At 35.7% G+C, this 144,179-nt stretch overlaps 2 protein-coding genes across 5 annotated transcripts; one reads left to right on the forward strand and one right to left on the reverse strand.

Annotated features, from left to right (window-relative positions):
* Positions 1 to 21,611: 21,611 nt before the first annotated feature.
* ZNF292 (zinc finger protein 292) lies at positions 21,612 to 106,780 on the forward strand. 4 transcript variants are annotated; one of them, XM_081296567.1, is made up of 10 exons: positions 21,612 to 22,162; positions 23,030 to 25,810; positions 26,010 to 26,206; positions 68,216 to 68,370; positions 68,577 to 68,655; positions 70,891 to 71,026; positions 83,559 to 83,761; positions 90,154 to 90,290; positions 92,420 to 92,561; positions 96,701 to 106,780. In XM_081296567.1, the coding sequence occupies exons 3-10, from the start codon at positions 26,039 to 26,041 to the stop codon at positions 103,847 to 103,849; spliced, it is 8,169 nt and encodes a 2,722-aa protein (XP_081152693.1). In that variant the 5' UTR covers positions 21,612 to 22,162; positions 23,030 to 25,810; positions 26,010 to 26,038; the 3' UTR covers positions 103,850 to 106,780. The 4 variants fall into 4 exon arrangements, with proteins under 4 accessions (XP_081152693.1, XP_081152692.1, XP_081152694.1 ...); XM_081296566.1 differs by having other exon boundaries at positions 21,612 to 25,810; XM_081296568.1 differs by lacking the exons at positions 21,612 to 22,162; positions 23,030 to 25,810 and having other exon boundaries at positions 26,067 to 26,206; positions 68,216 to 68,275.
* Positions 106,781 to 120,762: 13,982 nt separating this feature from the next.
* Positions 120,763 to 121,386, reverse strand: GJB7 (gap junction protein beta 7; the record flags this gene model as incomplete). The annotated part of the gene is made up of 1 exon (XM_081296196.1): positions 120,763 to 121,386. One exon carries the CDS (start codon positions 121,384 to 121,386, stop codon positions 120,763 to 120,765), a length of 624 nt encoding a protein of 207 aa, XP_081152322.1.
* Between the last annotated feature and the right edge of the window lie 22,793 nt (positions 121,387 to 144,179).

Raw genomic sequence — 144,179 nt, forward strand, 5'->3', positions numbered from 1 at the left:
GTTTTATGTTAATAATTTATTAAATCATAATATATGCATGTTGTTTTGGCAAATAGGTACTTTAAATAATTGTAATGCTTCCTCACCCCAGAAAAACATGTTTAACATTCAGCTCTACAAACATAGAAAATAAAAGTGTTTTAAGTTCAATTTTTATACACATTTTTGTGGCTGAGAACTATGGCAAGACTATTTATCAAAGATTTTCAAGCATCAAAATGTATTACTTCAGACTGAAGTTACACTGTAAAGAAATGCAATAGAATAACTGTACTGATGGGGTAGATATATTATGAAAATATTAAGAGTCCTTCCCTGGAGCTCTGTCTCTGATTTTCCACTCAACTATACAACCACTTTGTTACAAAGCTTTCTCATCCAATTAACCTCTTTATCATCAACGTTACCTACAAGAGGAGGAACCCCTGAACAATGCCTCTACACATGACCTTGCATCTTTAATTTATATTTCCAAGTATCTCTGGAACAATTCTAGTTACTATTCTCCTAACCACCTCAGACATAAACTTATTCAAACCAAGATTATTTCTCTTCCAATCTCCTACTCTGTGTTTGTTAGTACTTTTTTCCCTCTAATGCTGGGGATCGAGGTTTGGTTGCAACTTTTGAAGCAATAAAGTGCCTTTACGCATATGCTAGGCAAGCTCTCTGCCACTGATCTACCCCATGCCCATATTTTGTTTTTTGAAATAACAAAGAGCCTAATATGAATAAGGTTTTTTCAAAGGGAACTTATTGGCTCATATAAATGGAACTTGAAGTAAGAGAGAAAGTTGGGTCATAACTGGATTTGGGGCTGTCTTTCTTTGGAGCTCAGCCTCTTCTACCACAGTAGTACCACCCACAGACTGACTCCACGTGACAGCAGATGGCTGCAGCAGCACAATATTTAACAACCTCAGAGCTCTAAACTCAGCAGGCAAGAACATCTGCATCCCTCCCAGAAACTTCAGGAAAAGACTTCTAGAGTCCACCTATCAGGGGCTGATAGAGTCAGATGCACTAGTGCTACACAACTGAGATTCCAAGAGGAAGAGGCCCCCAGAAAGACTCATGGGCTGTATCTACTACCAGGCAATTCCAATGCCAGGTCACAACTCAGTTGTCCACTTCCATTTCAAGCTGGTTTACACTTTGCTAATAGTATCCCTGCTGTTCTTCTGATAACTTTTGACTCTTCCTCTTGTTTGAGGGTCATATTCATTTGGTCATTGGAATATGATGGTGAGAAAGAGTAGAGACAGCCTCAGCTTAAATTCTACCCTCTACTCCTTACAAGGTCTGTAAATTTGGGCAGGTTTACTTAACTGCTCTTTGCCTCTGTCTCTTGATCTATTAAATGTGGGTAGTGATAGTATCCACCTCCTAGGACGGTGCCTGGCACATTCAAACTATTCCATACATGCTATTACTATTATTATTATTTCCTCTACACATGGCACAAAGCTCATAAAGACAATATATGGGAGGATTTTAGCCTGTGCATGGTTCCACACTACTTTTCTAGCTTTACTTTCTGTAATCAGCCAACATCTATTTACTCTGGGGGTGGGGGGCTGTCATCTACTTTTCCCCATATTCTCAGTGTTTGCCATTTTCTGCTTCTCTATTTTGTTTAGTTGGTTCATTGTTCCTGAAAGCCCCCTGCTTGGTGTATCTGAGCTCATGGGGGTTTTGGTGTTGATATTTATGGTTCTTTTGCTTTGGTGTTAGGGCGTGCTAAAACAATTGCAGGCTTGGTTGCAACTTTTGAAGCAATAAAGTGCCATATAACAGCATGCTTATTCCTAACCTGACCTTTACTAATAACCAATGCAGCCTCTTTTCTAGCAACAAATTTGAAGTATTGCTGAGAAAATAGAGAAAGCAAGAGAGAATGCTGCTGATAGACAAAAAAAAAAAAAAAAAAAAAAAAAGAATGTATACACTTCAACATAAAATTTGAGCAAACATGTTTTTTACTGTTTGGAGGGCCAACTAGAGTTTGATAAAGTGGGTTAGCACTCTGGAAAATAGGCTATAGAGTCTTTTGACCATCAAAATGTGTTCTAATAGGATTACTTATCTCTGTGCCTTCACCAAAGATAGGAATATTTGGGTAAAAAAAATGGGGAAAATTTGAACATGTCCTTCTAACTAGCATTACAAGTCAAGATTGCCCCAATGGTTCTGGGCCTGTGGTCCCTGGGGTATGCCTTCACAATTAACCCCATAAGGGATGCCATTTCAACTCCTGTGCTTTCTATATGTTGTACAAATAAGATTTTGCAACCTTAGAGATAGTGGAAATCGTGTAACTTGATGCACTCTATAGTTCTTAGCCAGAACTGAGTTTTGGCTTTAAAAAAAAATAAAAATTCATAATCCCACAATCCTACATCTGAAATCTGAAAATCTCTTAACACTAAAACTTTATTCATAATTCACTTGGCAGTAAATCCTGACCCAATCTGGATCCATTTAGCGATAAATCATCTTCCAATACGAGGAGATGTTTTATGATCTTTATTCCATCTTGTGCAAATCTTCACATTTTGTTGAGAAATATTGGCATGACTGATGATGTGTTCCTTTTCTGAATTCAATGGGGGATATAAAACCTAAGGGTTTTAGATATGAGATTATGAGCCTAAGCAGATAGAAAAACATCTACATTTTTTTTTTTTTTTGCTGTCATTTTTTGGAGGAAGTGGTTGAGGTCAGGTCTAAAAAACACTTCAAATAAGTAATAATGGACAACATGCAATTAATTTATCTCCATTTCCTGCTTACTAGAAACTTTTTAGGATCTTCTACCCATGCATTTCAAGGAAATGTTGGCAAACTTGTTTGATTTTCTGTAGATACTGCATGTCCTAAAGGTTATCACGTTTGTGTATGTATCTGCTTCTTCATCCAAAATTTAAAGCTTTTCTGCTTTTGTTACCTAACTCTCTACTATCATCCCCAGAAAGTCAACATATGCCTGAACAAGGTGGTCATTCACCTGCTCCTCTAGAGGCATCCAGTTCTTTTGTTCTAAATATATAACAGGATGGTTCAAAGGTTTGGAGTTTTTTGGTTTTGGTTTTTGGTTTTGTTGTGTTGTGTTTTATTCCATCTTGCTTTCTCTAGGTAAAGTTTTCTAAAATTTGTTCTCCTAATCTGCCATCAATACCTTTATTATTTTCTTCTTTTTAACTCTTTTTAAATCTTCTCATAATCATTGACTTATTTTAGAAATAAATCTTTCATGTTTATTGAGATGCATGCAGATATGAAGTCAAGTATATTAGAATTTCATATAAAGGGAACAAGCAACTGGGGAAAGATGACTGTCCTTACAAGTCTTCAAGCATGATTTCCAGCTATTGTAATCATGCAGGCATCACCTCATTCTGAAGATAAAAACATGGTCCCCTTGGGCTGGGTTGTAGCTCAGTGGTAAAGCACCTGCCTCGTTTGTGTGAGGCGTTGGGCTCCATCCTCAGCACCACATAAAAACAAATAAAGATACTGAGTGTTTATCTACAATTTAAAAAATTTTTTTAAAAACACGGTCATCTTTATTTGTGGGTTAATGTGACTTTTTTGCCCCAAAGGTAGGGCTTACAATATATGGATCTGGTTTAGGAATAGCTTAAATCACTCAAGCAGTTTCTCTGTCCTGTACATGCCCTCCTACACAGTTCAAGTCATTGACCAACCTGGAATTAATTGAATCATTCAGTCTGAAGACACTGAAGATTCTCAACAACACACTTCCCAAGAGGCATTGCTATAGTCTGCCATTGCTGTGTAGATTGTTCAAATTGTAAGCCTTGTACAAGCAGAAACCTAAAAAGCAAAATCTCTTGAGCTCTAAGTGTAGGTTACTAATTAGAGATGCAGAATTATTCTTATGCAAGACTCAGATAAAATTTGTGATGTGACAAATTGTAAAAGCATGATCCTAGCAGAGGAAGATGTGAGACCTCCTAATTCCTGAATTAACATTCAGAGCTTCTTTGTTATTTGTGCCTAGTTCTGTTCTCTAAGTGATACTTTCATAAGTAGTAACAATAGCATCTTGTGACCAGAACAGCTCCAGCACAGACATGATTATATTGAAATAGTAAGAACCAGTAGTTTATGCCCATCATAACACCTTCCAATAGACTAAAAACCAATAACACTTGACACATTCAGAAAACATCCTCACAGAGGCAAATGCAATGTTTCTTAGTCAACTCAGACTGCCAGAACAAAATTCCACAGACTGGGTGGCTTAAACAACAGAAATTTATTTTCTCACAGTTCTGAAGGCTGGAAGTCCAAGGTCAAGTTACCAGTGCAATCATATTTTTAGCAGAAAGAATGAATGAAAGTAAAATAGAGAAGCCAGGTACAGTGGAGTATACCTATAATCCCAGTGACTCTGGAGGCTTACACAGGAGGATCTCAAGTTTGAGGCCAGCCTGGACAACTTACCAAAACCCAGTCTCAAAATAAAAAAATAAAATAAAATAAAAAGGGTGGGAATGTAGCTCAGTGGAGGAGCACACCTAAGTTCGATTCCCAGTACAGAGAGAGAGAGAGAGAGAGAGAGAGAGAGAGAGAAATGCTTCCTGGCAAACGCTCTGGTGTCTTTTCTTACAAGGCGCTAATGCATCATGTAGGTCCCACTCTTATAACATCATTTAAATCTAATTACTTCCCAAAGGCCCCATTTCCATATAGCATCACATAGGGTTTAAAGCTTCAGCATATGAATTTTGGTGGAGATGGGGCAGGCACATTTCAGTACATAGCAACTTTGTCATACCATTTCTGGTTAAGAAATGAAATAGTTATGCAGAGTCTTGTTTTGTGGGAAAGGCACCTAGAAGGCATGATAAAGCAACAGAGGCTCAGCCAAGAGGTACAGGTGAAGAGGCTTTATGGGCACCTACACATAAACACACACACACACACACACACACACACACACACACACACAAGTTCATGGTATGACATCTGAGAAATTCCCCCCAAATGATCTTTAACAAAAGAAGCAATACAGACACACAAGTGCCTGGGTTTGATCCCCAGCACCACAAAAAATATAAACAACAACATCAAAAACCTTATCTGTCTATTCTTTTAGATAAATTTACATTTCAGAGTAATCCTGGTGTATTTTAAACAATGCCACATAAAGATTAACCAGAGAAACAATAAAGAACAGCAGTAATTCTCCCCTGGCTCTTTGAGCTGCTGAAGCAAAAGTATACACACAACTACAATGGACACTTCACAAGGAACACTCACTCCTCTGCCATTACTGGATTCAATCAGCTAAGGGGAAAAGGAGTGGTTATTTATCATAGTTTTCAATTCTTTCACATTCTACACTTCCATGCCTCAGAATTGGGTTTGGACTTGAGGGGATTCCAAAAGTAATAGACTGATTTTGAAGACCTGTTCCTTTCTTGACTGATTTTTGAGGATTGTTTGTTTTATTTTTCTTAATAACCAAATTGGTCTCCTCCTGCCCAAGATCTATGTCCTCCATAAATCTTAGCTTCATTCTGCTCTGATATTTTTCTTTCTATGAAATATATATATATATATATATATATATATATATATATATATATATATTTTATTTTTTTTTTTTAAATTGAAGTACTGGGAATTGAATCCAGAGCCTCATGCATTCTAGGTAATTGCTTTCCCACTGAGCTACCTCTCTAGCCCTTCTTATCTTATTCTGAGACAGGGTCCTGCTAAATTGCCCAGATATGTATCAAACTTGTAATCCTCCTGCTTTAGCCTCCTGAATAGCTGGAATAACAGGCATGTGCTCCTGTGCCTGGCCTTTTTAGGACTCTTAAAACATTGATTATGTATGTATTATGCAATAATTCCCTCTATCGTTCTCTTAGATGGCCATGTACAGCATTAAAAAATATTTGATACATGGGTATCTTTATAAATAGCTCTAATTCATTACTTATGTATCTCTTTACGGTTTTTTAAGAGATGGATTGAAAGCGAGTACAAATTGTGTACAGTTGAACTTCTTAGAAGTCTCTTTATTGTTTACACTAATCCAAGAACCTTATCTTAAGTTGGAATATAGCTCAGTGGTGGAGCGTGTGCTTAGCATGTCCTTAGAGTGTGCTCAGCCTACACAAGGCCCTGGGTTAAATCCCTAGCAACACCATACACACACAGAAAAAAAAAAAAAAAAGGAAAGAAAGAAAATGAAAAAAGAAGCAGGACACTTGGCACATCCACTCTTGGATGCCCAAATTTATCTGGAGAGTCAGTCTATCAAGATTATCCCTCTTCCAAGACAAGGCTTTGGTTTAGAGAAGTCATACCTGTCTAGGGACCACTTACTAGCATTTCACTCTTAGGGTGTTTTTTTTTTCTTCAATGATCTTTTCTTATTTTAGAACAAAAAGAGGTTTTTGTCTTTTAATTTGCTCTCAGGAGTTGACAAAAGATGTTTTGTTTGACCAAACCCTATTCCAGCTCCTGAACTTCTTAAAGACCTATCTGTGCACTTCCTACTAAAATTCAGTTTTAGCAAAGAATCTGTTAAGTCAGGGATGCCCTCCTTGATATTTGATCACCTTATATATATGATCAGATTCCTCATCTTCCCCAACAGGTAAGTTTGGCTCACTCTAGCCTATCTTTAGCAAGACTCCTGTTAGGCCTATTTAACCAGAATCTTCCCTTACTCTGATGTTTTTTCTCAGTAATCTTCCATCCACTGACACCCTTCCCTGCTCTTTGGCTACAAATTCCCATTTCCTCATCTGTATTTTGAGCTGAGTTCAGTCATTTTTTCTCTGCTGCAAAATCCTATTGAAGTAGTCCTAATGCCTTTCATGATGATCCTGAATAAGTCTTCCTTACCATGCATTAACAGATGTTATTAAATATTTTTTTTCCTATGATGCTGGTAATGAAAGTCAGAGCCTCATTCATACTAGGCAAGGGTTCTACTAGTGAGTTACACTCCCCTGAATACTTTTTCTTTTTTTTTTTTTTTTAATTTTCAATATTTATTTTTTAGTTCTCAGGGGACACAACATCTTTGTTGGTATGTGGTGCTGAGGATCGAACCCGGGTCGCATGCATGCCAGGCGAGCGCGCTACCGCTTGAGCCACATCCCCAGCCCTGAATACTTTTTCTTTAACAAAATAAAAGAGTGGTGGCAGAATGGAACTCAATAATCAAGTGGCTTTCAAATCTTTCTGCCTTGTCATTGGGCCTGAAATTTTGAACTTACAAAGCAAGCAAGCAAATAAAATCAGGAAATTATTGCCTGGTGCCTGGTCCTATTGTGATGACTTCAGGCAATGGTAGGCAATGGTGGCCTACCATCCAGTTAGGGGGTGGGTTAGGGAACAAAATAAAATTGGTTCAATGTCAAAGGTAGCCTAATAATTATTGAAGTTCTTATTAAAATAAAGCTTGTGAGAAACAGAATTTACAAATACATTTAAATTGTTATTGTTAAATGAATCATAAAATTAAGTTGGTCACATTCCTTCAGGTTTCCTCAGTTCTTAACTCATCTTTTTTTTCCTGTGGAAATCCATTAACAATCTTTTATCTGTATATGAAATTTTTATCATTTGATTGCTGTGAAAAGCAGTGGTTTGCTTTCAGCAAAGATGACATTTTGCCCCTAATCAAGTAAGAGAATAGTGCTCTAAGGAGCTGCTACTTGGTGTTAAAAAAATGGAGACTCTGCGTCTCTGAAAAAGAATATGTTTGCAACCATTGATCTTAGGGAAGATTTAGAATAGGAAGTTAAATTTGCTTGCTAAATTCATCACCACATAATTCTAGAAATTAATTGTAGATAATGCAAATGTTTGTGTGAATGAAAATTATCTATATATACAAAAAGCTGGAGGAAAATGAATTTAGTTGCTGAAGATACATGTTATAAGGCTATTCATTAAAAAATGATTGATATTATGTTCTTCTTCCAATATTTTCTACATTCTTATTATTGCTAGTCAACTATATTACAAGAGAAATTTATTACATTCATTGTATTCCCATTAATATTTTTAAAGTTAGTATTATATTGCTTTTCCACTTTATCATTGCACAGCTATTGTTTTTCCACTAAGCAATGATTCTCACCATAAGGCTGAAATCAATACACATTTAACAAGTAATATACATGGGTTTATCATCAATCAAAAACCTCAAGGACCTAACACTGAACATAGTAAAATTGAGTATTCATTTATCCTTGTTTTTGTATTTTGTAAAACTTTTTTTAAAAGAGTTTGGTTTATTTTATTAGAAAACAATGCAATTCTCAATATTAATTGACTAAAATGTTTAAAGAAATATAAGTCAGAAAAAAATATTTACTGCACATAACTAGAACAAGAACATTTATAAGCCTTTTCTCCCACATTCCTTCCCTCTGGTATTATAATACAGCAGGATATTTTGAGACTACTATTTTGCTTTTGTGTGATTTTTACATAGGAAAACCTTCACTTAAAAATGGTTTAGAGGCAGGAACTTTGCTTTCCAGGAAAGCAATATCAAACTGATATTTTCAGGAAAAGCTGCATGAAACACAAAGTTGCCTTTCTTTTTTAAACTTGCTTTTGATAACCTGATTATAATAGTTATACTTAAGTCAAAAGACTAAAGTGAGATAAGCTATAAACTTGGAAGTCAAGATATTAAAGCAATTATAACACCTGAATTAGAATATGTTACTAGTCAATATTTCAATATTAGATATAGAAAGGGAAAGCTAAAATTCAGGAAAGTAGAAAACATGCCCATAGATGGTGTATGGAGTAAATATTAGTTAAATAAGTATTAGGTATTGTATGGAGTGAATATTAGTTTGATGTTAGAACTTTAAGTAAACATATTTTGCTGCTGTAAACAGGCTGATGTGACAAGTGTGTTAGATATAGATAAGGTAGTGACAAGTGCGAAGTGTGTTAGGTATGGATAAGGATGATGTAAGGGGAAAACCCCGGTGGGTGTAAACGAGTAAAAGAATGAGGTAATGCTGTAAATTGGATATAAATATTGGGCCCGGAGGACAGGCAGTACCATTCAGGCCATGCCCGCCTGATGGTCCGTCCAGTCTCTGCTCCGCTGCCTGCTGTGTGAGGATCCTGAATAAACGAGGCATTGAAAGACATCTCCGAGAGTCGGTGTGTTCATGTCGCCGGGATTCTGGTTCAGGTAGGACACGGCCGGGGACCCGCCTGCGGTTGACCTCCGAAACCAAGGCCCCTCCAGCCTCGGGAGCTGCTCGCAACAGATGGGCCTTCATATCAAAAGAATATTACTACCAATTAGAGGTTCATATAACAAAACCCAGACAATTCCAGGCATGAGATATATAGAGATGATAGAATTGAGTTCCTACCATGAGAGCATACCAAAATTTTCATACATCTCTTGGGTTGTTTGCAAAGTGCCTGAGAATTCTTGCTCCCTGTAGTATCATCCTCCGTAATATAGGTACTCATTCCTTTATACATTAGCCCATTAGTCCAACCTGCCCTACTGTTACCGCTGTTGACCAGTGAGGAGTCCTTGCTTCCCCAATGTTGAAGAGTAACACCAGAGAAGCACGCCGAGGCAATGTCAGAGTAGAAATTAGAAGTTTAGAAGTTTATTAAAGGACAGCAGAAAAGACTTCTCCCGGAGGAAGAAGGGGACTCAAGAGGTGGAATCCGTGGAAGTGCGGTTGTCTCTCCATTTTATAGTTTTTGGTGATGGAATGTAGGTGGGAGGGCCCGAGGGGTGGGACATAGGTAGGCCAAAGAAGTAATCTGGGCTGGAAGGACTTCATTAACACTTCTTTGGGATGGGCTATCTTCAAATCTGCTGGGGGCTGTTTCCTGGACTTCATTAACATTTCAAGAGTTGCTCAACTTTACCAGGAATTCATCCTCATGGCCTCCATTTTAGATTTCACTCAATATTAGACCCGATTTACCTAACTACACTGACTACCTAACTTTAAATCTGGCTTCATTACTTCTTGGAGTTCTGGAAAATACCTGCAGGTTTCTCTAACTTGCTAGGAGGAATTTCATGGTTGAGTTTTTCCAAAGAAATAATGCTCACATGTATTAGGACGACACTGCATTAACAGAAATAGAATGACCCTCCCTTGATTAATACAAGGAAAAGAAAAAAAAAAAGAGAAAAGGAAAATTTGAAGCAATTCTTTTTATACCTTACTTATAGTGAATTCACTCATTGTTGTTGGAATGTCAATGTTGGATGTACCTAACACTGAACATAGTAGGTAAATATGTTTTCGAACAGAAAATTTCCCAAGGAATGTTTTGATAAAAGGGTAAAGAAAAAGAAAGAAATGGATTAAACACTTAAGAATAAAATTTAACATTTCAGAAATAAATCTCTGCATAAATTGGGAATTATGTAGGATTAACTGTAAACTCCCTGAGTTCACAAAATTCCATAGTCATTTTTTGACTCCTCCATAGAACTTCCTCAAAGAGCTATCCTCCCTGCTTCTGCCCTTTGGTATATAAGAGTACAAAGACCAACAAATGGAAAAGGCATAAGGACCATTTAAAATTCACAGTTTATGTAAAGTCAGGGCCTCTGGTCAAAGCCTCAGACTTCTTGGCTGCCCTATGGCTGATACTTTTCGTAAAATATGACACAAATTAAATGTATGGTAACCCATCAAAAGTTATAGAAGCTGCATTAGGGTAATGCTATGGTTTAGATACTAGATGTCCCCCCAAAACTCATGTGTAAGACAATGCAAGAAAGCTTAGAGGCAAAATGATGGGTTATGAGAGTTTTAACCTAATCAGTCCATTAGGACTGATAGGGATTAACTGGGTGGGAACTGTAGGCAGTTGCTGAGTGACTGGAGGAGGTGGGTCACTGGGGGCATGCCTTTGGGGTTTGTATTTTGTCCTTGGTGAGTGGAGCTTTCTTACTGCTTCCTGATTTCCTTGTCCTAACACATTCCTCCTCCACAACCTCATTTTGGTTATTTTGGTCTGCCTACCTCTTGGGCCCAGAGCGATGGAGTCAGCCATCTATGGACTGAGATCTCTGAATCTGACTTCCAAAATAAACTTTTCCTCCTCTAATTGCTTTTGTCAGGTCTTTTGGTCACAGCAACATTAAAACTGACTAAAACAGGTAACGATTATCACTCCAAGCCTTAGTTAGTATTCCTTTAGAATAGGTTGATTTTTTCAGAATCTTACATGCTTGCAACTGAAAACAGCTTTTATGAATAAGAATAAGGTAGATTCTTACCAGATCAATACCTTGTTTTCAAGGAGTCAGTTTCTCATTCTATGTGACTATGGAAATCAAATTACACAAGAAGGCAATCTTCCCCAGGGGAAGCTGCTTACACAGGTGAACTTTCCTGTTACTGCTAGTGAAATTGAAATTGTAAATCTAACTCTGTTGATTGAATTCAGCATCCTCTAATGGGCATACACATAATTTTAGTAAGTTTTAGTTTAATAAAGGGAAACAAAGTACAAATAACATGATTGAAAGGCTTAGTTGGCCTTCAAGTTTAAGTCATTAAATCAATGGGGAAATATTCTCTGTATCAAGAATCTCTCTTCTATTTAATGTAGTATTCTTCACCTCCAGCAGCACATTAACAGTTGATTTTGATACAATATTTTATTACATGTCAAATTACTCTTATTTTTTCTCTTATCTGCCTGAAGTATGTCTATTTTAAATTCTAATTATTGCTCCTAATTACTCTTAAATTAGCCAGTTTAAAGAAAATTTTTCTTCCTTTCTTCCTTTTTCTGACATTAGCATTAGTTTCCTACAACTACTTTTAAAAGTTTCTCCAAATTTAGTGGCTTAAAACAATACAAATTTATTATCTTTCAGTTTTGGAGGTCAGATATCCCAGATGGGTCTCACAGTGCTAAAATAAAGGTATCCATAGGGCTACATTCCTTCCAGAAGCCCTAGAAGAGGAGCCATGTTTGTGGCTTTTCCAGTCTTTAAGACAGCTGTAATTCTTGGTTTGTTACCTGCTTTGATCATCAAAGCCAGCAATGCTGGCCAAGTCTTTTTCACATAGAATCACTGACATCCTCTACTGCCTCTCTTCCACATTTAAAGGACATTTGTGATTACACTGTGTCTACCTTGATATTCCAGACTAATCCCCTTAGATTAGAAACCTTAATTTCATCTGTAACCTTAATGTTTCTTGTCATGTAACCTAACACATTAACATGTTCTAGGACTAAGATTCCCTAGACATTTATGGGGAGAGGGTGTCATTATTTTATTGTGACTAATATAGCACTATAGTACTTATGGTAGTGTAGCATATCCTCCCAGACTCCTTTTGGGATGAAAATATATTTCAAATTTAAAAGGTGTCCTTTTAGGTCATAATTTGTTCTGGATTGCATTGTATCCTCCACAAAGATACATTGTAATCCTAATCACCAATACCTATGAATGTTACATTATTTGTAAATAAGGTCTTTGTAGATATAATCAAGTAAAGATGATGTCATTTGGATGGGTCTTTAATCTAATAGGCTTATAAAAGAAAAGAAAAATGCAAGTGACACATAGACACATAGACAAAATATGCCTAATCACACAGGGAGAATGCCATGTAGTAACAGAGGCAGAAACTAAAACAATGTAGGTAGAAACCAAGGAATGCCTAGGATCATTAGCCACTTCCAGAAACTAGGAAGAGATAAGGAAGGATTCTTCCTACTGGTTTCAGAGGGAGCATGGCCCTACTTTTGAACTTCTAGACTCCAGGACTATGAGACAATACACTTCTGTTGTTTTCATACATACTGATGGTTTTACGCTACTTTGTTACAGCAGCCCTGGGAAACTCATATGCACACTCTCTAATCTTTTTATCACCTTTATTTACCTTGTATGGATACTTTGTAGTCCATTAGTCTCTTTTTCATAATAATCTCCCAAGTTCACAAAGCTTTACACAAACTGAGTTTTATCAAAGATAAGTTAAAATGAATTTCTGCATTTCCTCAATGTTCCCTTGTTTAGATGTGTTCAAGTAATTCCTTCAGTTTTGGACAATTTTTTCCATTGCATTGTAAGTTTTTATACCTTCTAATCAAGTCTATACCATTCTCAGCAAGCTAAATAAATTATACATTTAATTTCATTTTTGATACTCTTATTGCTTTTAGCAACCTGACAAGAGAAACATTCATTTCTTTCTGTAAATGTCTATGTAAGACACAGTTGCAAGAACAATGCAAAAATAGAAAGATGATAAAACACTACTCATGCTTTAATGACCTTATTTTCTGATACATTAAACATCTTTGGAGCATCTCACCCTGAATTGACTTCCTCTGAGGACTGACTAGCACACAAATACAGGCCTTTGGCAGCTGTGCTTGCATGATACGACCTGTCTCGCTACTATAACTGAGTGGATTAGACTTGATACCCATCTCATTCTCTTTCTCAGGAATTTGGAGTTGGGGTGCAAGGTTATTGGATCTGTGTGTGGAACTAATTCAAAGAAAATAAAGAAGTACAAATTTGAGAGGTACATCACTTCTGGGAATAGGAGAAGCAGACAATACACAAGGCCAGAAAATGAAGCTAATGTACAGAAAGAAGAGTCCAGAATGAGAGTAACTGGGGCAGTGTCTTCTGTGTTTCCTGACAGGCTTCCAGTCTCTGGAGAGCCCTCAGATGTGAATTAATAATTTTCCTCCTTTTTATTTAACTTACCATGGCAAGAGTAATAAATCAGTTGCAACCAACAGAATGCTAAGACACAGGAAATTAAATAGCCATAAGACAAACTAAAAAAAGAAAGAAAGAAACATCTTAGGTAAGTGAAATGTAGATAGAGAACACTTAAGCATGCATAACTGGAAAAAGTTTATGAATGTAAGTGGGATTCAGAGCCAGAAATATATGTTAAAGCTACATCATTTGGTGGCTATGTTAGCACCAGTGACAATTTTTTGTTGTTGTTTTTTCTTTTTTGTGGTACTAGGAATTGAATCCAGGGGCACTCTACCATTGACCTACACCCCAGCTCTTTTTTCAATTTTTTAATTTCAAGACAGGATCTAACTGAATTGCCCAGGCTGACTTCAAACTTGCAATCCTCCTGCCTCAGCTGCAGAAGTCACTGGGATTACAAGTGTACACTGCTGCACCTGATACAGGTGACAGTTTTGAGTAACAGTGACATAATAACCATTTATATTTATTGAGTACTAATTGCCAGGGATGAGCATTTTATGTGCAGATTTTTATTCATTCACAACTATAGGTTGTAGGAATTATTATCTACAATACAAATAAGCAATTAGGAAATGAGAGATAAATAGCTTACCTAATCCCCTACACTTAGCTGTAGATAGGAGGTTCAACTCTTCTAGACTGTGCTGCCTCAAAAGTAAGTAATCCTTGGGCTGGGTTGTGGCTCAGCGGTAGAGCACTCACCTAGCATATGTGAGGCCCTGGGTTTGATCCTCAGCACCACATAAAAATAAATTAATAAAATAAAGGTATTGCGTCCAATTACAACTAAAAAAATTTAAAAAAATAAATAATCCTTTAGAATGAAAGCACTTACTGGAAATGCTTAGTGCAAAATAGGAAGGGCCAGAAGGTTAAGAGGCAATTAAGAAAATTTCCTAGGAGAAACTTAAGATAGCCATTGGGAGATGACATTGGGAGTGAGGGAAAATGATATGAACGTTTCATTGGCCAGTGTGAACACACATGGCACATAAAGAGTCAATGCTGAAATGAAGGTTTAGGACCTATGCTTTTGAAAGACAGTAATGCCTGAATAGAAATAGGACAATGGGGTGAAAACTAAGTCTGGTTGAGAGCTAGTTAGGGTTGACGACAAAAAAAATCTAAGTGGAGCTGTCCAACAAGCAAGAAGAGACTGGAGATACTGATTTGGGAGTGAGATACATAAAAAGAAAAATCCAAACCATGAACATAAATTAAATTACCAACACAAAAAAACTTAAAAAAAAATTAGCAATCAGAAAGAGTCTGTGGTGAGATCCAAGATTCAAAATAGGGAGGGGAGGGGGGATAGTAAAGGATAGGAAAGGCAGCAGAATACAACAGACATGAGTATGTCAATATGTAAATCAATGGAAGCGTAACTGATGTGATTCTGCAATCTGTATACGGGGTAAAAATGGGAGTTCATAACCCACTTGAATCAAAGTGTGAAATATGATATATCAAGAACTATGTAATGTTTTGAACAACCAACAATAAAAATAATAATAAAAAAAGATTCAAAATAACCAAAACACATTATATCACTATATACAAAAGCAAGGGAAAAATGTCAATCATTTAGTATCTTGAGCAACTAAAATACAAGTTCAGATCCTATGGATCTTAGAATATATGAACCCCCAAATAGAAACTTAGAAGTTCAACAAACAGTAGTAAGTTTGTTCCAGGGAAGTGTGCAATGCTAGAAAATGGCTTTATGAGGCCCAAAGTAGAAGTAACAAGCATGGGCTTTAATTCAGGAAGGTCTTGCTGTAGATTTTCTGTGTATTCTACACTGCACATCGCAAAGCGTATGTGTGAACCTGCAGTCATCTTTACCAGAGTAAGATGCTTTGCATTTACTATGCTTTGAAAGGAGAGCATTTGGAGTAACTGTGAATGTTCTTAATACAAAAACCTATACAGGGAAGTAATGGTGGTCAGTTACTCTTTTAAAAAATAATCTTTTGCTTCCTATATAAATAGCTCAAGTATATGAAAGATGCAAAATACTCGAAAAGACAGTTTGCCATAAAACTGGTTTTGTTAGTCATAGCTTTATAACTTCAAATAAATATGTACAGAGCAACTTCTAGTAATTCTGTGAGGAGCAAGACGTACTGATCCTTTGGAAGTTAAAAAATAATGTTTTGACTCTAATCTTGAAAGTGCATTAGAAGCACATTTGGTTCATTTTGAAGTCCTGGTTTTATGTATTTGACAGGAAAAGAAAACATAAATTTCTCATGTTTTCTTCTTTCAGCTTTACGCCCCTGCTGTGTTGTGCCAGTCAGCGCTTGGCAAGAAATGATTCTTACTTTCTAAATGATGCACCAGTGCCACAGATAGCTGAGTGCTTATGAGAGTTCTGTTACTTTCTGTGCTTGAAAAAGGGCACAGCAACAAGGAAGGAAATTCTATAGTGTAGTAGAAATAACAGAAGGATATAGGTATCCTGAAGCAGTAGTAAAGGAAGTTGCCTCATTTCTTTCTATATTGGTCTTTCTTTCTTTCTTTCTTTCTTTCTTTCTTTCTTTCTTTTTCTTTCTTTTTCTTTCTTTCTTTCTTTCTTTTTTGTATAAAATAAGTAACTCTGATTAGGAATCAAGCCATTTTTCCCTTATGTCACTAATTCAAGAGGGAAATAATATACTAGAAAGCTGTTCTATTGGCAGAAATATTTAAGAAGAAAGAAATACAAACCCTGTATTTATTTTCTTCTGTTGACTTAGAATAGGTTGTCATCTCCAAGATTTGTTTTATTTTATTCTATTTTTTTTCTGTTTTAGCTCCTAGGGTTTTTTGCTTGCTTGTTTTAGATTTTTTTTCTTTTTAGTTGTACATGACAGTAGAGTCTATTTTGACCTATTTATACAAACATGGAGTGTATCATATTCTAATTAGGATCCTAGTCTTGTGGATGTATACAATGCTGAGATGCACTGTGGTATGTTCATATATGTACATAGGAAATTTATGTCAGATTCATTCTACTGTCTTTCCTATTCCTATTCCCCCTCCCTTCCCTTCATTCCCCTTTGTCTTATCCAGTGAATTTCTATTCTTCTCCTCCCCAACTTGTGTGTTAGCATCCACGTATCAAAAAGAATATTTGACCTTTGTTTTGGGGGATTGGCTTTTTTCACTTAGCATGATAGCCTCTAGATCCACCCATTTATTGGCAAATGCCATAAAGTCATCCTTTTATGGCAGAGTAATATTCCATTGTGTAATATGTACCACATTTTCTTTATCCATTCTTCTGCTAATGGGTACCTAGATTGGTTCCATAGCTTAGCTACTGTGAATTGAGCTGCTATAAACATGATGTGTCTGTGTCACTGTAATAAGCTGATTTTAACTCCTTTGGATGTATATATTGAGGAGTGGCATAAATGGGTCAAAAGGTGGTTCCATTCCTAGTTTTTTGAGGAATCTCTGTACTTCTTTCCAGATGATTGCACCAATTTTCAGTCCCACCAGGAACGTATGAGTGTACCTTTTCCCTACACCTTCACCATCATTTTTTTATTACTTGTATTCTTGATAATTGCCATTCTGACTGGAATAAGGTAAATTCTCAATGTAGTTTTAATTTGCATTTCTCTAATTGCTGGAGTTGTTGAACATTTTTTTCATATATTTGAGAAGTGTCTGTTTGCCCATTTACTAATTGGTGTGTGTGTGTGTGTGTGTGTGTGTGTGTGTGTGTGTGTGTTAAGCTTTTTGAGTTCTTTCTATATTCTGGAAACTAACGCTTTACCTGAGGTGCAGGTGGCAAAGATTTTCTCCTATTCTGTAGGCTTTTTCTTTACATTCTTGATTGTTACCTTTGTGGTGAAGAAGCTTTTTAGTTTGATATCATTCCATTTACTGATTTTTTATTTTATTCTTGCACTTGAGTCTTGTTGAGAAAGTCGGTTCCTAAGCCAATATGTTGAAATATTGGGCCTACAGTTTCTTCTAATAGGCACAGGGTTTCATACCTAAAGCCAAGGTCCTTGATCCACTTTGATTGAGTTTTGTGCAGGGTGAGAGATGGGGTTAAATTTCATTCTACCACATATGGAATTTTATTTTTGAGATGGGGTTTTCCTTATGTTGTCCAGGCTGGGCTCCAACTTAGGATGCTCCAGCCTCAGCATCTCAAGTAGCTACAATTACAGGTATAGTTCACTGTGCCAGGTTCCTAAAGTACATTTTAATATCTAAATTAACAAACAATTAATTTCTGACATAGTATAATTGCAAAATTTCATATTAGTGTTATATACAGCCAATAATTGCTTAAAATAGTATCCAATATTATTTTATTATACTGTTAAAAATGAGATTATTTTAAAACTATGGTGTGTGTGGGGGGGGGGGGAGGAGAACTGGGGATGGGACCCAGGGCCTTGTGCATGCTAGGTAAGTACTCTACCATTGAGCTATATTCACAGCCTCAATTATGACATTAGTTTAAATTTTTGATAAATCACAGTTTTACTAAGAATTTCTGGAGCTGGGTATGTAGCTCAGTGGTAGAGTACACGTTTAGCATGTGTAGTTCATAGGTTTCATCCTGGCACTGCAAAACCAAACCAAAAAGAAAAAAAAGCGACGTTGATGGGAATATAAGTTGATTGAACACTTTGGAAGGGCTATTTGGCCATCTGGCAATTAAAATCACATATTGGTCTTGATCCAGTAATTCCTTGTTGGAAAACTTTCCTATGGGTATCTACTTGCTCAGATAATCAGATATATGCACAATTGGAAAGTCACTGCAGAGTTTGTGTTTTTTTTGTTTGTTTATTTGTTCGTTTTGTTTTAACTAATGACATCCTCCTGCCTCTGCTGGGGGAGCAGTTGGGATTGCAGACATGTACCACACTTTTTAACAGTAAAATAGAAAATGCAAGATTGGGAGTGTAGCTCAGTGGTAGAGCTCTTGCCTAGCATGTTGGAGACCTTGGTTTTGATCCCTGTACTGCAAAAAACAAAACAAACACACACACATACACACACACACACACAAAAAAAAACCACATTAAAAAAAAGGAAAAGTCAAACAACCTAACTGATCATCAAGGAAATGATTAATTAAGTTACCTTTTTTACCCCATGGCATATCATATAACCAATAAAAATAATACTCATGAATTTCTATTATTATTAAGGAGAAAAAAAGAGAAGAATATTGGTCTGCTATGTGACTCAGTAGTGGAGGGCTTGCAGCCAGCATAAGGGCCTGGGGGTGGGGAGGCAAGGTGGAGAACAACCCAAAAGAGTGGTATAAGCTGATTTGTTTAAGAAAGTGGGGTGATGTTATGCATATAAATGCTTATATATGCAGAAGAAATTTTAAAAGGACAAGCAAAAAAACCTGTTGATAGTTTTTCAGTTTAGTGATGGGGTAGGACTAAACGTCAGAAATGTGGGAGAAAGATTTTTGTTTTTCCTATTATGTCTTTTTTTACTTTTGAAAATGTTACCACAAATATGAATTATAACTGGGTACAGTGTCACATGCCTGTAATCCCAGTGACTCAGGAGGCTCAGGCAGGAGATTGTGAGTTCAAAGCCAGCCTCAACAAAAGCAAGGCACTAAGCAATTCAGTGAGACACTGTTTCTAAAAGAAATAGGGCTAGGAATGTGGCTCAGTGGTCGAGTGCCCCTGAGTTCAATCCAGTAACCCCCTCCCCCAATTTTTTTATTTATACCTTTAAAAATTAATGGCACCTAGTTCTCAATTACAAGAGCTATTGGAACTATGGACATTTGGAATTCACAAATCACTTTTTTAGCTATCTTTTTTTCCATTGACTCATGCATGTATAAAAAGAAAAATACATTTTATTACAGTGAATAAGTACAAAGAATGTTTTTGAACTTTCTTCCTCCTATTCCTGCACATCCCTCTGATAAGGCTAAGAGGTAATAAAAATCTTGTTCTTAAGTAACCTTCTTAGAGAACGTTGGAAGAAGAGATTGAAAATATATATTCAAAGAGAACCCACTTATTATGTGCCAGGCTAAACCTTAGGACCCAATGATTAACAAAACAAGGACTTTTAATAATTAAGATGATTAGAAAAAAGTGATATAATTGTGGGATTATTGTTTTTGAGATAGGGAATCTCACTATGTTGCCCATGCTGACCCTGAAATCCTGGGTTTAAGTGATCCTTTCCCTTCAGCATCCTTCTGAGGACTACAGGCATGGACCACTGCACCTGGTACTAAAACTGTTTTAAAGTGGTACATGCTCATTAGTAAGTAGAGTAAGGACAGTGTTTAGACTTTTTTTTTTCCATAAAATTGGTGAAAGGGCATTGTGTTGGAAGGAAGGAAGAAGACAGAATTAAACAGACACAGATCTAAAATAGCATGATTTGAAAGACCTTGGACTTATGATCAGAAATGCAGGTTTCCAGAGCCTGACCTCAATCCACTAAGTCAGACTTTCTACAGGTGTGGCCTGAGAATCTATATGTGTGTCAAATTGTTTAAGTACTCCTTACATAGACTGAAGTTCAAGATATTTTGCTTTTAGATGATTCCCACTCTAAAGAATAAGTCCTACTGGTGTCAGAAATAATCTTCTTATGTCTATTTTCTTCTTAGATTTTGAGGAAGGTAGTAAGGGTTCATATTAAACAGTGCACTAGATGTTAGGGATAAACTCATAGTGAAGATATTGAGGGGCTGGAGGTGTAATATAGTGATCGAGCATTTGCATAGGCCTTAGGTTATATCCCCAGCACTGCACAGAACAAACAAACAAGACAGAAAGTTAAGAAATTAAGAAAAGAATTAAGCATGTTTAGAAAATTTGTAATTAGAAATTTAGAATCTTTCAGAGGATAATTTTTAAAATTGATACTATGACAAAATATAAGAGCAAAGACAGTTTGTGAAAGAGAGATGAACCCATCTGTAGTTCATCTGTCACAGTACACCAATTGAGCATATATCATGTCTTCTTTTGGTTATACCTGTGTAAAATTTCCCTCTCCCCCCATTGCTGGGTATCTAACTCAAGGCCTCCTACACACTAGGTAAGTGCTCTACCACTTACTTTGATCCTTTGTGCAATATTTTTTTATGATAATTTATTGATGAAGCATACACCTCCCAAAATATTTTAAAGATAGCTACATTGAAGGATATTTCTATTAGTACCATGTAAATCAATAAAACTCTTTAAGAAGTCTAAAATAAGGAGACCTGCGCATCTCCAAATTAATTGCACCTCAACAATCTTATTCTTAAAAATCCAAATGGTATCAAAGTAGTGTTCTCTGATTTTTTTTTAAACTAACACTAAATTTCAGGGTTTGTTTGTTTGCTTGTTTGTTTCTGGTTCTGGGGGATCCAAGCCAGAGTCTTGTGCATCTAAGACAAATATTCTGCCACTGATACCCCCATCCTTCAACACGAGATTTATGATGAGGTAAATAAAATACCATGATTAAAATAGAAACATAAAGTAAAGACGCTTTCTATATTTTTCTCTTTGCTTCTTTGGAGAAATGCTGTGAACCAATTCAAAGATTCTGTATAGACACCGCTCATATACCTTATTTATGCTTCCAAGGTTTTATTTTGCTTTGTTTTATGATTATTTTAATCTTGGTGAATTCAGAAATTTGGATAATTGAGTTTCTACTAAAAGCATTTTCTTAAAAACGTTATTTCTCTTTTCCATTTAGCTTTTGCTTATAAGGATGGGGAGGGAATCCAAATAGTCAACAAAAATTTATTCCGTATTTAATTATGTGTTCATATAAATTTGTTCTCTTCTCTCTCTCTCTCTCTCTCTCTCTCTCTCTCTCTCTCTCTCCTGTGAAGATTGAAGGGCAAAAATGAATCCTTTTAAATGTGAACCTAATGTTTCCTGTGCTTTTGGATTCATTCCAATATATGCCCAGCACCTGCCTGGTGTGTTCAACACTTTGATTTCTTTACCATTCTTCTCAAAGAAAATGTCCTCCTTGGAAAAGTGGGGAGTTTTTAATGCCCCAAACGCTTCAATCCACGCTCACTCTTTGCGTCCGTGGGCATATCCTTGATTCCCAGACTCTGGAGAGACTTTCTATTGGATCCAACTTCAGATAGACTTTGGCCCTCAAGTCTGAGATCCAAAGACTGCCTATCTGGGTCCCGGCCGCCCGCCCTTTGGAAGACAGCACGTAGAATCTGCCCCAGACACGACAGCAGTGTCAGCATCGTAGCGCCTCATTGCTGTGCTCTCATCGCGGCCTCCGCAGCACAGATTTGAGCCTCCTCTCCCCGCCGGTTTCCGGAGGCCCAGCCCTCCGCCATGGCCTGGAAAGGCTCCCAAATTCCTCGGTCTGGATGCCCCAGGAAGCCTGTGCTCCCAGGTCAGGAGCCACAGCCACACTGTGGGTTTGGTCTGCGGCGCTGGGTGGAAAAGCCGCGGTTGCAACGACACGGCTTGGCCTGGGACTCGAAAGCAAGAGCTCGCCCTGCTGCGGGGCTGTGGTGCGCTCTGCCGCGGCCCGAGGAACCAAGTCTGGCGTCTGGCGGGTGGGGAAGCGCAGACAGGGTTAGTGGAGCAGGATGGAGTGACTTGATGGCCCCTCCGAACTCAGGCTCGTGGCCTCATGTTTCCAGGGTGAAGGCCGAGGAAGGGAGAAACAGCGCCCCGGGAGTGGCGCGCGTTCTCCGCCAGTCCCCAGCTCCATTTTCTCCTTGCGTTTAGGGGCGAGTGTCGGGCCACCAGTTTCTTTGGGTTGGGGTGGAAAAGATCTGCCCGGCCTCAGCCCCTAGGGATCCGTAGTCTCCAAATGCGGGATCGCGGCGTCCTTGAAGCAGCCCGCGGAGCTCTGCGGCGCCTGCTCGTAGTAGGCACTAGCCAGCTCCCTTCCTGTCCTTAGGCCCTGCTGTTTCTAGAAAAAGAGTGCACCCGTCTGTGCAGTCTGGGTGCGGCTTGGTGAACCAGAGAAGCCAGCGCGTGCGGCTCGGCAGCAGGCACTTTTGTCCCCTTCTCCAAGTGCCTCCCCAGTTTTATTGATCGAAGAGATGAGGGTACTGGTCGGTATCCGTCTCCCAGATTTACTCTCAAATCCAGTCTGTTGGGAGTAAAGGCCCACATAATTACACCACGCCCATAGGAGTTGCGCGGTGTTCAAAATGGGCGGGTACTCACTGCACAGTTACTGCTTTGGAGACTAGGAATCTTTTGATCTTTTGGCCCAGGCTTATCCTCGTTTTCTTTTTTTTTAAAGGGCCTTTGATTTCCCCCAGGAACTTAAGAGTTTGGTATTTAAAGAACAAATGGAGGTAGGCACAGTAAGTCTTGTGTACTTGTTGATACACCTTTTCTATGGATAATGAGACTTCTGAGACTTCCAAGGTAGGGTCTGCCTGTCAAGAGATAGTATTTCCAATCCTTCTCATTTAATTAAAAATAAAAAACCCCACTTCTCAAGAGACTCGTTGCTGGACTTCTGGTCCAACCAGATAGCACTTCAGTCAGAGTATTTTGATCTTCTGAATTAAATTTACCAGCATTTTCAGGAAAGAACGCTTGTTATATTGTATATATTGCTATTGCAGGTCACTATTCCATGAAACTCAAGGCAGTGATAGTTTTTATCGACCTCCAATTTTCTCAAACTGAATACTGCCTGTGCATATTTAATCAATAAGTATTAACGTTACCATTTACCTACAATCCTTACATTTCCTGGAGGCTCTAAATATTTTTTTTACATGTATGTAAAGAGGGAAGGATGGAGGAACAGGGAGGTAAAGGATATGAGTACATGCTAATGAACACTTATCTATAATACTGCTTAGAATCAATTTGCTTGTAAGTATCAAGTTTGCTTATCAAGTATCAAGTCTCCTTAATTTTAGGGTTATCATGGGCTGGAGGAAGGAATGGTCCACTTTTTTGATTCTTATTCCCCCTCCCCCCAATGCTAGAGTTTGAGTCCAGTGCCTTGCACGTGTATTCTACCATGGAGCTACACCTGCAGCCCTAATTCTTTTAAAAATAAAAAACAATATTTTGGTATATTTCTCTTTGGATATGTTTTTCTCTCCTACTCCCTTTTTTCTTCTTCCCACAGATTAGGTACAATTGTACATATCAAGTGTAATTAGCCACTATACTTGAAGTGCAAATGCATTTTGTTAACCTTTGATACCTTAGATCTCCTTGGATTAACTGGTATGTTTGGCTAATCGCACATTTCTCATTTTTCACTGGATTTCTAAGATAACAAAAACTGATTTAGACATTCAAATGAAGTTTCAATACTTGGAAAATGAGCTGCAAATATTAAAAATCATTAGCTGCAGGCTGGGAAATGTAGCTCAGCAGTGGGGGGAAAAAAAGTTTACCCCACCAGCAGTGGAAAAAAAACGTTTAGTTGCTTTTTCAGCTCTCAGTGATACTATTACATATTATACCCTTTCTCCTTTAAATGTACTTCCAGTGTCTACCACAGTAAACATTTGAAGATTCTTTTTTTTTAAGAAAAAATATATATATATCTTTATTTTGTTTATTTATTTTTATGTGGTACTGAGGATTGAACCTGGCGGCTCGCATGTGCTAGGCAAGTGCTCTATCGCTGAGCCCCAGCCCCAGCCCCTGAAGATTCTATCTTAATAATACTGATAATGTTTTTCATAAGGTTTAGTTGTGCCTGCTCTCCTTATATAATGCCACTTTTAAAACATGGCCATCACAGACACATTATAAAACACTCATCCTGGACAACACACTATGTAGAATACCAAAAAAAATCTCTTGAAAAGGACACTGCACTCAATAGGTATTTGTATTTCAGATGCTGGTACTAAAAAAAAAAAAAAAAAAAAAAAATCAGAACATAAGAGTGAAAAGACTAGGTACTCCATCAATATCATTTCTGAATTTCTGTATTCAGCTGTAAGAATGGCCTCTTGTTTGATGCTGATATTAACAAAACAGTAGTTTTGTTATGAACTTTAGGGTTAAACACTTGATTGATGGGGGTGCTGGGGACAGAAAACAGGAGCTCATACACACTAGGCAAGCATTACCACTGAGCTATAACTCCAGTCCATCTTCTATTCCTTTAATGTCAAGAATTTCATACCTTCAAGTTTGAATATGGTTCAGAATGCCATCACTATTTGTAGCACAAGGGAAGAAATGCTGCTATTTATAATAATTTTTGACAACCTTGTTCTTTTATTTTAGCATCAATTTTCTCTCCTCCATTATGATTTTAATGGAGTCCTTGTTGCTGCTTTTTTTTTTTTTCCTTGACCTACTTTCTTTTCAAGTGCTTTCATATATAGCCTGCTTTCAGTGTTGGTGATTTCTGTAGTGAGGAGTCTTAAATCACCGAGAAAGAGATTAGTTGGTTACTTAGTTTTAAAATGTTTCTGTGGTTTAAAAATCATCTGGTTACAACGTTCATAATTTTAGTCTTGTTTGAATTCTTTCAAAACTATGCTCTTCGTGAGTTTGCTCCGTTCTCCAGTATGAGGATTAAACCTCATTCTGCTCTGATCTGTTATTTTTCTTTGTTGCCGCCACAGCCATAGAGAATATTTTTCCAGGGGAGAGGTGTTCTTGGGGATGAAGAGGAGAGGCCAGTTGGACCAGAACTGTTACTCAGGCATTGGGTCTCTCCTCCCCTCCTCCCTCCTCCCAGCCTGTTGAGAAGTCAATTTTGACAGTTCCGAGTCCGGCTTTGACTCACGCTTGTGGTTCATGGGTGGGCTTTACGTTCTCCCGCTCCCCTTGCATCTGGCCTGCTTACAGGCCAACCGCAAATGCAGCTATTGCCCCAGGGTACCCAGAACTCTCCTCCAGTCGTCCTCTTGGAGGACTAGGGTATATGATCACAGCCGACTTCAGGGACTCGAAAAAGCCACGCCGGGACCCGGACACTGGAGAGGAAGCCCCTCCCCAGGCTTTTTCCCCTTCGCGGGGCCCACGTGACCAACAACAGGCCTCACCGGCCCGCCCCTTTTCGGCCGCTGCAGCCCACTTCCCGCTTGGGGTAAGTAAAACGCGGTTTTCGCACCGCCTCAACCCCGCCCTTCTCCTGTCCCCTAGCCTTCACCTCCCTCCGGCTTTCTCGCGCCACTCTCCCCGCCCCCCATGCTCCCCACCGGGCCCTTTGTACGTGCTCGGCGGCGTGCGAGCGCGCCCGGCACGTGACCCCGCCGAACGTGGCATTGTGTTATCACGTGACCCAGGTGCGTACGCGACGGAGCGGGGTGTGAAGATGGCGGACGAAGAGGCCGAGCAGGAGAGGTTGAGTTGCGGTGGAGGCGGCTGCGTCGCGGAACTGCAGCGCCTGGGCGAGCGGCTCCAGGAGCTGGAGCGACAGCTGCGGGAGAGCCGGGTACCGGCCGTAGAAGCGGCCACAGAGTACTGTCAGCAGCTGTGCCAGGTGAGGACGCCCGGGGGTCCCCTCCCCCTTTACCCAGCTAGAGGGAGAAGAGGGCGAGCAAGCGCCAGGCGGCCGAGTGGTGGTGGTCGCTGCCTTGGCATCGTCTGCGGCGCTGCCGCCGGGGCGAGAGCGGGGAGTACGAGGAAAGCGCCTTTGTGTGACTGCCGTTGTGGCGGTTGTTGTTGTCTGCACCTCCCGGCTGGGGGAAGGGAGTTGTGGTCTGGGCGGAAAATTCCCCCTCCTCTTCCCCTCCCCGAACTCGGGACTGCGCGGTCCCCACAGCTGAGATGTAGAGCGCGAGGCTTGGGAGAGTGTAAGAGGGGAATGGAGGCCAGCTCCTCTTCCTCTTCTCATTGTGCACTGGGGATTACGGTGCTCTGCGCCTCTGCTTCCCACTCCGACGGGCCTCCGCCCCCCCTGGTTTGAGTCCTTTGCTTTCGCCTGCTTTTATGCGTCCCGCCCCCGGCCCCGGCCCGGGCCGCGTCCAGGCTGTCGCGGGCCTTTGTTGTTCGAGTTTCGCCCAGCGACTGAAGGGGTCTTTGTTGATGTTCCGTGGGGGCAGTCCCTGCCGACCCCTTGTAGTTGCGCGAGGCGTTTGGAAAGGGGGTGGTGGCGGCAGACGTTGTCCGCTCCAGTCTTTGCTTGCTTGGTGCACTGCTTCCAAGATAAAGGTTGATCTCCTGGGTGGGGAAGAGTTGTCTCTGCACACCTTTCCCGGAGTCGGTAGTCCCTTTGGGGCAGCTGTTCCAGAGCCTCTCTTTTGCTTTCTCCTTTCGAGGAGTACGATACTCTCCCCTCTGCACCCCAACCCATCTCGCATTTCTTTGAATCTTTCCTATTGGCCTCTTGGTGAAGGGGCAGGCAGAAGACTGAGGTTCATGTGGATCTTTGCTTTGGTTAGTTTCAAATCTTTCCATTTTCTTGCCCAAGGACACTGCTTAACAGTGAATTCTTTCTAACCAGGATTTGGAATGTTAACGATACTGTTTGCTCATGACAGAATATGGAGAGTTTGAGTCTACATTTGTGCTTAGCACCAGCCCTCGTGTTACATTTGAAATTCCAAGGTGCTGCTTCTGACTATGGTGAAGATTTTGGTTCAGTTGTATAGTCGGGGAGGGAAAAGACAGTTTTTACAGGCTACATTTAGTTAACTTGAGAATATGTTCTTACGGAGAGTTTGTCTTGGGAATATTGAGCTTAAGTTCGAACAATGGTAGACCATTTTAGCATTTCAGAGTAGATTACATTTTTGCTTATTTTTAAACCTCCAAAATCTGAAATCTTCTTTCAGAAAAAGAAGATCAGGGATATTTGATCCTTACAAAAGAATCTCAATTGCAGTATGCATTTTATTTTCATGAATGATTTGATGGCCATTTGTTTTTGAAAAGGAACTTTGTGAGATCATGTGGTGGCTTGTTTAGAAGTATAAGCAATCAGAAAGTTCCCCACTTAAGGTAACAGGTCTTGAGTAGATATTCTGTCATTCCTTTGAATCCTCCCTTTTTTTGGCGGGGGTGAGTCGGGGGACTGGAAATTGAACTTTGGAGTGCTTTAGCACTGAACAACATCCCCAGTCCTTTTTCTATTTTTTATTTCTCCTAACTTGCTGAGGCTGGCCTTGAAATATTCTCCTGCCTCAGCCTCCTGAGTTGCCGGGATTCCTTTGAATCTTAGTTTTATAAAGAATCATTTCAAATTGCCAGTTTCTCTGTCTTGGAAGTACCCACTTAATCATCATCATCTTCTTCTTCTTCTTCTTTTTTAAGATTTTTTTGTTGTCAATGGACCTTTATTTATTTATATGCAATGCAGAGAATCAAACCCAGTCCCTCACACATGCTGGGCAAGCATTCTACCACTGAACCACAACCCCAGCTTCCCTCCACTTAATCTTATTTGGTCTTTAGATATGAAGATTTATTTTAAATATTTAAAAAAAAAAACTCAGTAAGATAGCTACAGTAGAAAGTATTTTGTAAGTAGGGTCACCTTTTTTTAAATATTTATTTATTTTTTTTAGTTGGACACAATACCTTTATCCCATTCATTTAATTTTATGGGATGCAGAGGATGGATTGAACCCCCAGGGCCCCAAGCATGCTAGTAATCAGTGCTGTACTGCTGAGCCACAACCCCAGGCGCCCCCCCCCACCACCACCACCTTTTTAACAAGTGAAAGTGTATGTGTTCCTAATACTTGAGTCAAGCTTTGCTTAAAAGTGTTTCCTCCTGATACTGTCCACTGATGATATTAAAGCTAGTTACTATACTCTTGACCAAAAGTATTTATAAATAGGATTAATAATTTAGGGAAAAGGGGATCTCATGCAGACTGCACTTTTTGAAGGTTTGTGACAAGATAAAATCATTGCCTTAAAAAAAATAAAAAAAAATCATTGCCTTAAAATTTTTTTTAATGAATGAGATTTTAAAAACCAGTGTGAACATGACTTCTGGTATTAATTTTGTTAAGTGATTAGTCTTACCACACATAAATTGTTTTTTATTGACTGGTGCTGACCAAAACAAAATAGTAATGAAATAAACCTCGAGTGTATTTCAGAAATTATAAAATATGCCATGCATGTCAATCCCACAATTATTTGGATACACTTAAATATGATTATTATTTTAATAGGGTCTTTGGCTTTGATTCCTTCTACAGCATTTGCTAGATTTAAAAAAATAGAACCTATTAATTTTAGTAATCCTGTAGAAGGGGAGGTAGCATGAAACATTGTGTCTTTAAAATTGTATCTTGATATCAAGTTGAGCAAAGCAATGGTTAACAATTATATAATTTATTGGAGCAATCTAAATATAGTATTTGAAATACTAGGAACTAAAAATTATGTCTTGGTTTCTAACCTTGAGATTATTATTAACATTTTTGTTTTTCCTGTGAAACTGGGATATTCACATGCTTCAAGAAGGCAAAAACTTTAGTCAGAATTAATGGGCTTCCAGAGTTAATATTCTATCATTGTTGATGCTCAGTGATTGTGTGATCCTCCCTGTTGCATTTATTTAAAAAGAAAAATGAATGAATTAAGAGCTGGAGATGTAGTTTAGCAGTAGAGCACTTGCCTAGTATGTGTGAGACCCACCCTGGGTTTGATCCCCAGCATTGCCAATAAAAATAATATTTTTAAAAATTTACACAAAATAATTGTAGATATATATGGGATATAGTATGCTTCTTCAGTACCTGTATATATTATTCACTGATCAAGGTAATTAGGATATCCATCACCTCAAGACATTCATTTCTTTGTGGTAAGACCATTCAAAAACCTCTCTTCTAGCTATTTTGAAATACACATTTTTGGTATCTGTGTTACCCTACCATGTGCCAGAGATCTTATTCCTTCTATCTAATTATCTCCTTTCATCCCTCTCCTTCTTCCCTTCCCTACTCTCTGATAACCAGAGCCTTTTTAGATTCCACATATGAGTGAGTGGTATTTGTCTTTCTGACAGGCTTGTGTCACTCAGTGTAATGTCCTCCAGGTGTTGCAAATAACAGACTCATCCTTTTTCACGACTGAAGAGTATTCCATTGTGTATATACCACAGGTCCTTTATCCATTCATCAATCAATGGATATTTAGATTCATTCTTTATCTTGGTTTATTGTGAGTAGTGCTACCCTAAACATGGAAGCATAGATTATCTCTTTGATACACCACTGCTTTCATTTCTTTTGTATATATACTCAGAGTGGGATTGCTAGATCATATGGTAGTTTTTGTTGTTGTTTTGTTTTGTTTTGTTTGGGTTTTTTTTAGTTGTCAATGGACCTTTATTTTTTTTTTATTTACTTATTTGTGGTGCTGAGGATGGAACCCAGTACCTTATACATTCCAGGCAAGTGCACTACCTGAGCCACAGCCTCAGCCCAGTAATTCTGTTTTTAACATTAGAATGACTTAGAATAAGAATACATGATAAGAATACAATGACTTAGAATAAGAATACATGAAATAGAATGACTTAGAATAAGAATACATGATATCCAGAATCAATTTCTTGCATTTCTTGTCTTTGTAATCACAGCCATTAACTGGGGTGAGGTGATATATTATTGTGGGTTTTTTTTTTTTTTTTTTTTTTTTCATGTTGGATATTCAACCCAAGGCCTTACCCATGCTAAGAACATGCTCTACCACTGAGCTATGCCTGGTCTCCTTATTGTTGTTTTGATTTGCATTTCCCTGATGATTAGCGAAGTTGCGCATTTTTTCATATACCTGTTGGTCATTTATATGTCTTCTGAGAAAATTCTATTACAGTCTTTTGTCTTTTTTTTTTTTTTTTTTTTTTTGCTATTCTATTACTTTTGTATTCTGAATATCAATCCCTTCCTTATCAGTTGTATAGTTAATACATATATTCTCCCTTTCAATAGGTTGTATCTTTACTATGTTTTTTCCTTGGCTGTGAATGAATTTTTTGGTTTGGTAATCCCAGATTAAAATCCCATTTGTTTAATTTTGCTTTTGTTTCCTGTGCTTTTGGGGTCATATCCTAAAAGTCCTTTGCCTGGTTCAGTGTAATGTAAGATTTCTCTTATGTTTTCTTCTACTAGGTTCATAGTTTCAGGTTTTACACTTAAGTCTTTAATCCATTTTGAGATGTTTTGTATGTAGTGAGAGACAAAGGACCAATTTACTTTTTCTCCATGTGGGCATCTGATTTTCCTAGTGTTATGTATTGAAGAAACGGTTCTTTCACCAGTGTGTGTTTTTGGCAACTTTGTTTTTGTTTTTTTTTTTTTACTCCACTAGGATGTAAATTAATAAGAGATCTATTTGCTATAGATGTGAATTACAAATGAATTTTTATTTTGGCAAAAGGTGAGCTAAAAAGTATAGTGCAGTAAAAATAGAATTTGCTTTTGATCCTTAGTTTGTGGATTTTCTGTCTTTTTGAATGATGTAGAATAGTATCAGAGTTCTTGGATTCTGAAAAATAGAATAGAAATGAAAGGCATAAGCTGTTTTTAAATTGTTAACAGAGTTTTTTTGCTCTTTATATTTAGAGTTGCTTCCTGGAAACAAGCCCCACTTTTGTTTATTTTAATGAACATTTGCTTAAAGCTAAAGAGAAGGTAAAACATGGGCCTATGAGAATACCTGTCACAAATTTTAAATTTCCTTTTATCTTTTAAACGTTTGCTTTTATATGGGTACCACAGGTAACTTTTATTAATTTTCTTAACACTGACTTAGAATAAGAATACATGATATCCAAAATTAATTTCTTGCATTTATTTGTTTACTATATTTACCAGTATTAAAAACTGGTTATAAAAATCTCCCGAACTATTGTATTATGCTGTGCCAATATTTACTCATTCAGCATTTTTGTTGAGTACCTGCTGTATATGGGCCAGGCATGATCATGGTCACTAGCTTCAAGGAGCTTACAGTCTCTGAAAGAAGATAGGACAGATAATTGTAGTAGAATGTGATTTGTGTCTTTTATCTCTGAGATGGGTATAGTACCGTTGAAATTTATTGATTTGAGAGTTTGAATAGAAATATTCCAATGGAAGAGTTGTTCTGAAAGGATTTTAAAATAATCACTCACTGAAAAAATTAAGCTTTGTAGTAGTTGAACCATGATTTGTCAGGGTATAGTGTTTCCTGACAGTATTATATTCTGGGCAGGATGACTGGTGGGTTTAACAGTGCCTGGGATCAAACCTGGACCTTTGGCATGTTAGGCAAGCATTCTGTGACTGAGCTATCCCCGCCCCTATCCTGACACCTGTTTTAAAGCATTGAACTGCAGTTGTGGAAATGTGTATCGTATATAAATATAAATAGTGTCATATATTTATAATTTTTTAGTTCATATAACTAGTGCTTCTCAATTGGACTTCCAATATTCTCTTCCATAGCATTTAGAAATATGCAGGTTCAGTTTTTTGGTTATTGCAGTGACTAGGGGTATGGTAACTGGCATATAGTGCTCTCAAGTGTGGATGCTAAATTTTTTGAAGTGACCACAACATTCCTTTCTCTTGGAAATTTATTTCTCTGCCTAAATATCCACAGTGCCCTTTTGAAAAATAATGAACAGAAAGAAAAAATATATATTCAGGAGATTATTTTTTCGTTATGCTTTTTTTGTGTTAGTATACCTATGCTCCAGAAATATCGATTTGGGAAGTACAGATAAATGATCTTCAGCCATATTTAAAAATAATTCATCCTGAGCATGAGAGGTCAAGAAACTTTATTTTTAAAGAAGAATCATGAGTAATTACTTAACTATTAAATCATTACTTTTAAGAAAGCATTTATATGCAGTGACCTAGGTTTATGTTACAGGAGATATAAGATACAGGAGACTCCACTAGGATGTAAATTAATAAGGTAAGATTTAAATATTACTTCACGATGACGGTTGAAGAGATGTCAAACAGCAGTGTATTGTTAACTAACATTCACTTTATTTTAAATTCGCTAGTTTTTAATTTTTTTTTTTTTTTTTTTTTTGAGAAAAGATCTTATTATATTGTCCATGCTGGTCTCAGACTCCTGAACTCAAGCCATCTTTCTACTTCAGCCTCCAGACCTCCAGTCTCCTTCCACAAAGGCAGTTTTTTATACATCTTTCCGGAAATATTTTGCTCTCTTTCTTTATTTTTACTATACTGGGAATTACCACTGAGCTACATCCCCAATTTCATCTTGTTTTTTTGTTTTATTTATTTATTTATTTATTTGCCATATCTTCAAGATCATCCAGTAGCTGCTCATGTAATTGTGTAGTTTTCTGTTCTACAGCTGCATAATAGTTGTGGTCTGTGGTTGTATCTGATTAGTTACTGGTGAATATTTAGGTGAATACACTAATTTATGTATAGTCATTTCAATAAAGATTTCAAAATAGGTAGTAAGCAATTCAGCCAAAGATAATAAGGGAAGATTTTACTGAGGAGGTAAGATATGTTTAATAACCTTTATTAAACATTGTTTTAGTGACTTATTAAATCAAAATTAAAATTGTGAGATACTATTTTAAATTATTTGAAAATTTCTTTGTTTCATCAGTTTGGTGCAAGCTGATTCTTTTATTTAGCTGTATGTTTTGCTTACGTTTAATTATAGAGACAAAGTATTTGAAACTGCTTAAGCATTTTCCTTAAGAAATTAAACTCTTCTTTTGACTATTAGAGGCTATCTTAAGTTAATTTGTAGGACACATCAAATCAGAAGAAAAAATGACTTGGTTGTTAATTAGTGATAATTACTTTAGGTATTGAGGGAGTAATAAGTCATTTAAACTTTAAAAGTTTAGCTAATACTCATGGGAAATAATTTTTTGAATGTTCATAATTAGTGTGATTGCATGTTGGAGATATTAAACTTCACTTTCCAGAATATGCTTATACCAATTTTAGCAAAAGAGAAAACTTTACCTGGCTTTACTTTCCTGCATTTTGATACTTTTTGCTTTTAAATAAAATTGAGGGAAAAGAAGATACATTCTGTAGTTGCCTTTCTTAATGTTATTCGTTCGTTTGTTCATTTAGTGGTGCTGAGAATCAGATTCAAGGCGTTATAGGCAAGCACTAGGCAAGCTAGGCAAGCACTCTGTCACTGAGAGAAATCCCCAGCCCCTCATAGCATTTATTTATAACTTCCAGAACAGGTTTTTTGAAAAAACAGTTTTGTTGTGTTTGTGCTGCTGGGCATTGAACCCAGAGCCTTCTTTGTGGTAGGCAAGTGTTCTACCATTGAGCTACACCCTCAATCCCAGTTATTGGTTTTTTTGAGATTCTGTCACACACTAGAGATTATTTTTCCCAACTCCCACAGGATAATCCTACTTATACAAAATGGAAACTTTGCTTTCATTCATGTGTTTGTTACATATGCCACAGATCTTTAAACTACTTATTTTTTTTTCTGTAGTGCCTCTGGATTCATTGTTTCCCTTTTGGCATTGAGAATTGTATGGTAAACCTCAGAATAAAAATGTTACTTTTCCTCCTTATCTTTACATTAAATAAAATTAGTTGTTTCAAAGTACATGTACTTACCCAAGAAGACTTGTTATTGTTCATCCAATTACATATTTTTTTTCTTAATTTATTTATAGCCACCTATTTAAAATCTTCTATGTGGAAATATTAAGGGTGCTATAGAAAATTATGGCACGGAAGTCTTTCCTCAAATACGACATTTTATCTTAAAGGGATTTGGATAACCACAGAAGGGGGAAGGATGAAAATAAAAGCTCAGAGAAATGGAACAACTATTCTGTAATAGTCAACTTTTTCACCTCTGTGATCAAAAGACCTGACAACAGGTTTAGAGGAGAAAGGGTTTATTAGGTGCTCACAGTTTCAGAGGTCTTGGTCCATAATCAAGCCCACTCTTTTACTCTGAGCCTGAGGTGATGCAGAACATCATATTGGAAAGGTGTGGAGAAGGACAGCAGCTCTGGACGTGACACCAGGAACCAGAGATTCCCCTAACAAGGAGCAAAACACCCCAAATGCAGGCCTCCAGTGACCCACCACCTCCAGTCACATCCTATCTGCCTATAGTTAACATGCAGTTAATCTCTATCAGTGGATTAATGCACTGATTAGGTTAAGGCTCTTAGAACCAAATCATTTCACCTCTCAATTTTCTTGCATTGTCGCATGCATGAGCTTTTGTTGGGGGATGCCTCATATCTGAACCATAACATATTCAAACTTATATTTGGAGGAAAACCTGGATAGAAAGAAAAGCAACCATTTGTATTTTTGGTTTTTTTTTTTTTTAGAAAGTTAGGTTTTTGTTTTTTTTTTTTTTTTTTTTAGTTTTTCGGTGGACACAACATCTTTTTTTTTTTGTATGTGGTGCTGAGGATCGAACCCCGGGGCCGCACGCATGCCAGGCAAGCGCACTACCGCTTGAGCCACATCCCCAGCTCCACCATTTGTATTTTTGATTACAGGGGTTTGGATCTCCTGTGTAGTTCTGAAGTCCAGTGGCATGTTGTCTGGAGCAAAATGGTCCCAGATACCCTCACTCTGGTGTCTGGTTATAAGGAGGGTTGGTCTAGGGACCTCAGTTGAACTGCCTTATGTCTCCATGCTTATCCTTATCTTATATTAAGGTAACCTAGGTTTCTGTTAACATGGTAACAGGAAGAGAGTGACCCCTATTTCACTAGTGCTTTATTTTGCAAGCTATTTATGTTTGCTAATGTTCTGTTAGCTACTCTAAGTTGCACAGTTAGCCTTCTTTGTGGAGAGGGGAATACACAGTATTATGGGTACTAGAAGATGTGATTCTTTGAGGAACATTTCTATAACAATCTACCACATATTTTATTTCCCTTTGTGCCCCACTGCAATTCCTGCCACTTTTATAGGTCAAATTTAAATTTTTCCTCTTGATAATACTGCCTCTGCTTGCTTTCTTGTCATCTTTTGTAATAAAAGCACATTAGACTACTCCTTTTGTCTTAGGTTGGCCTTCTAATTTCAATCTCTTATAAGAAAGTTGTCCTGTCCCATCACTGTGGCTCTGAAAATTTTTTAGAATGACCTCTTTATTTACCATAGTTCTTTATCTTAATATTAAACCTAGTCTGAATTTGGCAATTTGTATTTTTTCCTTCCCTGTACTTTCTAATAATAGCATCCTAGTTGTTCTGATCTTAAGTCTTCTTTTTTCCCCCATGAACTTACCTCTTTTAGTTTGTGAAAGTCCACAAACTCCTCCTTTTGTCTTTCTGCCTCCGGCAATTCATTACTTGTAACAATGTTTGTCTTAATTTCAGTTTGTAGGAACTCCCAGAGAATGGGGTAGATCTCTGAGTTACAAATTTTAATTGTACTCAAAAAAGTAAGTTTTCTCACTTTACTTAATTGCCACATTGAAACAAAATTATTATAAAACAATACTATGTATATAATGCATTGTTTTCATTTAATTAAAAAAAAGTTCCTTTTGGTTTTGTGATCCATTAATAGATCATAACCAGTAGCTTGAAAAATAGTTTTAGGGGCTCTTAGGGTTTTAGTTTGGTAGTAGCACAAAGCCAGACCATCCGTAAATTTAAGGTGGCCTTTTGACAAGAACATGCTTATACTTAATTCAGCATCAACATTAAATACAATTTCAGATTTTTTATAGATGAGTGCTGAGTGCAGGAATCCATCATGTCCATAGAACCTAATTGGAGAAATTAGGTTCTATGGACATAAGGTTCTATGAAACATAAGATAAAATCTGAATTTAAGCATCTACCAATGTTCTCACAATGTTTACTTTTTTCAGCCTCTGTTAATTTTCATTGTTCTTTACAGAAATTTTCTATTTCATCTAAATTGGTCTGTTCCTGACAAGTGTATCTGTTTATTACTGTTACAAAGTGGAAAGCCAAATGGATTTGAGTTTGCATATGAGCCTCCAGTAGGATCTGGGAAAGATATTTAGAGAAGTCATGCTTTCTTTGTCTGGAAAAAAAAATAAGGGTAAATAGATGATACTACTTACCCCATATGGGGTAGTTATGAAGTACCTATCACATTGTCTGGCACAAGACATAAGCAAGTAGTTCTTGAGACATTCTCCTTAATATGTGTACCTTAAAGCTCAACATGATCACATGTACATTTTTCTAAATATAGGCAAAAATGTTTATGTTGAGATATAACTCAGTGATGCACTGGTAGCAGTAGGCTCTGAGCTCACTCCCTAGCACCAAACAAACCTAAAGCTTATATTCTAACTACTGCTTCTTTAGTAATTAAGAACCCTAGAATATGAAGTTGAATATGTTGACTAGATTAGTCAGATTTAGTGTAATTCAGTATTATGACCTATTTGTAAAATATTTTTTAGAAGATGACCTGATATTGTAAATGCTGCTTAAGGAGAAATTATTTTGAACACCAAGACTTTTTTGAAGATTTACATATCTCTTTCTATACATCTATCTTTGGTGGTACTGGGATCATGCAGAGCCTATGGTGCATGGTAGTGAGTGCTCTTGCACTGAGTTTTACCCCTAGCCTGAGGTTTTGCCTATATTGGATGCAGATATTTGTGGTGTGGCATTATTTTTTTCCCCTCAAAAGTCATCTTTTATAGATTTTGTTTGATTTGACCAAAACACCCTACATTCTAAGTTCAGACTTTCATAGACGTGTGTCTTTGGTATCGTTGGGGCATTGGTCCAGGACCCCTTATGGATAACTGAATCCTCAATGTTTGAGTCCTTTACAAAAATTGTGTAGTGTTTGCATATAATTCATGTACATCTTCTATCTGCTTTAAATCATCTCTAGATTACTTATTATAACTAATACAATGTAAATGCTATGAAAATAGTTGTTGTGTTGCTTAGTGAATAATGACTTGGGAAAAAAATATACAGGTTCGGTACAGATGCAGTTTTTCTTCAATCCTTGGTTGGTTTCAAGTGCAGAAACATGAGTATGGAGGACCTTCTATATATTTTACTTGACACTACATTGGATAATGTAAATTAAAGTCTTGGGAGTCTAAGAACATTAGTTTTAATTTTCACTTCACTGTTTATTGTGACTTTTTCTTTTGAAATGGTGGTGGTAACATTGTTTCTTTATCTTTGCCATGGTGACCTTTTGTTCTAAGAATTGATCAAAGTAGAGAAACTTAAAATGATTTTTGTAATACAAAGTGACACTTTCATTTACCCTTAGGCTACTGTGGAAACACCTTGGATGTTTTATGGATGATTTTAAAACATTGATAATTCCACTATTATCAAGTCATTTGTTATCACTTTGAAAAATAACGTTAAATTACTGATTTATCAACTTGTTGAAAGCGTATATTTTAGAGAAGGTGGAATAGATTTTATAATAGTTTATAAAACATAATTTTTCCAGTGTGGAGCAGGTTTCCATTGATGTATGTGGATGTGCCTGAAGATTGTTGGCTTTACAAATTGAAATCTTCCCTTTATACAAACAAAATTTGTTGTTGATGTTGTTTATGTGTTTTTGTTTGTTTGTTGTTTGGCACTGCTGGGGACTGAATTCAGGGCCTCATGCATGTTAAGCACTTGCTCTACCACTAAGCTGTCCAAAATTTTTAAACCTAGGATTTGAGAAAAAGTAGGATTACATAGTAATTAAAAGTATAGATTTTGAACACATGGTTTTGCATTCTAACTTTGTGGGGACATCATCTGGCTTGCTGCTGCTGCTTTTTTTTTTTTTTTTTTTTGCCTGGATAGATCAGAGATAATAATAGCTGCCTTAAAGAAGCTGTTGTGATTAAGGCATAATATTTACATATTATACTAGAAATAGAGTAAATGTTAGCTTTTTTTTTAGTTGTAGATGGACACAATACCTTTATTTTTATGTGATGCTGAGGATCAATATCCAGCGTCTCACACATGGACGGCGCATGCTCTACTACTGAGCCACAACTCCAGCCCCAATGTTAGCTTTTAATATAGTTAAGAGGAGTTGATTTAAAATTTCCTCATAAAACAACATTAATTTTAGCAAATTACTGTTTAGTTTTTTACTTGGATAATAGTATTTAAATTAATAAAGAAAAACTTACTTTCCTCCAGTCTTTCTGATACCTTGGTATATAAAACAAAAATTATCTCTGCAGAACAGTTTTGACAGTTGGCAATCTAGAATGTAAACACATCATTGGCTTCAGTTGTGGAGTTCAAGCATTGTTCTCTTCTTACATATTCTTCCTAAACAGGTGTTTCGCCTTTACATTTTCTCATTCTGCTGCTTTCTTCTATGTATGCTCCCAAAGATAATGAATGTTTTTATCTTAAAAACATACAAAAACCGTCATTCAAGACTTTTGTATTTTTAAAAAAATTGTGCTGCTTATTCTTTTTTTAAAAGGTATTTATTTATTTATATGCAGTGCTGAGAATTGAACCCAGTACCTCACACATGCTAAGCAAGCGCTCTACCACTGAGCCACAACTCCAGCCCTGTTTATTCTTATCTTACATATTATGGCACATTGAATAAACTCATTTTTTAAGATTTTAAATCAATTATATTTCTCTGGAAGCATGGCACTGATGTGTATATCGTATAAAAACAGAAATTGTGCTTTATCAGAGAAACAATAAATATCGATGATAATAAAATTAAAACAGTTCCATGAGAATGCTCACTGCTGATGTTGAATTCTTCGTGCTGAGAATCGAGCCCAGTGCCTCACACATGCTAGGCAAGCACTCTGCCACTGAGCCACAACCCCAGCCCCCTTTTCTTCATTTCTTCATCTTCCATTGTATTTTGAATTCTGTCTCTTATCACTCTAAAGAAAATAGATTTTTAAAAAGTTACTTGCATAGATCTATAGTACAGATTAACTGTAGACCAGAATAGCTGTCCAGAAACCCAAAGATTATTTCATGTGTCTTTGTTTTTAAGAAAAATTTTCAGCATTTCAAAATCATGTTTTCTTGTTAAAATGAAGATTTATTTATTTTTACTTCTCTTGGAAAATTAGAAGGTCTTACAGAATTAGGCTTAATACATGGTTACAAGGACCAAAGTGGCTGTTTGTTCTAGCTCCTGTTGGGTAGCAGTTTAAAATATATGTGACTCCATCTAAGTTTATCTTCTTTCAGTTTACTTATACCTTTTTGACCTCCCCATAGTTGTCTATACTTAATATTCCTTTCACAGTAAATGGTAACTATTATTATTGTATTTAAGAATCTATCTAAAATTTTTTTAAAAAATTGTGAGTTTCCCTTGTAGAGGAGAAACAAATAATCTTTTCCTCACCCATCACTAATTTTATGGTTGAGACACCTATAACAAATTGCAGATTACCAAATGAAAAGTATACACATTTAATTAAGGTAAGATTTATGTGACATAGAATCTTTCAGAAATGAAGGTCTAAAGAAACAGAAACCTGTGTATTTTTATGCTTAGGTTTGATGAAGAGTGTGTGGTCACAGGGAGTATGATTGGACAAAGAGAGTAGATTCTAGAGGAATTTACCAAAGTCTATTTTGCTTAATTTCTTCTCTTTGTCCCTGTCTTCAGAGATAAGGACATTCCTTTCCTCTGGAAATACAGAGGACACCTCTAGAATCAGGCTCTTCTGACATTCTTTAGAGAAAGTCAGAGAATTATTTTATGTCCTTGTATTAGTCAACATTCTCCAGAGAAACAGAACCAATAACATATATTTTAGTATAGGAGGGGATTTGACTCACATGATCACAGAGGCCAGAAAAGCTTGATAATGGCTTTGTGCAAGCAGAAGGGCCAGAGATATCAGTAGCAGCTCAGTCCAAGAATGTGGAAGCCTCAGAACAAGAGAGACTGATGATGCAGTCCCCAGATAGAAATGGAAGGTTTCTGATTGCACCCCCACCCTCAGGATCTTCAAGTCTTGAGTCCAAAGATGAAGAACTTGGAGTCTGGTGTCCAAGAGCAGCAGCAGAAAACGCACCCACTCTGGATGAGAAAATGAGAGAGAACAGGTGTCTCCCTCCTTCCACTCCATCCAGGTCTGTTGGATGATAATACCCACATTCAAGGTGAATCCACTTGCTGACTCCAGCCAGTCTTCTCTGGAAACATCCTCACAGACATACCCAGGACTCTCCCTTATCAGAAAGCAATTCATAATTAGGTGTTGTGGGGCATGCCTGTATTCCATACTACTCAGGACACTGAGGGGGGGATTCAGCAGGAGGATTGCTTGAGCCCAGGTCTTCCAGGCCAGCTTGGGCAACATAACAAAACCTGCCTCTTTAAAAAAAAAAAAAAAAAAAAGATGGTAGTTCATATGGCTTGGTTCATTAACCATGCTTATACTACAGTTTACATAGTCTCCCTTATCTCTATGCATTTACTTTCTCATTTTGTGTTTTCTTTTATCAGCTTCATTTTACCACATCTCTTTCCCTCAATTTGTGATAAGGCTATTAGTTATTTCAGATACTACATTTTCCATCATGAGCTTCTCTGTACTACTGACTCATTCTTTATTTTTTTATATTGAATGTGTATTTTTCATTTTATTATCATAGTTTTTCTGTTATGGCTGTGTTGCCCCCCAGTTAGAGCTCCTTAAAAACAGGGAATATACTTTACTGAATTATAATTAAATCTTGTTGAAGGGTTATATCCTTTTCTCAATAGGGGGTTTTATTTGATGGGAGAAAGGGTAAATTGTGTGTCTTTAAGAAGCCATTCTTTACTAAATTGATTTCTTGACCCTTCTTGTTTTATCTCAGTTCTGACATTGGGTATTTATATTCAGTGCAAGGCTTCATTTTGATGACATATGTATAGTTCTTATAAAGTAATGTGTAAGTATGTAATATGTGGTAGGGCCTTAATAGCTACATTTAATAAATGTTGACTATATGCCAGGAACTATTAAGTTTATGTGTGGGTATGCAAGAGAGAGAGAATGAATTAACTCATTTCATCTTAATCCTTCAAAATAGGCACAAATAGGAATATTCTACCTATTTATAGATGAGACTACCAAAGACACAGAGAAGTAAAATAACTTGCCCAAGTCAAGTAGCTAGAATTTAATTTTCAAAAAACAAAAAAAGCAAAACCTTTTTCCCATCTTTTAGGGGGAATATTTTGGTGTAGATTGTTGAAATTTGTTTTTAGAATACTAAGGGAAGTTTGAAACTAAGCCTTAGTGAAGTCGAACTGTAAATATAAGCATTTTACTATTGCAGTTGAGTTTGTATAATAATATTTAAAAATGTGTTAGCTTTTTTTGTTTGTTTAGCAGTAGTGGGAATTTTATCAGTTTTGAACTTGTGTAATTTCAGGCCTTTTAAAAATAGGTCTTTAAAGTATATAGGTCTTTTTATGTATAACTAAAATGAGAGCAATTTGTTGAAGAAATTTGTTTCCCAACTTTAAATATAAGACCAGTCATTTATTTTGTTGGATTAAGGAAAAATAAGCCTTTTGGGCATGTTGGTTCACTTCTGTAATCCTAGCTAATTGGGAGGCTGAGGCAGGAAGATCTCAAGTTTGAAGCCAGTTGAGCAACTTGGTGAGACTTTATCTCAAAAAAATAAGTAAAATAAAAAAGGATGGGAATGTAGTTCTGTGGCAAATTGCCTAAATGTGTAGCAGGCTCTGGGTTCAATTTCCAGTACTGCAAAACAAAAAACAAGCCTGCACTGGTGATATGTTTGACTTTTTTATATGGTACAAAATAATATTAAAATCCATGGAAAAAGTTAAGTCAGTGTCTACAACAGTGGTCTTCAAATTTTTAAATTGGGTGCCCTACCAGCAAACATTGAATATGAAACCTCAATATAAGGGTATCAAATTAGATCTCAAATATGCATATTCATACTCATAGGTACTAGTTCAGCTTATACATTCAAGTCCATTTATTAAATAATAAAGTTTTTTATGTTCTACACAGATATAATAGAAGTTTTTGTTTGTTTGGTTTTGCCCTACTATCCTTCATTGTACATTCTCTGTTTGGAAACCATTAGTTTATAGTGCTTTGAATAGCTAAGATTTCTGAGATTATTACCAAATAACTGCCTGATTTATTTGATTCATTTCCTCAGTATACTGGAGAAAGAACATCAGTGGCCCATTTAGGTGTTTTTCTCTTTTAGTCAAATTTAATGTAATGTCTATTTCTACTTTATTGCTTCTAGGATGCTTTGTTCTCTATGAAGGTCCCCTAGTATTAGGTGTGCCAATAACCATGTTCCTTTATCTATTCTGAATGAATTTTTTATTGCTTGATCTGCATTGATGGAGCTTGACCTTTTACACATCATCCTCCACCCCTCACCCCCTACCCCCAGTGTGTGTGTGTATGTTGTACTAGGAATTGAACTGAAGAGGGCTTTATCACTGAACTATATCCCTAGGCCTTTTTATTTTGCAACAGGTTTTCACTAAGTTTCCCAGACTAGCCTCAAACTTAGAATTCTCTTACCTCAGCCTCCCAAGCCTTTCTCTTGTATTATGTTAAGTTTTTCCAGTAGAGGTTGTTAGAGGGACAGTGTGTAAGGAAGAGCTTCTGTTACTGTTTATTCTTTGTCCTACTTAGTGGCTTGGGTATGGAAGTGTCCTGTGGTCCTCCACTATAGGTGTATGCCCAGAATGGGTGGACCCTTATTGAGTTCACAGTGCCAGCTTCAACGTTTTCTAGAGATAACACTACATATCCAAATATCATATCTTCCTGCTGGAGATTCAGCTGATCACACCCTAATTCCCCTCTGTGTGTTTTTCTTACACCCAGGAGGGTTGTTTCCTCTGGCCCTCAGTGTCACAACTTGTTTTGTGTGCTCAACCATCAGCCTCTTTGGCCCACATAACTCAACAGGTAGAACTTTGCAATCCAGTGAAATTCATCCTTGACTTTTCCAACCTAATTGTAACCCTCGCTTTGAGGAGAGTTCCCTTCTAAATTTGTTCCTTACATATTCTCAGCCCTTGGGTATTATTTTTATATTTAATTTTTTGTTTGTGTTATATATAATAGTATTCCCTAAGGTATACTTTAGAGTTCTTTTTACACATTTATATTCATTCTTCTGTTGCAATTAATGGTTCTTTGTGTGAAACTTACCCTGTTCGGTTACTGTTCAGTTATTTTTTTATTGGCCTTTATCAGATGCAGTGAACTAAAGTGAGTTAAATTATGTATTTTTTTGCATGAAAACTATACTGTAACTTCTATCCCCCTCCCCATATACATTGCATATTTGATCTAGCCCATGGAAACTAGTTTTGGTATTAAAAAGAATAAAACACCATGGTTGGATAATAACTATGCAAGAATGGTCCTTAAAAGTGATTGATCCCCAAAATAGTTGAGATGAGAGAAAATGAAATAATTGTCTATGTTTTCATAGTTAAATGTCTATTATTCCTTAATTTAAATAATCAGGAAACATCAAACAAGAACTTTGAAATCTTTTAGGTTATTAGTACATTTGGGAACTTAAGAATTTCTATCTGGTTGTTTCCTTTTGAAAAACTTGTCAAATGATAGTCATGTGAATTACCTTTAAAATTTTTTCCCAGATGAGAGGTTGAGTTAAAACAAAAACATACCCACACTCCTAGAGGATGTGAGACTCCGAAGCAGGTACAGAGAGCTATTGTGTTAATTTATTAGCACTAACTTGTTAAATGGTTTATTTGTAGATATCTAAATATAATAGCGTTCTGTTTGTTTTTGTTTTGCTTTTTTTTTTTTTTTTTTTGGTACCAGGGATTGAACTACTTGGGGGCACTTGACAACTGCTTCACATCCCCAGCCCTATTTTGTATTTTATTAGAGACAGGTTCTCACTGAGTTGCTTAGTGCCTCACTTATGCTGAGGCTGACTTTGAACTCCTGATTCTCCTGCCTCAGCCTTGTGAGCCACTGGAATTACAGGCAAGCTCCACTGCACCTGGCTTCTTGTGGATGTTTTAAATCCCTAACTTTGCTAATTTTAAGACTTTAAGATTCCTTTCATATTTTTAATAGCATTTATTATATATTTACAGTTTAATGTTACTTTTATTTCCAGGAATTTTTCTCAATTCATTTCTAATTTATAGCTTTTGTGCATTCTGGTTCTGCTTTTTCTTTGAAATTATATGTATTTAAAATGGATAATGAAAATGTTTCTAGAAGTTGAAGGAGAAAAGAATAAAAGTGAATTAATAAATTATCAATTGTGTGGCACGGTTTGTTAAATTTGCAGCATTTAGTTGTCTATACTAATAACTAATAAATCTGCATATTGTATTAATATTATTATAAAAAATTCAGTGAGGGGCTGGGGATGTGGCTCAAGTGGTAGCGCGCTCGCCTGGCATGCGTGCGGCCCGGGTTCGATCCTCAGCACCACATACAAACAAAGATGTTGTGTCCACTGATAACTAAAAATAAATAAATAAATAAATATTAAAATTCTCTCTCTAAAATAAATAAATAAATAAAATAAAAAATAAAAAATTCAGTGAAATAGCTGGGTGCTGTGGTGCACACCTATAATCCCAGCATCCTGAGAAACCTGAGGCAAGAGGATTACAAGTTCAAGGCTAGTCTCAGCAATTTAGTAAGGCCCTGAGCAAATCAGTGAGACCTTGTCTCAAAATTTTAAAGGGGTGGCGGGGGCCCCAGAGATATGGCTCACTGGTTAAGCACCCCTTGGTTCATCCCCTGGTTAAACACACACACACACACACACACCACTCACACACACCAGTAAAGCAGCGGGACAACAGAATCTCTTTGAGAAGTTTCCTACATCTTGTTCTATTACTTTAATTTTACTCTTTGGGACAATCTTGGGTAGACATATTGTTGAAAGTAAAACTGATTGCCTAATGGTCATCTTCCCAATGAAACATTCATTCAGTTAATATGTAAATCAAGTTTTAAAAGCAAATGATATGTTCTGCATAGGAACTGATTGTTTCTTAAAATTAGATTATAATTTCTACATACACAGTGAATGTTATTGAAAAGGAAAAAAATTGATTTTCAAAAAAATTACAAATAGTTATTTTGCCCTTTGCAGTTGAAATAATAGTGCTGTATCCAACTCTCTGACACCCAAGTTTTAGTAAAGGTGTGATGCACTAGAAAAAGTTTATGATTATGAGAAGACAAATCTTATGATCTTAAAGGAAAATAGGATGCTTTCCAACGGTAAAAGTAACAGGGATTTAAAATATATATTGCTATCGAATGCCTGTCTCCTTGTAGACTGGCCCCTACAAGGAAATGTAACTTGAAATTCAAGCATTTTGTACAGTGAGTTCCATACATATGTAGACAGTTTCCCATTAGTCACACCTTGCATTTGTATGGTGCATTTGTTACAACTAATGAAGTAATGTTGATATTAACAGAAGTTCATACTCTATTCAGATTTCCTTAGGTTTTTATGTTTTTTGTTTGTTTTGTTTTGCTTTTTGGTTGGTTGGTTAGTTTGGTTCATTGTTTGGGGTTAAACCCTGGATCTTGAGCATGATAAGCAGGTGCTTAAGGTACATTCTCAGCCCTAGATTTCCTTAGTTCTCCCCCAACCCCCCAGTACTAGGGATTGAACCAAGGGGCTCTCAATCACTGAGCCACATCCCCAGCCCCCCCCCCCCACCATTTTTTTTAGTTGTTGATGACCTTTATTTTTTATTTATTTATATGTGGTGCTGAGGATCGAACCCACTGCCTGACACATGCTAGGAAGCGCTCTGCAACTTAGCCACAACCCCTAGTTTTTGTTTTAATGTTTTTTCTGTTTAGGACACTACACATATTACATTTAGTTGTCTATCTCCCTAGGCTCCTCTGATCTGGGATGGTTTCTTAAACTTGATTTGATGATATTACAATTTTTAGAAGTACTGATGATGTTTTATATAGAATATTCTTCAATTAGAATTTGTCTGATTTTTTTTTCTTACAATTTTTTCTTTCTTACTGGTTTGGATTTTCAGAACCGCATATAAATTAAGGTCCATTGATAACTAAAAAAAAATCATTTGGAATTCTTTCACATGGGTGATCTCTTCTCCATTTATTCAGTGATTTCTTTATATCATAACGTACTCTTGCTATTTATGTTGTACTCTGGATTATAACCAGTACTTTTAATACTCAAGTTAGTCCTGAGCTTTGGCCATTGGGAGCTCTCTTGGTAGACACATGTTCCTTTGACATATTCTACATTCCTGTGTGCATGTGTGTATATGCATGCACATAACATGCTAGCACAAGTCTTCAGCTTTAGAAGAAAATTTGTGAAATAAGTATTAGCTTTCAGATACAGACAATCTCTTCATTTTTACAGGCTCTTTACCTGTAATACTCCATAATAACTAACACAATTTAAGTTTTTTTTTTTTTTAACTCTCAGCTTTCTTCATTGAAGTGCATCGTCAAAATACAACAGAGTCCAGATTTGGGGCTGATGATGTAGCTTAGGGCATCCTAAGCATGCAGAAAGTCCTGCCCTGTGTTCAAAAAGTTCTTGCACCAGTGAAGATTGCTTTTGTTTATGTACAGAGGAGTTTACCAGGAAATGAAATTCTTAGGTCAGTGGACATACTTTTTTAAGAAGACAGCAAAAAAATTCCAGTTAATCTTTGAATCTTTGTTTTACTTTTGATCAATTTAAATTTTATTTGTGACATACAACTTTCTAGAAATTAGACTGTAATATAGAGTTTTTGATACACTAAGAACTAGTGAAGTCACTGGTTGGTGTGGGGTCACTGGTCTAACATATCCATGGAAATGTGATTTAACCATTAACATTCTTCCAAAGCAATAAATAGCTCTTTAGGTACCAAAGGCATCCTTTAACTCAGACTAAATATAATACTTTTTTGTGATTAGTTTTTGTTAACTCTCCAGCACATACTATTGATTGTCTTTTTCCTTTTTTTAATTTTTTATTTGTTTTAGTCATACATGACAGTAGAATGTATTTTATGCACTTTGATATATCATTCATAATGGGATATAATTTCTTATTTTTCTGGTTGTACATGTTGTAGAATCACATTGGTCATGCAATTGTATATGTACATAAGTTAATAATGTCTGTTTCATTCTACTATCCTTATTCCCCTATCCCCTCCCCTCCCTTCACTCCACTCTACCTAAAGTAACTCTGTTCTTCCCTAGTGCCCCCCCCCCCCATTGTGAATTAGCATCTATATATCAGAAAACGTTTACCTTTGGGTTTTGGGGATTGGTTTATTTAGCTTAGCATGATATTCTTCAGCTCCATCTGTGTACTGACTGGGGATATAGGTCAGTTGGTAGAGTGCTTGCCTAGCATGCACAAGGCCCTGGGTTCAATCCCCGCACCACCAAAAAAAGTCGTATTATTATTATTATTATTTCCTTTAAGTCATTGTTCATTTAAATGTTGGAGCAATACGAAGATATTATTTTTCTTATCCTGTTCCACTTTTCACTCCATGGGTAATTAATTACAAAATTAATATTATAGACTTTTTTCTTTTTGACTATTTTTAGTTGTAGATGGACACATTATTTTTATTTTATTTATTTTTATGTGGTGCTGAGGATTAAACCCAGAGTCCCACATATGCCAGACAAGCATTCCATCACTGAGCCACAACCCCAGCCCTCTAGACTTTTTCTTATGTAGTCATGTAGATATAATTCATTTAAATGTTCATACTTAAATAGTGAGATCATATATTCTATGCTATATATTTTTTTTCATCTAATAATATATCCTGGACATCATTCTAGAGGAGTATATTTAAAGCAACCTTATTTTTTCTATATAACATTCCATAGAATGCCCATACCATAATTTATTAAATGATCTTCTATTGGTCATACTTAGGTTTTCTTCCACTAGTCAGACCCAGTGTACAGATAGTGTCACTCTACCCTTTTAGTAGTTTATTCCTTAGTCATAATTTTGCTTCCCATGATTTTAGCTATCTAACTGAAGTCAGAAAATATTAAATGGAAAATTGCAGAAATAAACCATAATTCTTTTGAGCTGTTCTGAATAGCCTGGTCAAACCTTACATCCTCTCCATTCCACCCAGGATGTGAATCATCTGTCAAGGGTATCCACACTGTATATATTACCTACTTGTTATCACTTAGTAACTAACTGGGTTATCAGATCAGCTGTCATGGTAAAACAGTGCTTCTGTTCAATTTTAACCTTTATTTTACTTGATAATGCCCCCTCAATGCAAAAGAGTAGTAATGCTGACAATTTTGACAATTTCAGTTTCAGAGAGAAACCATAAACTACTTGCTTTAAGTAGCAAGATGAAAGCTCTCTAAATAATAAGGGAAAAAAAAGTCCATATGTGGATGTTGCTAAGAGCTATGATAAGAACAAATATTCTATTCATGAAGTTATGAAAAGGGAAAAGAAATTTGTACTGACTTTGGTGTCATATCTCACACAACAGTGGTCACAGTATGTGATAAGTGCTTGGTTAAGGTGAAAAGGGCATTAAATTTGTATATGTATACATGGGGGGAACATAGTAGGTCTGTTTATGTGCTTCATGTTCAGACATTTAGAAAAAAATGCAAACAAATTCATGCTTTGTTCATTGGTTTCATTAGCAACCTCAGGCATCCACTGGAGCCTTGAAATGTTTTCTCTGTAGATAAAAAGGATTACAGTATATCAGTATTTTTGCACAAAGGTGACAATGTTTGGTTAGGATTGTACCCTGGAACCAGAATTTTGGTTTACAGGGTATGCCCATATGAAATGTTTGGATTAATTTCTAGAAGTCCATATTGATAAGTATTCTACAGCACAGGTCATTTTTTAAAAAGATTTATAATTTTTTGCCAATTTGTAGGTCAGAAAAGTACACTAACATATTTGACTGTAAATACATTCATAACCTCTTTATGGTACAATCAAAAGGCAGACAAGAGACTGGGTGAAAATGTTTGCAGCATAGTTGGTTTTTATGGTTTGAGAATATAATTTGTCACAGGATGAACTGCAGTTTCTCCTTGAAACTTTTGCTATATATGAGGACGTCCAATAAAATTGATATCTTAGTAGTCTGGATCCAGTGCAACAATTCTTTGGTTTTTAAAAGTAAGTATAAATCCAGATGTGGTTTTTATGGTTATGTTCCCTCCCCAATGTAGTGAAAATAGCTTTTTTGTGGTAAGTCACTTAGAATTCCACCATTATTTTATAACAGCTAGTGACTGTGCTTTCATGCATTTCTGTATGCATTATTTAATTTTTGCACAAAAAGATCATTTTACATGCTTTTATTATGGATACTACTCCAAACTCCCTAACCCTTCTAGGAAACTCTTATTAACTTAGGTTTGTGCCTTTCTGTAATTTTCTTTTTAAGTTCCTGTGGTCTGCACACACATATATACACATATGCAGGAGATGTCTTTGCCAGTTATGTTTTTTAAAAATGGAATGATGCACTTTATTGTATTTAATGTTTTATTAAATAATGGCTTATTTGACTCCAGTTGCCTCTGTAATATTCCATAGAGTAGCTATATTAGAGTTTACTTATTAATTTTTTATGAACAAGTTACTTTGTTTCCAGTTTCTTATGTTTTTTAGTACTGGGGATTGAATCCAGATGTGCTTTACCACTGAGCTACATCCCCAATCTTTTTTATTTTTTTTTAATTTTCAGACAGGGTTTGAGGGTGTCCTTGAATTTGTGATCTTCTTGCTTTAGCCTTGCAAATAGCTGAGATTACAGGTATGAAGCACCACTCCTAGCCTGCTGCCAAAGATGGAGAAGGTATGAGGGATTAGTAGGGACACTTAGATCCTGGGAAATTCAGAGTGGAAAACTTACTTGTATCTTGAGAAACACAGTATTTATCATCAGAATAAACATTCAGAACTTCTAACAAGTGTGGAAAACAAAAATAAACTTGGTAGCACAAACAGGGAAAAGTATAATAAATGATAAGTATTGAAGGAATAAAATTAGCTATTTCATAAAATTGGTTTAAATTCATTCTTAAGGATTAAAGTTGTTTACACTCCAAAAAGAGTGAAAAAATTATAAAGGAAACTAATAGTAATGTTAAATAACAAAGCAATGAAATCTTTATTGAAAACTAAATATAAACTTGGTTACCTGTTATTCCTACTATTATTTAACATTATGTGAATGCTTTAATGTAATTTTAAAAAGCTATGCAAGAGAATTTTGTGAAAAGGAAGATTTGCCTTACCACATTTTAGAACCTAATAATATGTCAGCAATTATAGGAATAGAAAAATACATGAGAATACAGTACAGATTAGGAAGTTGGTGTATGACAACATAGTGTTCAATTCAGTGGGAGAAGTTTAAGATAAAAGGATTTGGGTATGATCTGTCCAAAGAATAAATAAAAATAGGGCCCCCTTCCTCCATTTTATAACATGTACAGAACTGGTTTTTGGATGGATTAAAGATGAAAATACTGGCATTCTTGCTAGGTATACTCTGAGGTACTGTAAAAATGACCTTGAGAGCTGAAACTACAAAGTGATCTTAATTTTATCAGTTGGAAATTTTTTGATTTTATTATGACTTAACATTTTATCAAACTATTAAAACTTTCTTACCACTGGTATAAATATACAGAGAAATGAGGAAAAACAGTAAATTATGCACTGAAAATACACAAAAATTATAAAATAATACATTGCTTAATATTTAAAATTATTTGGTTATTCTTCTTTGTGTGGTTCTGGGGATGAAACCCAGAACCTTACACATGCTAGGCAAGCACTTTGCACTGAGCTATACCCCCAGCCCTAAAATTATTTAAAATATAGAAAATTGAAAATTCAAGCATACTATCTCATAAAGAATTTATGAAGAGTAGTTTCAGTGGTGTTGCCTTCTCATGTAATTTAAAATACAGAGCAAGAATTTCTTCCATTGTTATCAAAATTATCATATTCTTGTCTAAGTTTATATTAATGCCCAACATTTTATAATTTGGATTTCCAATTTTATGAAATTGCCTTAATGTGAAGATATTACCTCTGGGACATCTTCATTCTGTCACAACCACTTTTTCACTTTCACTTCCAGCATTGTCATTTTTTTTTCTTGGCTTTACTTTCATCTTTGTTGGCTAATTCTTTGTTTGATTTTATCCATTTTTGTAAAATGTCATGCGGATTTATCTCTGGGAGACAGAAAGACAACACAGTTACACAGTTTGCTATGTGTTTGTGCACCAAGTTAAGAAATCAGTGACCAGTCACTGAGAGACTTTGAAAGAAGAGATATGATTACAAATTTATTTCTAACTTTGAAGAGTAATGTTTTTCCATCTTCAGTTTGGTTTTGTGCTAGGGTTAAAGGGGTTTTCAGGTTATTTCTATTTTAAGAATATTTTAAATATCTTTATAATAGATAATTCTTAATTGTTAATTTTTCCTGAAGAAGTAAAATGATTTGAACTATTGCTCTTTTAAGCAATTCTAATATATATTGATCAGTATTTTTTTCATTGATTTAAAATTCACTATATAGGGGCTGGGGATGTGGCTCAAGCGGTAGCGCGCTCGCCTGGCATGCGTGTGGCCCGGGTTCGATCCTCAGCACCACATACAAACGAAGATGTTGTGTCCGCCAAATACTAAAAAATAAATATTAAAATTGTCTCTCTCCCTCTCTCTCTCTCTTTAAAAAAAAAAAAATCACTATATAAATATGAGGAGTTAAATCGGAGAGAACATTCAGGCAGCCAGAGACTTATGTCCTAAATGGCACTACTCTGCTTAAAATCTCAATCTTTTATTTATTTATTTGATACAGGGGATTGAACCTGTCAGGGGTACTTGACTGCTGAGCCACATCCCCAGCCCTATTTTGTATTTCATTTAGAGACGGGGTCTCATTGAGTTGCTTAGTGCCTCTCAGTTGCTGAGGCTGGCTTTGAACTCTTGATTCTCCTTAATCTCAGTCTCTTGAACTGCTGAGATTACAGTCATGCACCCTCCACCTGGCTTAAAATTTCAATCTTAACCAAAACATTGCATGTTTAACCATGTGCTTCATGTTCAGACATTTTGAAAAAATGCTGACAGAAATTCATGTTTTGTTCATTGTGTTGAAACAGATTTGTGTGTGTGTTTAAAGCAATAGCAGGAATGATAGTATAAACTTATAGATGCATAAATTTGCATCTATACAATTCCCTATCATACTTGCTTTAGCTGCACCCTACACATATTGATATGTTGTGTTTTACTATAGTTTGGGTCTGTGTATTCTCTGATTTATAATTTCTTAAATCTATGACTTAGAAGTACTTTTTAAAATTTTCAAGTTTGTGGTTTTCTTTGTAGGGATATTCTTTTGTTAATAGTGTCTAGCTTTATTGCATTGCATTCAGAGACTGTGAAATAATTGTTATTTCTTGTGACTACATGGCCTCCTAGTTTGTGGTCAGTTTTTATAAATTTTTGTATTTGTAAAGAATGTATAAATGTAGGTTTCTTTAGACTTTCCTTTTTTTTCTTAGCTTAATTTTTTGATGATCAGTTTCATCTTATAGAAATTTCTCCTAAAGCCATTGCATATGCTGTAATAATTCTTCGGACCCGTTGCACAGCTACTACTAGCGGGGGAGGAGTATCTTACTTCCTTACCTCTCTTTCATGTTAATTTTCTGGATATCATTTTCATAACTTTCCTGGCTTATTCCCTCGTTTTGATGAAATTTCTCCTCAGTAGCATCCTGGAGGATGGGGGATATTCTTAGAAAGTTAAATTGTTGCAACTTGAATGTCTGAAAATGACTTTTCTGTCTTGGTACTTATAATTGTTAGATAGAAATAATTTCTTTTCAGTTTTTAATGCAGTGCTTTATTTTCCTTTTGCTTCAGTGTAGCCATTGGAAAGGTGCCATTAACTCCCTGCCAAACTTACTTTGATAATTTTCTTTGTCCTTGAGCTCTGACATTTTCTGAAAAAGTGTTTTGGCACAGTTCTACTTTGAGTAATTGATGAACACACAGTGGGTATTGTCATTCTTAAAATTGATGTCCTTATGGTCTAACTTGAACATTGTGAATTAATTCTTTAATTCTTCCCCTCTGTTTTGACATCTTGAAACTCCTGTCATTAATTATGGAAGTTCTAGTATTCTCCAAATCTTTCTTTTTTTCCTATCACTTTTACTTTACTTTCTTGGGAAATTTCCTCAGTTTACCTTCCAGCTCTCTTAATTGAAATTTTCATTATTATGTTTTTAATTTTCCCTAGTTTTTTTCCTATAAATATTCCTTTATGATGTGTAATATTCTCTGTGGGTGTAATCTGCTCTCTCATCTCTCTGAGGATATTGATAGTTTCTTGCAATTTTGTCAGTCTATACTCACTCCAAGTTGCACTTTTCCCATTTGTTTGATCTCTTTCACATGCCAGAAGCTTTCCTCAAATGTCTAGTGGTCTTTAGATGTCCACTACTGAAGGTATACCATTAAAGAATCAATTGAAAGCTCCAAGACCATATGTGGAGTTTGTTGTGCTCTTCACCATAATGGGATCTAACTGGTAGTCAAGGCCTGGTGTCAGAATCTAGGTCTTTTCTCTCTGAGTTTGAGCTCCCACCTGAGGACTAATCATATTTTCACAATGAGTTCGAGAACAGGAGTTGAAAAGGGAGATGGCTCTGTGGTTCATATGTAAAGTTGACTTAATGCCTGGAAAATAAAAGATAGTCCCCTCAACTGTGCCCACAACACCTCTTTAAAAACTCCTGTGCTTGGGGTGTAGAGTAGTAGTAGTAGGTGCCTAGTTTAGATCTCTTGAGTTATGAAGAGTACAAACCTGGACATAACTGCTTAAACATACTTGAAACCAATATTCTAATTTTTAGCATCACCTTCACTCCCATTTCCAGAGGCACCTACTCCTAAAACCTGAGCTCTTTGGTGATTCTTCAGAGTTAGTTTAGTTTTGTTTTGAAACCTAAAGCCTATATAGAAATCACTTTTCTTGGAGTGCCAATCTTACATTTGCTTTCCAGACTTTTTTTTTTTTTTTTTTTTTTGGTGAGGGGTCAGGGTGTTGATGGGAATTGTGACTTTGCACATACTAAGCATGTACTCTACCACTGAACTACTACTGTTCTCCTAGCTCTTGCTTTCTAATTTTTGAAATATTGTATCTCTTTACTCCATTCCTGTTTTCTTATGTCTTGTGGGTTTATGCTACTTTAATAATTACCATAGTTTTAGTGAGGTTTGGGGAGAGAGTGGTACAAAATGTATGTCCACTATACCATTTTTATGTAAAACTTTAAATAAAATTTTATAACTTACATATCCATCAAATTCTCAGGGTTCAAAAGGTCAAAACCATAAAACTTTATTTCCCTTCTTTTAGTTGTGTACAGATGAGTTTTACAAAAGTTACATGATGTGTGGTGTTGCAAAAGATTAAGCACAAAAATCCCACTCATTTTTATTGTTAGACATTTAAGAGATTTAACAAATGTAAAGCAATGCCATTCTCCACTCTTTTTTATTTTAAACATTTTTTTTTAAAAAACACTTTTTTATTTTATTTTTGGTACCAAGGATTGAACTCATGGTTGCTTAACCACTGAGCCACACATCCCTAGCCCTTTTTATTTTTTATTTTGAGACAGGGTCTTGCTAAGTTGCTGAGGCTGGCTTTGAACTTAAAATGCTTCTGCCTCAGCCTCCTGAGCCACTGGGATTGATTTACGGATGTGCACCACCATGTCAGGCAGGAAACACATTTTTTAATTAAAAATACTTTTTTGTATGTGTTAACATGATGGGTTTATTATTTTATATCCATTTGTATGAAGTATTCATTTTTATTTTGAATATGGTGAGTATCAGTAGTTATAAATGACATAAACAAAAGCTCTGTGAGATCCTCAGTAAAGAGTAGTCATGAGGTCAAAACATTTGTAAACCTATATATATATTCTTGAGAATTCTAGATGTAGTTGTAGCATGAGTACAAAAGTATAAACATATCCAATGCTTTATTAGTCTTACTTTACATAGGACAATAATGTAATTTAATCCTCATGATCATTAAATTAAATACCTCTGTGGTCTTCTCTTTTGTTTTCTTTCCTCATAATCCTTAGGGGAACTAAAGGAAGCTACTGAAAGTTAATCCATGCTATCTTCACCCCCAGAGACAATATGTTTTAGTCTTTGCTCATATAAATAATGAGAAGTTAACTTAAGAGCCAAAAGTGTTCTAGTACCCCCCAAAAATAAATTTTTTGGACATGTTTATAGTCCAAATTAAATATAAAACTGGACTTGGGAAGTAACTCAGTGGTACGGTGCAAGATTAATATAGACAACAACACCCTGTGTTTGATCCCCAGTACCTCTAAAACTATAAAACTTTGAGTATGGGGGTGGGGGGACAGAAAATCTTCAGAACTTAGGATTAGGTAAAGAGTTTTCAGATTTGTCACCAAAAGTATTATTCATAAAAGGAAAATTTAAGTAAATTGAACCTTTTCACAATTAAAATTTCTTGCTCTGCAAAAGACAAGCAACCGATTAGAAGAAAACATTTGATAATCACATAGTCAAAGCAAGGTTTTATATCTACAATTTATGAAGAACTCTTCAGACTCAACTGTAAAGAAAAAAATGAGATCAAAACGTTTGTAAACCTATATTCTAGAGAATCCTAGATGTAGGTTGTAGCGTGAGTATAGCACTATAAACATGTCCAATGCTTTATTAGAACAGTTCCATGACCACAGGGCTCCCTTATGTAATTCTTTTATAATTCTACTCATCTCCTCAGAAAATGGGCAAAAGACATGAACCCAGACACTTCAATGAAAAAGAGAGATGACAAATAACAACATGAAAAGATGCCCAACATCAATATTAAGGAAATACAAAATAAAACCACTGTATCCATCACATACCCATCAGTAATGGTTAAAATTTAAAAAAAAAATAGTGATAATACCAAATACTTTCAAGGATATGGAGAAAACTGAATCACATGTTGCTGGTGGACATGTAAAACTGAACTGCTACTCTAGAAAATAGTTTGTCAGTCTCTTTGGAAACTAGACACATATTTACTATATAACCCAGCAGTTACACTATTGGGCATTGATTTCAGAGAGGTGAAAATGTATGTCAACTCAAAAATCTGTAAAAGAATGCTTATACTATAGCCTTTTCACAATAACATGGAAACAGCCTAAGTGTCTGCTGGGAGGGAAATGGTTAAATGAAATTTAGTAAAAGAAACAAACTACTGACATGAACAACTTAGATCTCAAGGGAATTGTGCTGAAAAAAAAAAAAAGACACACTATATGATCCCATTTATGCAGCACTATTAAAATAAAATTTTGAGAGAGATGAGGAACAGATTAGTATTTGCCAGAGGTGAGGGAATGAGTAGAATTATGTAAGGGAGCCCTGTGGTCAAAAACTGTTTTATATCTTGATTGTGGTGGTAGTTAAAGGAGTCTGCACATCTGGTGAAATTGCATAGAGCTATACACAGACACACAAACACACACACACACGTAAGTACATGTAAAACTGGTGACACCTGAATAAGTTGTAGGAAGTGTATTAATGTCACTGTCCTGGTATTGATTTTTGTTAGTTACTTAAGATGCTATCACTGGGGAAAACTAAACGAAATAGTTCTAGAAGCTCTCTGTTCTTCCCCCCCCAACTTCTTTTGAATCTATACTTATATCAAAATAAAAAGTTTTCTTAAATAAAAAAAAACCTCAAAGTGTGCGTTTTCGTTTCCAAATGGGTAAAAATTGGCTCTTAGGGAGCAAGACTTCAGATATACAATGGCTGTTGCCCATAAACAGATATACAGATTTGTCTTTGTATCACTGGGAATGGAAACAATTAGGTGGGAAAGTTAATGTCCTTATGAGAGGAAAATAATGGAAAAGAGGTTGAACAAACCACTATGCTAGGCATAAAACACCATCTTTAAACTTCCCTTTTGCTTGTATAATAGGTGTGGGGCTTTGGTTCCTCCTTCACTTAATAGAATTCTGATTTTATTCTCACATTTTCTTTCCTTCACATGGCTGTGCACTTTGGAGAAGCAGGCCCTAGGCAACATCCAGCCTTGTAGAGTTAGATTCTGATTTGCTTTAAATTCAGTCATGGGATTTCATTATGACTGAGTAATTTTCTTTCCTTTTGGTTCTGGGAGTCAAACTCATGCTTTTGCTCATTGGTAAGCATACTTTCTGCCACCAAGCTACACTCCCAGACCACGACTGAGTGATTTTTTTTACATACATGTGTGATGCACTACTGGCCAGTGAGATCGGAAGGTAACCTATTGATTGGAATTGGGTTTGGGATTTCTGGGAAAGGCTTTCTTATTCCTAAAAACCAGAGTCACCTGTAGAGATAGTCTTTTCTCTAGTTATTGCCGAGTTTGGTTAAAAAGCCTGTTACACTTTCTTTGAGACCCAAAGTGTTAGAGAGGAAAGGGAGAAGGTACCATGTAATGGTAGCAGATTGAAGAGATTGGTGGGTTCTTGAAGGTATTATTAAGCTACTAAACTAACCATCCTGGAATGATTTCTTATGTGAGAAACCTTTTTTATTATTTTTTTGCTATGAGTTGGATTTTCTTCCTTTCAAGCAAAAGTCTAACCAATAAAGCAGTCAAGTTTTTTGATTCTACTATAGTTAGCAAATTCAAAAATGGTGCTTACCTCACAAAATTGTGAGGAATAATTGAAATATTATGGGTGAAAGGCACTTTGTAATTATAAAGTAACTTCATACATTTATATAGTTCAGTTACATTACCACAAATAGTGGTAAGTGGACAGAATGTTGCACAGCAAATGAGGCTGCCTGTCTTTGCTATTTACCTATTTATATTGTGCATGTCACTGTACCCTTTAATGACAGCACTGTCAAAGTTTTAAATTATTCATTAGTAGTAGTAGTAGTAGTAGTAGTAGTAGTAGTAGCAGCAGCAGCAGCAGCAGTCATAGTAGTTAGGGATTGAACCCAGGATGCTTAACTGCTGAGCCATATCCCCAGCACCCCCTCCCACCTTTTTAAAATTTTGAGACAGGGTCTCACTAAATTGCTTAGGGCCTTGCTAAATTGGTGAGGCTGGCTCAAACACAACAATCTTCCTGCCTTAGCCTCCTGAGTCATTGGCATTACAGGTGTGTGCCACACCCCCAGCTAATTATATGATTTTAAAATCTTACTGACTCTGAAATGAATCTAATCATTCTTGGATTCTTGCCTGAAAGTCATGTACAGGTTAAGACAATAGAGTAGATACAAATTAGTAACCTTTTTTTTTTTTTTTTTTTAATTGAAGAAAGCACAATTTCTTAACCATTTGTGTGTTTTGGTACTATTTCACAGTGGTTCTACTGATCTTAGTGGCTTGAAAACAAGGGAAGCTCTACTGTCAATCTACTTACTTACATGAATGTCAACTCTCAAAGCTTTAAACTGATTATGGATATTCACTTTTTAACCTAAATTGGTAATTTGTTCTACATCTAGTAAGTATGAGTGCATCATCAGTTTTCTTTTTTACACTGTCTCAGCATCCTTTTCTTCTGTCATCCTCGTGTATGCATTGTTTCTACATGACCTACAAATACCCACTTAAATGCTCTCTGTCTCACCAGTATCTGCTTCTCTCTCTTCCTTTATCTATAAAATGAGGTGAAAGAAGATAATTTTAAAAGTATTTTCTGGTTTTTGTATTCCATTACTTAACTACTTTTCTAATTTAATTCAGATTCTTAATTATTTATTGCTGCTGGGGCTTGAACCCAAAGCCTTATACATGCTAAGTATATACTCTACCACCGAGCTACACCCCTAGCTGCACAATTCATAGTTTTTTAAATTTAAAAAAATATATATTATTTTATTTTTGAGATGAATTCTCATTATGTTGCCCCAGACTGACCTTGAATTCCTGGGTTGTACAGTCGTATTGCCTCAGCCTCCTTAGTATCTGGGACTAAAGGAATGCATCACTGTATCTAATTCTGATTTTTTTTTTTTTTTTTTTTGTAGTTGTAGATGGACAGAATGCCTTTATTTTATTTGTTTGTTTTTCTGTTGTGCTAAGGATCAAACCCAGTGCCTCACACATGCAAGGCAAGTGCTCTGCCATAGCCCCAGCCTAATTCTGATATTTTTAATAAGTCCTATCAAGAAGTTTTTTTGGGGGTGGGTTTTTTTGTTGTTGTTTTTACTTTGGACATCAATTACAGAGTCTTGCACTATTTCTAACTTTGCAACACCAAAATTATTGTCTTACAATTCAATTCAGTTCCCACACTACCTGGTGTTAGCATTAACCCCCGCCCCCCCCCCCCCCAATAGGCTTAGGCCTTGCTCACTTCTTTCAGGGGCCACCCTTGTGTCAGATTCTAATTGAAAGAATCAGGGCCTAAGGTTACTTGCATCTCTATCAGATGTGGCTACAAAGTTTGGAGTTCCTACTACCTCCTCTTAAGTTTTGATAGTTTGCTAGAATGACTCACAGAACTCAGAAAAATGCCATAGTTACTATTGTAATTTATTATAAAGAATACAGATGCAGAGAGCCAGAGGTATAAGGGCAAGATCTGAAGGTCCCAAGTACAAAAAGCCTTTGTGCCTCTGGAATTAGGGTATGTAACCCTTCTGGCACATGGATGTGATTGCCAGCTAAGAAGCTCCCTGAACCTGTTGTTTTGGGGGTTTATGTTCTTTTCATTACATAGGCATTGTTGATTCAATCATAGTTCATTAGAGATTGAATTCGTTCCAGGCCCCTTCCCTGATAGTCCCAAGCTTCTAATCATGTCATGTTGGTGACCAGTTCCCATCTGAAGCTATCTGGGTGCTCCTGAGCCAAAATCTACCTCATTAATATGTAAAAGACACCTTCAGGGTTGGGTATAGGATATTGAACTCTGGGACACTCAACCACTGAGCCACATCCCCAACCCTGTTTTGTCTTTTATTCAGAGACGAGGTCTCACTGAGTTGCTTAGCACCTCACCATTGCTGAATCTGGCTTTGAACTCATGATCCTCCTGCTTCAGCCTCCTGAGGCACTGGGATTACAGACGTGTGCCACTGCTCCCCACTAAAAAAACTCTTTATGACTCAGATTTCAAGGGTTTTAGCAGCTCTGTGCTAGGAACTGAAGATTAAAACCAAGGTTTTTTGGTTTTTTAATGCCATACCTTTATGTTTATGGCACAAGCCTGAAAGACTGATAATGAATTTAACATGGAATGGTTGCATCATTGAATTCTCTATTTTCTTATATAGTCTTTTCTGGTTCATGTTGATTTTAACCAGGAACTAGTTGTGCTAATACAAGTTTCCATCTTCTAGCAGTCCATGACTTGCTGTCACTGTCATTTGAGTGAAATAATTGGTCAGAAAGATTGGAAAGTATAACCATTTCAGATGTGTAAGAAATATATTACTCTTTATTTGAGGGATTCTCAGAAAAAAGTTGGAATTCTCTTGCAAATGTGAATGTGGATTGGCATGTGTAAAATACTGTTATGACTAATCAGGTATGAGTCTTTAATTTCTCTTTTCATAATGAAGCCTAAATCATCTTGGGAATAGGATAGGCAGCCTCAAATAATTTTCCATATTTTCTATAGTGTCATTCATTCAAAATTATATTTTAGGAGCTTCTTACCTCCTTAAAGAATACTTCGAGAGTACCCCCTATACAGAAACACTGATTTTTTTTTTTTTACTCCTCTAGGATCTAGATTCCTACCTTTCATTAAAAGTTTGTAAAGATCACAATGGACACAACTGAAATACAGGTGATAATCAGAAACTATTTTGAAAATTTATACTCTAGTAAAATCTTGAAGACATCAACAAATTTCTAGAGACATATGACCTACCCAAATTGAATTAGGAGGATATAGAAAATTTAAACAGATCAATTTCCAGCAATGAAATTGAAGATGCCGTCAAAAGCCTACCAACAAAGAGAAGCCCAGGACCAGACAGATTCTCAGCCAAGTTCTATAAGACCTTCAAAGAAGAATTAACACCAATACTTCTCAAATTATTCCATGAAATACAAAAGGAGAGAACTCTTCCATACTCCTTCTATGAAGCTACTATCACCCTGATACCAAAACCAGACAAGGACATATTAAGGAAAGAAAACTGCAGACCAATATCCTTGATGAACATAGATGCAAAAATTCTCAATAAAATACTGGCAAATCATGTACAAAAACATATTAAAAAGATAGTGCACTACAATCAAGTGGGATTTATCCCAGGGGTGCAAGGTTGGTTCAACAAAGGGAAATCAAGAAACGTAATAATCACATGATTATCTCAAAGATGAAAAAAAAACCCCACATATTTGATAAAATATAGTATCCCTTCATGTTCAAAACACTAAAAAAACTAAGAATGGTAGGTATACCTCAACATTGTAAAAGCTATATATGCTAAGCCCAAGGCCAAAATCATTCTAAATGGAGAAAAATTGAAATCATACTCTCTAAAAACTGAAACAAGACAGGGATGCCCTCTTTCACCACTTCTATTCAACATAGTCCTTGAAACTTTAGCAAGAGCAATTAGAAGAAAAATTGTGTAATGTGTAGTATGAATTGTAATGCATTCTGCTGACATATATAACAACTTAGAATTGAAATTGAAATATATAGGTGTATGTATATAAATATTGGAAATAAACTAAGAAAAAATTAAAAGAATATGAATAGGAAAAGAAGAACTCAAACTATCACTATTTGTCAATGACATGATTCTATGTTTAGAAGACTCAAAAAACTATTACACATGCCAATCAACATTTGCAAGAGAATTTTAACTTTTTTCTAAGCATCCCAACTCCCATAAATCAGTTGCATTTCTATTCATCAATGATGAGTCATCTGAAAGAGAAATTAGGAAAACTATCCCATTCACAATAGCCTCAAAAAAAAAAAAATTGGGGAATGAATCTAACAAAAGAGATGAAAGACCTCTCCATTGAAAACTACATAAACACTAAAAGAAATTGAAAATGACTTTAGAAGATGGAAAGAGCTCCCATGTTCTTGGATAGGCAAAATTAATATTGTCAAATGACCATATTACCAAAAGTGCTATACAGTATTAATCTAATTCTTATTAAGATTCTGATGATGTTCTTTATAGAAATAGAAAAGGCAGTCTGAAATTTATTTGGAAAAATAAGAGGCCCAGAATAGCTAGAGCAATCCACAGTGAGAAATGTAAATGAAGTAAGAGGCATCACAATATCAGACCTTAAATTATATTATACTACCAACGTAAATACAGTTATCTCAGATAAAGGCACCGTAAACATACATTGGAGAAAAGATAGCCTCTTTAACAAATGGTTCTGGGAAAACTGGAAATCCATATGTAACAAAATGAAATTAGACCCCTCTCACCCTGCACAAAAGTCAAAGTGGATCAGGGACCTAGGTATTAGACCAGAGACCCTGTGCCTACTAGAAGAAAAAGTAGGCCCAATCTCCATCGTGTCAGCTTAGGAACCAAATTCCTCAACAAGACCCCTAAAGTCAAGAAGTAAAACCAGGAATCAAAAAACTGGATGATATCAAACTAAAAAGCTTCTTGACATCAAAGGAAGCAATTAAGAACATTAAGAGAAAGCCTTCTTTGCCACCTGCACCTCAGATAGAGCGTTTAATCTGCAAGAAACATGAAGAACTCAAAAAACTGAACACCAAAAATAAAACACCAAATAACCCAATCAATAAATGGGCAACAGAACTGAACAGGCACTTCACAGAAAAAGAAAGACAAATGGTCAGCAAACATGAAAAAAATGTTCAATATCTCTAGCAATTAGAGAAATACAAATTAAAACTACGTTGAGATTTCGTCTCCAGTCAGAATGGCAAAAATAAAGAATAAAAATAACAATAAATGTTGGTGAGAATGTGGAGGAAAAGGGTACATTTGTACAATGCTGGTGGAACTGCAAATTGGTGCAACCACTCTGGAAAGCAGTGAGGAGATTCCTAAAAAAAAAAAAAAAAAGAAAGGAAGGAAGGAAGGAAGGAAGGGAGGGAGGAAGGGAGGGAGGGAGGGAGGAAGGGGAAAAGGAAAAGGAAAAACTTGGAATGGAACCATCATTTGACCCAGTTATCCCAGTCCTCAGTTTATATACAGAGGACTTAAAATTGGCATACTATAGTGGTGCAGCCACTGCAATATTTATAGCAGTTTAATTCACAATAGCTAAACTATGGTACCAACCTAGGTACCCTTCAACAGATGAAAGGATAAAAAAAAATGTGGTACTTATACACGGTGGAGTATCATTCAGCCATAAAGAATAAAATTATGAAATTTACCAGTAAATGGATGGAACTGGAGAATATCATGCTAAGTGAAATAAACCAATCCCAATAAACCAAAGGCCTGATGTTCTCTCAGGTATACAAATGCTGACTCACATCTGGAGATGGGGGTGGAGGTTCACTGGATTTTACAGGGGGTAGTATGGGTAACAGAGGTGAGATGGGAATAGGAAAGACAGTAGAATGAATTGGACATAACTTTCCTATGTTCATATGTGAATACATGACCAGTGTAACTCTACATCATGTACAACCACAAACATAGGAAGTTATACTTCATGTATTTTTGATATGTCAAAATGCATTCTATTGCCATGTAAAATTAAAAACGAATAAAAGATTTTTTTTTTAAATTTATGAAGGGTTTTACCTTCAGATTTCTGGGTATTTCAAATTTGGGTGAAGCTAGGGAACTTACCTCTGGTTCTTTTTGTCCCCATGAAGAATCTCTGTGATTGCTAGAGATGTTAAACACTTTTTCATATATTTGTTGGTCAATTGTATTTCTTCTTCTGTGAAGTGCTTTAGTTCCTTAGCCCATTTACTGATTGGGTTATTTGGGTTTTTTGTTTTGTTTTGTTTTGGTTTGGTTTGGTTTTTTGGTGTTAAGTTTTTTGAGTTCTTTATATGTCCTAGAGATTAATGCTTTTTCAGGGGTGCATGTGGTAAGGATTTTCTCCTAATCTGTAGGCTCTCTCCTCACGTTATTGTTTCCTTTACTGAGAAGAGCTTTTTAATTTTAATCCATCCCATTTATTGATTCTTGATTTTTCTTCTTGCACTTAGGAGTCTTGTTAAGGAAGTCAGATCCTAGGCTGACATGGTGCAGATTTGGGGCCTATTTTTTTTTTTTTTCCTATTAGGCGCAGGGTCTCTGTTTTAGTGCCTAAGTCTTTGATTCACTTTGAGTTGACTTTTGTGCAGGGTGAGAGATAGAGGTTTAATTTCATTTGCTACATATGGATTTCCAGTTTTGTCAGCATCATTTGTTGAATAGACTATATTTTCTCTGGTGAATGTTTTTGACACCCTTGTCTAGTATGAGATAACCATATTTATGTGGGTTCGTCTCTGTGTCCTCTATTCTGTACACACATACATTGCTGGTGGGACTGCAGATTGGTGCAAGCACTATGGAAAGCAGTATGGAGATTCCTCAGAAAACTGGGAATGGAACCACCATTTGACCCAGCTATCTTATTCCTTGGTCTGTACCCAAAGAACTTAAAATCAGCATACTATAGTGACACCGCCACATTAATGTTTATAGCAGCTCAATTCACAATAGCTAGACTATGGAACCAACCTAGGTGTCCCTCAGTACATGAATGGATAAAGAAAAATGTGGTATATAGACTCAATGAAATATAACTCAGCTTTAAAGAAGAGTGAAATTATGGCCTTTGCCAGTAAATTGGAGTTGGAGAATATTATGCTAAGCGAAATAAGCCAATCCTACAAAACCAAAGGCAGAATGTTTTCTCTAATATGCGGATACTAATTCACAATAAGGCGGGGGGGCACTAGGGAAAAAATAGCATTACCTTTGATTAGGTAGAGGGAAGTGATGGGGGGGGGGAGGAAGGGATGTGGGGATAGGAAAGATAGTAGAATGAAACAGACATTATTACTATATATATTACTATATATATATATATATATATGTATATATATGACTACATGACTAATATGATTCTGCAACATGTACACTCAGAAAAATGAGAAATTATGTCCCATATAAGTATGATATATTAATGTGCATAAATGCATTCTACTGTCATGTGTAACTAATTAAAACAAAAATTTTTTTTTAAAAAACGTCTATTCTATATGATGAAGGATTTGAATTTAGTGGAACTGTGAGGTAAGGTTGAAAATATAGCTCTTAAAGCAGAATGGTTTCCAGACACAACTGTGAAAGATTTGTTTTTGTTTTTTCCTTATTCACTTCAACTTACCTGAAATTTTTGCTGTTGGAATTGGTTTTGGACCTAATTAAATGTCTTCTGTCCCATCCATCTCTACGTCCCATACTGTGGCTATAGTTTTTCTGTCTTTTCTCTAATTATTCTGATTATCCATATTTGCCCTCACTTGTTAAGGTGAAAGAAAAGGAGAGAAGATCAAGGTCTCTTCTGAGAAATTGAGCTGTTACTATGTTGCCCTTTTATTGACTAGATATATCTATTCCTTTCTTCCTTACTCTGTTTGATCATTTTCTACTGCTATTTGGATGTTAGTAGAGAACACAAGGTATTGTCTTTTTTTTGAGTGGTTGCATCATAGAATGTATTTCCCACCTTTTTTGCTTCTTTCATGCTTTTTATTTTAATAGCTACTTCTGTATGCTGGAGGATACAAACCTTCTGGATAAAAGCCCTTCAGGATATCCTGCCCTGCCCGCTGACCACCACATTTTTTAAAGGAAAGGATACCTGAATTTCCTTATGTGTGATTAAATGTGTTTTAAGCCCTGAAATATGAAGAGGACCAATTATAGCAATCTTATATTGTTTTTAAAAAATTTCATCTGAGTCCTATTTCATTTTTTTTTTTAAAGAGAGTGAGAGAGGAGAGAGAGAGAGAGAGGATTTTTAATATTTATTTTTTAGTTCTCCGCGGACACAACATCTTTGTTGGTATGTGGTGCTGAGGATCAAACCCGGGCCGCACGCATGCCAGGCGAGCGCGCTACCGCTTGAGCCACATCCCCAGCCCTCCTATTTCATTTAACATAACTGGAGAACCTATTATATAGTTTTTAGTAACTCATGATTTTAATAGCTATAGTGTCTTAATATGTATATTTCTGTGTACCTACGGCTACTAATTTCTTCTCTTTGTTCGGTAAGACAACATTTTCAAAAAGTGATTATGGTTTGGACACCTATAGTCCCAGCAACAGAGGAGGCTAAGGCAGGAGGATCATAAGTTTGAGGCCAGCCCCAGCAACTTAGTGAGATCCTGTCTCAAAATAAAAATGTGTGGTGATAGAACATCTCTGGATTTTATCTCAGTATTGCAGAATAAATCAATTGATAATCCAAATTGAGTAGAATTTGAGGGCTGGGATTGTGGCTCAGTGGTAGAGTGCTTGCCTCACGTGTGAGACACTGGGTTCGATTCTTAGCACCACATATAAATAAATGAATAAAATAAAGGTCCATCAACAGCTAACAAAAATTTTATAAAGCACACAAATTAAGTAGAATTTGAAATATTTACTTTATTGGGGTGATGAATGTTTTTAGTTTAAAAATCCAACACTATTACAAAAATCATTTGACCTTATAATCATTCTTTAATATCTTTAATATTGGCTTTATATGTGAGGTCTTTAGATTACTTTTTGATAGGTTTTATCATTTAAAAAGTTGTTAGGCAGCTGCAGTGGCACATGCCTATAATCTCATCTACTCAGGAGGCTGAAACTGGAGGTTGCAAATTCAAGGCCAGCCTGGGCAACTTTGAGAACCTGTGGGGTCAGGGGAGGACTAGGGATATTGGTCAGAAGTAGAGGAGGGCTCCTGTTAAATCCCCAGTACTGCCAAAAACAAGTGAAAATTGTTGTTGTGTACTTTTTTTTTTTTTTTAATGGACCAAAAAAGTAAATGTCTTCTTTGACCATACGTGGTTGAATTGTTGTTAGGTATTGGATCTTCTACTCCCTGTACAAAAAGTAGAAAACAAATGTTCTTTTAAATTCTTCACTGCATGTCTGGTCAAATGTAGCTTGCCCAGGTGTCTTCTTTTTAAAATAAGTTAAATCTTAGCAATTCTGGGGTGAAAGGTGACATTTTGCCTAGGGAAGAAAGTAGATGATAATGCTTGCACTGTTTAAAACTAGTGTTGATGAAATGAAGCTATTGCTGGAATTAACACTAATCTTCTCTCCTACAGAGAACTGCTAGAAATATGACTAGTCATTATTTCTTTTAATATTTAGTATAAACTATTTATTTTTATAAACTAAGAATGTTATTTTTAAAAATTTATCAGGGAGGAAAGGAAAACAGTTGAGGAGTCAGTGTGTATTTTGATGTACATTTTAAATATTTTTTTGTTGTTGTTTTTTCTAAAACAGACACTCCTTGAATATGCAGAGAAATGGAAAACTTCAGAAGACCCCTTACCTTTACTGGAGGTATACACAGTGGCTATCCAAAGTTTTGTTAACGCCCGACCTTATCTTACCTCTGAATGTGAAAATGTAGCATTGGTTCTGGAACGCTTGGCATTGTGAGTAGACCTTTGAGTAAATAAAAAACTGTATTTAGCTTTTTTTTTTTAATTAAAAACTTTATCAGATCTTATAATTCAATTTTAAACAGATTATCTATAGGGAGTCCACCGATAATATTAGAATTAGTGGTATTATTTCACTTTGAATTTTGATAATTATTAATTAATAATTATTTGTATCTTACCAACTTTTTGTTTTTTAGAAGCTGTGTTGAACTTTTATTGTGTCTACCTGTTGAGTTATCAGATAAACAGTGGGAACAATTTCAAACACTGGTACAGGTGAGAATATTTACCTATGAGATTTAATATGAATATATTGTATGTCAGTTTTCCTTATTCTTAAAAAATTATTTGACTAAACTATAAAACATCTAGGTAATGACTGATATCAGTTGCTGCTTTTATTAACAGTGGTGTCTTGCATACAATACATGCTCAAAAAATGTTTGCCAAGTGAATATATCCATTTAGATAGACTGGTTGAATATTGCACAAATCTTTAAAATCAGATAATTAGGACTTTATCAAAGCAGTAAAGGAAGACAAAATAAAATGCCCTGATTTGGCTTTAGAACAGTTTGACTATTTGCCAGAAATGTGCACTGTGTTTTTAGGAATTTAATGTGTCTAATTTAATTCTTATGGAAACTTTGTGGGAATAGGTATATTTTCCCCATTTTAAAGGTGAAGAAACTGAGGCTCATACTCTAAAATGTTTTATCTGCTCCATATTTATACAGCTAATATCATAGTTACTTGAACCAAGGTTCTTCATTCAAAGTCCATGCTTTTCCTTTTATATGTGAAAAAACATGCTTCATTTCTCAGTGCCATTACTGCTTATGTATAGTACTACACAATTTAACACATAGTTTTCAGTAGTATTTTTAAGAGCATTAAGTTTTATTTCAAGTACTAGATTGTGTTGACTGTACTATTTTCAAGTGAATTTTGATTAATTGCTCAATTAAAAAGTATTTTCTTGCTAGCTGGTTTCAAAAGGTACAGTTTCCCTCCCTCCCTCTAGCCAAAGTTTATAAAATATTTTTTGGCATTATATTTTTTTGTAAGAAGTATATTTAAAAGGATTAGCCTTATATTTTGGAAGCATGTGAAATAAGCTATGGAAATAAAATTTTCTATTTTAATATTAAAAGTCAAAATATACATCCAATGCAAGCTTCTTGAAGGTAGAATGCTTAGTAACTTTGTTGAAATGATATTGTCTTGTCCTTTTTGTCATACTGCAGCTAAATTATTGATTATGCAATTTCTACTTTGGCATATTAGTAACTTGTGTCAGTTCCCTCCTTCCCAGGTGTTTATTTTAGGGTAAATAATTATTTCGTAACTTTTCCTCATTTGACATTCAGATGTATCCTACTACCAAGTTAATTTAAAAAAAAAAAATCATGCTACTAATTTTGTTTGCCAAATTAAGATAAACTTTTAAAACAAAAGTATTAGTTGATACTTTTTCATATAGATTATTAAGAAGGAAATTGTGCTTGTGTGTGTGTGTGTGAGAGAGAGAGAGAGAGAGAGAGAGAGAGAGATATGCTAGGGATCAAATATGAGGCCTCACATGTTAGGCAAGTTCTCTACCACCATCTACACCCCAGCCCCAGGAAATCAATGTTTTTAAAACCCTGTATCTTCAACTATTGCTCAAAGAAAATTCCTTATAAAGTATTTGAACTTTGTTAAAATGAGAAGATTTTGAGGAATCATGTTTTTGTTTGAATATAACATGTAGTTTTAGGAGTTTCCATGACACCTTAAAGACTTGCTTAATAGCATTTATTTTATTTTCCCTGTGTTTTAATTGTTCAAATACTTCTTTATCCCACCAGAGGGTAAGCCCCATAAAGGCAGGAGCTATTTGCTCTCTTCACCAATACTTTGCTCATAGAATGTCTCAATAAACATTTTCTGAATGAATAAAAACAGTTGGTCTTTGGTGGATTGAAGGATATGCTGAGTGCATGAACACTTGGAAACAACTAGTAAGCAAGGTTCAGTATCATCTTTAATGTAAAATTGCCAAGGCTGTGTAATAAACAAATGAAAAATCATGGATTTAGTTATTTCCATAAGTTCCTTTTATGGTGTGTATATGTTGTGACTTACACCATGGTGCAGATCTTTCTATTAATAGTATAAGAATTTTTAGGGAAAACAGGATATAAAATATGTAATGTCTTTAATGCTGATATTCTGATAGTTTCCTTGAGAATAAACTTTACTTTTGGTTTAGATTTTGAAAAAAAAACATTATGTGAGCTTCTTTCCATAAATATATTTATTTAAGATATACAGTTGATCTATTTCTGATCTTTGTAATTCATCATTAAATGTCAGAAGTAATGGAATTTAGAACTTTGCAATGTGACATGAAATTTTTAAGATACGAGTCTTATTTTCCAAAAGTTTAGTATTATATTTAAAACCTGATAAGTTTGCTTTAAAAAAAAATCTGTTGTAATTCTTTGGATGTTTATTTAATATTTATAGGTAGCTCATGAAAAGCTGATGGAGAATGGCAGCTGTGAATTGCATTTTTTAGCTACTCTAGCTCAAGAGACTGGGGTGTGGAAAAACCCGGTACTGTGCACTATTCTTTCCCAGGAACCATTGGATAAGGATAAAGGTAAATTTTCTAGAGAGAGAGAAAAAAAGAATTATAGATTAGAGAAAATAAGTAAAGTTGGTTGGATATAATTCATCTGAAGATATCCCCAAAAAGGTCCGTTAATTAAATTTCATCTGAGGTACTTTAGGCCTTTCACCTTTATTTTATTTGGGGGATGATGCATTTATAGGATTGTAGAATCTTAAAATAACAGACATATTACAATTTTTTTCTCAGTGTCGTTTCAACAGAGGGGTTGTTCCCTCTGTAATATCCTGACAGGTGGCATATGATAACTTATTTGACAGATGGAGAAAGCAGAATTTCTGCTTTCAGGTAGTTAAATGATTTTCCTCAAAATATGGTAAAAAAACAGTGCTGGAATTCTCAAGTCTTATGTCTCTAAAATTAGTTTTCATTCACAATTTATTACTCTTATTTTATCGTGCGTTGTTGTTGGATTCTAGCTAAGCTCAAACTGTTAGGCGTCCTATTGGAAGTAGATGGCTAAATTAACTTAAAATATACACACACGCTCACATGTACATACGTATATAATCAAATTGTATATATCATGAAGACAAAGCATAGTTGTCGTCTTGATGCTTTTCTTGAGATTTAGAAAAATGTGCCCAGATTTCACCCTAACCTTTCTCAGGGTATTTGGAGAAATATATAAGAAGAAATTAACACATCCAATGAAATAAACATGTATTTAACACTGTCTGCTTCTACCATTTATTTTTGCTGTTTTTCTTGTTGATTGATTGCAAACTCTACATAATTTTATGATGTGACTGAAAGTTATGAAGGCTATGAGAAGGGAGTGTTAAGAGTTCATAACTGCTTATGAACTCTTCTGGTACTTGGATATTTACCAAAAAATAACCCAGCCAATGTTCAAACTTTTCTTCAGCAAATTGTTCTTTCCCATCTTCCCTTTCTACCATTTTCTCAGTGCTTTCCCAATAGTTCTAGTAGTGTTACCCTTTTCTTGGTTCTCACTAGAACTTTAGCATTGTTAGCATTTCCTTCCTTCATACATAGTCACAGATTTGCTCTAGTGTTTTTAAGACTTTGGAGAAATGGAAAATCAATACTGATTATTTAAAATAACAATAATGATGATGATATTAAGAATCTTAATTGGGTTTTTGTTTTGTTGTTGTTGTTAGTTGGGGGGGGGATGCCATTGACATTTTAGATTTTATCCCTAAGAGATTAACACCAGTATGTTTTTTTTCTAGCATTAAATTTCGCTTTCTAATCTTGTCAGCTTTTTGGAAATGATGGGATGTTATGTATTAATAGTATGTCGAATTACATTGTCTAGTCCCTAACAGTTTAGAAAGTGTTTTTATGTGCATGGTTTAATTTAACCTTCACGATAATCCTGTGATAATGTTAGGATCTTTATTGTCCCTTTTCTGTGTTTTATGAGATAAAGAGGCTCAAAAAGATTAGTTGTGTTTTTAGCATCACATTGTAGTGATGAGATGTGGAGCCAGGAATTAAAGCCAGATCCTCAGCTTCACTCTTCTTCACTCTTCACCTTGACACACCTAGCCTAATAAAATAAAATTGCACCTAACCTAAATAATTTTTCCATTGTCAGTTTATAAATAACATTTTGCCAAATTCACATGTTATTACTAAAACAGGAAAAAAGAACTTTTACCTTATTAGATTAAGACTTTAAAAAAATTATTTGCTTTATTTCTTTGTTTTGAATGTACCTAACATCATATCGTTAACAAATGTCTCTTCCTGTCTCTTTGATTTTTTCTTGATCTTCATATGACATAATTTGGACTGTAGAGCCAGGAGGAGTTTCTGTAAAGCAGGTGGATTATAGATAGATAGCCAGATTCTAACAGAGCTCATAAAACAACAGAGAGTGTTATTTGAGAGACTTTACAACCATAATCTTTACTTGGTCCTCTGTTATTTTGAATGTTTCTTTTGTGAATAATCACATAAACCAGAAGTGTATTTTTATTTCTTTCTGGGAAAAAATTGAAGGAATTAACTTTTTGTATCTACATACTAATTTATTTATGTTTTCAGATTTGGTGATATAAGGATGGGGTAACTTATAGCTCTTATATTCTGTATCTAGCCCCTTGATTTAGCTTAACTGTAGCCTAAAAGTAGATTCCAAATTAGAAGTTAAGAGCAAGATAAACACGGTGGCACATCCTATAATCCCAGTGATTAGGGAGACCAGAGCAGGAGAATCATGAGTTCAAAGTGAGTCTCAAAAACAGCAAGGCCCTAAGCAATTTAGTGAGACCCTGTCTCAAAATAAAAATCATAAAAAAGGCTGGGATGTGACTCAGTGGCTATACCCCTGGGTTCAGAGACTAATGAGTCTGCCCATAAAGGCTATGCTTATAATTTGTTACTAGTGAAACCTTTCACCTTTTTATTTTCATTATTTATTTATTTTTGGTATCAGGGATTGAACTCAGGAACACTCAAATACTGAGCCACATCCCCCAGCCCTATTTTGTATTTATTTGGAGACAAGGTCTCACTGAGTTGTTTATCATCTTGCTTTTGCTGAGGCTAGCTTTGAGCTCCATCCTCCTGCCTCAGCCTCCTGAGCTGCTGGGATTACAGGCTTGCGCCACTGTGCCCAGCTTCCTTTGAGGTTTAGATGTGGTATTTGAACATTGGATAATCTGCTTAATCCTGATTGTTTTAATTCAGTTTTTAAATTGATTAAATTTAGACCTGCTAAATTTCATATAAACCAAGAAAATTCTCTTTTATTTAGAAGAGCGCTAGTAGGTAGGACTCTAAATTAAAGATGTTGGTTCCACTTTGATGTTTTAGCATTCTAAAATGAGGTAACTAATAACTAAACCAAAATAAGTTAAGTAGATGGTTTTGAATATGAAAGAAAATTTTTGTTTACTTGACATATTGTGTGTTTGTATAGTTATAGTCTCTGGATTGGAAAGGTATTAATACTAGTTATTTCCTACCTAGTTTTAACTCCTTTCTAAAAAAGCATCATTGAAAAATAAAATCATATTGATCACTTCTGGAGACTACCATCATATGGAAAATACCTAGTCATCTTTTTTAATGTAGACTGAAAACCTTCCTGTTGTGGCATGATTTTAAACCTACAGTCATGATTCTTTATTTTCAAGTACATTTTATGTTCATTATTCTCTTTAATGTGTAATTCTCAACACTTACTCATATCTTAAGTGTGATTTGGTGAGCTTTAGGTCAGTGATACTATACTTACTCCCTTCATCCTATTTAAACTTAAGTTAGATTTACCTGAGATAAAGTTATCTTTTTGGGTAGCCATATCATTCTCACAACTCAAGGAGGTTACTAAAATCACACAAACAAAATTCTTTTAAACAAATACTACTCTTAACTCATTTGTCAAAATAGTTTTGAATCCTGTATTATGCAAGATTTTTGTCCTTCCCAATTTCCTTTCATTAGCAGCTTTACTACCTTATACCCTATTGGCATCCAGGTCCATGATTATAACCATAAAAAGATCATACCCAGAAACAGAGTCTTAAATACTTACAGAATTCTCTCATTTTCTTTCTGTTCTTTTTACCTTCTAACTGCTATCATTTTATCAAGTGTACCTATTTTTTTTTAAGTAAATTTTTGAGGAAAGACCATAGGCAGTATTTGAGTTCTCTTATGTAAAAATGTTCAATCTGGAGGTTAGTTTGACCTAATTTATTATTTTTAAATTAGCCCTTTTATTTTAGAATAGATTTAGATTTATAGAATAATTATGAAGCATTTCCTGTATACCCTACACCCAGTTTCCACTATTTAATATCTTACATTTTATGTTTGTTTTTCTGTTTAATGTACTATACTGTATTTTTTAACACACAATAACCCAATATTGATATTTGTTTGTCCATACTATCCATATTTCCTTGGGTTTTTTTTATATAATGTCCTTTTTCTGTTCCAGGATCCCAGCCAGGATTCCACATTACATTTAGTGGTCATATCTCCTTAGGCTCCTCTTGGCTGTGACAGTTTTTCAGACTTTCCTTGTTTTTGATGGCCTTGACAGTTTTGAGGAATACTGGTCAGGTATTTGTAGAGGGTCCCTCAGTTGGGATTTGTTTGTTGATAATTCTCATGATTAGACTGGGGTTTGGGGGAGAAAGACCACTGAGGTAAAGCACCATTGTATTCACATTATGTTAAGGGTACATGTTATCAACATGACTTATCCCCATTGGTGTGAACATTGACCACTTAGTGAGATAGTTATGTCTCAGAATTCAGTAAAGTTACTCTCCCTCACTACCTTCCATGCTGTACCCTTTAAAGGAAGTTAGGATGTGCAGCCCACACTTAAAAGGTGGAAAGTTGTCTTCCATCTTTGTAAGGAGTGGTGTGTATCAAGACCAATAGGATTGCAAACAGATTTCACACACCCACATAATTCATTCATTCATTCATTCATTTTATTTATAAGTCACAGTATGGAGTCATGGAAATTTATTTTATAGTTTGGTCATAATCCAGTACTATTTTATCATTCAAATTATTCCAGCTTTTCCCAAGGCTTTATGGGATCCTTCATCCATACTCTATTGTTATGGTTTGTGTTTTAACTACTTTTCAGCTTCCTGGCATTATAAGACCTTGCAGGCTCATCTTGCATATTTCTTGACCCACTTGTAGAACTGGCTATTTTTCCAGGGAATCATGATTCCTTTTATTGGAGAATGGTATTAGAAACCAAGATATGGTATCTGAGTATACTTTTTTTCACTTTGTTATATCATTGCATCTAGGTTCTCTCAGTGGACAGAGCAAAGAAATATGTTTGTGTACTACCATGTGTATATATACATATCTATAAATATTTGTACAGTAACCAGCTATTATCTATGTTAAACCAAATTTAAGTTCATACTGTTTCCTACTCCATAACCATAAGGATCGTTCTAACCTTCCCACTTATCTGTAACCACCAACTTCAATAGAAGGTCACATGATTGGAAGCCTTTTCAGACTGGTTTCTCCTGCCATTGACCATCCATTCAGTCCTGGAGTACAGGTAGAGTGATTTCAGAATTGATAAACTTATACACTTGTGGGAAACAGTTTTGTCATTTAGAGTACAGTGCTTTTGTAAAGTTCCTTTTGCCTTTATTCATGCAGAATTCACTCATTTCTAACATCATTTGGGTTAGCATCTTATTTTTCTTATGTGTTCAGTGAGACTTTTTTCATAGATTTGTAATACAATTAGATTTTTTTTCATCTGGGGTTGTCCCAACCTCCTAAAGTTGAAACATTTATATACCTTAAGATTCCCCTTTATGCTATAAAATTCTTTGGGTTTTGACAAAGAATCTACCTACTATTACAATATCATAAAGAATCATTTCATTGTCATAATACCAACTGTGTTTCATCTATTCAACCTTCTCTTAAAAATCTGAGAAAAACTAATTTATTTGCCATCTCTGTAGTTTTACATTTTCATTCTTCTTCTAAATAGCAGTATTCATTAAACATTCATCCATGTCTTTATGTGGCTTAATAATTCATCTGTTTTTAATACTGGGTAGTATTTTATTGTAGGAATGTTTATTCGTTCACTTATTAAAGAATATGTTGTTTGCTAGCATTTTTGGTGTTTTGAGTAAAACTGCCATAAACATTTGCATGCAGGTTTTTGTGTGGATGTGAATTTTCACATCAGTAGGATTACTGTGTATGGTATGACTTTGTTTAGCTTTCTAAGAAAATGCCTATCTTTGAAAATGTCTATACTGTTTTGTATAGAATCCATTCATTTCTAAAGTTATTTGGGTTAGCATTTTATTTTTCTCTTCCTTTCAGTAAGACATTTTTTTTTTTCATACATTTTGAATAGTTAGATTCTTTGTCTATGTTTCATCCAGGGCTATTTCAGCCTCACAAACTGTCCCAGTCTCCTCGGCATTGAGTAGTTTGTATCACTCCAGACCTTCACCAATAATTGATAGTGTCTGGTTTTTGGGGGTTTGGTTTGGGTTTTTTGGTTTTTGGTTTTTGGTTTTTTTTGTTTTGTTTTGTTTTTGTTTTTTAGCCATTCTGATAGACACATAGAGTTAGCAAATTGTTTTAATTTATGTTTCTCTAATGATACATTACATTAAACATCTTTTCAAATGCATAATTGCCATCTGTATATCTTTAGTGAAGCATCTGTTCAGATCTTTTGCCTTTTCTTTAATTGGATTGTTTTCTTATTGAGTTTTAACTGTTGTTTGTATATTTTGGGTGCAAGTTCTACTCAGGTATGGTTTACAAACTTCTTTCTCTCTGGCTTGACCCTTCTCCTAAAAGTGACCTACAAAGCAGAAGTCCCATATTTTAATTAAGTCAAATTTATCAATTTTTATTTAATGAACTCATGATTTTTTGTTTTATTTAAAAACTCATCACCAAATTTAATATCATGTAGATTTTTTCTTAAATATTTTTTAGTTGTAATTGGACACAATATATTTATTTTTATGTGGTGCTGACAATCCAACCCAGTGTCTCACACATGCAAGGCGGCCACTCTACCACTGAGTTACAGCCCCAGCCCCTTTTCTTTCATTTTTTCCTAGATGCTTTATAGTTTTCCATTTTATATTTGGGTTTATGTTCTATTTTAACATAATCTCTGTGAAAGTACAACCTAATTTATGCTTAATGAATCTGTATTGACTCTTACTATTCACTTATTTTTCTGAATAGTCACAGCAATTTTTTTCTTATTTTTCCATATTTTTAAATTGGTGCATAATGTTATACACAAGGTGGCACTTGTTACATATTAAACCCATATCATTTCCCAGTATTTCCCCTTTCCCTCTCCTCTTACTAGCCATTTTTTAATATAGTTAATTTTTAAACTTTTATCCAGGATTATATCTCATTCTACAGTTTTGCAAACATACCATCAGCCTTATTTTAAAAAATTACCTTTTCCATCTCTTTCCTCTTGTTTTTTGTTGTGTTATTTTTTATCTAAAATTGAGAAGCAGAAGAATTCTCCTATTCTTTCCCACCATAAATAATATATATGCTTTTCCCAACTTAAGTATCATCTCCTCTACTTTTAATATTCTCAGCACTTTTGGTGGGCAGATATTTAGCTTTTAGGTTTTAACTTTACTTACACTTTGCATGTATTAGTACCAGGTCTCTTACACTCATAGTGGATCCGTGATCCTGAGTTTGCTTTTCCTTTTTTGTATATGTCATTCTAAAATATGAACTTACAACTGGGTGTGATGGCACATGCCTTTAATTCCGGCTCTTGGAGAGGCTGAGGTAGGAGGTTCCCAAATGGGAGACCAGCCTGGGCAACTTAGCAAGACCCTGTCTCAAAATGAAATTTTGAAAAGGTGTTAGAGTGCTTGCTTAGGGTGTGCAAGATCCTGGATTCAGTTTAGTCCCCAGCATCACAGAGTAAATAAACTTAGCACTCCCTATGACAGTCACACTGAATTTTTAATATAGTTAATTTTTTAACTATATTTTTTAAACTTTCCCCTCTACATTTTTGTTGTTGTTGTTGGCATCGGACCTTTATTTTTTTTTATTTATATGTGGTGCTGAGAATCAAACCCAGTGCCTTACACATGCTAGGCAAGCGCTCTACCACTGAGCCACAACCCCAGCCCTCTCCCTTCTACTTTTAATTTAGTTGCATAAATTGCATTTTGTCAATACTTTCTTGAACCTTGAGCCCTGCAGTTCTCTCTAGCCTCCCACCCTCAGAATCTTTTGCCTTTCAAGGGAAATTTCTAAAGCTTAAAACTTGTTCAAGCATTGTTTCCACCTCTTAGCTTTCAAGAGTAGTGCAGCTATAAACATGGGAGTACATGGATCTTTTTGAGACCAGTTCTTTTGAGCATACACCCAAAAATGGGATAGATAGATTACATAGTAGTTCTGTTTTTTAGTTTTTTTGAGAAACTGCTCTGCGATGTTCTGTAGTGGTTATATCATTTTATAGTTTCATTAATAGTTCATAAAATTCCAGTTTCTCCACATCTTCAAAAATACTTTTTTTATAGTAGCTGTTGCAATGAGTATAAGGTAATATCTTATTATGCTTTTGATTTGTAGTTCTTTGAGGATTTGTTAACCATCTTTTATCATCTTTTTGGAAAATATCTATTTGAGTTCATAGATAATTTTTGATCATATTTTTTTCTTTATGAGATACAAGAATTCTCTATATATTCTGGTTAATAATCCTTATCAGATAATGTCTTCTCCCATTTCTTAGGCTGCCATTTTACTGTTAATTGTGTCCTTCAATACATGAACGTTTGTTTGATATAGTCTCATTTGTCTGTCTTTGCTTTTGTTGTAAACCTGTGAAGTTGTAGCCAAGAAACTATTGCGTAGTCCAATGTCATGAAGTTTCTCCACTGATTTCTTGTAGGAGTTTTCTAGTTTCAGGTCTTAACTTTTAGGTCTTTAGTCCATTTTGATGGACTTCATTCTTTTGATACCTAGTTTTTCCAGCACTATTTGTTAATAGATTATCCCTTTTTCCATTGATTTGTTTTAGCACTCTTCAAAGATCATTTGAACAAATATGATAGGGTTTCTTTCTGGTCTGTAGTCTACTGAATGGTCTCTATGTATATTTTTATGCCAGTGTTACATTTTTTGATTACTCCAAATTTATGTTTTACAGTCAGGTCATGTGGTACCTTCAGCTTTGTTGTTGTTTTCAAGTAATTTTAGCTATTAGGGATTCCTTATGAAAAACTGCCATTGTGATTTTGATAGGAATTATATTGAATCTGTAGATTTTTTTGGATAGTATGGATGGGTATCTTAACGTTATTAATTGTTCCAGTCTATGAACAGAAACTGTCTTTCCAGTTATTTATGTTGTCTTTAATTTCTTTCAGCAGCATTTTATAGTCTTCTGTGTATAAGTCTTTCATGTTGTGATTAGGTTTTTTACTTTTTTTTAACTATTTTTACTATTAATAGTATTTTACTGTTTTTGATGCTATTGCAAAAATTTTCACTGTTACCATATAGAAGTGCACCTTATTTTTGTGTGTTGATTTCTGTATTTTGCAACTTTGTTAAATGTATTATTTAAAAAAATTTAAATGGAATCCTTATGGATTTCTACCTATAAGATCATGTCATCTGCTTAGAAACAATTTTGTTTCTTCCTTTCCAGTTTGGAGCCTTTTTTTTTTTTCTTGATTGATTTCCAAATTGTATGTAAGAGAAAATACTAATGATATATATCTTTTAAAAGGTTAGGTAATGCATATTCATATAGGTCATGGTGAGAATTTGGGGATTTATCCTTTGAAAGCCAAAGGTTTTTTTAAAAAAAAGGAAGAAAATCAAACATGTACTTTAAAAACTGAACTAAGGGGGCTGGGGTTGTGGCTCAGTGGTACAGCACTCATCTAGCACATGCGAGGCATTGGGTTCGATCCTCAGCACCACATAAAAAGTAAATAAATAAAAGGCATCGTGTCCATCTACAACTAAAAAAATATTTTAAAAGTTTCTAAAATAATACTGAACTAAGTACTCTGGGTGCTGGTGGAGAAGTGATAGGGGGGGAAGAGATGATGCAGAAGACTAGCAGGTGGCTACTGGGTGGTCTAATTAGGGATTTGGGTTGTGGGGAGGGGGGGCAGTAGAGAAAAGGTGAATAGAATCAAGTAGAAAGGCAGAACTAGATATTGGGTTGGATGTATGGGTGATATTCAGAAGAGAGCACTTTTAAGGTCTATCTTAAGTTTCTGACTTGGGCACAACCAAGTAGATTGAAATATAGAGATGACATATTCTATGGTGTAGAGATTTTTGTATGGTATGTGATAACGCTCAAAAGCAACAAGTCAGAGATGCTGTCTTGGCATGGAACTATACACTCAGTAAGTTGAGTTGACACTACTCTAGGGGAATTCAGGAGACTAGGATAAGCTGTGTTATGTAATACACAGTATTCATACAGTGATTTATTTATCTCAAAAATGTATAAATTGTAGTGTCTTTAAAGTTAATTGTTGGGGCTGGGGATGTGGCTCAAGCGGTAGGGCGCTCGCCTGGCATGCGTACGGCCCGGGTTCGATCCTCAGCACCACATACCAACAAAAGATGTTGTGTCCGCCGAGAACTAAAAAATAAATATTAAAAAAAATTCTCTCTCTCTCTCCCTCCCTCCCTCCCTCCCTCCCTCCCTCCTCTCTCACTCTCTCTAAAAAAAAATAAAGTTAATTGTTGGATGTAAAAATTAATATTTGCTTATTTAGCATATAAAAGTGGCATTTATGGGGGAAAAGCTATTTTTAACATGTATTTACATTGTCATTTTGTGTCATCCAGCTGTCTTGATCGGCTTGAATATAATAAAAACTGCTTTTCTCATGAAGCACATAAATGCAGAGAAAGTAGATAGAAAGGCACACATGAATAAAATTTAAAATCTTTTATGTGAGGTGAGAGTGGGGAAAGCAGATTAGAGAGTGCAATTTGACACATCTAATTGTTCAAATATAAAAATCATAAAACTTTTTCAGAAGTCTAGCAAGCACTAAAAAGGTAGTCTAGTTCTGGTTCTGTCATTAGATGGCTTTAAGACTCTAGGAAGTCTCTTGCCTTCGGTGAGCCTCAGTTTACTCATCTGCCAAATGATGTAGCTGGACAAAATGATCTATAAAGTCCCTTCTGCTCTAATTGCTTTGTATTTCTTGGGAATTCATTTTGCCATAAGTGTGGCAGGGATTTCCCATCAGCAAAAAAAAAAAACTATGATTTTGAAATGTTTAATATTAATATATAGTCTGAATACATTGATTTAGCAGAAAACATATTAGACACAATTTGTCAGTCTAACTTAAATGCTGCTGTTTGAAATTTCTACAGACTAATTTTTGTTAGATACTTGTCACCTTTCAAATTTATTTGCCATGATCTTTCAGATTCTTTTGATTATGAGTTTTTTAATGAGATTATTTGAAATAATTCCTGTACGTTGTCTTTGTAGAGTTTCCTTTTGAAATAATTGTATTAGGAAATTAAAGCTATGTTAAAAAAAAAGTTAATCACTGTTGATTGCCAAAAAACCTTATTTCAATGTTGTTTCTCTTAAATCTTTCCTCTAAAATCTTCACGGATTTTGCTTTAGTAGTGAAACTTAATTGTAATAGGTATTTTAATATACTTATCCTGATAGGATCATGTTCTGAAAAATAAAAGTAATGCCATTTATTTGAGAAAGATGTATAGCTAGAGGCACCATTAATTTAGGCATTTAGTTTATCCATGTTATGTTTTTAAAAATTTTTTGTTTAGTCTAATGTAAAGAATAGAGGATAGTTACAGAGGTCTAGACTTTAAGAAAAGGATGAAATTTGGGATCCTGTGTAAAACTGCTTGTAGGCTCATGGTTTTAATATTAAGGAACCATGATTATAGTACTTTACAAAAGAATCTTTTTCATAGTAGAGTGGAGTAGAGTTAGATAGAAAAATAAAAGTAATAAGTAATAAAGAGGAGCACTGGATGTTTAAAGAAGGAAAGAACATCTTTCTCATTTTTCCTCTTATAGTATGCAAATAATTTGTTAACATGTATCTTCTGGTCTGTTCACAAGTAGAGAAAATAACGTGTTTTATTTACAGGGCATTTTAAATTTTATTGCAAAAAGCTTTTCGAAGATTTCAGGGTAGTCATCACCAAATAAATATTTAAGCGTAATTCCCATCATGGTAAAGAAAACATAGGGAAATTTTAAAATTTGTACTTGTTAAAACTTAAATTCTTTTTGATATATTGAAATTTTTATATATAGGTGACCAAGAAAGCATTAGGAAATTCACAGATTTGAACAGAAGAGAAGTCTATTATGTATAAGTGAATCTCAGGCATATCTTAAGGTTTATCAATTGATGTTTTAAAAATAACCACACAAGTTTGTCTCTTGGCAAACTTTTCCTCTTATTTTTTCTGAAAATGCTTTAATTCATTCTTGAACATCTATTAAGAAAAGATAGACTTCATCTTTGTAAAATTAAAAGCACATCATCAAAATTGAACAACATATTAGTTGAATTTCTCCTTTTAGAATATCCAAATATCCTTTGTGGTTGCCCAAATAATTATGTAATGCCCTGGCATTACAAATTTTAGGGATACTAGCTTTTGTTTTTAAAGAATAACTGCTATTGGAAGAATAATTTATTATTTTAATAATACCAGTTAATTAAAATTTAATGCACAATTATTTTTATCATGAAGAAGTTTATTTAGCTCATTCCGAATGATACACTAAGGGGCAAAAATATGGACTTCAACTTCAAAAAGTTAGCAAAAAAATCTTTTCTTGCTTAGAAGGTCAAGTATTTTGGATAGCCTTACGGCAATAGTGAAAAATTGCAAGAAACAGGTTTAGTTCCTTTCTTAAAATATATATATATATTCCTTATAAGTATTGTATTGCAAATGAATTATTACCAAATGTTAATAATCTATTATGTCTTGTTTTTTAAAGTGAATGAATTTTTAGCTTTTGAGGGTCCCATCTTGTTGGATATGAGAATTAAACATCTAATCAAAACAAATCAGTTAAGTCAAGCAACTGCTCTAGCAAAGCTGTGTTCTGACCATCCAGAGATTGGTACAAAAGGTAGTTTTAAGCAAACTTACCTTGTCTGTCTTTGCACATCATCACCAAATGAAAAGTTAATCGAAGAGGTGAGTATATTTTTTGTTAGTAATTATTTTTCGAAGTGAAGAAATTAATTTTTAGACTAGAATGTCTTTGACTTCCCTTTCTTGTAAACAGTTAAGGGACCATTGTTGTCTAGCTTATAAATTATGTGGATCTTTTAAATGTTTTGGCTAAATTAGGAAAAAGATGTGGTAACTTAAGTTTAGTAGAATATTTATATTTGGTGGTATTTGGACCATAATTTCAGTTTTATCTGACTGTAGGATACTTGCAGATCTTTTTAATTGACTACTTTAAAAGGGAAAGTGTTCCTAAAAAGAAATCATAAATTCTATCTATGTGTAGAATATGTAAGTATATAATATATGAAGATATGTAATATTTTTTAAAGTAAATATTTGCATATTTAATGTAAAACTATTTTGAGACATTATATGTTTTAATTTGGCATAGAGCATAATATTTATTTATGTTTCATAACTGTGAGTATCGTCATTATCTAAATTGGAATTTTGCGTTTTTAAATACTCAACTAACCTCAGAATGAAGTTGGAGGTAGAGTAGGAGAATTAAAAGTTGATGAATAACAACTTATATTTAAAGAATTTAGCCAGGTGCAGCGGCACATGCCTGTAATCCCAGCAGCTTAGAAGGCTGAGGTAGGAGAATCACAAGTTTAAAGCCAGCCTCAGCAAAAGGAAAGTGCTAAGCAACTCAGTGAGACTCTGTCTCTAAATAAAATACAAAATAGGGCTGGAGATGTGGCTCAGTGGTTGAGTACCCTTGAGTTCAATCCTTGGTACCCAAGAGGAAAAAATAAAAATTTAGATAAAGAAAACAGTACTACATTAAAGAGTGTTCTGTGAGCTCCGAATGCATACAAGGGTCTTGTATCTCTGACAGACATTGATTTCCTCCAGAGCAGTAGAGAGAGAACAAAAAAAGAGATTGTTGGGATAAACTTAAAGATACCTTAAGAGAACTGCTGAGGTATGTAGCAGAGAAGACAATTAGAGAATGTATGATCTCCTGAGCACATAGAGATTATAATCAAAGTTCAAAAGCAAGAGAACCTCAGACAGAAAACTGAATGCCCAGATGAGGTTAGATGTTGTAAATGTATGGTGATTGTATGATTTTTCTTGATAAAAAGTGAAATTTTTCTTCCTCACTTCATAAAGTGAAGAAGCAGGTAATAGGCTTGGATCAAAATAAGTAGGGATTTTGGATATAGTGAGGATATTGGGAATACTGGGAAGAGTTCTATGGTAATTTCTAGGCTTTGGATGGAGTAGGACCTTATTCTTTATTTAACCTAAGACATTATTCTGTTAATTTGGGCATTGGCTACTCTATAGATTCATTTTCCTTATGACTTTTTTCTTTTATTGTCCAGGAAATTTTCTTTTTAAATTGCTAGGTATCAGGAGGGCATGTGGCTCAGTGGTAGAGCACCCTGGGTTTGATTCCCAGCACCATCAAAGAAAGAAAGATAGATACACATCAGAGCAAAATTGAAGGGGTTTTTGTTGTTGTTGTTGTTTTGTTTGTTCAAGGTAACTAGACAAGTTAATTAACAGATTTATAAATTTTTGGAAAAAAGTCTTTGAAATGTGCATATCATTATTTTTATTAATTAAACAGTGTGTGCTTTATAGGCACTGGGAAGTAAAGGTGAGTAAGGCATAGACCCTGCCCTAAAGAAGCATACCTTCTAGTAGGAAGGTATCTAAACAGACTGTAATTTGATTTGCTTTGAAATTGAAGACTGATTTTATAAGTTCAAGTAAAAAATCTGCCTTTCTAGCTCTCTGAATAATCAGGTCTTGAAATACTGAGCCTAAATTCTAAATTCCCTCTTGGTATAATTATCCAGAGTTGAGTAGTAGCAACCCAGCCTGCTCTGGGAGATGGTTCTGAAAATTTTCTGTGAGGACCCTGGCTTCCTTTGATGTCATGAGAGGATGTTTTGTTTTTAAACTCCTTCTCTTGTTAACATTAAGATTTGTTTTTTCATGTTCTTAAGCAGAATCACTAAGGTCACTGAGTATTTCATCCCAGGAGAAAAAAACTTGGTAGTGCAGAACAGGTTAGCGTATAAGTAAATACATATTCCTTGTTAAAAAGTCCCCTTTTCTTAAAGGTTATTTGGTTGCTCTTTTATGTTTGTATTACAAACACATTAGAAGCTTACTCTTCATTGTTCCACGAGAGGTAAGTGAATTAATATTGGCTGTTACTGAGGCCCATTATTTCTGCACTTTAGAACAGTTGCCCAAAGACATTGCCCCCCTCTAGCATGGGTATGCTTATATTTTCTCTTTTCTTTTCTCCCTTCTTCTCCAAATTGTTCATTTACTTTACTTTGGTTCTTTATAAGCATTTGAGTTTTTTTAATCTGTTTCTTATAAGCATTTGAGGGTTTTTTGTTTTTTGTTTTTTGTTTTTTTTTTTTGAACCTGTTCCTTAGGGAATAGACTTTGTTAGAAGGAGTCGGCCATGGCCTGAATTGTTGATCTTTTTGAGGAATCCTTGTGTAAGTGTCCAGTACGCAAGGTATTGACTATTTCCAAGGACTCTTTGAGTGTGATAGAAATAGCAGCTAGCTGTCACAGGGAGGGGCTGGGAGAGGTGAGTGTTAATTTGTCTTCTCTGGAAGGAATGAGCTTTGGTCTGATGCTCATATAGGTAGTAAAAATAAAGTTTGGCAGTGTTTTGTTGAGTTTATAGACAATGTTTTTATTGGTTTTACCTTTAAACATAGAAGTAAATTTTTCTCTTGTCTGTCTTTAATCATCATTTTCTTTCTTTCTTTCTTTCTTTCTTTTTTTTTTTTTTTGGTTTAATCATCATTTTCTAATGTAACACATCCCAAAGTAATCATTAAGTTTGAAATTTGATATATAAGGTATTGGGGTTTTGTTGTTGTTGTGTGTTTAGTTTGCTTGTTTGTTTGTTTTTAACATTTTCCTATGCATGTACATATACTTAAAACCACATACTGGTACCCTGGCTGCTAATCACTTTTCTCCTTTTTATTGACATCTTCATTTTCATCTTCATTCTTTTTTGTGGCTGCATAATCTTATAGTATGTATTTGTAGTATCTTTAACCAGACAGCTGGACACTTAGTTTGTCTTGTACATACATTGTTACATCCTTTTTGGAAGTATATTGGTAGGGTAAATTTCTGAAAGTGGAATTGTTGGATCCAAGAATCTATACATTTTAATTCATTAGGGCCAAACTGTCACTCAGAAAAGATGATGGCAATTTAGGCTTAAAAAAAAATGTAACAGCTCATGGTTTGATTTTTACGTTTTCTTAGTTATGATTCCATCTAAGTTATTTTCTATACTGAAAATGGTTGTATTTTAAAAAGCAAATCAAATAGTCTTAAGTATTCTTGATATGTAATTAGAATCAAAACATTTTAAGAGTACACTTGGTAAAGGTATATAAAATACTAACAAAATGTTTTATATTTTTTTGATACCTTGCCATATTAACACATAAGATACTATTTGTATTTTTAAATGATTTTTCTGCATCACAAAGGGATTGTGCATCGTATGTCTTTAACAAATGATTATTCTAATTGGTTTTAAGTTTTTTATTTGGAGTTCTACATTTTCTGGTATCTACAATTTTGCCCATTTCTCAAAACAATACAGAACATAGGTAATATATTGGTAATCTCTGAATTGTGCTGCCTTGGATTTTTAAAACAAATTATTGTGTATTGCTGATCATAGTTCACTTTTTATCATTTTCATTCAACCATTCATTAGTTTTAAATATAGTTTCATTATTTCTGCCATGTCTTTATATTTTTTTCAAGAGGGTCTTCTTGTGGTAAATCAAGGAAGTGAATGCCCGCAAATGTACTATAAAACTTGTTTCATTAGTATGCCTGTTTTTAAAAAATTAAGTTTTCTGTATATTTGAATATGACAAATTTTTTACTTGGCATTTTATATACACACACACATAAATATACACGCATTTACATGAATGAATACACATAGGTGATTACCCATAAATACAAGTATGTACTTTTAAATAGTAAGAATAAGCTAATGGGAGTGTTTCCACTGGATACATACAATTTTCTTTCCTTATAAATAGTATATACATCTGGTACCATGTGAGCATTTAACAGGAATGACTTAGGTTTTAGAAGAGCAATAAAAATGATGATTCAAAATAAATCAGACTTTCAAGAAACAAGGATTTGTATTAAATCTGAACAAGTAAATCTATATTTAGCAATATAGGACCTCAGTATACTTGCCCATGTAAAAATTTGGGAAAGAGTATAGACCATGAAGCTAAACCTGAAATACTTGACTCTGCCACTATAACTTTAATCAAGGACTTAACTTTTCTAAGCCTGTTTTCTAAAAGTATTATAGTATATCCCTAATAAGAAAGTCTAAAATCTGAAATGCTCCAAAATCTATTATAACTTCTTGAACACTGACATAAGTGGAAAATTCCACACCTGATCATGTACAGGTTGGTCAAACACAGGTACAATAAAAATATTATATAAAATTTCCTTCAGGCTATGTGCATAAGGTTTATATGATAAACCTTTAATTCCATGTTCAGATTTGGATCCCAACTCCAACGGATCTAATTATGTATAGGCAAATATTTATAAATCCAAAATCTGAAACACTTCAGGTTCCAAACAGAATACCAGGTTTCTAAACTGGATAAGGGACAACTCAACCTGTTCCAAAAAGTTCTTGTGGAATAGCATTGCTATTTCTGAAGTAGCTGGCTCTAATAAATAGTAGTTGTAGTTTTTAACATTTTATGAAAAAAGTAAAAAAAAAATAAACTTGGAAGTTGACTTCATAACATTGGTCTTCATAAGTATGTCAGGTTAACTGTTTAAAATTTAACACAACTTTTGGGATTGGGGTACAGCTTAGTGATAGAGTATTTGCCTGTCATGTGTAAATTCCTCCGTTCAATCTCCAGCACTGCAAAAAGTAATAATGACAATAAATAAATGATATGTTAGAACATGAAGGAAGCCTCAAATTTAAAAATGGTTTGAATGATTAAGTTAATACGACTTTTTTTTATTAGTTACAAATGACAGTAATACGACTTTTAATAAAAGATAATGTGATGAAATGGCAAGAGCTTAGGTCTTTGTTATTTAGGCATGTTTTGTTTTATGGCTGTACCTCCTAACTGTTTAAAGTTGGACAAATTATATATAACTTTGAAACCCCTGTATTATATATAAAATATAAAATGAAAATATCTACATAGTGGAAAATTATAATTATGTAGTAGTACATGGAAAATGTCTGACAATATGTTTAACATTTAGATGTTGTAAAATATTTATTGTATAAACATATATCCTTCAGCCCTTTTTCATTAAATGGTATTGCTTCTGGATGAAGACTTGTTAGAAAATGGCAGACAGAGAAGTATTGGAAAGAGCACTGCATCAAAGGTGTACCAAGACTTAGGTTTTATTATTTACGCTGAATCCGATACTAACTTCATTAATCTTTTCTGTGGAACACAATGATTTATGATTTGTATGCTATTCATCATATTCCTTGTCTTATAGCAAATGCCTATAGAGATCATAGGCCCATTCTGTTTGTTTTATATATCAAAGTAATGAGGTAGTATTGTTTTTTTTTTTAAGTTAACAAATGGGAATATATTGTTAAACAAAGCAAGTTGCCTTTATCTAAGGTTTTACATATATATATATATATATATATATATATATATATATATATATATATGTTTGCTTGGCTATTGGCAAACTTAGAAATGGAGAAAATTTATGTGAAAAGCAAAACATTGAAAATTTATAGAAAATATAGCCGAAATGAGGTGACCTTATTTTAAAATATAAAATGATTTGTATTACATCCTCCTCCCTCCCTTGCATGAATAGACACTAAGTTTATTAAACTATATCCAGTATAACTCTTGTCTTTCTACTGGTTCTAATGCTAATTTAAATCAGTGAATAAAAGGGGAAAAAAGTGAAAAAGTAATGCAGTATTTCTTTTTCAGTATCATGGATCTGGTTTCATGGGTTAAAAAGTTCTTATAATTAAATTATTTATTTACTAAACATAGTAATTCTTAAAATAGCTATTTTCCTGTATTTAATACTCTCTCAAAATTGCTGCATTAGTTTTTACTAGCTATGAGGAAAGATTATTTTTTGTACAGCCCAGTCTTTGTCCTAGTAATGACCAGTTATGACTTGATTTGATAGTGTATGAGTAAATGAAAATTATTTGTAGATACCTAATACAAAATTTAACATGTTTTTTATATATAATGTATATGTACATGTCTCTGTGTGTCCCCTAGTAGAAAGCCATTTTATTGCATTATTTCTATTTCCTTTCTCTGTAGATTTCAGAAGTTGATTGCAAAGATGCACTAGAAATGATATGTAACTTAGAATCTGAAGGTGATGAAAAAAGTGCTCTTGTTTTATGTACTGCGTTTTTATCACGTCAGCTCCAACAAGGAGATATGTACTGTGCTTGGTGAGTTGATTTTTTTTTTTAAGAAAAATTTATTAAATAGACTATGAAATAGGTATTGGGCATTCAGATAGCTTAGGATTATTTTTAAAGCCTTTTTGTCATGTCAAGACAAAATACTTGTTTTGTATATTGCATGTGTGCAAGTTGATTATCAAATAGTTGATGTTTTAAAGCTTTTAGTATTAAGGATCACACAAGTCCTTAGCAAGTATCTGGTCAGCAAATTTTTAAATGTTGAATGATGAAGGGTTTATTTGTCTAATGCCACCATAAAAAAATTTTTTAGCTTTGTAAAGCAACCTGTGATTCAGTGTGTTTATTTTTTCCTTTGTGTATTATATACTTTTAGGTACTTAACCAGCTGCTACCACTTATATAAAAGTTGTTCATTTTCTATATATGAGAAATCATTCAACTTTGCTAACTTTTTCATGTTCCCTTCAGTACACGCTGCCTGGTATAGTACATTTCCAAAGTGGGTAAAACTTGCTAATATAATCCTTTGGAAGTTACAAGTCAAAAAGATGTTTACTTCAGTTAACTTACAAAACTTAAGGCCAGTGGTGTCAGCCAAGACTGACAGTCTATCTAGCATAATTGTCTTTAATGTTATGTTGGTATTATACAAATACAAATTAAAATTGGTTTGTAACATTCTGACATTTAAGACTATTTATCAAATGACACATGACAAACAAATATAAAATTGTAATCAAAGAAATTAAAGTCCAAAATTATCACTGAGCAGTTTAGTTTTGTTATAAAGGCTTCCTTATGGATGTGGCATGAGATGAAAGAAATACCAAGGAATCAATCTCAAGGATGTTTAAAGCAGAGGCCAATAGGGTCCATCAGAATGATGCATTAAATTAAGAAGATGGTGAATTGGGAAGAAAGTCACTCTTTTCACATACAGTCACACATTGCTTAACAAGATACATTCTCAGAAATGCATGGTTGGAGACGATTTCAACATTGTGTGAATATCATAAAGTATACTTACTTTACTCAGAAGGCTACAGTGGTACTACATCATGACTATGTAATCCTAAGGGACCACAGTCCCATATGTGGCCTGTCATTGAAAAATCGTTACAGGATACATAACTGTACATAATTTAAGTTTTCCGAAGAGATCCAAATGGAAAAGTCGTACTTAATCTTACAAGACCAGAGAAACAAAGTTCACAGTTGTAGTTAAAGTTTACATAGTAAAAGTTAGATGTCGTTTAAAGTTACCATTTATATAATTTTCGAAATCCTTGATATATAGGTGAAAATCCAGAAAGCAAGCAAATCATTCAAGTGGGTAGTAAAATAGAGTTTTTAGGATTGGTAATGAGGAAATTATCATAAAAAAGAAAGAACTGTGTTGGTGAAAAAAATTGGAGCAAGGAAGATCTTTGTGGAAATTAACTATGGAGGACAGAAGCAACATGAGATAGGTAAAAGGCAAATTTGTCACTTCTGTTGGGTTATTTTCTATGAATAATATATTGTTGCATTTAAAATAAATTTCAAAATTAATATTTTCAGAAATTCATTATTTTCCTGCCATTGAACCTATTAGTTTATTCCAGGTTCTTTATCATCATTGTTTTTTTAATTCATTAATAATAGAAGCATTATTGGTTGATTTTAAATTTGTTAGAAGATAAATGTTGTTTTTGTTTTGTGATGGTGAGATTGAATCCAGGGCCTTACAAATGCTAGGCAAACTCTATCACTGAGCCATTTCACCCCGAATTCTAGATAAATGCTTTTAAAAAAGTCATTGTGCCACTGATACCACATATATATCCCTTTTGTACTTTTATATTACATAAAATTCATTTGGGACTTAAAGTTATCATTTATAACTTGTTTAAAGGTTAAGTGCTTTCCAAGTAAAAAGTGCTACTGTGGGATTGAAAAATATTGATCAATGAAAGGGAAAATTATATTTTATTTAGTCTTTAGAAAATGAAGATCTATTAATCTTGCACATACACTTAACTTCACGTGTGTAATTGGATAATTGGAGTCCAAAACCAGTTTTAATTTCAAATGTAATGACTACACTGACATAGTCCATTGATTATTACATTACTACTCTGATTTACCTTTTAAACTTTTTTTTTTTTTTTAAGGGAACTCACTCTCTTTTGGAGTAAATTACAACAAAGAGTAGAACCATCTATACAAGTGTACCTAGAAAGGTGTCGTCAACTTTCTTTGTTAACAAAGACTGTATATCACATTTTCTTCCTGATTAAAGTTATTAATTCAGAGGTAAGAATAATTTAGATCTCTTCTTAATTTCAAATATATAAATCATCTTTAATAAAAGACTAACTTTTTATCTTGTCACTTCAGTGATTCCCCCCCCCCCCTTTTCATTTAGCACTTTGGACATTTTCTTATTAATTCTTTTAAGACATTTGATTCAGAGAAACTTAAAAATGAAGTTGAAAATATAAAGCTTGTTCCTAGCCTTTAGAAAAAGTAATATATATAATAGCTACATTTTTTCGTTCTTTAATTTTGTTTCTAGTTCTTTTTTTTTAAAATGAAGTACCTGATTTATTTTTTAAAAATGCAACAAATTTTTAAATGAGACAACATATCATTTTCAAAAAGCATCAATAAGTGAGTATATTTAACCATACTCAGCTCATAATAGAGCAAATAATTCATGCTGTGTGAATTATTCTATATTCTATGGCATGTTTACTGAACTGGCAACAGAGAAAGTTGGTTGAAGGAAGATAGAGGAACATTGTCTTGTAAGAATCAGAACCTAGGGCTCCATAATCATCTGACATACACTCAAGGTTATATCTATGGTTAGAAATGTACATGATAGGAACTCTAGGGATCTTCCAGATTCTTTGTTTAAGGTCATGGTTAATTGTGGCCATGATGTCACACTTTTGCTGAGTTACTCTTTGTACTAAGCAGTCATCTGCATATGTTCCTTTATGCGTGCATGATAATCGTTCAAACCATGGATTCTTTGCAATCCTTAAAGCCACTCAATAAAGCCACTTGTCTCTGAGAGTAAGCATTCACTTCCTGGTCACCTTGTTCTCTTGCTTTCATGTGTTATGTTTTGTACCCATTGTTTCTAGTTCTTAATGCTACTTTGTTAATTTGACACTATGGAAATTCAGAAAGTGTAAAGAGGAGTGATTTGAGTTAATAGGTAACCCTCTTTCTTCAAAATTTCAGAAATTACTGAAGACTGTCAGCTAGCCACTCAAATACGAATTTAAAAATAATTGTTTCCTTTTTAATTGTTCTGCAGAAGAATTGGAGCAGGTAGCTTATTGCAAAATTTAGTCTTTCCTAGACCCCTTGAAGTTAAAGACTTGAAAGATCCAGCCTTGCCCCTAAAGATTTCATAGTCTGTTGATAGAGACATGAACAATTGATTTGTAATATGGGCCCTTCTAGTGTAGTGAAATGTTGAGACCCCTGGGAAACCACATTGTTGAACACAGTCCCTCATAGAGAATGGGTCATTTAACCCATTTATGTGTTTTGATACTCAAATAGTAATGTCCAGACAAGAGGGAACTGGAGTTCCAGTCATAGAAAAAGCATATGCTCTGGGTATCAAGACAAGTGAGAGAAGGGAATATTTGGGATCTATAGGCTGGAATAGAGGTGGGTTAGGGGAGGGGCAGAGAACAGCTAAAATAGAATAGAAAGGTCAGATTGTGAAGGCCCCTTTTTATTCCATGTTAAATATAAATTTAATTCTGAAATGCCTAGTTAGCCTTTAAAATTTTTTTAAAGACATAATGCTATGGGTGGGCTGAAAGGAATGTCCTATAGGAAGCTAAAAGTAACATAAAAACCCTGGGTAACTTTAGGTCAAGGATACTAGGTAGCCAGAGGAAATGAACAAAAAAGGCTATGGAAGAGAGTACCAAAGACAAACTTTGCTTTTGTCAGAAACTTGCTTGATGCTGTTCTAGTGCCAGAAAGGAAGTTGAAGCTATTTTTCTGAATTTATACCACTTAGCTTTCTGCTCCATTGACTCATAAGTTTAACCTGGTATTATGATTTTTATGGATTAATTACTCTAATCACATGATACTATGGAAAACTGTTAAGAATTCAAACTCAACTTTAAAAACATACTAACTTGGTCTAAGGGTTGTGGCTCAGTGATAGAGTACTTTCCTAACATGCAGTGAGGCGCACTGGGTTCTATCCCAGCACCACATAAAAATAAAAACAAATAAAATAAAGGTATTGTGTCCATCTACAAATAAAAAAAAAAATTTAAAAAAACATACTATATAATATGACCAGTTTGTGATTCAAGTATTTTCTATAATCTTATTTTTCCAGTAGGCATATATAAACAAAGATAAAAACTCAGAAGCATAAAAATGTTGATATAGTCTCTTTTGTTGGCATTATTTGTTCAGGTAAGATTTTTTAAAAGAGAATTTATTAAAGCTCTTTACCTTTAATGAATTGAAAGTCGACATTTGAGTTCAGTAGCAAACCAGAATAGAAGTGTCACTAGGATTCCCCTCTGTGATAATTTTAGTTGGTTTCTATAAATCGGTTTTTGTTATTTCTAGAAAAAGCGTTTAGCGTTCATATGACAAAAAGTAGTTTTTCTTTTGTAAGGCATTCATAAGTCCTCTGATCTCTGAATGCTTTCTTAAATTCAATTTTTTTCTCATCATTTCCTAAATTTTCTAAATGATCACGGCTTTGGAAAACTGAAATTCTCATCCTTTATATATGTACCAATCCTTCTGACCTTTATGCGTTTCTTATCCCTTCAGATCATCTTAATGGTTGGCTTGGCTTTTGATTCCTCCAAGACTTCTTTGTATCCTCCTCTCTCATATGCAGCATCACTGAGTACACAGGTTTTCTTCTTTCTTGTATATCATAGCAGTAGAGTGGCCTGATTGTCTACTATTATTACCAGTTCATAAGGCAAGAAACAAAAGATGCAAAATGTTTAACTATAAAAATTATATACCTCAGATCTATCTCAGAATTTCTGTGTAGAATAATTATATAGGTTTATGTGCAAGCTAGAAATATCCATATGTTCCTGCCTCTTTCTCACTTTTCTTTTCTGTCACTTATAAAATAGGTCTCTACATATCTATCCTTCTTGTCTGTTTTCTTCTTATCTTTGTCCTTTGTTTTTCTAAAATCAAGGCCAGTTCAGTATTCTATTCTTCGAACCTCATGCCTTTTTTGCTCCATAGATGAGCTTTGATTTCTTTCTTAACCTATGAAAATACAATCTCTATCACTTTTCTTTCACTTTTCCTTCGTGCCTTTTGAATCCTATATCTCATATATTCTCTTCCAGTACATGTGGCCATTTCCTGTGACTGGCTTGAATTTTGTATGTAAGGTTTTTGTTGTTGTTGTTGTTGTTGTTAGTTGATTGGTTTGGTGGTTTTTTTTTTTTCTCCTCCTTTCCTTTTTGTCTTTAAAATCCATTTTTTTCTCTCTTTAATCCTTGTATCAATCAGATGACTCTTACCTTCTTCATTACTGTATCTATTAATTGTTCAGGATGCTAATTCAAAAGAAAAAACTATTGGGCTCTGTCTCCTCTTACTTCTAATTCTCAAGCTGGGTCAGCCATAAGGTAAGTGATGTGACATTCAGATTTATGCTAGCACTAGAATTCCCTATTAGTGATCAAATGGTTATTTTTGATAGAAGTGAAAATTTTCTTTTGTTACTAACAAGTTAGGTGATCTGAGGACATGCTCCATTTTGTAATTAGATTAGAGGGTTTGTTTCAGGAGGATTGCAAGTATAAATTTAGGAAGTAAGATTTATGATAAAGATAACATTTATTAATTGTTTAGTATGTGCCAGAGATTACATTGAATAATACTTGGTATTTCAGACAATTTCCTTTAAAGCTCGCAGCAGCAATTTTATGAAGTTTAAGTGCTGTTTTGACTTGTTTTATAAACGAGCTATGAAAAGTCAGAGATGTTAAATAACTTGCAAGTTTGCCTAGACTAGATGATTTTATACCCAGATCTTGTCTTAGTTTGCATTACTTTTTTTCTTTATACATATATTTTTCAGTTGTAGGTGGACACAATACCTTTATTTATTTATATTGGTACTGAAGATCTCAGGGCCTCACACATGGTAGGCAAACATTCTACCCCTGAGCCACAATCCCAGCCCCTTAAGTTACTTTTTTTCCTCCTGGTTTTTTTTTTTTTTTTTTTTTTTTTATGCAATTCATTTCACACACACACTAGACTAAGCTGGAGTAATATGGAAGGGACATCTTTTTATATGTTGCTCTTGCCAGATTTGAGAAAAGCACATCTGGTTGTTAAAAACTAAATTAAAAAACAAATCTCTGTTTAGTATTGATAAAGTTAACATTTCCTGTTTGTTTTTTTCACAGACTGAAGGGGCTGGACTTGCTACCTGTATTGAATTATGTGTGAAAGCTCTTCGCTTAGAATCTACAGAAAATACTGAAGTGAAAATATCCATTTGCAAGACCATTTCATGTTTATTGCCTGATGATCTGGAAGTTAAACGTGCTTGTCAACTGAGTGAATTTCTTATTGAACCTACAGTAGATGCGTACTATGCTGTGGAAATGTTGTATAACCAGCCAGACCAGAAATATGATGAAGAAAATCTTCCAATACCAAATTCTCTACGCTGTGAGCTCTTACTTGTTTTGAAAACTCAGTGGCCCTTTGATCCAGAATTCTGGGATTGGAAAACTTTAAAACGACAATGTCTTGCACTAATGGGAGAAGAAGCATCCATTGTGTCTTCAATTGATGAATTAAATGACAGTGAAGTATATGAGAAAGTAGTAGAGTACCAGGAGGAGAGTAAAGAAACTTCTATGAATGGACTTTCTGGAGTAATTGGTGCTAATTCTGGCCTTCTTAAAGATATTGGTGATGAAAAACAGAAGAAGAGGGAGATAAAGCAATTAAGAGAAAGGGGATTTATATCTGCTAGGTTTAGGAATTGGCAGGCCTATATGCAGTATTGTGTGCTATGTGACAAAGAATTCCTTGGTCACAGAATAGTACGACATGCTCAGAAGCATTACAAAGATGGGATTTACAGTTGCCCTATTTGTGCAAAGAACTTTAATTCTAAAGAAACTTTTGTCCCTCATGTCACATTGCATGTTAAACAATCTAGTAAAGAGAGACTAGCAGCTATGAAACCACTAAGAAGATTGGGAAGGCCTCCTAAGATTGCGACCACCCATGAGAATCAGAAGACTAATACTGTGGCTAAACAGGAACAGCGGCCAATAAAAAAGAATAGTCTCTATTCAACAGATTTCATAGTGTTTAATGACAATGATGGCTCAGATGATGAGAATGATGACAAAGATAAATCTTACGAGCCAGAAGTAATCCCAATCCAGAAACCAGTACCTGTTAATGAATTTAATTGCCCTGTAACTTTTTGTAAAAAGGGCTTCAAGTACTTTAAAAATTTAATTGCTCATGTAAAGGGGCATAAGGACAATGAAGATGCCAAGCGCTTTCTTGAAATGCAAAGCAAAAAAGTTATTTGCCAGTACTGTAGAAGACATTTTGTAAGTGTTACTCATCTCAATGATCACTTACAAATGCACTGTGGCAGTAAACCATATATCTGCATTCAGATGAAATGTAAGGCTGGTTTTAATAGTTATGCAGAACTTTTAACCCACCGAAAGGAGCATCAAGTCTTTAGAGCAAAGTGCATGTTTCCTAAATGTGGCAGAATTTTTTCTGAAGCTTATTTACTATATGATCATGAAGCACAACATTATAATACCTACACTTGTAAGTTTACAGGTTGTGGTAAAGTTTATCGTTCTCAGAGTGAGCTGGAAAAGCACCTGGATGATCATAGTACTTCTCCTGAAAAAACACTGCCTCCTGAAGACCAGCTTAATTCATCTGGAGATTCTCTTCAGCCTTCCAAAGTGAATCAGAACACAGAAGAGAATACTGAGAAAGAAAGATCTTTGCTTCCTTCAGAGAATAACATTGAAAACAGCTTACCAGCAGATACAAGTAATGCTTGGGATAAAAGCAAAGCAGAGTCAGTTGTGACCAAACAAGACCAGAGTTCTTCCTCTGACCTCAGGCAAGCTAATGGACCATTGCCAAATGGTTTAGAAAACCCTGCTCCTACTCCTCTTCTTCAAGCCAGTGAAGTAGCAGTGTCCATCAAAGTATCTCTGAATCAGGGGATGGAGGATAACTTTGGGAAGCAAGAAAACTCAACTGTGGAAGGCACCAATGAGCCACTGGTCACAAATGTAAACACACCAGTTGAAGATACTTGTAATGATTTGTGCCATCCAGGTTTCCAAGAGAGAAAAGGACAGAATTGCTTTAATGAAGGCCAGATTGCTCAGAATAATCTAGTAAATTCAGAAACCCTTAAAATAGGTGACCTTAATCCACAAAATTTAGAAAGACAAGTGAACAATTTGATGACCTTTTCTGTACAAAATCAGGCAGGATTTCAAAACAATTTACCAACTTCTAAGTTTGAATGTGAAGGTAATGTTAAAACACCACCCAACCTTTATAACTTACCTCTTAAGACATTAGAAAGTATCACATTTGTTCCATCACCGCCTAACCCAAGCAGTTCAATAGGAACTCCATCGGTGCCTCCAAAACCTCCAGTTCAGAAATTCAGCTGCCAGGTCGAGGGATGTACACGAACCTATAATTCTTCACAGAGTATTGGGAAACACATGAAGACTGCACACCCTGACCAATATGCTGCATTTAAAATGCAGCGAAAAAGTAAAAAAGGTCAGAAATCTAATAACTTAAATACACCCAATAATGGAAAGTTTGTTTATTTTTTACCATCACAGGTGAGCTCTAATAATGCATTTTTCACACCACAGACCAAAGCCAATGGGAATCCTGCTTGTTCAGCCCAGTTGCAACATGTCTCACCTTCAGTTTTTCCAGCTCATTTAGCCAGTGTGTCAGCTCCATTGTTGCCCTCGATGGAAAGTGTCATAAACCCAAATATATCTTCTCAGGATAAAAGTGAACAAAGTGGTATGCTGTGTTCTCAAATGGAAAATTTATCAAATTCAACCTTGCCAGCACAAATGGAAGATCTAACCAAAACAGTTTTGCCTTTGAATATTGACAGTGGTTCAGATCCTTTCCTTCCTTTACCTGCAGAAAGTAGTTCAATGTCTCTATTCCCTTCACCAGCAGATAGTGGGACAAATTCTGTTTTTTCCCAACTGGAAAATAATACAAATCATTATTCCTCACAGATTGAAGGAAACACTAATTCCTCTTTTCTAAAGGGGGGTAATGGTGAAAACACAGTTTTCCCTTCACAAGTAAATGTTGCAAATGACTTCAGTAACACCAGTGCCCAGCAGTCTGCACCTGAAAAAGTGAAAAAAGACCGAGGGCGTGGCCCAAATGGGAAGGAAAGAAAACCCAAGCACAACAAAAGGGCTAAATGGCCTGCAATTATCAGAGATGGAAAATTTATCTGTAGCAGGTGTTATAGAGCTTTTACTAATCCAAGGTCACTGGGTGGACATTTATCTAAGCGATCTTATTGTAAACCACTGGATGGAGCAGAAATTGCTCAAGAACTTCTACAAAATAATGGACAGCCTTCTCTTCTTGCCAGCATGATTCTGTCCACAAATGCAGTAAATTTGCAGCAGCCACAACAGTCTACCTTCAATCCAGAAGTGTGTTTTAAAGATCCATCATTCCTACAGCTTCTTGCTGCTGAAAATCGCTCATCAACATTTTTACCAAATACATTTCCTCGATCTGGTGTGAATAACTTTAATACCAGTGTTAGTCAAGAAGGAAGTGAAATTATTAAACAGGCTTTAGAAACTGCTGGCATTCCCAGTACCTTTGAGGGTGCCGAAATACTTTCTCAGGTTGTTCCAACAAGTTGTATCTCAGATACAGCACAAGTAAATTCAACAGTGATGCCAAATCCAACTGTACCACCCTTGTTGCAGACTGTATGCCATTCAAACACCCTCCTGACAAACCAGAATCAAACACCAAACTCCAAAACTTCCACCGTGGAGGAATGTAGCAGTTTGCCTGTTTTTCCAACAAATGACTTACTACTGAAGACTGTTGAAAATGGTTTGTGCTCTAGTTCATATACTAATTCTACTGGTCCATCACAAAATTTTACCAATAACAGTTCACGTGTTTCAGTTATAAGTGGTCCTCAGAACACAAGATCCAGTCATTTAAATAAAAAGGGAAATAGTGCTTCTAAGAAAAGAAAGAAAGTTGCTCCTCCACTAATTGCACCTAATGCTTCCCAAAACTTAGTACCCAGTGACTTAACAACAATGGGACTTATAGCAAAGAGTATTGAGATCCCTGCTACTAATATTCATTCAAATGTAATTCCAAATTGTGAACCTCAGAGTTTGGTGGAAAATCTAACACAGAAATTAAATAATGTTGACAATCAGTTGTTTATGACTGATGTAAAAGAGAACTTTAAAACCAATCTTGAGTCCCATTCAGTGTTAGCCCCTTTAATAAAAACTGAAAATGGTGATTCCCAGATGATGGCTTTGAATTCATGCACAACTTCAGTGAATTCTGATTTGCAGATTTCTGAAGATAATGTTATGCAGAACTTTGAAAAGACTCTTGAAATTATTAAAACTGCTATGAATTCTCAAATACTTGAGGTAAAAAGTGGATCTCAGGGTGCTGGTGAAACATCACAGAATGCTCAAATTAATTATAACATTCAGCTTCCTTCAGTGAATCCTGTACAAAATAACAAATTACCCGATTCTTCTCAGTTTTCCTCTTTCGTAAGTGTAATACCAACCAAAAGTAACATTCCTCAGTCTGAAGTATTGCATAAAGAGGATCAAATACAGGAAATTTTAGAAGGCTTACAAAAATTAAAATTAGAAAATGACCTGTCCACTTCATCCCAGTGTATATTAATAAATACATCAGTGACACTGACTCCTGCTCCTGTTAAACCAGTTCCAACTGTCACAGTTGTTCAGCCAGTTTCTGAAATGATACACATTCAGTTTAGTGACAAAGTTAATAAACCCTTTGTGTGTCAAAACCAAGGCTGTAACTACAGTGCTATGACAAAGGATGCACTGTTCAAGCACTATGGTAAAATCCACCAATATACTCCAGAGATGATTCTTGAAATTAAGAAGAATCAGTTGAAATTTGCTCCATTTAAATGTGTAGTACCTACATGTACAAAAACATTTACAAGAAATTCTAATCTCCGGGCACACTGTCAGTTGGTGCATCATTTTACAACAGAAGAAATGGTAAAGTTAAAAATAAAAAGGCCTTATGGAAGAAAATCTCAGAATGAAAATTTGTCAGCCCCACGAGTTACACAAGTGAAAAAACAGCCAGGTATAACAGAGGAAAACAAAAGGGAATGTCAGCCTACCCTAGAATTGGGATCAGCAACAGAAAATGCTCTCGGTAATGTAGCAGTGATCCCAGAAAAACAACTCGTAGAAAAAAAAAGTCCTGAAAAGACAGAAAATTCTTCACAACTGGTTGCAGTTACTTCTGACCAATATAATATCAATTCTCTCACAAATATACAAACCAAAGGACGGAAAATTAGGAGGCATAAAAAAGAAAAGGAGGAGAAAAAACGGAAGAAGCCAGTTTCCCAGTCCCTTGAATTTCCAACAAGATATAGTCCCTATAGACCTTATCGATGTGTTCACCAGGGATGCTTTGCTGCCTTTACAATACAGCAAAACTTGATTCTTCATTATCAGGCTGTACATAAATCAGATCTTCCTGCATTTTCTGCAGAGGTTGAAGAAGAAAATGAAGCTGGTAAAGAAATTGAAGAAACTGAAACTAAACAAACCATGAAAGAATTTCGATGTCAGGTGAGTGACTGTTCTCGAATTTTCCAAGCAATTACTGGCCTAATACAACACTACATGAAACTTCATGAAATGACCCCTGAGGAGATTGAAAGCATGACTGCCTCTGTGGATGTTGGGAAATTCCCATGTGACCAATTAGAGTGTAAATCTTCATTTACAACATATTTGAATTATGTTGTTCATCTTGAGGCAGACCATGGAATTGGATCAAGGACAAGTAAAACCGAAGAAGATGGCATATATAAGTGTGATTGTGAAGGCTGTGACCGTATATATGCAACTCGGTCTAATCTCCTCCGACACATTTTTAATAAGCATAATGACAAACATAAAGCTCACTTGATTCGCCCAAGAAAATTAACACCTGGCCAGGAAAATATATCAAGCAAGGCAAACCAAGAAAGAGTAAAGTCTAAACATCGGGGAACAAAACATAGCAGATGTGGAAAGGAGGGAATCAAAATGGCTAAGACCAAAAGAAAGAAAAAAAATAATTTAGAAAACAAGAATGCAAAGATTGTGCAAATTGAAGAAAATAAGCCTTATTCTCTGAAACGTGGAAAGCATGTATATTCTATAAAGGCTAGAAATGATGCCTTGTCTGAGTGTACAAGCAGGTTTGTAACCCAGTATCCGTGTATGATAAAGGGATGTACTTCAGTTGTTACAAGTGAAAGCAATATAATTAGACATTATAAATGTCATAAATTATCTAAGGCATTTACATCACAACACCGCAATCTTCTCATTGTTTTCAAACAGTGTGGCAACTCAGAAATAAAGGAAAATTCTGAGCAAGAAGGTACTAGGAATGATGTAAAAGATTCTGACACATGTGTATCAGAGACCAGTGAAAACTCAAGAGCAACTACTGCTCCACAGAAGGAAGTTGAAAAAAATGAAAAAGATGAAATGGATGAGCTAACGGAATTGTTTATTACAAAATTAATAAATGAAGACAGCACAACTGTGGAGACCCAGGCTAATACCTCTTCAAATGTAAATAACAGTTTTCAGGAAAATAACCCCTCCCAGTCAGAAAGACAAAAAGCAAGCAATCTGAAGAGAGTTAATAAAGAAAAAAATGTCTCACAAAATAAGAAAAGGAAAGTTGAAAAAGCCGAACCAGAACTAACAGTTAAGTTAAGTAACATGCATAAAGAAGAAGAAACTGCTGTTGCAATTCAAACCACTGAGGAGCATCCTGCTTCTTTTGACTGGAGCTCATTTAAACCAATGGGATTTGAAGTATCATTTTTGAAGTTTCTTGAGGAGTCTGCAGTGAAACAGAAGAAAAGTACCGACAAAGACCATCCAAATAGTGGAACTAAAAGAGGAGCCCATTCAAATTCAAGAAAAAATACTGATAAGACGCTTATGACTAGTGGAAATCATGTATGCTCTTGTAAAGAAAGTGAAATTTTTGTACAGTTTGCCAATCCATCACAGCTTCAGTGCAGTGATAATGTAAAAATTGTTTTAGACAAGACTCTTAAAGATTGCACTGAGCTTGTCTTAAAGCAACTTCAGGAAATGAAACCTACCGTCAGTCTGAAAAAACTTGAAGTACATTCAAATGATCCAGATATGTCTGTAATGAAAGAAATCAGTATAGGTAAAGCCACAGGCAGGGGGCAGTACTGATAACTAATGTACTATAAATACATCATTTATAGTTGTATTTTAAATAGGAAGCCATCAAGCATGCTGTAATTGTGAAACTTATTATTTTTTGTTGATGTGAATTAACCTGGCCAAAAAAAAAAAAAAAAAAAAACACATGACATTTGTCATGTAAAACTTTTTTTTATCCCTATGGGACTTGAGGAATAGAATCAATACTTCAGTTATTGTAAATATTTGAGTTAACCTCAAATTTCTATCTCCCAGTTTCCCTTTTCATAAACCAGACTGAATTATCTGTATGATTGGTATGTTTCACCAGGTCACTGCTCATGTATAACAGTACTCTTTATTTGTAGATACCTTTTTTTGTATATATTTATTATTGTAAATCATTTGCTGCCACCAGCAGTCTGTAAGTCTAAACTATTAAATGATACATTTATATTTGGAATTTTAATTTTTAACTAAGTGATCAAATTTTTAAAACTTCTTTTATTGTTTTAAATTAAGAACTTTTTGAACTAAAACTAGAAACTTTGCCATAGTTCATTGATTTTTTTTTTTTTTACATGAAACATTATATTTACAAGATGATCTCAAGACAATGTTTCACAAAGTAGGCACATTGTATCAACACTTGGCTCTGCTTTGTAAGTTTGCCATCCGGGATTTTTGGGTGGTTTTTGTGTGAAATTAAAGCAGATTCTTTAGTGGTTTCCTATAGCAACAGTTTTTTTTTCTTTCCTCCTTTTTCCATGGCTTTTGATTGGATATAGTTACTATGAGTCCATGACACATGATGGCAATGTGAATTTAAAAATTTACTACATTGAAGATTTTAAACATTGGTATTTTAAAAAATCCTTTGTGAATGTGATAGAAACTAGTAGTGTGGAGCAGTGTAAATATTTGAGGTGGTGATTTGTGAAGTAGCCCAGTATTGCCTTAAATAAAATCACATTTTGTTTCTTGTTTTATACATGTGATCTTATAAAGGTTTTTCCTCCCATTTTCTGAGATTTATAGCTTGGTGTATAGCTTTAAACTGTATAAACTTTTGTGGAAATAATTTTTTAAACATTTTTATAAATCTTAAAATTGGTATCATCAAAGTGAGCCCATCTTGTGTTTATAAAATGCAAGAATCTTAACATTTATAGTTACATAGATGAAACACTTTCTATAAGGAAGTTGAATGTTTTGATTTTACTGTTTATAGATGTTAGATTGTACAGATATGTCTGTATTTTCTCACCATATCTAATGATACTTTTTTTCATTAGATCACTCTTCAAGAGCAGTATTAGTTGTTATAATGGATTATTTTGATTATTCAGTATATAGTTAGCTCTTACAGTTTTAGCTTTATTCACCATATTTATACTGTGGATTCACAGCCAGAGGTAGAAGTTATTTCAGGACAGTTGATGACCTTCATTTAAAGTCCAACTAAAATCAGTACTGGAAAAAAAAGAAGACATTCTTTCACTATTTTGTTTGCCATAAATATTATATTGATTTTTTTATGTTGTGTTTGTTATAAAAGAATTGCATTCAAAATATACTGGCCTGGGATATTGATGATATTGTAATGATACAAAAAAAAATGTGTATATTCCCTGTGCAGCATCAGATTTGCAGGAAAAATGAAGCACTTAACTGAAATTGCTGGTACTCTGAATAAATAAGCATGGTCAAGGAGTGAACTATTTTCTTTTGGAAAATATTTTTTTAAGTTTTATTATTAAAGTATTATAGCTTAATTTTTAGGCTTAGTGGATTATATTGAGTAGTTGGTTTCACTACCTTAAGGTTTATTATCAATATGCATAAAACTTGACACATTAAAATCCCTACCCTTTGGTAAGCCCACTGTTATTTATTAAAATAAAAGTTGTTTTCATGGGTGGTTAATACATGTTTTTTCTCTAAACAATAATTTAACTGAGTAATTTTAATATTAACTTTTTGTTAATTGAATATTTTCATACGGTTTTCTTAGAAGTTGGCCTAGCTCTTAAAGGTAGGCACCTAGTAAAAATGCCTGATATAGTATAATAGCAAATAGTTTATTTCTGATAATCATGATGAGCCATTGTTAAGTGAAAATGCCAATGTGTTGGGGCTTTTCTTTTGCTTACTAGCTTGAGAAAATTGACCATTATACAATTCTGTAATTGTTCCCCTGAAAGGGTTTGCCAACATTGAGTGATTTTTTTTTTTTTAATTTCAGATATTGTATGTTGAAAGTAATTATGGAAGAGTGGGCTTTTTAGCATGGAACAGAAAATTCAAATTATAATATAAAGAAAATATGATTTATAGAGTAGCATGTTGGTAAAATTCAATATGGAATGTAATGCCTAAGTATTAAAAAAGAATCAAAGTATATTTTTTTCATGGTATACTTTTCCTCAATCTATTCTTAATCCAAAGGATTTTAATACTACACTTAACAAACATTATTAATATTCAATACATCATTAAGTTAAATGTAACTATTTTGGAACTTTTCAGCAGCTGAATTTAGTATAGTTAAATTATTTTAAAGGGCTTGAGAGATAAGAATTGTAAGCTTCCTCCCCCCTGGAAAAAAAAAGAAAAATGGTTACTGAGTGCATTTAGGTTGAACAACTTAATCAGTTACAAATTTTAGAAAGGAACCAGAAGTAGTGTTAAATGTAAATGGAATTGGGAAATAGATTGATGTTTATGAGAGATGGCAAAACATTATGCACATGCAGTCTTAAATTAGCCTTTTTCAAAATGTTTATTGTAGTGTGACATCAGGGGTAAGGATAGTATAGTAAACTATGTAATTATAGGTCCCTCTTAAAATATCCAGTGCACATTAGTATATTTAAGATTGAGGGCTGGGGCAATACCTCAGTTGATAGAGTGCTTGCCTCACATGCCACAAGGCCCCCTGGGTTCAATCCCAGCATCACACACACACACAAAAAAAAAAAATTAAAAAGCCTTGTTTGTTTTTTAAAACATGTTGAAGTGAGAATTTTTCAGGCTTAATGGACCATGAGAGTATTTTTCTTTTAAAAAAATTATATATATATACACATATATATGTATATCATAGTTGTAAATAAACACAATATCATTATTTTATTTATTTTTATGTGGTCCTGAGGATTGAATCCAGTGCTTCACATGTACAAGGCAAGCTCTCCCAGCTCTAGTATTTTTCTTCTTTGATATTAATGTTTAGGTATATACCACTGAATAAGTATCCTTAACAGACTTGGGAAAATGATGGTCTAAAATGGCTTTCATGCAGCCAGGATTGGTGATTATTATGATTGGTCTCTTTGTCTGCTCCACTTGATTCTTGTACTGTGCTAATTGTTAATGTTTTGAATATCATTCTGTATTCGCCTTTTATTAAAATCAAGTCTCTACTTGCTTAAAGCCCCTGCCAACCTCTTCAGATATTCTTAACCCCACTTACCATTTCCTGCTTTTTATATTTCCCCCTCACAAAGCCCTCACACATAACTATTTCTAGCTAGAATGTTTATTCCTTTATTTTTAATGACTAACTATCCATCAGTACTCAGCCTAAATGTCACCTTTTCAGAGACACCCCCAGATACTCTATAATAAGATTACACACACCCACAAGTGTTTTTACTTTTTATATTTGTTTACTATCTATCCTTCCCATCACTACCACTTGATGAAGAAATAATAGTTTTTTTCACTGGCCTTACTCATTTCAGTGAAATGGGAGCCCTACCCCCTTTTTATCAAAAACCAGTCCATCTTCTAGATTCCATCCCCACTCTAACCTCTCAAGCACTTTCAGTTAACTGCCTTTTTTTTTTTTTGGTACCAGGGTTTAAACCCAAGGGGTGCTTAACCACTGAGACATATCCTAGCCCTTTTTAAAAATCTCTTTATTTTAAGATGGTCTCACCAAGTTGCTCAGGACCTTGATAATTCATGGAGGCTAGCTTTGAACTTTGGATTCTCCTGCCCCAGCCTCCCAGGCATGTTGGATTACAGGCATGTGACACCATGCCCAGCTGATCAACCTTTCTTTACTGCCAGATTCTCTTCAACAATTTGAAAGGCCCTAGTAGCTATTGTTCTTGAAAGAGATGACAGAGACATTTTATTTCAGCTAACCAAAACCCCATTTGTCTTGTTCCAATCACAGCTAATGTATTTTCACATTGTTTTCTCACTTGTTATTTATCACTTTTTTTTTTTTTTTTTTGGTGGTGCTAGGGATTGAACCTAGGACCTTGTGCATTCGAGGCAAGCACTCTACCAACTGAGCTATGTCTCCTGGAACTCCTAAAATTACTCTTACCAGGATCACCAGCCTTTTCTGTGATGTTTAACTGGTACTTTTAATGCCCTCATTTACTGCCTTGGGAGAATTCAATAGGGTGATGCTTCTCCCTGACATTTTCTTAGTTTTCTCTTTTTGGCTATTCCAGCTCTGATTCTATCCCTACTTCATTTCTCAGTACCTGGGCTCTGAGTCATTGGTCTTTCTATCCTCTTTTTGGATGATTACGTCCATTCTTTGGAGTTTAGTATACAAATGAACCAATTGTGCCCAGATTTATATTTCTTAGATCAAACTTCATGGTATTTATAACTGCCTACCGCAGAGTTGAACACATTATATCCAGACAATTATTTTCTCCAACCACCTTCAATCTATTCCTCTACCAATATTCCTTATCTGGAGAAGTAACGTCTCTTGCCTGTTTGATGTTGCTATCATTAATAGCCAATTCATGTCATTACCCTGTATTTAGTCACAATTATGGTCACTTCTACCTCCAAAGTGGAAAGCTGCTTCTTTCCACGTCATAACATGAATCCAAATCACCATCACCTCTGTAACATTCTCCCTATTCCAGAATATTCCCACCATTTTTTAATTGTTTTTATTTTGTTTAATTTAAAACAGGTTGTCTCCCCTGTCTCACAAGTTGGCCAGTATATGCTACTTCTGGCTTCAAGTAATTGTGAATGGTGATGCTGTTTACCAAGATAATATAGAAAGAATAGGCTTAGAGGAGAAATTAATGTTGAGTTTGAGGTTCCTGTTAGGTTATCAAGGAAGAGGTATACTGGTTGATTCTTTATAGGAGTCTTTTCTTGAAGGATTGAATCCTATCTATCTTTTGACCATATAGCCCATCATCTACATTATACTAAGCAATTGATACATTCTGTTGGAAATGAAGAAGCAAAGTCAGTCTTTAGATCTGTAGTTGAGATATAAAGTTTGGGGGTTGGCAGTTTTTAACTGTATTTGTAAGCAATTTTTATTATTATTATATTTATTAATATGAGAGAATGTTATGCCCAGAAAGCATGTAGGGAAAGATAATCAAGGAATAAGCCCTTAGGAATACCAACACTTAGTGGACAGAAGAAAATAGACCAGCAAAGAGAACTTGGGGAGGAAGAGTCAGAAGAGTGCCAGAAAAGCCCATGAAGGTACAGAATGTCAAGTAGGTTGGTAAAAGAGGTAGATAGTCATGCCAAATGCCATTGAGAGATCAATTAGGAAGAATAATCTATTAGAATTAAATATTGATGGTCATTTTCGAGAAGTTTTAGTGGCTGCTAAGTAATGTTTATTTTCTAATTAAGTTTAATTGAACATAGTGAATAGTATACTTCTACCTATTAAAGATAGGTAGAACTTGAAGTATAGCAGTAATTGGAACCTGGTCCCAAGGACAAAAAGTGGGAATATTGTGTTCCAAAGTTACACAATGCATCCAGGCTATGTGGTGCATGTATGGGGTTTGTGAAGCGTTAAGTTTACACTATTTTCTTGGTCCAGTCATTGTCTTGGCAGACCAGATTCAGTTATGAGAAAGTTGTATATAAATTTGTGAGCCAAGAAAAAGGCAAGTATTCTGTAGAGAGTTCTTTTTAGGGAGCATAATGAACAAGAGGAGAGAAAATATAATAGTAGGAGTCAATATAAATAGTAGAGGGTTTTTTTCCTAAGTATCCAACAGGAAATATAAGCTTTATAATTGAACTTCTCAAGTCCAGTGCTGCATTGAATCTGCTATACCTGACCTTCCCAAACAGGTCCTGTGTATGATAGTAAGAAATTAACTTTTTATCAACTGCTACTATGTGCTAGGCGCTAAGAATTCTTGTATTTCCATTTATTCTTGTATCAAATCAAAGACTTAAGTTCTCTAATCCACATTTTACAATAAAAAAAAATCAAGTATGAGGAGATGCTAGATATCTTCACTTAAGTGTTTCACAGATAGTATATGGCAGGACTGAGAGTTGAAACTTGCAAAACTGTCTCCAGAGCTTCTACATGCCTTGATTTGAAGAATATAGGCCCTCAAGTGAGATAATAGGTTGTTCTGTATTCTTTACTAAAAGATGTGAAATATTGTTGTGATTTCTAAAAAGAATTCTCTCTAGATGACGAGGAAGATTGCTTATTTGTATTAGGATCTTTTAAAACTACATTTAATTTTATGTGAATTTTATTCATTATTTAATATTGGTTCCAAAGGAAAAAAAAGGAACTCCTGGAACCCAGTCTGAAACCATGAAGGAGGTGGCTGTGTTGATAAAGGTAGGGAATATGGAAGAAAAAAGAAGCTGAATACTGCAATTGTGAATGCTTAAACCAGAGAATTAGCAGAAAACATGGAAATAAGAAGCAACTGCAGGAGCTGAGTGGATTCTGACACTCAGCTATGGTCAGTTGTAGTTACCAGGTTATTTTTGTTCTCTAAAATAGCTATGAGTGTGGCAAAAAATATATAAATTTTGCAAGTTGCATGTACCCAACCTTTAGTGCTACTATCCCTAGATCCCCCAAGGGTGGTAGGTTAGATAAGAAGAATGGTGGCAACAATGGCCCTTGGGGGTTTTCAAGAAGTCATTGGGCTTTTGTGGTCAGGTGGTGGATTTCAAACTATTGAACAGATTTCCCCAGGAAACACTTGCTTGGAAAGAGGAGACTGTGAGTCATCATCAGAGGGAAATGCCCCCTTCTTGCCAAGTCAAAATTGGCCCATTTTTTTGTGGAAGTTAGATGTTAATACCTTGACACTTAAGGTTTGCTGGGGAGGTGGGTATACAGGGAATCAACCTCTTTGACAGTCATACAATCCAAATGTCCAAATAAGTCACTCTTGGCAGTCCTCCTTTGCAACCTTAAAAAGCTGTTAATCTCATTACATTTACTTACTGAAATTTCAGAAACAATGTATTTAGAGTGGGGATATAGCTCAGTGGTAGAATGCTTGCCTAGCATGCACAAGACCCTGGGCTTAATCCCGAGCACTGCAAAAACAAATTGCATGCGTATAATATATGTCTATGTGTGTATATATTTACTAATCCTACTTAAGACAAATCCATCTCAGCTGCAGAATTATAGAGTTCTGTAGTTACAGAATTATGGTGTTATGGTGAGCATGTATTTCTAATCCCATGTTGGTAATATGGTTTTCATTTGTGCGCTCTAAAATGTAATTCTTATGAAAGCCCCTGCCCAGTGAGAATAACAGGAAAATTAGAATTGTGACTTTATGAAAATGGTCAAATTGGGGGGGCGGACAGCAAACCTACAAAGCAGGTCTCCTGACCCTTTGATCTACTGTCATGCTTGGTGATAGTGTAGCCATTTCAAAGCTGAAGACTTTCAGGGTCTCACAGGGAAAGGTTTTTGTTTTTTTATGAATATTGCAAAATAAGACAAAGTTGTTGATGTCTTACAGTTTTGAAAAAAGTTGATGTTTTAAAGTTTAAAAAACTTTGTTGTCTTACGTTGATGTCTTAAAAGTTTTTTTTTAAAAAAAGTCTGCAAGTTACCAGTATAAAATGAGATATTAAAGCAATTCAGGTTTTTTCCAGTAAGGTTTTAATCCCAAACCAGCTTCCAGCTACAATAGAGGAGTCAGCAGTTTGAAAGGAAACAGTTGCTCTGCCAAAGGTGAAAAATCAAAGTATCCAGAATGTTGTGTGATGATAAAGGATGTGGGCTTCTCCAGCACAAAATAGTAGTTGGTCATGTATAATTTTTGAGCTTTAAGTGAACAGTTACAAAGCTTAACTTTTTCCCCATCTCCCAAAGCTTTTATATCCCTGACAGAGAAGAGAAAAACAGAAAATTGACACTTTAAGCTAACACTGACTAGTAGCTCAGGATCAGGGTACGTTTAGCACATGTGAAGCCCTGGGTCCAATCAGCGCACAAAAAACTAGGCTGGAACCAAGCATTTCTACTTAACCTTTGTTTTTTTCTTCCCCTTTGGTTGAATTTTTTTTTTCTTGCTACCAGGAATTGAACTGAAAGCCTCACAAAAGCTAGGAAGTGACCACTGAGCTGCATCCCCAGCCCCTCCCCCACCCCCTTTGTGAAAAAGCTGTAACATCTGTGTAGGCAGCTTTTCTGAGAAGAGCTTCTTGGAAGTGAAGGGCAGACATGCTCCAATAGAGTTCAGGACTACAAAAGTAGGCGCTGAGTACAGCTGCAGTTACAGCCCCACATATCCTGACTGAGCTCTTTACACACTAACTCATTTAACCAAAACTGTCAGGAATTTGTTCAATAAGGCACAGTAGTGCACACAAGAAATCCCAGCCACTCAGGAGACTAAAGCAGAATGATCATAAATTCAAGGCCAGCATCAGCAACTTAGTGAGACCCTGTCTCAAAATTTAAAAAAAGAATTAGCTGGCACTGGAGATAATGCTTTTTTAAATGTTATTTATTTATTTTAGTGCTGAGAATGGAAACCCAGCACCTTTCACCTGCTAGGCGAGTGCTCTACCTCTGAGACACAACCCCAGCCCTCAGTTTTTATTCATGTAGTGCCACCTGAAAACTATTCCAAGAGACCTACATGTTTTCGTTGATTCAGGTTAACAATCTAAGATTACCGATTAAAGGAAAATGTATATAGTAGTTGATATATACAGGTATACGTACACATTTAACAAAAACATGGTAGTACATTTTGTAACCTTGACAGAAGAAAGTTCATGTCACCATTTGACATATTATGTACATTAAAGTTCTGTTATCACCTTGTTATCCCATCTTTATCAGATTTCAAGTTCAGATTGGCCTGGTTAAAAAAGTTGCCTGGGCTGGGATTCTGGCTTAGTGGTAGGCACTCGCCTAGCATGTATGAGGCCCTGAGTTTGATCCTCAGCACCACATAAAAATAAAACAAAGATATTGTGTCCAATTACAGCTAAAAAATAAATTTAAAAATTGCCTACCCTCCTTTTCAGTGAATGTGTATGTATAATCTACACAATAAATATTCATGTTTTTTGAGTCCCTTTCTCAGCACATTTTTTTAAATCACATGGTTTGTTTCACTTGTTACCAGCCAGTATCTATCTTTCTGACATAAAGTTTGTCAGCTTTTGCTAGAATGCAGTCAGCCTTCATTGAAGGTGCAGCTAATTTATAAGCTACATGTAAAAATCTGGTGTGTGTGTATGTGTATAAGATGATCAGTTTTGTAGGCCTTATATAGTTCAGTATTGAGTTGCACAGGAGTAAGAGGCCACAAGATGGCATGGTAACATTGTAGAGTCAAGGTCTGGAAATTAAAACAGAAGTTGTCTTTCCATTATTTTTCATTTTATGTTTTATAAGGACATGGGATAATATGTGATAGTCATATTTTTAATTACTTAAGTTGAGTAGTTATTAAAATATATTTTTAAAAAATTGGGAGGTGTCTTTGACAACATTAGCTGTTGGTCTATTTTAAGATAAGTATAATCCAACCCTCATTATAGAAACAAGTTAGGGCCACTTTGTATTGATTGTACATATTCATTTATCTAATAAGATAATGATTGTAATACAATTGGTCATTACATGAAAATGTCAGTATTACAAAGGTCTTTGAAAAAGTTATGTACAAGAAACTCTGGAAGACTTGGAGTTTTTTTAAAAACTACATTCTTGCTGTGTCACTTCATGTAACATTGGACAAGTCACTATCATTCTAGATTGTAGTCATCTCATTTGTAAGCATTTTTAAGACTTCTTTCAATTCCAGAATATTACAACACTTGAGTTTTTACAATATAGTTATATTGAAGGAAATGTGGAGATCATCTAACTAAACATTTTCAGGAATATGTTCCCTGTTGCTAAGCAACCACTGTGGGTTAAGCCCTGAAGAAAAAGTGATGAAAGGGCTGGGGATGTGGCTTAAGTGGTAGCACGCTTGCCTGGCATGCGTGCGGCCCGGGTTTGATCCTCAGCACCACATACAAACAAAGATGTTGTGTCCGCCGAGAACTAAAAAATAAATATTAAGATTCAAAAAAAAGAAAGAAAAAGTGATGAAGGGTATGGTTCTTGCCTGCATTTAAGATGCTCATAATTTAGAAGGAGATACAAATGTATAAGCACCTGTTCTGAAGCCCTATCAGGTAGGTATTACCTGTTTCCATTTTATATTATATTTTCCTCACTAGCAGAAATATTTGATCCAGGCATTGAAGTAGAATTTCTCAAGACGGAGAAAAGAAAAATGAAATCGCATAAAATATTGAGTGAGTACTTTGCATGTCACTATAATGCCATAATTCTAAAATAAAATATTTTAACCAGTTCTGTAGAACTGCCTAAATTGTTTATTATGGTGAGCTATCTTATTATACATGAAATTTGTTCTAGGTGGTTCTACTAATCAGAGATCTTTCTGTGGACTCAGGTTTATGTAGTGATATAGCAATACAGAGTCTCTACTTGCCATTAAAGTACTATAATCATAGGCTCTTGAAGGAAATGTGGAGATCATCTAACTAAACCCTCCCATAAAATCCAGAAATATTCTTAAAAATTTCTTTCAGTGTTGGTGATTATACTGTTTTGTCAGGGGATCATTTCATTGAAGCATTTCAAATTAATAGGGTGTTCCTGTGTTAGGCTAAAAAATATATATAGCTCTGATTTTTATCCATCAGTCCTAGTTCTTACCCATTATAACTTCTGAACACAAAATAAGCTGTTTGACTTTTAATCATTTTAAGTCATTTCCCTGTAGTCTGGATACAAGCATCTGCTAGGGTTTAAATTAACCTTTTAAAAAAATTAGTGTTATACTATACTTAGTTTATCTTAAGGTGGTAAACAGTTTATACTCCAAGGACATTATGTTGTGAAATATCAGTCCTGTTTTCGTAGTGAAAGGATTGATGCAGAATTATTGTTCCATTGCACCTGACTTGTTCTGAACAGAATTCTACCTGAGATTTATTTTTTAATCATGGCTCAATTATTACTCCACCATTTCTTTTTATTTATCTATTTATTTATCTATCTATTTATTTATTTATTTTGGTACCAGGCATTCATTGAACTCAATCACTGAGCCACATCCTCAGCCCTATTTTGTATTTTATTTAGAGACAGGATCTCACTGAGTTGCTTAGCACCTCACCATTGCTGAGGCTGGCTTTGAACTTTCAATCCTCCCATCTCAGCCTCCTGAGCCTCTGGGATTACAGGCATGTGCCACCGTGTCCAGCACTCGCCATTTCTTGTGTCTTCAGTAGATACATGCATGCCTCTGGATCTTCCCTTAGTCACTAATGCAAACAATCAAGAATATTGGGAGCTTACAAGTAAGAAATTAAAATGCAATGACTTAGGTAGAAGTTAGTTGTCTCATACCAACAAATGAGGTAGGAGATAAGCAGTTCAGGGCTAGTATGGCAATCCCATAGTGGCATCAGTGCCCCATGAGTCTGTTCTCCTCCTCCATCTCCATCTCCATCTTCATCAGATCTTGCTTCAATTCTCAAAGTCACCCCAGGACAGATATTTACTGCAGCTCTAGCTATGATGTCTTGGTAGGAAAATCAGCCCCATGTTTTAAATGACTTTCTCAAAGCACCAGCCAAAAAAATCTCTATTGCTTTGGCAAGAAGATAGTTCACATTGCTACTTTCACATGCAGAGACTTGGAAATATACTTTGTTAAATAGGCACACTGCCATCCCCAACAAAATCAAGGTTTATGTAGTGATAAAAATATTTCACAAGGAGAAGAGTAAATATTAGGTAGATGAGATATGGGAGATGTAAGGGGAACACAAAGTCTTTCTAGAAGAAACATGCTCTTAAATACCAGGGACCTAACCTGTGGGGGTGCAGAAGCATGAAGAGATGAATATAAGACCAAGTCTTTAAACTTAGTCATAAACAGTATTGAAAATGTTATCATGTTAACATAATTAGTAGCAACCTAGGAAGGTTGGTTTATCAGTATTGCTTATCTTCCTCAGAAAGTCATATCTCAAATTACTCTTTTTTAAGGTAAATACCTTTTACAACTGAAAACTTGGTTTTGCTAGTGATTACTACTTGGTTTAGTCCCAGGGAGTTGACAATCATCAGATTAGTTAATGGAGTTTTTACCACTAGAATGTGGCATTTGTATTGCTTAATATTTTTCTCCTGTGGTCCCAAACTGCAACAAAGGGTTTCAATAGTGACATTTTCTTAGAATGGTAATCTGCAGTTCCCTTCTTCAACTCCCTTGTATTCTTTTTTTAAAAATTATTTATTTTAATTAGGTATATATGACAGCAGAATGCTCCCTTGTATTCTGAACAGACAAGTAGATTTCTACCTCACAGCTTTTTCATCCATCTCTACTCTGACAGGAGGCATTAATATCTGAAAAAAAAATTAAGATAAAGTATTAGGGATGGGGTTGTGGCTTAGTGGTGGAGCACTCACCAGTATGTCTGAAGCACTGGGTTCTATTCTTAGCACCACATAAAAATAAATAAAGGTTTGTTTTTTTTTTTTTTTAGAGAGAGAATTCTTTAATATTCATTTTTTAGTTCTTGGCGGACACAACATCTTTGTTTGTATGTAGTGCTGAGGATCGAACCCGGGCCGCATGCATGCCAGGCGAGCGCGCTACCGCTTGAGCCACATCCCCAGCCTAATAAAGGTTTGTTTCTAACTATAACTAAAAAAAAATTTTAAAAAAGAAAGAATTAATAGAAATTATATAATATATACCCTTTTTCTTTGAAAATCCCCCCCCCTTTTTTTTTTTTACTAGAGATTGAAATCAAGACCTCATGTATGCTAGGCAAGCACTGCCTACCACTGACTTGCATCCCCAGTTATATTTTTATTTTGAGACAGGCTCTCACTAGGTTGCCCAGACTGGCATTGAACTTGCAATCCTCCTGCCTTAGCCTCCTCAGTACCTGGGATAACAGGTGTGTGCTGCCTTACCTAGGTTTTTTTTTTTTAAAGAGAGAATTTTTAATATTTATTTTTTAGTTTTCAGTGGACACAACATCTTTATTTTATTTTTATGTGGTGCTGAGGATCGAACCCAGCACCCGGTGCATGCCAGGTGAGCCCGCTACCACTTGAGCCACATCCCCAGCCCCTTACCTAGGTTTTTTTTTAATTTAAAAATAATAATTATAGAAAATTTAATCTAAGCTAGGGAAGGACCTGAAACACCACCTTTAAAATAGGTGGAAATGTTGACCTATGTAGCATCCAGAACTCATTTCACTTTGCTTTCAAGCAATATGTGAGAAAATTATCTCAGTATAGGAAAGCTGGTCAGATTATTTGACAGAGTAGAAAGAAGATGGATCTCTGGATAATTCTCTGAACTCCTGCACAACCCCCAGTATCTTTTGTAGATGAAGGAAGTTTCCTTTGTGAAAAAGGATCTGTTTTTAATTTTGTGATACTGGGGATTGAACCCATGAGCTCTCTACTGCTGAGCTACATACCCAGTCCTTTTTATTTTTTTTATTTTGAGGCAGGGTCTCAAAAAGTTTCCAAAGCTGTCTTTGAACTTAGGATCCTCCTGCCTCAACCTCTCCCAAGAGGCTAGGATTACAGGCCTGCACCACCATACCTGGTTCCCAATTTTATTTTAGAGAAAGTATTTCTGGTAGACCTCTCCCACAACACCTCCCTCAGGCTTTTGTTATAAAAATTCATATGTATGCTGACATTTTTCCTTTCACATGATCCGCTACTGTTTCTTTCCTCATCCATTTAAAAAAAAATTGAGTACCCCTCTTTTGTCCTCTGTGCAGTATTAAAATATACAAACAAAATTAAACCTAATTAGGAATAAGTTGACATCAGTATTTAAGCAAAGTGTTACATGTATGTGACAGGATGTGAGCTAGAATAAGGAGAGTCAGGGCACTGTGGGCTTTTTAATTATTTATTTAAAGCATAAGAAGAAAAGTAATGTGAAATAATAAGAATAAAAAGACAAAGTTAAGCTCTTCTTCTTGTTGGAACCATTGTTGAGAGCTCTATAGTTTCCCCCTATTTATACAAATACATGTACACTATCAAATTTTGGAAGTTTTGAAAGGGTCAGTACAAGAGAAGTGTTCTACCTCTCTTACTATTATATAGGGAAAGAAATGTATGCAGAAAGTCGTTTTATTAGGACTCTCAGTTGCAGAACACAGAAATCTAACTTGAAACAGCTTAAGCAAAAACATATTATTTATCTTTCATATAAAGTGGAGCAGTGGGGCCAGGCTCAGGGCCAACAGGATCCAAGAATTCAAATGTCTGCCTTTTCCCCTCCTCTCTCATCTTCACTGTATACTGGCTTCATTTCTGGAGGACCACTGGAACCACGGCTACTCGCAGCTGTAGGCATTCTTTTGTAGAAGCACTTGAAAAAAAAATTCTGTCTCAGAAGGTGGGTAGCCCAATGTCATGCTCCCAGGTACTCAATAAATACTAATTTGTTGAGAAACTGAATAACAATAAAAAAATTGACAAAATTTTCTTAATCAAATGTTTGGGGTCTTCACTGACACTACTAAGCTGGTTATAGGAAGCTTATTTTGTAAGTTAAAGAAGTATCAATAAACTTAGAGTACACATCCCACCTTTCTATTTGAACAGCTTCATTTCCATTGTCCTTGCTCACATTACCTTTTGATCTCTAAAGTAGAGAAGCAAGCAATGTACATGCCCAGGCAACCAACCCCTGTAACTTGGGCAGAGCTTGTGGTAACATGAGAGGAGGCTGTGCTCTCTAGACTTTTTTTGCAGTGAACTCCTCAGACCAAAAAAGTCCCCTGTCTTTATTCCATTTCTCCCCTGCAAACATATTTTCTAGATTCCATGTCAGGCTCAGATCTCAAAACCTTAAGCCTCTTTAACCACATATCATTTTTAAAAACCAGGGTTACCTGCATTTATGAAGGCTAGATGTTTTCATGTTAAATGGTAAAGTACATGATTGTAAGTTCTTAAGTCCAGCAGTGATCTGTGGTATGAACTAAAGAAAGAGAGAAACCACAAAGTTCATCATCTTTCTGTTTTCCAAGACAGACTTTAAGATAAAGATTATGACCACTATTGGTGACATGGTCTGGAGACCATAATAACCCGAAAAACCTTCGCTGTGCATATTGTAAGGAGACATTTTATTCTGAGGTTGTCAAGACATGGAAGACATGAATAATTGGTTTTAGTTAAAATTGCATTTTATAATGACTTTCTGTTAAGAAATTCCAAAGGGAATAGAATGATTTCTGAGCTATCTTTACAAAGCAGTGTTGAAAATCTTGTTCTAAAATTGTCAGAACAATTTTTTTTTCATAGAATAATCATACTCTGATGAAGTCAAGTAAAGATATCAATGGCACCCAAATAACATTGCAAAACAATTTTTATTCTAGAGCAATGCACATATGTTAAAGTATCAAATTCAAAGAGTATATTATGGATTTAAAAATAGAAAAGTAAAAAAGTTCTAGTCTTAAAAACAAATGATAGTGATTTTTCTTTCTTACATTATTTGATCCACTGTAATAGCCTAGTACATGTTTTATTATCCTAGAGATGTGCTACTATAAGCAAATTGTGTCATATTTATAGTTACATCATACTGTTCTGGTTATAAAAAGGTCTAACAATATGGAAATTTACAAAGTATTTCAGTGTTTTTATGGTTAAAGAAAAGTGTAAAATGATTACCAAGTGAGAGTATTCTTTTTCTGTGACTTCCCATGCTCCCTATCAGTGTTCTGTTGTCTGTGGTACTTGCCTTCCCCCATGACTAAAGACTTCAGTAGGTTATCTTCCAGTAGGATTTGTGCTTAACTTAGAGATCACTTAAATGATGGCTTTTCCTCCTCTCCCCTGGCCCACTTATATCCAAGGACTCCTAAACTGATTAATCCTGAACTCTGGGCCTTCTCAGGTCAGGCTTTCTCTTCTCTTTGGGGGTGCCTCTGTGTGCCCCATATAGCTGCTACAGTACAGTCCTTCTCTATAAAGGTTGAGTATAAAAGTGAGTGGAGCCTTGACGGCCAATTGGAGATCACCAGTGTCTTGTCAGCTTGGAGGCCACTATATTTGTCAAAAGGGACACTTTTTTATTGTTCAGTTCATTGTGCATGAATTGTAGTAAGGTTGTTACAGAAAAATAAAAAGCTAATATAGAGATTCTTTTCTGATAGATCTAAACTCTTGAAAGAATGCTGTTGGTTGTATTTCTCTAGACTAATTTGCAATTAACTAACTGAAAAACAACTTGTGTATAGACATAAGAGATCCCTACCACAAAATAATGAGTCCTCTGTGTAGCATTTACATCTGAGAGCATATTGAAACAGTCTTTAATTTCAAATAATATCAAGGCTAACACCCTTGGTTTTCCAAGCTACTTTAGGTCTTGTTTAGTAGGGATACTGGTTTTCTTTATTTAATTCTCTTGTGTACAGCAAAGCAGCTTTGCTTCAGGTTGCTGGGGTGTGCCTATGCCCAAGCCTGCATCACGATTCTGGAGTAGAAGAGGGTCCCCTATTCCACCATATTCAACATATCTGAGGTTGTGGCACTCAACACACTGAGGAGTTGAACTTTTTAAAATTTTTTTGGAGACAGCACTTTAAATAAAGCACTTAAGAACCAAAAAGCTCAGTTCAGTGAAATTCAACACAATGCACAAGCAAGAGGTAAAGACCAAGAAGAAGATGAAGATGGTTTTCTCAGTGGGTTTGGAGATGAAGCAGTCTACAGTGTTGGGACAAGGCTTCAAATCGCACTTCATAAGGTAGGGGACACTAAAGCCCCTATACAACTTATAAAACAAAACAAGGAAGCCAATTTCAAAACCAGTTTTGACAATGAGGCTAATCAAATAGGTGTACCATAGGCCCCCATCCATGGTGCCTGGGCTGTCATAGAGTTTCTTTCCATGCTTTTTTTCTCTCCCCTCACAATAGGCCACATGTAGAACTACTAGGAGAGAGGGCGTGGAGACCATGATCAGCTGTAAAGCCCAAAGTCTGACCTGGGAGACCGGGAAGAAGTAGTCAAAGCACACATTTCCACAGCCAGGCTGTCTAGTGTTGCACTCAAACTCTTTCTGCTCATCCTTCCACACGTGCTTTGCAGCCACTATGTAGACCAGCAACCGAAGGATGAACATAACAGCTAGCCAGATGCGCCCAATCCCAGTTGAATATTTATTTACTCCACTTAGGAGGTCTCTGAGGAACATCCAACTCATGACTTAAGCTCACAAAAAGGCAAGACTCTGTGAAAGAAAACAATTTTATTGTGATTCATGAATTTCTATTCTGTTAATTATTTGAGCAACTTTGAAAGATAAACTCCAAAAGGAGATGACACAACTGATCCATGGACACAACTGAGATCCCATTCCCACTTTAATTTGGAATTTTATTGCTGTACCCTCACTCAACCCCATTTTCAAACAATTCTTCTTGGCAAAAGTCTCTACTATTTCTCTAGAAAAATAGAGGGGTTATATTACTAATCAGAAAAGATCTAGATATGAATCCAAGGGTGAACCTGGTAACTACATATCCTTCCCTTGCCAGATTATTGAATCTGTAGTCTCTGTTCACTTTCTCTAATTTGTTAGTAACCCTCTCCAATCCTTAAGCACCATTCCCTGTCCTTATACGCTCCTACTTCCTATATTTCACACCCCTGAGCTTGCCTACAATTTGAAAATACAAGGGGAAAATCTCCAATGTGAACTTCTTTGAAACTCCTGCTTCCTTTCTCTCCAGACAGACTTACACCCACACCCTATGTAATAGTTTGGATGTGAGATGCCCCCCAAAAGCTCAGACAGTGCAAGAAGGCTTAGAGATGAACTGGTTGGGTTATGAGAGAGGGATTAAAACTGAGTGGTAACTGAAGGTGGGTAGGGTGTGGTGGGAGGAGTTGTGCCTTTGGGATATATATTCTATATCTGGTGAGTGGTATGTGTCTGTCTCCCTTCCCCTCAACCCCCCTCCTTCCTGCCATGATGTGTTGAGCTGTTTCCCTCCACTACCCTGCTCCACCATGATGTACAATCTCACTTCAAGCCCCAAGAAATGGAGTCAGCCATCTGTGGACTGAGACCTCTGAAATTGTGATTCACCCAAATAGACTTGTTCCTCTAATTGTTCTTGTCAGGTCTTTTGGTCACAGCCATGAAAAAGCTGACTAAAATACCCAACTTACTGTTTTTACCTAGTTTGGAGTGATCAGTCTCCTACTTGCCTCAAAATAACAATTTCAGCTTTGCATCCCATTTGTATCTGTTCTCTCTGTTGTATATTATGTGTCTTCAACCTCTCCTGTCATACAAGTAAGTATCTGCTGTCTTTTTAGTTGAGGGAAGAGGATCTTCATAGCATTATCTGTCAACTTTTCTTTTTTATCCCTTTTTTCTACCTTTCTCAACAATTACCCTTCAATTCAGTGAGTCTACTTTTGTTGCTCACCATTGTACTTCCCAATTACTACTATCACTTTAAATCTTCTGGATTCTTTGGATGTCATTTAATTTTTTGGTGTTGTGACAATGTCGTTGTTGGTAAAGATGGCGCCCTGAGCGCTTCTCTTCCGGGAGCTCAGGATTGTTGGTAAAGATGGTGCCCAGAGTGTTTCTCTTCCAGGAGCTCAGGTCCATGACGCACTGAATGGCCCGGGAACCGTCACCTCCAATCCCTGTGAATGGCGCGAACTTTGAATGGCACACCTCCTGAAGTGGTGCGAACTCTCGGCCAATGAAGAAGTAACAGCCCACTCGCATTGCTCCTCCTCATCCTGCGTTAAGCCCATAAATATCAACACCCTGTTCGTGCTCACTCTCTTACTCTCCCTTTCTCTCTTAGTCTCCCCTCTCTCTTTTTTTTTAAATTTTTTTGAAAGAGAGAGAGAGAGAGAGAGAATTTTTTAATATTTATTTACTTTTTTTAGTTATTGGCGGACACAACATCTTTGTTTGTATGTGGTGCTGAGGATCGAACCCGGGCCACACGCATTCTCTCTTACTTTACCTCTCTTACTCTCCCCTTCTCTTTCTCCCCCCCCCCTTCTGCTACTGGCCGCTACAGTCCTGCTAATAAAATCTCGGACAGGTAAACGGTTGTTTTGGCTTGTTGAGTTTATGGAGCTTTTCCACCGTTTCTTACAGTTGTACTTGTGTTCTTGAAACTCTATCTTGTCTTTCTGTTGTTCTGCCTCCTTTGATTGTTTTAAAAATTCTGTCCCCTTCTGACTATCACCTAGATGGCCCACAGACATTCCAAACTTAACATGTCCACACTGAATTTATTATGTTCCCTGTCCTCTGATTTCATTATCTTGTTGCATGGTATACCAACACCCAAGCACCCACATCAGAAATTTCATATTTATTCTAGACTCTTCTCCCATGGCCTTATATAAAATTTCTTACCAAGTTCTTATAATTCAGCCTAAACATCTCTCAAGTGCATCTCCAAGTCACTCACCTACACAATCCTCTCATTACTTCCTGTCTCCAGTCTTATCTCCTTGCCTCTCCTCAGTGCTGTTTGGTTCTCTTAAACCTCTCATTAACCTCTCTTACTCTTTTCTCTGTAAAGGCCAATAGGAAAGTGAGGAACCTTGTTTTTCATTTCAGTGACATTGTCTTTCTATCACTGCTTCCATCTTGTCTTATAACTGAACTCCATGGGATGGTCCTGAGTTTTTATTTATTGGGCCTATCAGATGCTCTGCACTGTATAGTGCTTTTTGAAGTGATCTGTCACAACCACCTTGAAATATAGGCTTTGTTTTTTTTTGTCTGTCAGTTTTATGGTGGTGGCCATTTTATTCTTCCAGATGAGAAGGCAGTTTCCGGGAAATGAAGTCACTTCCCAAGGATACAGAGCAGGGTTCAAGTTCAGTTTCCAATACTCTACAACAGCACTTATCAACAAAGGTACCAGTGACATTTTGGGCTGAATAACTGTTTCAGCAGCTATCCTGTGCATTGTAGGATTGTTTAGCAGCATCCTGGCCTCCAGATGACTTGTAACCTCCCTACCATTTATGACAAAACCCTCCATACATTTCCAAATGTACCAGGCAGGGGTGGGAGGCAAAATCTCCCTAGTTGGGAATCACTACTTTTAACTTCCTACAGTATCTAGAAGATGTGGGCTGGAGTTCCAGGCCTGCCACTAAATTACCAGGTAAAAATTTTGTTATTTCTCAGGTGAAAACATTTTCTATTACTTTTTTGTTTTCTCCATAGACTCAGACAAAGGAGTATCATGGAAATGATGCTGTAATGAGATCCAGGGAATTAAGAAAATTGGGATATTGTTCCAATAGCACACCTGTCAGAACTGATCCCATTATCTCTTACAGAGCGAACTATACAGAGTAAGTCCACATACTAAAGCTGTGAGAAGATGAAGGTTAAGAGCTATTTTCAGACAAAACAAAGATACATGTACACAGTGCTCTGTTCAACAGAGAATGTATACTTCAATGTCCTTGGTTTTCAGAACACAAACAAAATTACATTAAATAAAAAGTATCCTTAAATCTACCTGAAAGGTTAGTGTCTTTATGAATCGTTAAAACAAAATCCCATAGATTAAAAAGGGGGGACAAATGGTTCCTATGACATATCTTTGGACATTTGTCCATATTACTCAAGGGGATGTTCATGTAATGTTACAAAACATTTGAAAGTACCCTGTTGGACGTTTTAGAGAAGGAAGGAAGGTAAGAATAGATCCAGAGTGCATTGTTGAAAAAGAAGCTGTGAGAGCCAAGCATGATGACCCATACCTGTAATCCCAGCAACTTGGGGAGCTGAGGCAGGAGGATTGCAAGTTCAAGGTCAGCCTCAGCAACTTAGCAAGACCCTGTCTTAAAAAAATAAAAAGGATGGGATGTGCCTCAGTTGTAAACTCTAGTACCCAAAAAATGAATGAATAGATAAATGAAAAGCAGTAAGAAAGCAATTGATCTTTGACAAGAATCAGACAACTGGCACCATCAAATGTCAGGATTATGACTTTCATTGGACAGACAAATGCCCATCCTATTTTCAGACATTTTGCTGATGGAAGACAATGGCTTTTCTCATGATAGAGTGGTGCCCTAACATTAGTTCACTTTTAACTGAGGTGATTTAGCATAGTTGGTAAGAGCCTGAGCACAGTGTAATTTATATCTCTTCTTAGAGGAAACCAGGCCTAAAAGGCCAAATATTATGTGATTTTACTTCTATGAAATATCTAGAATAGAAAAATTCCATAGAGACAGAAAGTAAAGGCAACCAAGAACTGGAAGGAAGGAAAAATGGGGAATTTTTGCTTAACTGGTTACAGTTTCTGTTAGGGGTGATGAAATTTTGGAAATAGTGATAATGGTTGTACAACACTATGAAAATAATGTCACCAAATTATATACTTAAAAGTGATTAAAATGGCAAAATTTTGGCTGAGAGTATAACTCAGAACACTTGCCTAGCATGCATGAGGCCCTGGTTCAATCTCCAGCACTACAAAGTAGTGGAGGGGGCAAACTTTTATACATTTTAGCTTAATTTAAAAAGCAACAAGAAGAGCTGGATTGTGGCTCAGTGGTACAGCACTTACCTAGCATATGTGAGGCATTGGGTTTGATCCTCAGCACCACATTAAAAATAGTTATTAAAAATTGATGAAAAATAAAAAGCAACAAGTGAATGAGTGAAAGGAAGCATCATTAAAATATAAAGAAATAACAGGAGCCCAAATAACCTAAATATCTAAAGAAAACATTTATTTTGGTAGTAGAAATAGGGATAAAAGAAAGAAAAATTATTAATGCTTACCAATGGATAAGGTTCATTTCATGATTTTCTGCATTACCCATATTTTTTTACAATAAAGGTGTTCAAAATTAAATCTGAAAAAAAAAGACCTAAATGAAAAAAAAAAGTCAGCCATCACTTTTTCATGTCTTTTTGTGTGTATGTGACAATTGAAGACAGCTATTTGTAGATTATGTGTTTTACACTCCAGCCAATTAATATATATCTGGAAGGTTAACATATAGGAAGATTACATGGTGAATACTTCAGAGTTTTTCTTTCCTATATATACATGTCAGTGACTAACTTAAGTACCTCTCATCTCTGAGCTCCAGCTGACACCTCCTCATCCAAACTAGGATGTCTAAGAAACTGAAAACATCCAAAAGTGAATTCTTGCCTGTACTTACTCCACCTTTCATTGCCCCCACCCCCAATGCTCTTCTTTCTCTTCAATCTGCACCATACAGATATTAAAGCCAGAAACTTGGGAGTTGCTCTTCTCCTTTTTCTCTCCCACAAACCTCATGTCCAACTGATGTTCAAAGGCAAAATTTTGACTTTTGAGATATGTACCAAAACTTTTTACTTTATTTTGTTTATTTTTATGTGGTGCTGAGGATCGAACCCAGTGCCCCATATGTGCTAGACAAGCACTCTTCCACTGAGCTACAGCCCCAGCCTCCTCCTTATTTTTTAATCTGCATTGTCACCACGTTAATCCAAGCCACCTTCCTCTCTTGCATGAAATGTCATATAACTTTCTTTCTCCCCTTTTCTCATTTTTGGTTCTGTTCAACCCGTTATTCATCCAAAACTAGGTCAATATTTCAAGTGGAGATTTTATAGCCTCATTTCTGTGTTTAGTGACCTACCATAACTTCCCACTTTTAGAAAAAAGTGAAATACTTACCTAGATAACAAAGGTCTGGGAATGAAGCTTTTTCTATTTCTTCTACATTATCCTGAACATCTCCAGAGTATACTGGATTCCAGATGTGCTCTCCTTCTTTCAAATTCTCTATTAGATCCTACTTCCACACTTTTCCACCTGCCTACACTGCTCTTATCCCCTTCACCTAAATCAGAAAGACTTCCCATGAGTCCATCATTCTAAATCAGATCTTCCTTAGTATTCTTCATGATATTGGCTTCTTTTCCTCCATACTATTTATAACATGTAATCACATGCTTCTTTATGTGATTAATTTCTGTACACAACATGTGTTCTTTCAGAAAAGAGACTAGAGGGCTGGGATTGTGGCTCAGTGGCAGAGTGCTTGCCTATCATATGTGAGGCACTGGGTTCTATTCTCAGCACCACATATCAATAAATAAAATAAAGGTCCATTGACAACTAAAAAAATAGATATATTTAAAAAAAGAAGAAGAGACTGGAGTGTTTGAGTAAATAAAAATGTAAGATACCCAGTAAATTTGAATTTTAAAAATATATGTATCTGGAATAATTTTCCAGCATAAGTGTAAGTGTGCCATCCAATATTGGCGATTACTTACACTAAAAAAAACCAAAAGACAAAAAAAAAAACCTGTTTATCTTAAATTCAAATTTAACTGAGAAATCTGTATTTTACCTGATAGCCCAAGCAAGTACTTGACTGTTTGTTCACTATTGCATTCTCAGTTCAGCCATTCTTCACCTGTACCCAGCCTTTCTGCTCTCCATTCAAATTAAATGTTCCCCCATTCTCCATTAAGCCCAGGGTCCCTGTTCTGAGGGTTCCTCTTCCCATAACTCCCAGATGGATTTGAGATAAAGATCTTCATGCCTCATCTCTGTAAGAAAAGCTAGTGGGGAGTGTCCTTAACTCCCTCCTAAAATCCATCCATCCTGACTGCTAAAGTGTTATTTTCATTCTGCTGCTGATCTGCTCAGGAATATATTATAGCTTCTATAATATTTTTGGAATTAATGTCAAATTCTCACTTTGATGTTCGAGGTCCTGTCTAATCTTGATATGTATACCAACATCATTCACCAATTACCCATTTTGGTCTGATGGTTCATCCCCCTGCCCTATCTACCCCTCTGCCCTATCTCAGACACACACATCATTGTGGGCAGCACTTGCTCACGCTGCTTTTCCCTCCTGTCTTCCCTCAAGCCCTCCTTCCGGCCTCAATCTTCCAAATTGTAACTTCTCCCTTTTGGGATTATGTAGCCCCTACCCCTTAGCACATATTTTAATCCTCAATGATATATCATTTTAACCAGTCATGTGTGTGTGTTCTCCCCAAAGCAATTTATTTGTTGCTTGGAGTCAGAGGTCATGTTTTCTCTTTGTTTTATGTTCTCCAAGTGTTTGGCATAACATGGCTGTATAATAAATATTTATTAACTAAATTTAGCTAAAAAAGCAGCAAAGTTGAGCCTGAGGTGAAGTATCCAGTCTTTAATTTCTTTGCTCTTTACCATGGAATAAATCACTCACACAATCTTCCCTTGAAGAGGGAATGGACCCTTAGCTCTTCCTGTTAAACACACTAAAAGTTAGAAGATGGCGATATAATGTATTTATAAAGATGGGGATATAATATATCTTGTATTTCTTTGCTATCAGAGCTGATATTTATATTGATGACTAGTAAAGAATTATTTGGTTAATTACTCAAGTAATTTAAATGATGAATTACAGCAATGAGTACTTTTTATTATTATCAATGTTGATTCAAATATTTCATAATTCATTAAAAATATCAAGTGGAATGTTTCTTGGAAATGAAAATAGAGGGTGTGCAGATGCAATCCTCAGTAGTAATTAGTAATGGTTTTATTGCTCCCCTTCACAGCAGATAACCATCTAATCAGAATGGGAACTTTGGAGTAGAAGAATTACATAAATACAAAGTTCAAAATCATGATCCCCTGTGTGCTATATATTCAGGAGTAAAAACCAAATGAAAATCTAGAGGAAATAATTTTATATAGGTCAAATTCTAGTCTCCTAGAAGGAGCTCACATAAGCATAACATCAGCAGATAGATATAAATGAGTAAATTTATCTGACATACCAGGATAGCATCTGGAGCATGGCACATATCAACAATGTAAATGCCATCATCATCATCATCACACTTATCAAACCAGCAAAATCGGAAGGACTTTTCAAAATTCAGCCAATACACTTCTGCCAATTATTCCAAAGTTCTACTAACTGATAAAGAGAAATTAAGAATACAGTCATGGGCTTTTACAAAATATGTTATTCCAGAGTAAAAGCACAATCAGGCTAAATTAACTCAGAATTTGGTGATGAATACTGTCATGAAATGGATAAGAACTGTAAGGGGGAACAATTAGCCATTCAGAGAAGAAATTCACCCCGAAGAGATCATCTGTCAGTATTTGTGTGGAAACTGGGAAAAAAAACAAGATCCCGTGATAGCAATTAAAGAATAAATGAGTAAAGCAGACAGTGAATGAAAAACAAGTAGAAACGAGCATGTGGTCCTGTGATGACATGGCAACCAAGGTTAGAAGAGCAGAGATTTACATGAAGGATCGATGTAGAAACTACATAGATCTTCTCAGTGCATAGTTCTATGCACAGAGGAAAGACTAATGTACAGACAAAATATTCAAGAACCCTTCTGCAACAGGATCCTGGAGTTTCTGGAACAACTGCTATTGCAAACATGCTAAGTGATTGTCACAGCTACTGAGAACTTGTGCAGATCTTTAGGTGAAGAAAATGAATCACAATAACCATACTGTAAGGGCAAGGAGATAATTCATCTGTTTTTTTCTACATCCTGGATTAACAATTATTTAACTCTCAAAACTCCAATTTCCTAAGAAACCTTCTGAGCAATTATTTTCTTGCCAAGATTCTTTTTTTTTTTTTTTAAGAGAGAGAGAGAGAGAATTTTTTAATATTTATTTTTTAGTTTTCGGCGGACACAACATCTTTGTATGTGGTGCTGAGGATCAAACCCGGGCCACACGCATACCAGGCAAGCGTGCTACCGCTTGAGCCACATCCCCAGCCCTTGCCAAGATTCTTTATGCTCTGCAGGAAGTTTTCTTGAGGCTACATACCAGAGTTCCAGTTACTGGAGAGGCACTTTGTTTTTTTCTTAAGTGGTACTGGCACTTTTTTTTTAAGTGGTCCTGGAGATTTAACAGTTGAACCCAGGGTGCTCTAAGCTATACCCCCAGCCACCAGTCCCTTTTTAAATCTTTTTAAGAATAAGATTTGAGGGGCTGGGGTTGTGGCTCAGAGGTAGAGCACTCGCCTAACATGCATGAGGCACTGGGTTCAATCCTCAGCACCACATAAATATAAAATAAAGATATTGTGCCCACCTATAACTAAAAATAATATATTAAAAAAAAAGAATAAGATTTGAGACTGGGTCTTGCTAAGTTTTCCAGGCTGTCCTCAAACACTTGTCATCCTCCTGCCTCAGTGAGTTGTTGGGATTATCAGTGTGTGCTACAACTCCCAGCTTGGAGATACACTGTATAAATCAAGTTCACCTGGGCTTGCTTAATGTGAATATGTGTTTTTTAGAGTAGATTCAACTCTAGTTAAACTATTCCCCCAAGTTTTTGAATCTTTGGGAATGAGCACCAGCCCCTGACTGTAGGGACAACCGCTAGCACCCCTGTTGAACACTCCTTTCATTCTTCTCTCATTACAGGGTGAGTCTTGCCACTCCAGCATCTTCTCTCCTACACAGGAGCTTCACCTCTTTTTTGGTTCAGTCAATGGCAAATGAGCTAATCTCAAGAGAGGGAGGACAGGCATGGCTGCCCTACTAAGTGCCCTCTCTGTGCTGTGAATGAGCACAATCACTGTCCAAAAGATCCTTGCCCTGCAAGGAGCCAGGAAACTGATTTGTAATTACCAGAAAGTGCTATTTTGAAACTTGGGTTTGAGGGGCGCCAGATTTCCAATCACCTTACAGATTGCCAATGACAGTCCCCCTAAAAGCCATCAGCCTTCACACTTGGCTCCTTTCACATAAGTAGCAATAATACCATCCTTGAATAGCACTTGATCATTTCAGAAGCACTTCACCACAGCCCAACCCTCACCGCCATCCTTTGTGGTAAGCAGGTATGTGGTAAGGTGATAAAGAAACAAAAACTTAGAATGATAGGAGATTGATTTAAGACTCCTAGAGTCAGCAGCAGAAGACAGGTCCTATATGGCTAGTCTCCAGTTCCCTTTGAAGTGCTGGGTTCTCTAGTTGATCCACAACTCTGTTCTAACTTGCACACAAGTCATTTAACTCTTAAAAGAGTTTTCTGTCAAGGGTTTCTTTCCATATCTATGCTGCCCTGCATGCTTGACACAAGCTCTGTAACTCCCTATCTAAATACAAGGCATTTTCATTTTGGGAGATTGCTTACTCGGAAAATCCTTAAAGTGATATTTTATAAACAGCGATCTGCAGCCCTCAGAGGGTCTGTTATATTCTCAAGGAGGTTTATATTTGTGTTATTATTTGTATACACATACATAGATACACACACATACAAAAGCAAAAATACTAGATGGTGGGCTCATAACCAAGGACTGCCACAGGATTTCAGCATTTCTGCATTCATGTTTATGAAGATTCAGCAAACTACATAGCCCTCAGGCCGGAGTAGCCTACCTCCTGTTTTGTAAATAAGGTTTTTTGAGACAGCCATGTCAATTCCTTTATTATTGTCTATCACTGCTTTCATGCTACAACTGCAGAGTTGAGTTGCTGCAACAACTGCTGCTCTTGCAGTTTGAAGCCTTCACTACCTGGCTCTTTGCACAAAACATTTACATTGTGCTTAAAATCATATTGGAAACCAAGTACCAGAATTTTAATTATCTGGGCCTATGAAAAATAACACATGATGGAAAGTATTCAAGATAAAGACAAATGAAGCCATAATAGATTGGTCTACAGCATGAAGGGATCCTGCTAGTGGTCTAAATGGAGGCAAGAGAAAAACAAGCTATCATCTGGCCCACAGAACAGGCAGGTCCAGATTCAGAGGATCCAGGCTTTTGTAGACAGTTGTGGATTCCCTTAATGAATAGTGATTTAGTTTCAACAAAACAGTATCATTTCACTAAACTTTTAATTGTACTGGCTTTGTGATGTTTGATTTTTCTCTTGTAAATATATATGCATAAAAGCCATAAGTCTAGGGATTTTACATATGGTTTTAGGTTTTATGCATGTAAATATCAATATACTAAAACAATAAATTGTCAATACTGGTAGTCCATGAAAAACACTGAGTAGAAAGAGCAAGACTCACACAGGCCAACACTACACATACACATCACTTGCAAGGTACTTTAATTCCCTGTATAAAAATTGCATTGTCATTTTTAGAGGAGACACCCCCCCCCCCCCGCATTAGGAATATGCTAAGCCTCTCAGACCACATGAAATGGATAAGTCACTGAAAGCCCCTGGACTGTTCCTCTGTGCCCTGTTATCCTGCTTATCACATCTGCCTATGTATGGTGTGCTCAGGCCAGAAGTTCTCACCTGGCCACAACCTATGAAAGCCCTCAAGTCAATCACACATTCCAAATGGGCAACTTTGCTTCATGATTGTTTATTCAAAAAGGACATCTTTCACAACACAAAGCTGAATGTCAATATGTTAAGTTTGGTAACAATTAGGAAGTCGTCTTTTACTGAAATTTTCTGGAAAGAAGTAATGACTACCCAATTATAAGAAATGTAATATCACCATTAAATAGACAAATCTTATCAGAAGGAAAATAAACTTACCTTTGATACAGATGTGGAGATTTAGAAGCAATCCAGTCAGTTACTCATTTGATATTAAAAAGCATGAATCAATTACACTGTTTCCCTGAGAACAGTGGAGTGCTTTAAGCTCAGGAAAATGGAGTCTATTGGTTTCCAAGGTAGTGTTAGCCAAACACGTGTAACCTGATCATTTGTTTTGACTCATAACTTAGATAAGGATTCTTGAGTCCTGCTATTCACAATATATGTTAAAAGAGAATTGAAACTGGAAATAAGAATTCAAAGTCGCTCATGTAGTCAGTTCATTGAATATTCTTTATTATAAAACCTTGCCATTATCCAAACAAAGAAGCTAAAACAATGAGAGTATCTCATCTCTCCAAATGATTTTCCAAGGTTTTATCAAAAGCTATCTACAAAAACTCAATAGGTGAAATAACAATTTTAGTTAATCTATCTTTAATCAGTTTAGTTTAACTGCATATGTGCTAGTCTTAGAAATTCAGAAAGTAGAAAGACGTAGTTTTTTTGTTAACATTTGTTTAAGTGTAAAGCAGACTATTACAGAGGGAAAAACTAAGAATAGAAAGAAAAGTGAAAAGCATTTTCCCAAACACAGGAATCATTGATAACAAATATTTTCTGTGGGGGGCATTTTATAATACTTTATCTCTCCCCACCCCCAGTCCCACCCTCACCTGCCCTGGTTACTGGGGGTTAAACCCAGGGCATTCTACCACTGAACTACATGCTCAGTCCTTTTCATTTTATTTTGAGGTAGACTAACCTGCCAAGGCTGGCCTCAAACTTGTGATCATCCTGCCTTGGTCTCTCAAGTAGCTGAAAATACGGGTGTGTATGTCATTGCACCCTGCTAAAATACTTAATCTTTTCCTGGAAATGTTTGTCAAAATCAATTTATCTAAAATTAAAAATATTTAAAAAATGAAAGTGACATGATTTCCCCTTAGAACCAGAAGAGCTTAGAAACAGAATTTTACAGTTGGAAATGATATTGTAGATGTCAAGAAATGTAATGCCTTCATTAACAAAACAAAACAAAACAAAACAAAAAACATACACACAACCACAGAGAAAGTGGCTTGCTTTATGTTTCAGGCCAGTATAGAAAAGAGCTGTGGGCTAGGCGGGGTGGTATATGCCTGTAATCCCAGGGGCTTGGGAGGCTGAAGCAGGAGATTCAGGAGTTGAAATCCAGCCTCAGCAATTTATTTAACCACTTCTTTCAGATTTCAGTTTGTTTATTTTGAGGTGCTTAGTAGATTTCATTTTGATATCTGCCTCTTTGGTATGAGAATGTGGCCCTACAAGGTAATCAGTAAGAGAAGAGCCAGAGGCAGAATGAGGCAGTATAAGACAGCGCCTTAAATAAATATTATTTATTTAATATTTAAAATATGACGGGGTAGGGATGTGGCTCAGTGGTTAAGCACCCCTGGGTTCAACCCCAGTACCAAAAAAAGAAAAAGAAGAAGAAGAAAGAAAAGAGCAGGGGATGCTCTTTACTCTGCTATTCACATCATAGACGTGAGTTTCAGTGCAGGTTCTGGTGGCTCCTTATGTTCACAATCTTTAAAAGTGTCTTCAAATGTCCATATGTTCAATCCAAAATTCAAAATGGTACGGTTTATTTTTAAAGCTCATCATTTAATAATTAGTTATATTACTGGATACACTTTCTCCATAGCCAATAAAGCAATTTTGTTTTGTTTTGTTTTTACAGAGATCTAAGGATTCCAGAATATTGTCCAGTTCCCAAAGGGTTACTATCATGGGGAAACCCCAAAGCCTCATCTCTAGAATTCTTCATCCCTTTCAGTTTCCACGCTTGTTTATAGTTAGCACTTGCCAAACTTTATCCATGACCTTACACCATTACCTGTTTGTTCTGAGACACCTGCTAGGAACAGTTGGGCTGAAGTAGTTTGTTATTAGGACAACCTTGAAGGTGACCTTATTGAATCCCTGAGCACTGATGATTCAGAGGATGCAAGCCTTCCAATAATGTCAGCATCAAACAAACAAAGGAAGAATGCAGCAATTCAATATTGCAGAAGTGTCATTTTCTAGTCAAAGATCCCTCCAGGGAAAGGAATCTTTGCACAGAAGCTGGAGGAAGGAGAAATTGACAGGGGCAGAATGCAATTGGGAGAGGCTCTATAGACAGATGGAGTTCAGGTTCCATCTTTATAGAATGAAGTGTTCTCTGTGGAGTGTCTCTGATATACTTTTGACACAGATTTGAAACTTCCACCTCCGTTTTTTGTTTGGGAGAAACAAATTTAATTAAGACTGCAAAAAGAATGGAGTACTGTAATATAAATAATATCATTTTGAAGTCAGAAAGCTAAGAGTGGACAGAATCAAGAAAAACAGAACAGGAAAAAGGATGGGAAGAATAATACAAACTTGTTAAACCATTTCTTTCTGATTTCAGTTTGTTGGTTTTGAGGTGCTTAGTAGATTTTATTTTGATACCTGCCTCTTCGGTGTGAGAATGTGGCCCTACAAGATAATCAGTAAGAGCACTGCCAGAAGCAGAATGAGGCAGTATAAGCCAGTGCCTTGAAATGAACAATATGTCTCGCTGGAGGAAATACACACAACTAGGTGAAAAACCAGCCTCTACCTCAGAGCAAAGCCTATCCAAGGAAGGGGGCGTGACCTTTGTCCTTGGAAAGACCCACAGAGCACTCCTAGGCACACACCCACCCTGTTGAGTTGTTTATCTACAAATAACAGGAGAGAGCTGCTGAGCCAGGTGTCCCTGACTCAGTCAGGCTAGGTGAGGACCCATAGCAACCCCCTAGCAACCACCAATTAGCATGAGACGGGGCAAATACCTGGGATGCCAGATGACTCTCAGTAATTTATGGTGCTTGATAACATGTTGGGAAACCTTGTAGTTTAGCAGTACACCCCTCATGGCCTAAAACAATCAGTTCAAAAGAATCCCCTTCTTGTACTAGCCAATCACCCTTACCCAACTTGTTCCTGCCAGTGACTGTGCTAAGCTAATCAATGTTAAGAGTTGTTGTTTGATTTTCCCACGGTGTGTGATGATTTGCTAAGAGATGCTATGATGCATGTGAAGTCCCTGCCTTCCCCAAAGAGTATATAAAACTGCTAAAAACCCTGGGCTTGGGGCCTCTCAGTGTCACCAGTTGCTGTGTGTGCGAAGAGAACCGAGCTAGCTCGCAATAAACGCCTCTTTGCTGCTTACATCGATCTTGGTCTCTGGTGGTCTTTTGGGGGTTCCGAATTCGAGCATAACATAGGACTGAGGAAGAGCCATGTTAGTGATCACTCTGTAAAGAAGGACTAGAGTTGTGTTGAATGCAAGTGCCACAGGAAAACATCACCAAGGTTCTAAGCATTAGCACCACAACCAACTTCAGTGATGGAAGGATAAGCACTACCATACACTTGGAACCATAAAAGCATCACACTGTGTTCTGAACTTGACCTTTGTGCTTTCTCACCATTCTGTCCCCATCAAGAGACATTAGGATTCTGATATGTTTTGTTCTAGTTAGAGGCAGTTGGAGCATTGTGCTTCATTCTGATTTTAAAAGGGCCTTTGACAAACTCAATTAGCTCTAGAAGATGGTGACCAGGATAAACAGGAAGTCTCTAACCATATCATAAAAAGAAGAATGGGAGTAGTGATACCGCTGGTTATCGGTGAAGAGTCCTGCTTCCCCACATGTTGAAGTTTGAATATCAGAGGAGCACGCCTAGGCAAGCATATGAAGCAGGGTTTATTTAAAAAGGGGTAACATAGACTTCTCCCACTAGGGAGAAGGGGGCCGTAGCTGGTATCCTGGTATCCCAAGAGGCAAGGTGTTCTGCCCTTTTTATATGTCCTAGGATTCCTTTGTTCTCCTGTCTTTCCCCACTTATCTCTCTCCTTCCTGCATGCGTTGACTAGGCCCAGGAAATGCTCCGAGGGATGGTCAAAAGGTGGGAAATAGGTGGGCTAAAGAGGGAAGGGCAGAGTGGAGTAGACAAGGACACATTAACAACTTTATAGCTAGGAGGGAAAGGACATTCCTGGGACAGTTACCTTGGCAACAGGTTGGAGCAGGAGCAGGTTCTTAATAAGATCCTTCAGGGGACAGTCTCCAACTTCCCAGACTCACACAAAATTGGCTTCCTAGATCCGACCTGACTCAATTTACCTATCTATACTGACTACCTATCTTTAAATCTGGCTTTAGTAGCTGAAGATGGTTAGCTTGGAGAAGCAAGGTACAAGGTAAGTTACTTACTAGAGTTTGATGGCATTTTATTCCAAGATTTTATTTTATTTTTTGCAATAGAGATTCAATAGGCTCCGAGTTCAGACCAGTGCAAAAATCATAGATCTCTTTCTTTCTTAACTTTGTGACCTTACTCAAGATGATTGACTTCTCTGATCATTTTCTTCTCTGCAAAATGAGAAAGGCACTCCATACTTCATAGGGTCTTCATAATGGTTAAATGAAACAATAGCCACTCAGTCAATGATACAGCTATCATTATCTTTGAAAGCAGTACTCACCTTGAGCTGTGAAACATACTGCCCCCCCTCCAAAAAAAATGACACAAAAGATGAGAGAAGTATACATAGATTTGAAAACACAAAGCATAACAAACCTGTTGTTCTGGGCAACCAAACACTTATGGGGAGTACTTGCCCCCCCCCCCATGTCAGAGCAATAGCTTTTTGGTACAATTTGCAAACACAAGATACCAATATTTAGGAAGAAGTTTATCAGAAACTTGTGGGAGATTTGTAGCAGCTAAATTCCAGAAATTCAATGAACTTTTTTTAATAATGAGTGATATTTGTGACATCAAGTCTGCCAAATGACAAATGCTTTTTAGATTTCCTTTTCTGGTAAGAATGCATTGAGGGCCTCTGTGCCTCTTTCAGTGCCAAGATGATTCATCCATCTTCTGACTGATGTAAGAAAGGATTGAGGGGAAATATTCCGTAGATACAAAATATTGGAAGGGCATAGGAATGTCATATTTAAGTATCATTTCTAAGCCTAAAATAAGTTTTCAAAACTTTTCAAGTGAAAATGTAAGACTTGTCCTCTTGATTTTAATTATTGAGCACATTCATTGGCGGGAACAGAGCAGGCGGGGGTGATTGGTCACTCCTAAGCGGGATACACATTCAAACTGATTGGTTCGGGCCCTGTGATAAACTGCACAGGGCCCTAGGCTAAATGGCCAGTAGGGCCTTGTCTTAACTATCTCAGGAATTTCAGGTAGCAGAGGAACTTTGCGATGCCCGGGTCTTTTACATGTTAATTTTGCAGTTTAGAATCAGCTTAGAGATTTTACCCTTACAGTAAGACTTGTCCTCTTGATTTTAATTATTGAGTCCTTCCTGGCAGCACAGAGGCATGAAGGGGCTTTCCCCACTCCACAGCTCCAGGCCTGGCCAGACACCAGCTTTCCTCCCAGTAATTAAAAAGATTTGTATTTCAGTATTCACACTTAGAGCATCAGATATTTTCTAGGCAATTTCCACATCTAAGAAATGTTTCGAGATCTTATTTTTTCTAAGAAAGAATAACTCACCCATTACCTAACATCCATTTACATCAATTTAGCTACCACTGATTCAGACCTTTCAGTGTTTGACAAGGGTCTAAGTTGATGGATGCATGTGCCTCCAGCCCTAATTAGTTTTTTTGTAGTTGTGTTACCGCTGTTGACCGGTGACGAGTCCTTGCTTCCCCAGTGTTGAAGAATAACACCAAAGAAGCACGCCGAGGCAAGGTCAGAGTAGAAATTAGAAGTTTATTAAAGGACAGCAGAAAAGACTTCTCCCGGAGGAAGAAGGGGACCCAAGAGGTGGAATCCAGTTGGCGGGCAAATGTGTTCCCCTTTTTATAAGTTTGGTGATGAAATGTAGGTTGGAGAGCCCGAGGGGTGGGACACAGGTGGACCAAAAGGGCAGGGAGGACTTTTGGGATGGGCTTATCACTGGGATGGGCTATCTCCAAATCTGTTGGGGGCTGTTCATCAATACTTCTTTGAGGTGGACTTTGGCCTAGGGCCTTTTCGGGACTTTGTCAACATTCCATGAATTGTCCTGTATTTTCCCTGAGTCATTCCCAGCATGGCCTCCATTTTAGATTTCACTCGGTATTAGACCCGATTTACCTAACTACACTGACTACCTAACTTTAAATCTGGCTTCAGTTGTTGAATCAGCAAATGAAAGGCCATATTTCACTTGTCAGCAGTTTGTGAATCTTTACTTATGAAAACAAGTGTGCAGTATCAGAAATATTTACAGCCAACTGAAGTGCTCACTGTATATATATGGTTCAGCAATTATTACACTTGTATAAAAGGTAAGCCTAGGATATTATCTTACTTTTTCCATATTAGAATTTGTTAAATGCACAGTAATTTGAATGGCTTTGTGTGTACATAGATGTTAATGCAGATATTGGAAAACATTCTCTACCAATTATTGCCAAATAAACAGTTCTTAATTGAATCACTCTCTTATAATCCTCAAAGAATACTGTTTTCATAGTTAAATTTCAAATGTAGACATTGATGCAGACAGTAAAGTCCTGTTCCTCATAGAATAAATAAATCTATATGTCTTAAATGTAAACTAAAAATTAATATGAAACAAATAAATACATGAGCAAGGCCCTCCCAGTCCAGTGTGGTTGGAATAGACTCATTGCAACTATAATTTCAATATGTCCTCAGGAATTGCTAGCCCTGAATATAAAGCAGAAATAAAAAAGTGTTGGGTAACAGTGTCTGATGTGTAATAGGTATTTGATGAATGCTAGTTCAATTTAAGTTGAAAAGCCAAAGTAGTAAATAATATTTGATGAGACAATTTGAGATTACTATATGAAAGAGGATCTCAAGGGCTAGGGCTGTGGCTCAGTGGTACTGAGTGCTTACATAGCATGTGTGAGGCACTGGGTTCAATTCTCAGTACCACATATAAATAAATAAATAAAATAGATGTCCATCAACAACTAAAAAAATTTAAAAAAAATATTTTTTAAAAAGTAAGAGGATCTCAAAATGTTAAAGTTAGGAGCATTATTTTTTCAGTTCATTTTTTATTCCAATGGGACAGGCTAGTGAAAATGTTAATGCACAATTTATAGAAAATGAAATAACGAGGTCAAGTACTTCCTCCAGTATTTGACTAAGCTTAAAAAAAAAAACCTAGATGAAAAAGAGTAGTTTAAAACATTTTGTTGTTATTTGGTTCTGATGTGAAGCACATACTTCAAACCCTATTCAGGATTTGAGGTCTGTCAGTTATGCCACTCTGTATATTGCCATAACAGCACAGCAGATGGTATTCCATAAGGCAAACATGGACATAAAATAGCTATCCTTTCTTCTGAGTGATAGACCCAATCTGATTTTCTCTTAAAATTGGGAGCCATCTCGCCACAAAGCCATGAAAAGCTAATTTTGGCTTTACTATAAATTACTGCAAATTCTGAACCTACTTGGAATGCCTGCCTGTGCCTTGAACTCACCCATGCCTGGCTCTCTGGCCAGATAGCAGCCCTCTCTGAAACTTCAGTGACGCCTCAACAATCTTGGCCTTCCCCGGCCAGATACTGACCCTCTCTGAGGCTCTAATGACTTTCATAAATTCTGATGCCAGGGCCAGCAAAAATGTTATGCTTGTCAAAGTTTTGTTATCTGTAATCCCCCTTTGTGTAACTTTCTGGGCTATAAAGAAAGCTGTGGTGTTGTCTTGTTCCTGCAGTTTTGGGTGGGAGAGGCAGCCAGGCAGGTCAAAATAATAAGCTTTCTTTAATTTGATTTTAATTGGAGTCAGTGGTCTTTTCTTATGTCCTGGTCTAACACTGAGGGTTGATGGCCAAGTATGCTTGCATTTTTCTCCTTGCAGTATGATTAACACAGACAATATACACTCAACCTGTATAAGATAGTCATAGAATCCAGACCATAGCACCCAGACCATGTCACTGTGCTTCTTAGCCATGCCCTGAATCATAGAGACCACCGACATCCTTGGACTATTGGACAAGCTGAGTAGAAGTAAACACAGGATGTATAAAGGTCTCCTACTAAGCATTTGAGAGAAAGAAGAAGGATTAAAGATATTTCAGTTTGTTTGAGAGGAGGAGTGGGGAGCAGAGGAAGGCAAAGCTTTGTTCATTCCAGTCTTCTGTGAGAATAATGCATTTCACCACTTTTGGTCTCTGAGAACTTTGAGAGAAAAAGGAGTAGCTAGAAGCAGCATCATCACAGGGTGAATTGTGTCTCTTATAAAAGCTTAAAGTGTTGAAGAGCTAACCCTCAGTACCTTAAGAAAGTGACTATATTTGGAGATAAGGCCTTTAAAAAGGTGATTACATTAAGCTCAGCACAGTAGTACACTCCTATAAGCCCAGCAGCTTACAAAGGATCACAAGTTCAAAGCTAGCCTCAGCAACTTAGTGAGACCCTAAGCAACTTAGACCCTGTATCAACAAACAAATAAACAAACAAACAAAATGGGCCAGGGATGTGGCTCAGTAGTTAAGGGCTCCTGGCTTCAATCCCTGATTTTTAAAAAAAATGATTATGTTTAAATTAGGTCTTTACAGTAGACTAAAGTAGCTAGCTGTTGCCCTTAAAAGAAAGAGAGATTCTTTTTTTTTTTTTTTTTTTTTTTGGTAGTGGGAATTTAACCCAGGGCCTTGTGTTTGCAAGGCAAGCATTCTGCCAACTGAAATTACAGCATTTGCCAATAAATGGATAAACTAGAGATTATCATGCTAAGTGAAATAAGCCAATCCCAAAAAAACCAAAGGCATATGTTCTCTCTGATATGTGGATGCTAACAAAAAATAAGGAGGGGAAGGGAATAATAGAAATTCATTGGATTAAATAAAGGGGAATGAAGGAAAGGGAGGGAGAAGGGATTAAAAAAGACAATAGAATGAATCAGACATAACTTTCCTATGTTCACGAATACAACCAGTGTAACTCCACATTGGTACAACCTCAAGAATGGGAAGTTAGGGCTGGGGTTGTGGCTCAGTGGAAGCATGCTTGCCTTGCATGTGTGGGGCACTGGGATTGGTCCTCAGCACCACATAAATAAATAAAGGTATCGTGTCCATTTACAACTAAAATTTTTTTTTAAAAAATGGGAAGTTGTACTCCATGTATGTATAATATGTCAAAATACACTCTACTGTCATGTATATCTAAACAGAAAAAATAAAAAAGGACCTTATTAAGAAAAAAAAAGTTAGAATACACAAAAAGAAATAAGTGTGTGTGTGTGTGTGTGTGTGTGTGTGTGCGCGCGCACAGAGGATGACTAGCTGCAAGCTGAGAGAGAGACCTCAGAGGAAACCTTCCTGCTGGGAACTTGATCTTGGACTTTCAATTTCCAGAATAAATTTCTATTGTTTTAAGTCACCCAGTCTGTGGTATTTTATATGGCAGATAAAATAAACCAATGTGAGTAAACTGGACTGAAAACTTGCAGAGAAAGAGAGAAGGAATTTGGGGAATAACTATCTCTTCTCCCTCCCTCTGGAAGACCTACTACAGTGAGACTGTTGGGGTGAAAGGGGTTGATGCAGTACTGAATCTCTCCAGGACTTGTGTGCATTTTATGAAGCCCAAGGTCTGAGCTCTTCTTTCCTGGTCTGTGATTATTTCTTAAAGGGAAGTGGTCTTTAATTGTATTTAAATACAAGGTATATTTACCCTGAAAATAATGAAGCTTAAATTTCATGGCCCCTCCAAGATCACTGGTGTGCCCCCAGCAGTATGTTTTCATAGTAACATGTTTCTCTAAAATCTGAATATACATTTAAACTATAATTAGTTGAGATAGCATTCTCTTTCAATTCCAATTTCTCCCTCATTGCACTTCACTTCTGCCAGATGGAGTGGTTCAGGATCCAACTAAGGGTATGGGTAGGACAATTTGGGTTTAGTTTTGGTTTAGTGAGGTATATTTGTGGCTCACATTCATTCACAGTATTAATTAAGTTCCTGCTACATGTTCTGGTTTGGGGATTGCTCCCAAAATGGTTCTACCTTCCACTGTAGTAACTTACTCAATGTTGTAACCAAAGGTGCAGAGATCAAGGTCTCATTGCAATTTAAAGGTGTCCAATAACGCCCAGCATAAAAAGGATGTGTGTTAAGGAGGAGACAAAGATTTGAAATCTATCAAGGCAGAGTTTAATTTGTAGAAAATTTTTCCAAATATGAAGAAACTCAATGGAGATTTCCTCAAACTAATAGTAATCCCCTATTTATATGGGATTAGCAGAAAGTGAGAAAAATTTTGATTACCAGAAAATAATCAAAAATTTTAAATTATTAACAATTAAAAGAAAATTCTACCAGAAAAAAATATTGAATTATAATTGCTTATTCTTTTTTAATTTATTTTTTGGTTGTCAATGGACCTTTAATTAATTAATTATTATGTGGCGCTGAAAATTAAGCCCTTACACAGACTAAGCAAGTGCTCTACTACTGAGCCACAACCCCAGTCCTAATAGTTTATTCTTTAGATAAAGTTTAACAAATTTATCATCATATGAAGAGGCAGACAATAAAAGATCCTTAATGAACTAAGTCTAATAAAAGTTAGAAGTATTCCCAGGCTTACATACAAAAACACAGTATAGCCTGGCAGGTGTTTCTAGTGGGTGAGCACAAGACAATGGTGGACCTCATTCCTCCTGAAAAGAAGGCATTGGGAGCAGATGAGGAGACTGGATTTAAAAATTAGGGGTTGGGGATGTGGCTCAAGTGGTAGCGTGCTTGCCTGGCATGTGTGCGGCCTGGGTTCGATCCTCAGCACAACATACAAAACAAAGATATTGTGTCTGCCAAAAACTAACAAATAAATATTAAAAATTTTCTCTCTCTTTAAAAAAAATAAAAATTAAAGGATTTGTGGAGGCAGTTGACCCTGGAATATGGAGCCATTTCTTCTATTCATCTAGTTTTCTTATGAACATTCTCTGGAGAAGGGGTAGTCTTGAACAAGAGGAGGAGATAAGTGTTTGTACAACTTTATTGCCAGAATTAAAGAGGTTTTGATCAATCCATAGTAAGTGAAAGTTTCTGTTCCTAGAAAGCAGGTATTGGATGGAGTCAGAGACAATATCAAAGGAAATGGAGGAGAACTCTTTTCATTAGCCATGACAGATTAGTAATAGGTGGCAAATCAATCCTCTAGCTGAGAACAACCAGAAAAGCTGAATATAATGTAAAAACAAAACAAAACAAATTTGTTTGAGGCATCAGAGAGCCACCAATGTAATCAAGACTTGTGGAGCCAAGATAACCAAGAGAAAGGAAATTGGTGGATTTTGCCCAGTATTCAACCAATCTGTTTCTCTTAAGTATTCACTAATATAAAAGGACAGGTCAAGAAGAGGAGAACTAAGAAAAAAGTGGACACAGTC

This window comes from Spermophilus citellus, assembly GCF_964194105.1.
Source record: "Spermophilus citellus genome assembly, chromosome: 5".
Lineage (NCBI taxonomy): Eukaryota > Metazoa > Chordata > Mammalia > Rodentia > Sciuridae > Spermophilus > Spermophilus citellus.

Bases quoted from the DNA above. Each gene is read 5' to 3' on its own strand.
- ZNF292 (XM_081296566.1), top strand. From the start codon at position 26,039: ATGGCGGACGAAGAGGCCGAGCAGGAGAGGTTGAGTTGCGGTGGAGGC. The intron at 26,207-68,215 runs GTGAGGACGCCC...TTTCTAAAACAG, and splicing joins ACTGTCAGCAGCTGTGCCAG to ACACTCCTTGAATATGCAGA. The intron at 90,291-92,419 runs GTGAGTTGATTT...TTTTTTTTTAAG, and splicing joins GGAGATATGTACTGTGCTTG to GGAACTCACTCTCTTTTGGA.